At 43.7% G+C, this 126,713-nt stretch overlaps 1 protein-coding gene across 2 annotated transcripts; it reads left to right on the forward strand.

Moving 5' to 3' along the window:
• The first annotated feature begins 2,782 nt into the window (after positions 1 to 2,782).
• On the forward strand, positions 2,783 to 112,654 carry FAM124A (family with sequence similarity 124 member A). 2 transcript variants are annotated; one of them, XM_073613235.1, is made up of 4 exons: positions 2,788 to 3,047; positions 46,780 to 46,811; positions 102,310 to 103,046; positions 111,532 to 112,654. In XM_073613235.1, exons 1-4 carry the CDS (start codon positions 2,992 to 2,994, stop codon positions 112,288 to 112,290), a joined length of 1,584 nt encoding a protein of 527 aa, XP_073469336.1. In that variant the 5' UTR covers positions 2,788 to 2,991; the 3' UTR covers positions 112,291 to 112,654. The 2 variants fall into 2 exon arrangements, with proteins under 2 accessions (XP_073469337.1, XP_073469336.1); XM_073613236.1 differs by lacking the exon at positions 46,780 to 46,811 and having other exon boundaries at positions 2,783 to 3,047.
• The last annotated feature ends 14,059 nt before the right edge of the window (positions 112,655 to 126,713 follow it).

The following is a 126,713-nucleotide window of genomic DNA, read 5'->3' on the forward strand; positions in this document are numbered from 1 at the left end:
GGAGGGTGCTCTCATGCTGTCAGTGGTAAGTGATGAAGGAGGGTGCTGTCATGCTGTCAGAGGTAATTAATGTAGGAGGGTGTTCCCATGCTGTCAGAGGTAAGTGATGAAGGAGGGTGCTGTCATGCTGTCAGAGGTAAGTGATGGAGGAGGGTGTTGGCATGCTGTCAGAGGAAAGTGATGGAGGAGGGTGTCCTCATGCTGTCGGAAATAAGTGATGGAGGAGGGTGTTCTCATGCTGTCAGAAATAAGTGAAGGAGGAGGGTGTTCTCATGCTGTCAGAAATAAGTGATGTAGGAGGGTGCTGTCATGCTGTCAGTGGTAAGTGATGGAGGAGGGTGTTCTTGTACTGTGTGTGATGGAGGAGGGTGCTCTCATGCTGTCATAGGTAAGTGATGTAGGAGGTGCTGTCATACGTAAGTGATGTAGGAGGGTGCTGTCATAGGTAAGTGATGTAGGTGGGTGCTGTCAGAGGTAAGTGATGTAGGTGGGTGCTGTCAGAGGTAAGTGATGTAGGAGGGTGCTGTCAGAGGTAAGTGATGTAGGAGGGTGCTGTCATAGGTAAGTGATGTGGGAGGGTGCTGTCATAGGTAAGTGATATAGGAGGGTGCTGTCAGAGGTAAGTGATGTAATAGGGTGCTGTCATAGGTAAGTGATGTGGGAGGGTGCTGTCATAGGTAAGTGATGTAGGAGGGTGCTGTCAGAGATAAGTGATGTAGGTGGGTGCTGTCATAGGTAAGTGATGTGGGAGGGTGCTGTCATAGGTAAGTGATGTGGGAGGGTGCTGTCATAGGTAAGTGATGTAGGAGGGTGCTGTCAGAGATAAGTGATGTAGGTGGGTGCTGTCATAGGTAAGTGATGTGGGAGGGTGCTGTCATAGGTAAGTGATGTAGGAGGGTGCTGTCAGAGATAAGTGATGTAGGAGGGTGCTGTCATAGGTAAGTGATGTGGGAGGGTGCTGTCATAGGTAAGTGATGTGGGAGGGTGCTGTCATAGGTAAGTGATGTGGGAGGGTGCTGTCATAGGTAAGTGATGTAGGAGGGTGCTGTCAGAGATAAGTGATGTAGGTGGGTGCTGTCATAGGTAAGTGATGTGGGAGGGTGCTGTCAGAGATAAGTGATGTAGGAGGGTGCTGTCATAGGTAAGTGATGTGGGAGGGTGCTGTCATAGGTAAGTGATGTAGGAGGGTGCTGTCATAGGTAAGTGATGTGGGAGGGTGCTGTCAGAGGTAAGTGATGTAGGAGGGTGCTGTCAGAGGTAAGTGATGTAGGAGGGTGCTGTCATAGGTAAGTGATGTAGGAGGGTGCTGTCAGAGGTAAGTGATGTAGGAGGGTGCTCTTGTACTGTGTGATATAGGAGGGTGCTGTCATAGGTAAGTGATGTAGGAGGGTGCTGTCAAAGGTAAGTGATGTAGGAGGGTGCTGTCAGAGGTAAGTGATGTAGGAGGGTGCTCTTGTACTGTGTGATGTAGGAGGGTGCTGTCAGAGGTAAGTGATGTAGGAGGGTGCTCTTGTACTGTGTGATATAGGAGGGTGCTGTCAGAGGTAAGTGATGTAGGAGGGTGCTGTCATGCTGTCAGAGGTAAGTGATGTAGGAGGGTGCTGTCAGAGGTAAGTGATGTAGGAGGGTGCTGTCAGAGGTAAGTGATGTAGGAGGGTGCTGTCAGAGGTAAGTGATGTAGGAGGGTGCTGTCAGAGGTAAGTGATGTAGGAGGGTGCTCTTGTACTTTGTGATGTAGGAGGGTGCTGTCAGAGGTAAGTGATGTAGGAGGGTGTTCTCATGCTGTCAGAGGTAAGTGATGTAGGAGTGTGTTCCCATGCTGTCAGAGGTAAGTGATGTAGGAGGGTGCTGTCATGCTGTCAGAGGTAAGTGATGTAGGAGGGTGTTCCCAGGCTGTCAGAGGTAAGTGATGTAGGAGGGTGCTGTCATGCTGTCAGAGGTAAGTGATGTAGGAGGGTGTTCCCATGCTGTCAGAGGTAAGTGATGTAGGAGGGTGCTGTCAAAGGTAAGTGATGTAGGAGGGTGCTGTCAGAGGTAAGTGATGTAGGAGGGTGCTCTTGTACTGTGTGATGTAGGAGGGTGCTGTCAGAGGTAAGTGATGTAGGAGGGTGCTCTTGTACTGTGTGATATAGGAGGGTGCTGTCAGAGGTAAGTGATGTAGGAGGGTGCTGTCATGCTGTCAGAGGTAAGTGATGTAGGAGGGTGCTGTCAGAGGTAAGTGATGTAGGAGGGTGCTGTCAGAGGTAAGTGATGTAGGAGGGTGCTGTCAGAGGTAAGTTATGTAGGAGGGTGCTGTCAGAGGTAAGTGATGTAGGAGGGTGCTCTTGTACTTTGTGATGTAGGAGGGTGCTGTCAGAGGTAAGTGATGTAGGAGGGTGTTCTCATGCTGTCAGAGGTAAGTGATGTAGGAGGGTGTTCCCATGCTGTCAGAGGTAAGTGATGTAGGAGGGTGCTGTCATGCTGTCAGAGGTAAGTGATGTAGGAGGGTGTTCCCAGGCTGTCAGAGGTAAGTGATGTAGGAGGGTGTTCCCATGCTGTCAGAGGTAAGTGATGTAGGAGGGTGCTGTCAGAGGTAAGTGATGTAGGAGGGTGCTGTCATGCTGTCAGAGGTAAGTGATGTAGGAGGGTGTTCCCATGCTGTCAGAGGTAAGTGATGTAGGAGGGTGTTCCCAGGCTGTCAGAGGTAAGTGATGTAGGAGGGTGCTCTTGTACTGGGTGTGATGTAGGAGGGTGCCCCCTGTAGGTGTGTCGGATCCTCCCGGCTCTCATAGAAGGAGAAGGCTGCGATCCTCCAGCCCGGTGGTGGGGTGGGGTTGGGGGGATTAGGTGTCCTCATTCTCCGGCCATACAAAGGATCGGGGGGCGGGCCGCTCGTGCAGGGGGTGTCACATCCAGGAGAAGGTCAGAAGGCGGAGAGAGCCGGGACAGCCCGGCCACATCTACAGCACAGCCGGCCGGCCGGCCATGGGGGCTCCGTGATCCCGGGCGGCCATGGAGAAGAAGAGTGCGGACGATGACTGCGAGGACTCGGGAGCGGAGACCGGGGGGTGAGTGTTCTCTCCATCTCCTCTGTAGTCAGGACGGAGATCACCCTCTACATGGACTCCTGTGTAGGGATCAGATGGGGGCTCATTTCAGGGACACACCTCTCCTCTCCTCTCCTCACTTCATGTCCCTGGAATTGTCCTCTTCTATCAGATGAAATCCACATTTTATTTATACTTCTTTATTTACAATATGCTGGAGGTTATAATTCAGTGATTACAAAAACGATGTAATAATTATAATAAATGACTAGTATGATGTGCAGAAAAAGTCCAATGCGCCATCCATCCCTTCTGCAACTTTTTTATTTGTATTTTTTTCTTCAATCACTTATTATTCATTTTATTTATTTTTTATTTTTTATCTTTATTATTATTTTTCTTTATTTTTATTCAATTTATAGTTATGTGTTTTACAATATGCTGGGTGTTATAGTTCAGTAATTACAAAGATGATAATAATAATAAATATAGTAATAATTTTTTACTTCTGTGTGATGGAAACATAGGGTAATGTCAGCAGAAAATGTCCAATGCTTCATTCCCTTTGCACCTCTTTTTTTTTCTTTCTTTGTTTTTTTTCATTAATTTGTTATTATTTCTTTCTTTCTTTTATTTTTATTTATTTACCATGTATTTATTCTTATTTTATTTATAGTTATTTATTTACAATATGCTGGATGATATCGTCTGGTGATTGCAAAGAGGATGTAAAAATAATAGTAATAAAAAAATATCTCTAGTTAGAAGAAACTAGAAGAGTGGCAGAAAAAGACCAGTGCTCCATCCTCTCTGCGCTTTTCTTCTTCCTTTTTATTAAACTTTTTTTGTCTAAGTATAGATCTGTGATTGTCTTATATTTTCGGTTTACACCTGAGCGTCTTCTTCTTTTTTTTCTGCAGCTGTTTTATTTTTTTCATGTGCTTTTTCACAGATTTTCAGGCATAAGCCTAGCCTTTTTTTATTTTTTGGCCAATGGAAAGCAGGTTACTAGGAGGGGGAAACGTATTGTTGGTCTTGAAAAACACGTTACCGTTACCTGTATTTTTCAGTTACTCCCATTGGAGTCTATGGGGCCAAAAACATGTGATCTTGCCCTAAAGAAGCGCCCGTGCATCTTTGGTACAACAAATGGCCCTATAGAATGGACCCTATTGAATAAAATGTAAATCCTATTGTTAAGCATTGTTGTGCTTCTGGAGACACATGACAAATATTTCAGGTGTGATTGAGGGGTTACTGCTGACCAACTCATCACCTCCCCTTGAACGAGGCATCTGACACTGAACATGTACTTACCGTTAGGGTTTCACCGATACCATTTTTTTTTTACGAGTACCGATACTTTTTTTAGTACTCGCCGATACCAATTACAGAAAACCTACCGCAACTGTTTTGTTTTCACTTCAGCTGTCAGCAATGATACCAAGCATTGAAAAGTTATTTACAAATGAAATAAATAGATTTTTTAAAAAAATTTGCGCTTTTTCAATGTGAAATGTGTAAATATATGTTAATATATGTATATTCACTAACAAAGCAAACAAAAAAAAAGGTTTAATTGTCTATTGTTTATAAAATAGACGTGAAAAAAAAAAAAAAAAAAAAGCAAGAAAATAATTAAATGGAGGAGAATAGGGAGTTAATTAAGGGCTGATTAGAGTAAATGAAGGGTTTATAAGAGGTTAAACAGAGGAACATCTGTTCATCCCTTTGATCTGCAGATGAAGAAACAGAAAGATTAAAAAAAGAAACAATGTTTCTTTCTATTTGGCGGAGCAATGTTGTTAATAAACATTGCCGGCTGTTTTTTTTTTTTTTTTTTGACAGCTCCAATTTCCGGACTTCTTTAACACTTCAGCTGTCAACAAGGAAGACCCACTGACAGCTCAAAGAACCGAGCCTGAAAGTATCGGTTTCAGGTATCAGTGCATTTGCACCAGTACCGATACTTGTACAAATACTTGATATCGACACCCATACTGATATTGGTATCGGTGCAACCCTACTTACTGTAGTAACTACATTGTATACTGCACTGTATGAGCCAGACAATCAACACCTGATGACATCTCGATTGAAACATTGTAACTAATATGAATAGGTCTGCTACTGTCAATCCTTCGGCCAATATTCTACTATTGTCACACAGGCCTGGCAATCTCAGACCCAATTTATATCTGGCACTCCAAATGCGACCTGCAAATGTGCATTTTTTGCACATGGCAAAACACGCAACAAACACGCTAAAATATTAAGTTAAAAAAACACACCAAAGCTCTATGCCTAAAAAAAGATGCAGGAGCTCCTTTGTTGCGCGTGGGACAGTCTATTCTAATGAATGGGTTGCCCCCATGTGTGTAGCACAAAAAACATGACAAAAAAAAGTGCACCTGGCAAACACTAGATATGATTGCAGCCTACACAAATAAAGTGTTTTTCAGTTGTTTAGGCTAGGTTCACATCTAACCACAGAAGTGCAGTGCGCTAAAGCACACACTTTTTTTTTTTTCCACACATTAACAAGGGCTGCGTTAGGCAGCCCATTCAAAATGAATCGGCCAGCACGAACCTCAGCAGCCCAGAAATCGGACTTTAACCGTGAGCGGGATCATTAATAAGTTACATAAAGGTTTTTTTAAAAAAAAAAAAAAAAAGTAAAGTGCCATAAGTACCGTATTTGACACCCCAGGACATATAATTTTTTAACACCCTCTTGTTTTATACATCAAAATAATTTTCTGTAAAAATTCAGAAGTGAAATGAATGATATGAAATTAAATGAATGATAATAACAGAAATAAAACACAGACAATAAAAATTGCATCTACTTAGATAGGTGGTCAGTGTAGAAGTGATCCTATACATTGGTGGTTAGTGTAGAAATGACCCCTTACATTGGTGGTTAGCGTAGAAGTGCTCCCTTATAATGGTGGTCAGTTTGGAAGTCCCCCCTTATTTTGGGGATCAGTGTAGAAGTGCCCTCTTTCATCACTAATCAGTGTAGACGTGCCCCCCCCCTATAATGGTGGCCAGTGCGAACGTGCCCCCCATTACATTGGTGGTCAGTGTGGAAATGGCCCCTTATATTGGTGGTAAGTGTGGAAATGACCCCTTATATTGGTGGTCAGTGTAGGTGTGCCCCCTTATATTGGTGGTCAGTGTAGGTGTGCCCCCTTATATTGGTGGTCAGTTTGGAAGTGGCCCTTTATATTGGTGGTCAGTGTAGGTGTGCCTCCATATATTGGTGGTCAGTGTAGAAGTGCCCCATTACATTTATGGTCATGGTAAAAGTGCCCCCTTATATTGGTAGTCAGCAGTGAAATGCCCCCTTATATTGGTGGTCATGGTAGAAGTGCCCCCTTATATTGGTAGTCAGCAGAGAAATGCCCCCTTTTATTGATGATCAGTGTAGAAATGCCCCCTTACATTTTGTGGTCAGGGTAGAAGTGCCCCCCCCCCATAATGGTGGTCAGTGCGAAAGTGCCCTCATTACATTGGTGGTCAGTGTGGAAATGGACCCTTATATTGGTGGTCAGTGTTGAAATTACCCCTTATATCGGTGGTCAGTGTAGGTGTGCCCCTTTATATTGGTGGTCAGTTTGGAAGTGGCCCTTTATATTGGTGGTCAGTTTAGGTGTGCCTCCATATATTGGTGGTCAGTGTAGAACTGCCCCACATTTATGGTCAGGGTAGAAGTCCCCTCTTATATTGGTGGTCGAGGGTCGAGGTAGAAGTGCCCCCTTATATTGGTAGTCAGCAGAGAAGTGCCCCCTTATATTGATGATCCATGTAGAAATGCCCCCTTACATTGGTGGTCAGGGTAGAAGTGCCCCCTTATATTGGTGGTCAGTGTAGAAATGCCCCCTTACATTGGTGGTCAGTGTAGAAGTGCCCCCTTATATTGGTGGTCAGGGTAGAAGGGCCCCCTTATATTGATGGTCAGGGTAGATGGGCCCCCTTATATTGGTGGTCAGTTTAGAAATGCCCCCTTACATTGGTGATCAGTGTAGAAATGCCCCCTTACATTGGTGATCAGTGTAGAAATGCCCCCTTACATTGGTGGTCAGTGTAGAAGTGCCCCCTTATATTGGTGGTCAGGGTAGAAGGGCCCCTTATATTGATGGTCAGGGTAGATGGGCCCCCTTATATTGGTGGTCAGTTTAGAAATGCCCCCTTACATTGGTGATCAGTGTAGAAATGCCCCCTTACATTGGTGATCAGTGTAGAAATGCCCCCTTACATTGGTGATCAGTGTAGAAATGCCCCCTTACATTGGTGGTCAGTGTAGAAGTGCCACCTTATATTGGTGGTCAGGGTAGAAGGGCCCCCTTATATTGATGGTCAGGGAAGACGGGCTCCCTTACATTGGTGGTCAGTGTAGAAGTGCCTCCTTATATTGGTGGTCAGGGTAGAAGTGCCATTTTATATTGGTGGTCAGGGTAGAAGTGCCCCCTTACATCGCCATTCAGTGTAGAAGTGCCCCGCCCCCTATAATGGTGGTCAGTGTGGAAGTGGACCTTTATATTGGTGGTCAGTGTAGGTGTGCCTCCATATATTGGTGGTCAGTGTAGATGCGCCCCCTTATATTGGTGGTCAGGGTAGAAGTGCCCCTTTATATTGGTGGTCAGCGGAGAAGTGCCCCCTTATATTGATGATCAGTGTAGAAATGCCCCCTTACATTGGTGGTCAGTGTAGAAGTGCCCCCTTATATTGGTGGTCAGTGTAGAAGTGCCCCCTTATATTGATGGTCAGGGTAGAAGTGCCTCCTTATACAGGTGATCAGTGTAGAAGTGCCCCCTTATACTGGTGGTCAGTGTAGAAGTGCCCCCTTATACTGGTGGTCAGTGTAGAAGTGCCCCCTTATATTGGTAGTCAGTGTAGAAGTGCCCCCTTATATTGGTGGTCAGTGTAGAAGTGCCCCCTTATATTGGTGGTCAGTGTAGAAGTGCCCCCTTATATTGGTGGTCAGTGTAGAAGTGCCCCCTTATATTGGTGGTCAGTGTAGAAGTGCCCCCTTATATTGGTGGTCAGTGTAGAAGTGCTCCCTTATATTGGTGGTCAGTGTAGAAGTTCCCCACTTATATTGGTGGTCAGTGTAGAAGTGCCTCCTTATATTGGTGGTCAGTGTAGAAGTGCCCCCTTATATTGATGGTCAGTGTAGAAGTGCCCCCCTTATATTGGTGGTCAGTGTTGAAGTGTCCCCTTATATTGGTGGTCAGTGTAGAAGTGCCCCCCTTATATTGGTGGCTAGTTTGTCCCCCACTGTGATCTCTGTGCATGTGAGTGTTGTGTTTCCTGGAATTTACTGCAATAAAGGTGGTTTTATTACTGGAGTGCAGCCATCCGCCGCTCTGGGAGCTGGGCTGGCACCTTGATTGAAGGAGAGTGTGGGAGGCTGAGCAGCAGTGGACCGACCTGGAGCAGCATCGCTCTGTCTATGTATACCTCCTCACATTGGTAGTCAGTTTAAGTGATCCCTTACATTGGTGGTCAGTGTGGAAGTGCCCCCTTGTAATGGTGGTCAGTGTGGAAGTGCCACCTTATATTGGTGGTCAGTGTGTAATTCAGAATTTATTTTTTTCCTGTAATTTTGACTACAGTTTTTTTTTATTAGTCTCAAAGAAAGTAAAAAGGATTCTGTCAGTGTGGAAGATTCATGCCCTTTACAGAGTACCCGGGAAGAGATTGAAGGCTTTCCCTGTTCCTGGCTTTGGAACCGGACTTGAAAAAAATAGAATAAATATATATATATACATTACAAAAAATGCAAAAGCGATTGTTTATTATCATCGTCATGCTACTGTGACTTTACATGGTGATTATCCCTTTCGGTTGTATTATTGTATGATTGCGGCTTGGAATAGAAAGCAGACAGTATACTGAAAGCTAGGCAGCTCGGGGAATTGTTAAAGGGGTTGTAAAGGTAAAAATTTTTTCACCTTAATGCATTCTATGCATTAAGGTGAAAAAACTTTTGACAGTACCGCCGCCCCAGCCCCCCCCCGTTTTACTTACCTGACGCCTCGAATCTTCGCTCCTCGTCCTCGTCAGCTTCATTGCAGCTCAGCCTGGTCGCTGATTGGCTGCAGTGGATGGATTGAAAGCAGCGCAGCCATTGGCTCGCGCTGCTGTCAATCACATCCGATGACGCGGCGCGCCGGGGGGCGGGGCCGAGTGATACAGCGAGCGGCTATAGCCGCCGGCTGTATCACGGGAGCGCGCCCGCAAGCACTCACCACCGTGCGAGGGAGCTCGCATGAAGGTGGTAAATGCTTGCGGGGAGGAGCTGAAACAGCCGCCGAGGGACCCCAGAAGACCAGGTTCGGGGCCACTCTGTGCAGAACGAGCTGCACAGTGAAGGTAAGTATAACATGTTTGTTATTTTAAAAAAAAAAAAAAAACATCTTTACAACCCCTTTAAAGTTGGTGAAAGCAGAGCTAGAATCTTCCCGAAAAAAAATGAAAAGTCAGCAGCTACAAATACTGTAGCTGCTGACTTTTAATATAGGACACTTACCTGTCCAGGGATCCAGCGCTGTCCTCACCCAAGCCACAATACAATTCTACAATAGGCTTCGGGTGCAAGCATCAGCATCTTGATTAAGGAAAACCGCCAGTAAAGCCTTGCAGCTTCACAGCTGGCTTGAAACATCCATGAGCTTCTGCGCTGCACTTTGTGATTGGTCCTACAGGCTTCTGGGATCTGTAATGTGGCCCAGAACGCTGCGGGGAAAGGGGGGGGGCGAACTTCTGCTCAGATTGCTGTGGTGATCTGACTAGAAGTGGGGGAGCGTACCTGTCAAAATCAGGTACCCGCTACCCACCCCCAACAAAAAAATTACGTGCCAAATGTAAAGGAAGAATGGGGGGGGGGGGGGGGGGAGCGGAACTTACCCTCTTGGGTGAAGTTCCACTTTAAGGATATCAGTTTGAAAGCAAAGATAATTTTTTTTTGTCTTCTGGGTAGAAGGCTTGTTCATGTATCAGTGATACCTATACACAGTTCTTTCCCATTGAAAGCAGACTTTCACCCTCCTCACCCACTTTTCATAAACGTACTCCTTCCCTCCTCCTTTCACACAATTGCTGAATCTTTTTTTTACAAAGGTGCCCCAACTTCTGGGACATCTCACTTAGGCGAGAGTGAATTACCCCAGCTAGCAGAAGCCTCCTGGCATACTTGCATCGTGCGTCCCAGAAGGCTTCAAGGCTATCTAGAACATATTACGCATGCGCCATTGCATGTCGCCAGGAGGCCAGCTGCAGGAACCTGTAAGAGACCATCGACTTCGCATGACATAAGCAGGGTAGATGGTGGCATGGGACCCGACGTGCAGTAGATTACAGCTTGTTTGAGAGTAACGCAGGAAACAAGGCAGGACGGGATTAAAAAAATAACACAGGAGGGTGAAGTTCCTCTTTAAGTACAATTCTGTAGAATTAGCACCTCTGTGTAAATAATCAGTAACACTTGGGGAAGGTGCTTGTTCGGGTTTCGAAATCTCTACTGTTTGCCTTTACTTGGCTCATTGTCTATTTTCTACATATGTTCTATTAGCCCGGTTGTGTTACTTGACACAATGGCTCCTGTGCAATTTCATATAAGTGTGAGATTGGTCACAAGAATTGAAGAAATTGTGTTCTTAATGATGATGCAAGCTTCTTTAATGGGCAACAGAGGATACCTGTTAAAAAACAACAGTGACTTTGATGGCTAAGGCCTCATGTACACTGCTGCTTGTAAACGGACGTTTAGGAGCAGTTGCGCATTTTTTTCAACTGCTCCCTGAACTCTCCTCTGTTATATTATCAGTACATGTACACAGGGTGGTTTATAGTCATTTCTAGGCAGTTGCGTCTAGAGGCTTTTTTTGGAACCCAACAAAATGCGTTCAGAAGCTGTGTTTAGAGGCATTTCAAACGCCAAACGTGGCTAAACACGGTTACCCGCGTTTAGGCGCGTTTTCGTCTAGTAGCGTTTTTAAAGGGAAACATTTTATTCATTACTTTTGAGCCTGGAAAATGTTAAAAACACACCAAAAACTCAATTATCACTGTATGCAAGCTTGATATTCCATGTGATATTCCCCTCATCAGCCAATTATGCTGTACAATACACGACTTGCATTACTTGATGGATATATATACAGGCATACCCCACTTTTAAGTACACAATGGGATCTTTTTACTAAACCTGGAAAGTGCAAAATCAGGCTCATTTCTGCATAGAAACCAATGAGCTTCTAACCCCAGCTTGAGAGAGAGAGAAAAGGATTATAGAGAGAGGAGAGAGATGTAGGGAGAGAGATTGATAAATCTATACACATACCTGAGAGTCACCAACAGACGTTCCTCTGGTGGCACGCTTTTCCTCATGTTGGTGTCCATGCAAACTAGACGGGGTCTAACCTTTTACAAGAGAACATCAAAGGTGGCAGTTGACATGCGTGTAAAATTAAAACATTTCTCTGGGTAATTACAAAGCTGAACATACATATTAGAAAAGTATCCTGTGGACATGCGTTGAGCCATCAATGGATGTGTCCAGTAGCGAAGAACTCTGGTCCTCTCACACAATTTTCTACGTCTTTGGAGCCTCAGCAAAAGCAATATCAGGAGCATTTCCTCACACATTTCCTCACACATTTCCTCACACATTTCCTCACACATTTCCTCTCACATTTCCTCACACATTTCCTCACACATGCTCATCATGGGATCCATATTAACAAACCAACCAAAAAATAACAGCTAGCTACAAGCACACTGCTTTCTCAGCTGCTCCTCACACTGTTCTCTCGAAGAATGGCTGAAATAGTTAATAAATACTTGTTTTTAGTGCTTTATAATCCTTTGGGAGGGTCTTCTGAGGTTATCTTTAGTAAACGCTCCTGAACACAAACGCCGCTAAACACGGCTTGTGAACGCTGCTAAGCACGCGTTTTTAAATGTGGATTACTAGCTGTGATGTTCCAGCGTTCAGGAGAGGTTGAGAAACGTCCATGTATATGAAGCCTAAGGCCTCATGCACACAAGACGCCAGTGCAAACTCTGTTGAACACATGTTTTTAAAGGCTGAAACCGGCGTTTAGAAACGCCCGTTTTGCCGCGTTTGCATGCCGCGTTTACCCGCGTTTGTGTCCCATATCTCGGGGCCACTTGGTGCTAGAAACCCCAAATTTGGTGTGCTAACACAGTAGACCTAGCACTATAACAAATTTGGGGTTCCGAGATACGGGGCCCCAAAGTCGGGTCGCAAAATGTCAAGCACTTTTCTGAAGCAGAGAATGACATTTTGTGACCCGAATTTGGGGCCCCATATCTCGGGGCCACTTGGTGCTAGGAACCCCAAATTTGGATATGTTATAGTGCTAGTCCATCTGTGTTAGCACACCAAATGGGGTTCCTAGCTCTAAGTGGCCCCGAGATATGTGGCCCCAAAGTCGGGTTGTAAAAAACACTTATAAACGCAAACGTGGCTAAACGCGGTACCGGCGTTTAGCCACGTTTGGCGTCTGAAACGTGGAAAACGTTTGCGTCTGAACCCATTTTTTTGCTTCTCGAAAAACGAGATTAAACGCAACTGCCTAAAAACGCCAAAAAACGAGACTGTGTACATGGACACATAGGATAACATTGAATGGGTTCAGGGGCAGTTGAAAAAAGTGTCCAGCTGCCTCTGAACACGAGTTTAACAGCGTCTCGTGTGCATGAGGCCTTACTCACTAGCCAGTAGTGAGGTGGAAAAGGCTGATTGGGTTGGGCAAGATGAACATAGGAGCATCACTAGCTGAGTTACAAAGAGGCGTAGGTTTTGGGGGTTACCTAGGGTTTCTACAGGGGAGCAAAGCTGTTTTGTAGGTGAATGCCAGTGCCAGTTTTGGGGGCAAACCAGAGTTTTACTTTAGCTGTCTTTTACCTGTTTAGTAACTTCATATTGTAGGAAATGTGAGAAAATTAGAGGTGGCATTTTTTTTTCTTCTCCTTCTTCTTGTTATCAGTACCCATTATGTCCCCTTATATATGTTTTTATAGCGCATAATTGGAAATATTCAGACTCAAACCTCCTCTTCTGGAGTCCTACGCGATCTTGGCTCCTCCCCTTCTTCTGTGTCTGCCCCAAAAGCAAGCGCTTGCTATGGAGGCAGATGTACAGGCTCGGTCTTGAGCTGGGCTGTGCATGCCTATTGACACACACAGCCCAGCTCAGCCCTTGCTCTCAGCTCACAGGATTTACTGACACTGACTCCTGCTGCTCTCAGCCAAATTTTGTTAGAGTGAGGAGAGAAGACCAGAAGATGGGCACAGCGCTGGATTGATACAGGACTCTGGTAAGTATTTGAGGTGGGAAGGGCACAGCAAATGGCAAAACATTTTTCTTTTTCAATAATTTTTATTGAAAATTTACATATTAAATTCCAAGACAAACGATTGTTTACATAGGATAGGTATTTCAGTAGACCAAAGGATACATCAAGGTACTAGAAGTATGGGCATAATGATACATTCCAATAAATATACTTGTTATATATAGGGGTCAATCATCTGCATTGTGTAAAAAGGCTGTTTGATCCTCCCCTTTTTCCATTGTACCCAATATATTTCCTGATAGTACAGAGCTAGGAGACAAGCTACACATGCTCAGTTTGATGTGTATTGCTAGAGAGTATTTTTTTTTCTTGGGAGTGCATGTGATCAGCACAGGGCCAATCAGCACTGTCCAGACAGAGGGTCATGGGCCCTGCATCCTCATAGGATAGTCAGTACAGAATGAAAACTCCTCCTTAAAGCTTTGAAGAAGTTGTAAACCGCAGGAAGAAAAAAAAAAAACCTACAAAATAAGACATAATGTGCTAGTATGCATCACATACTAGCACATTATAATACACTTACCTTAGAACAAAGCCCTCTCAGCGGCGCCTGGTCATCGCTGAGAGGGTTGACATCTTCTCCCATCCTTTCTTCCTGGGATCGCGGGCTCCGGCACTGTCCCGGGCATGCGCGTGGGAGCCCTCAGTCCTGGCAAGAAGCTCTGAAGGTCTGGCGTATCGTGCTGCTGATGTCAGCGGCTGCATGAAGGGGGAATATCTCTTAAACGGTGCACGCTTAGGAGATATTAATTTTTATATTTTAATATATATTTAAATAACAAAGTGGGGTTGACAACCGCTTTAACCATACACTGATAGAAGTCACAAGACTGCTCTAACTACTGATGAGAAAAGGTATTTAGCAGTTTATATTTACTAAAATAACTGCCTTTCCATGTTCTGTGTACTGTGGGAGACTACAGAGTAGTGAATGCAGGGTCCTGGGTTTAGTAACACTTTAAAGGGGTTGTAAACCCTTGAGGAAAAACCTCCTGTGATGCAGTAGCCCCCCAGAGCCCCCCTTTTACTTACCTGATACCGAGACGGGGACGAGTACACCAACTCCAGACGGTATCTCGGGTCCTGATTGGATATATTGATAGCAGCGCAGCCATTGGCTCCCGCTGCTGTGAATCAAATCTAATGATGCGGGAGCTGTGGGGCGGGGCGAGTGCTGCTGTCTGTGTCAATGGACGCAGCAGCAGGACACGGTAGTGTGCCCGCATGAGTGCCCCCCCGAGGGAGAGCGACTCTCCAACGGGGCACTCGAGAAGAGGAGAAGACAGGAGTACTGCGGAGGGACCCCAGAAGAGGAGGATTGGGGTCACTCTGTGCAAAACCAACTGCAAAGAGGAGGTAAGTATGACATGTTTTTTTTTTTTTTTAAACGAACATTTACATATCCTTTAATGCAAGAAATGCTTTAAAGTAAAAAAAAAAAAAAAAAAAAACATTTTACCTTTAGAACCACTTTAAAGGATAAGTTCACCTTTCTGAATATGTCATGTGTTGTATTTAGGGTATAACATGTAACATGTTCAGCGTCAGACCCCTCTCCCCCCGATCCCCCCCCCCTCCTCCTTGTAGCAGCGGGACCAGGGATCTTCCCCCCATACTTGCTGCCACAATTCAAAGAGAGCGTGGCCGTGCCCTGCCCACATGACCACGAGATTGATTCACAAATCCCTGTGAATCAGTGAACTACAAGTACCGACAACCTTTGCAGCTGTCGGGTTGTAGTTTTTAATGAACTACCACGGCGATGTTGAGCGAAGGAAAATGTGCATGTACTGTACTGAATAGATGTGCTACATATTATTTTACTGTGAAATAAGCTCTAAGGGAGCACAGAAAATACTTGATTTTTGCCAGAAATGCAGCGTCCTTGTCACTTCCTGTGAGCTTAAAAGAAAGCAAAAACATCATCGTCTTTATTGTGTAAACTACCAGTCCTATCTATCTACTTTGTAATGGAGATGGAGAAAGAAAGGCATGTGTGACGTCCAGCCTGGGTGACAACCATGGCTGCCCTAATTAAATACAAAGGAGAAAAAAACATAGACACACAAGGATAGGAAGTGTGGTATTTGTAGGATTTCCACCTGAAAATGAATAGGAAAAAAGCCTAATGCAGCCACCACGTGTAAGAACTGGTAAGCTGCAATATATTACATTTTGTTTTCGGGTCTACAGTTGCAATAAAAAGTATGTGAACCCTTTTGGAATGATATGGATTTCTGCACAAATTGGTCATAAAATATGATCTGATCTTCATCTAAGTCACAACAATAGACAATCACAGTCTGCTTAAACTAATAACACACAAATAATAATTTATTTATTAATTTATTTTTTATTGAACACACCATGTAAACATTCACATTTCTTGTGAAAAAAAAAAAACATTCACAGTGCAGGTGGAAAAAGTATGTGAACCCTTGGATTTAATAACTGGTTGAACCTCCTTTGGCAGCAATAACCAAACGTTTCCTGTAGTTGCAGATCAGACTTGCACAACGGTCAGGAGTAATTCTTGACCATTCCTCTTTACAAAACTGTTTCAGTTCGGCAATATTCTTGGGATGTCTGGTGTGAATCACTTTCTTGAGGTCATGCCACAGCATCTCAATCGGGTTGAGGTCAGGACTCTGACTGGGCCACTCCAGAAGGCGTATTTTCTTCTGTTTAAGCCATTCTGTTGTTGATTTACTTCTATGCTTTGGGTCTTTGTCCTGTTGCAACACCCATCTTCTGTTTCTGTTCTGAGCTTCAGCTGGTGGACAGATGGCCTTAAGTTCTCCTGCAAAATGTCTTGATAAACTTGGGAATTCATTTTTCCTTTGATGATAGCAATCTGTCCAGGCCCTGACGCAGCAAAGCAGCCCCAAACCATGTTGCCCCCACCACCATACTTCACAGTTGGGATGAGGTTTTGATGTTGGTGTGCTGTGCCTCTTTTTTCTCCACACATAGTGTTGTGTGTTTCTTCCAAACAACTCAACTTTGGTTTCATCTGTCCACAGAATATTTTGCCGGTACTGCTGTGGAACATCCAGGTGCTCTTGTGCAAACTGTAAATGTGCAGCAATGGTTTTCTTGGACAGCAGTGGCTTCCTCTGTGGTATCCTCCCATGGAAATCCACAGGGATGTTAGCATATGCCAGAGACTTTTGTAAGTCTTTAGCTGACACTCTAGGATTCTTCTTCACCTCATTAAGCAGTCTGCGCTGTGCTCTTGCAGTCATCTTTACAGGACGCCCACTCCCAGGGAGAGTAGCAGCAGTGCTGAACTTTCTCCATTTATAGACAATTTGTCTTACCGTGGACTGATGAACAGCAAGGCTTTTGGAGATACGTTTATAACCCTTTCCAGGTTTATGCAAGTCAACAATTCTTAATCGTAGGTCTTCTGAGAGCTCTTTTGTGCGAGGGAACATTCACATCAGGCAATGCTTCTTGTGAAAAGCAAACCCAGTACTGGTGTGTGTTTTTTATAGGGCAGGGCAGCTGTAACCAACCCCTCCAATCTCATCTCATTGATTGGACTCCAGTTGGCTGACACCTCACTCCAATTAGCCCTTGGAGATCTCATTAGTCTAGGGGTTCACATACTTTTTCCACCTGCACTGTGAATGATTACATGGTGTGTTCAATAAAAACATGGTAACATTTAAGTCTTTGTGTGTTATTAGTTTAAGCAGACTGTTATTGTCTAATGTTGTGACTTAGATGAAGATCAGATTTTTTATGACCAATTTGTGCAGAAATCATATCATTCCAAAAGGGTTCACATACTTTTTATTGCAACTGTAGATACAATTTAACATTTCTAGAGGTTTTTCCTTCAAAGATAGCAATTCTTTTAGAGCTCAGGTCCACTTTAAAAACTAAACAAATTTTGTTTGTATCATTCTAAATAAAAGTAGCTGTTGAAGAACTACAAGTCCCATCATGCCTCTGCCTTTGGGAATCATGCTTGTACCTGTCAGCCTTGCATTGCCTCATGGGACTTGTAGTTCTGCAACAGTTGGGGGGCCACAGGTTGAACACCTATGTTTTAAATGATGCCTCTCCACTGATCCCCAAGGCCTACATACATTCTATACATTTTTTTTAAAGTTTTTCTATGTGGTCATGTGACTGCAAAGCCTCATGGCTGGTGGGAGGGAACTGCAGACAGATATGGACACTGGCAGGTGACATCACTGCTATGTGTAATTTTGCCCCATTGTCTGCCTTCCACATTATACAGAGGAGCAAGAGCTTTGCAGTTACATGACCACATAGAAAAACATTTAAAAATATATTTATTTTGAAATGTATACTAAAATACATGTGGGACAATAGCGAGCAATGGGGAGACAGAATCAAAAAGGTGGGGTATTGTATCACCTTAAAGTGTTACTAAACCCAGGACCCTGCATTCACTATATCTGCTCTCCCACAGTATACAGAACATGGAATTGCAGTTATCTTAGTAAATATAAACTGCTAAATACCTTCTCTCATTAGCAGTATATACCCTGTTTACCCGAAAATAAGACCTAGCGTGATTGTCGGTGATGGCTGCAATATAAGCCCTACCCCCCAAATAAGCCCTAGTTAAAGTCCTTGTATTTTCGGGGAAACAGGGTAGGGCTTATTTGGGGGGTAGGGCTTATATTGCAGCCATCACTGACAATCACGCTAGGTCTTATTTTCGGGGAAACAGGGTAGCAGCCTTGTGACTTCTATCAGTGTCCGGACAAGCACTGGTTAAAGCTTGTAGGAGGAGTTTTTATTCTACTCTGACTGTCCTATGAGGCTGCAGGACCCCTGACCCTCTGTCTGGACAGTGCTGATTGGCCCTGTGCTGATCACATGCACCCTCCCAAGAGAAAAAAAAACTCTCTAGCAATACACACCAAACTGAGCATGTGCAGCGTGACTAGAAAGGCACTGTCTTATGAGGAGATAATTGGGGACAGTGGAAGAAGGGGAAGATCAGAGACAACGGGATCAAATATCCTTTTTTACACAAAGCGGTTCTTCAGCCTTCTTGATAAAAAATGTAAAGTTAGCAACTACAAATACTGTAGACTTTTATTAAAAGGACATTCACCTGTCCAGGGCTCCAGCGCTGTGCTTATCCAAACCACTTCTTCACCAGTCTTTAGGACCCCGGCGCCAGTACGTTTACTATGGGCAGCCGGCTGTGATTCCTTGCGGCTTCTTAGCCGGCTGCCCACTGGGTATGCGGGAGCTGTGCTGCGCTTTGTGAATGGTCCCGCAGCTTTCTGGGGACCTGTTGGGGGCGGGGAAGAACTTCCGTTTGATTGCCCCAGGGTGTGGCAGGGGGTACCTGCCCCCCCAAAAAAAGTGGCAATAATAGAAGGGAAGTAAGGAGGCCTAAAGTGGACCTTCCCCTTTAGGGTGAAGTTCCGTTTTAACTGTGAATTGTATTCAAATTAATAATAAGGATTTCTAGTAGTGTTTAACACTTCCTAAACATGAACATATTGGGGGGGGGTAACAAAGCATGGTACAAGCACAGTGCTTGTACCACTCTTCTAAACATAAAAAATGGAGCAGATAACAATTATCTGTTCTTGGGCTGTGACAGATAGAGCACACAGCACTGAGGATGGAAAGCTGGAGCTGCATGCTCCAATCTCTCTGTCCTTGTCTGAGTTCCGCTCAACTCAGAGTGGAGGGCGGAGGAGCATATTAAAGCAGTAGTAAACTCTGTAAAAAATAAAAAAAATAAAAAAGCTTCCACCTGCAAGGCAATATTATAATGTGCTAGTATGCACAGCATTTAAACAGACCTTTAAACAAAGTCCTCCAGTGGCGCGCTGTCACCACTGCAGAGGCTTCCATCTTCACCTGGTCTTCCATTCGGGTTCAGTCACTCCGGGCGTTTGACTGGCCAAGCCGCGATGACGTCACTCCCGGGCATGCACACGGGAGTCTCGGCCATGGCACACAGCTCTGAAGAAATGGCATGGTATGCCGCTCCTTCAGAGCACATGCGACGGTGATGTCACTGGCTGCTGTTCGCAATAATATCTCCTAAACGGTGCATGTTTAGGAGATATTCATTATACCTACAGGTAAGCTTTATTATAAGCTTACCTGTAGGTAAAAATAAAATTCCAGGGGTTACTACCACTTTAACCCGGCAAGCTCTGCTTGTGTAGTGTGATGAGTGCACGGGCAGAGAGGGATGTGACCTGCCTGCTGACATCCCACATCCTGTACGACAAGGTCGGAATCTGCAGCAGTTTTATAGATGGGAAAACTGCTGCATTCCCTATGTGAATTAGGTGCACTCTGAAATAGAAACTGGTGCAGATGGTGCAGAGAGACCTTTTTCAGGACTGTCTGCTCCACATGTGTCAGTTTCTATTCCAGTTTTTTATTTTCATTTTCTATTTTCACTTAGTTTGGGTGGATGTAAACCCAAATTTTTTTTTTTTTTTTTAATGTCATAATGTAGAGTATAAGATTTCCTATCATTTGAGCCCAGTTCTTGCCACACAGAGTTAATCCATCTCTGAGCAATCCTCTTTTATTGTTCAGTGAGATAAAACTTGACAAACTGAGAAAAACTTTGTCAAATCCTCCCCCTTGCTGTGAGTGACAGGTGATTTACATCTCGTGCACTAGCCTAAGAGACATGCAGTATTTTTTAATTCCCTCCCACTCCTTTCTTCAGCAGCTCTGCAAGGATTGGATGTTCCACACCTCACCATGATTTGGCATGCTGAAGTCATGTGGTTACTTTCCTGTCTTTTCACTGGATGTTAGAGATCATAGCAGAAGTTCAGTGTAAGAAATACACAGGAGAAAATGCATATTGATAAGGGGAGTGTAGAGGTGGGCGGGGAGTCTACTGACATCACGACTCCACCCACCGAGCTCCAGACAACAGACCCACCCACAGAATCTGCAGTTTTTGGGTTCTCATGATAGACAGAGTGGAGACATTTGACAGGTAAAGATACATACAGGAGGCATGTATATCCTTATAGATGACCCCTATGGCAGTAGTTTAGAAAGGATGACATTGGGTTTACATCCACTTTAATGTGGCGCATGCCACTTCTGACAGTATCCTGCATGCCTTTATAACGGCACATAGAATTTAGTTCATTCCCTGTATTGTGTTTAATAAATGTATATTGTTTAAATAAATGTACTTAGCTCAAGTTAGTCATGTGTCTAATGTAGCATTGCTTTTTTCAGAACATTGTTTAGTTACTGATTTCCTTCCTTCTAGATAGAATGGTTGATTATGTAGTATCTGGTTTTTTTTAATTATTATTATTATATTTAGCTTTTAGTTATTTCATTTTTTTTTATTATTATTATATTGCTTGCTCTAAATGAGGTATGTTGCTTTTATTTGACTGTTAGGGCAAGTCGGGTATTGTTAATCTCTTGCCAACTGTCAGTTGTCACATTGCTGTGGTAACCGTGGGGCTTTCATAATCTTTCCAGAGCTTTGAATTCCCTTCGGAAAAACTCCCTATGTAACTGAAAGCATGAAAAGCATGTAAAGATTCTGCAAACAAAATAAGACACAGTTAGAGTGGAGCTATGGCCAAATTAAAAAGAAAGACATATATTATGTGGCCCATGACTAGCAATAACAAAGCAATTTTTTTTTTTTTACGCAATTTCACTGAAGAACAAACAGCGTTGTCACCCTATTAGAGGAAGCGAAAAAATACCAGATCTAGGGAAAGCTATAAAAGGTAATAAAATTGTGCACATATGGCCCACAATTAGCACATGGATGTGCAGATATCAGCGTACAGCTGCTGCACATTTCAACCTGTCATTGCCTTCAACAGGCTGCTGGCAGCGGGCTGTGCGCTGCACCTATGACTCCCCACTGTACGCTGTGCGACACATTTGGGACCACATGGATGTCCTCAGTAACTGTAGCTTTTAATAATATCCAATGATCCTGTTATGAAGGGTCTTGTTCATTAGTTTCCTCTAATAGGCTGATCATACTATTCCTGTCTCCCACTTGTGCTGCTGTGTTGTCACCTTGTCACATGAGCGGGCTACTGCTGGAGATGACAAGTGACTTTCACTGCATATTATGCAGGCATTCTGTAGTCGCCGAAAACCAACCTGAGAAATCCCAAAGAGCCATCACTGGAGCAAATACATATAAGAAAGAAGTGGCTTCATACAGGATGCAGGAGATCAGCAAGGATGAAAAAAAAAGAGAAAAACAAGTATTTTATTAAAAAACCAAACCAAAAGGCCACCTTTAGTTTCATAATACCCATAACATTACCTCTCCCTTGTGTAAGCTTAACCTTGTGTATGCATAATCATCTTTCCTGTAATGGGATTCACCAAGCTGAAGACTGACCTTTCCTGCACCAAATGATCGTAGTCCCTGAAAATCTCCTGCAGTTTCCAACATATGTAAACGCGGTAAAACGGACGTTTTAAACGTGGGTTACTATCTGTCAAGTTAAATCGTTCAGGAGAGGTTGTAAAAACATCCCGTGTACATAAGCCTAAGGCCCAGCATACCAAAAAAGTGGACTGCCACAGGTCTACAGCAAACAGCCAATAAGATTCCAGCTGCAGTTTTCTAATAGTAAGATGTGAAACATCTTGTAGTAGAATATATGAAATATATGAATCCTGCATTGCTCCTGTATCAGCTTAACTGAACTACAATGAATGTTGAGATTTGGAGTAATGTATCCCGGACTCTGGGGAATCCTTGCTGCTGTTTTCCGCTGCTGGTTAGAAAATGACATCTGGGTAAAATGACCCAAGTTCATAATTTTTTTCCTAATTTTATATAGCATTCATCCTGGGGGCTGGTCCCATCTGTACACTCTTTCATTAAAGTGAGCGTGTGGATAGAGTAAAATGACTCTAAAAATTTAGCACTAGGAAACTGACAGCCTAGGTTTTCATCATATACTTCTCACATCAGAATAACTCACTCCAACATTACCTGAAACCCTCTGAAAGCCCACTCAAACTCCTTATATAAGCATAGATACGTTCTAACTCCTATGTGGAACCATGCATTACTGTAGGTTGCTCGGGCACTGGGCTTCATAGTAAGGGATGGCGGCGTGACATTCTTAGACTCCATTGTTAGGAAATAGTCATACTTGATGTAAGCCTAGGAGGCACTGGAGTGAGACATTCTGCAATGTGATATGTTTGCCAGCACACCTTCCTCTTTGAAAGGATTGTTTATTGTACCATGGAGAAATCACAAACACTGCAGTATGACGTTTGGGAACTAAGCGGGGTTCCTTGACCAAGACATATGTGACTTTTGCCTTGATAAAGAAATCCATGCACTACACTGTTTGCTATTAAATGTATGTAAACTGCAAATGTATTTATTTTTTTATTATGTTTTGCATAATACCTCACCGTATACAGTTTTATTTTCAAGTAGGACTGTGGCTTCCCAATATGTGCTGCAGCAATTAATTATCAGTGCATCTGCACTTATTTTTTATTCTTCGTCTCCCTGCACAAATACTTGTTGATCTTGCCAGTGAAGCCCACCTCCTGTGATGTGGCAACAATGCTGCATTGCGCCTGCATTCAGAGTAGAGTTGCCACTCTGGTATAGTCTGTGCCTGCTTGCACTACAAGGGGAGGTGAAGATATTGCAGGGCTTGTGGCTATTAGGATTGTCACTGCTCATTCACAAGCCTGTAGCTTTTCATTGTCAGCACCAGAGCTGCTGATAGAAATCACTGGGCTCCCTACAGCCTACCTGACAGGGCCCCTCTCCTCTGAAAATATCAAATGACATTTTCGCTAAAATGCAATGGTCGTGATGCTATGAATTGCAGCCATGAAAGAAATTATACCCCGAACAAGTCGAACAAGACCCATTCAAGTGACTAGTAGCACAGAGGCAATATCTGATCGGTAATAATCGCTCCCTGTGTTCATTGAGGATGGTGTGTTGGTTCAGGATGGTGAGCCGCCCCCCCCCCCCGCTCACCATCCTGAAATGACCTCCCTGTGTGAAACTGGCAGCACTGTGAGGAAAGAGGCACCCAGGGGTCACAGACACCTGGGAGCGCAGATACTAGATATCCCTGCAGTGCGGCTGGAGGGAGAAAAAAAAAGTAGAAGCCGGCAGCACTGCACAAGACTCACAAATGTCAGCAATAAGGCAGTACGGTGTTCTGCCGAGAAAGTTCCCCTTGGTGGATAATGACCCCCCTGTACTGCGCAGGCGCAGCGCTTGCGCAGTACGAACAACAAGGGAGCCGCCGAAAATATCCGAAGCTGAACAGCTGTGAGTGAGCTGTACACGGCGCCTGCGCAATGAGCAGGACATTGTGGCCGACGCTGCCGCGTGCTCCCGATGCTCGTGCTACTCTGCAAGGGGCGGGTGTATTACTGTGATAATGTGTTTATTATCCGCCCCTTGCAGAGTAGCGGGAGCATCGGGAGCCTGCGGAATTGTCTGGTAGCATCGGGAGCGTGTGGTAGAATGTGGTCTTAAATGTGCGCAGGCACGGTATACAGCTGACGCTCAGCTGTGTATGTTCGGCTATTTTCGGCTCGGTAGTGCTTCGTACTGCGCAAGCGCTGCGCCTCCGCAGTACATGAGGGTCATTATCCGCCGGGGGAACTTTTTCGGCAAGACACCGTACTGCACAAGCGCTGTACAGACGATCTGTTTCTCCTCCCCTCAGAGAACTGGGATCTGTGTGTTTACATACACAGATCCCGGTTCTCGCTGTGTCACGAGCGATCGCGGGAGCCCGGCGGTCATCGCTCCACCCAGGCACTCGCATCGGCTCCGGGGGCAAGCAGCCGTGCCATTCTGCCGCAGTAAAACTGCGGCAGCTGGTTGGCAAGTGGTTAAAGGAGTTGTAAAGGTAAAAGTTTTTTTATCTTAATGCATTCTATGCATTAAGATAAAAAAGCCTTCTGTGTGTAGCAGCCCTCCCAGCACCCCCCAATTACCTACCTGAACTCCTTCTCTCTCCAGCGATGTACATAATCCCCTCAGCCATCCAGTACACACCTCCTGATTGGCTGAGACAGAGCAACAGCGCCATTGGCTCCCGCGGCTCTTAATCAAAGTCAGTCAGTCAATCAGGGGAGAGAGGGGGCGGGGCCAGGTAGAGACTCCGTGTCTGATTAGATACACAGAGCTCTGACTCAGCTTGGGTGCCCTCTGTAGCAAGCTGCTGGCCGAAGGGCACTCAAAGGAGGGAGGGGCTAGGAGGAGCAAAGAGGGACCCTAGAAGAGGAGGATCGGGGCTGCTCTGTGCAAAGCAACTGCACAGAGGAGGTAAGTATAACATGTTTGTTATTTTTTTTCTTAAACAAGCTTTTACAATTGCTTTAAGTCTAGGGTCTTCGAAGAAAGGAAGGAGAGCACCAGAGCCAGCTGGAGCAGGGGTAAGGTAAGTAATACATCCGCTGTCACCCTCCTCCCTGGGCAGATTGATAGCAGTGGGAGCCATTGGCTTCTGCCGCTGTCAATCAAATGCTGGGCCGAGCGATGGGGGAGCTGGGTCGAGCTGCTCGCTTTGTGTCAATAGGCACCGACAGGGCGGTTCGGGAGCGAGCAAGCACGGTTATCCCCATGGAAAGCGACTTTCCATGGGGGAACTTGCCGAAGAGGAGGAGCTAGGAGCACCAGCGTGGGACCCCAGAAGAAGAGAATCGGGGCTGCTCTGTACAAAACTATTGCACAGAGCAAGTAAGTATAACATTTTTTTTTTTTTTTTTTTAATAGAAAAAAAAAAAAAATAGAAAAAAAAAGTTTCACTTTAACAAACATTTATCGATTGCAGTGCAAGGGGGGTCACCAGAAGGATACATTTGGCTAATTCCCAGGGATCAGCTTTAAACACATTTTTTTCTGAAACGTTGAGGCTGGTAGTGTTTATCTCCTTCTGGAAATCCTAGTTGCCTGGCTATTATGCCAAACGTTACGCTTCAATACTTTCTGAGTTGACCTGGAACAAGTAATCAAATTAGGAAGTAAAGTCATGCCGCGTGCACACGAGCGGACTTTTAGACCGGACTGGTCCGACGGACCGAATCCGGCGGACAATCCGACCATGTGTGGGCTCCATCGGACCTGCAGCTGACTTTTTCGGTCAAAAATCTGACGGACTTTAGATTTGGAACATGTTTCAAATTTGTCCGACGGACTCGAGTCCGGTCAAAAAATCCGCTCGTCTGTATGCTAGTCCGACGGACGAAAACCGACGCTAGGGCAGCTATTGGCTACTGGCTATCAACTTCCTTATTTTAGTCCGGTGTACGTCATCACGTACAAATCCATCAGACTTTGGTGTGATCGTGTGTAGACAAGTCCGCTCAAAAGTCTGTCGGAAAGACTGTCGGACCTTTGTTGCCGAAAAGTCCTCCCGTGTGTACAGGGCATTAGAAGTTTATATCTGAATACTTGTTCTGGATTATCGATTATTGTTTCTCTAAGAAGAGGTTGCCGTCCTTCACAGTGGTTTGTCAAATGACATTTGGTCCACCATACCATAACCTGACTGGTAATACTTCTCTCTACCTTTATTATAAATAAGTAAAACGCACGCGCCCTTCCTAAATTGTAGCTGAAATGAGTTCTAGAGGCAAAACAGTTCCAATAAAGAATAAAGGCCAGGATATAAATATTTGATTGTGTTTCTCTACAGCTAGGAGGTATGCGGGTTGTTTTATTGTCCAGATGTTACAATAACATTCCTCACCGTTATCAGGCTGTGAACAAGTTGAGCGGCCCATAAACACTACTTAGTGAGTCATTTGTTTATTTACTGAAGGGATATCTTCTGCAGTTGCTTGTAACTACTCACTAATGATTGGAAAGGGGCATCGGTGCACCAGTGATTGATGGACTGCTGAGCCCACTTCCAATAGGAGAGCAGCGCGTGAAATAAAACACCTGCGTCCAGCGGTACCCAGACAGTGGGAAGTGGGAAGAATAAACACCGCTAGATTCTTTTTATCACAGTCATTAGCGTGCTCTGTAACATGGACAGAGGACCACCATGGTTGCTGATGACATTGTTTGGGGATTCCCATGATGGGAAGAACATACTGCTATATCATATTATCCAGGAGAACAGATGCTGAATGAGTTTTGCAACAGGCAGGAAAAAAAAAAAAAAAAAAGACTGCTCATAAACAAATGTATTTGTCCTTGGGAGGAAAATAGAACAGGCAGTGAACATCTTAGAAAATGGGCCAAAAATGATACAGAAGGGTCGACTTTTTAATTAGATGATCTATGAAATTCAGCGTTTTTGCCGATGGTCACAATGCCGTTTTAATCTTAAGCTCAAAGGGTGGCCCATATACTGAAGATCTTGGTATCAATAATGTAGAACGTACTGAACAATTTTATTATTTTAATAATGCATAAGCCAAGAGACGGTTTATTAGTTATATTTACATATAATAGCATATTGTTATATTTGTTTTTCTCTTTCATTTATTCTCTCTCTCTCCCCTTTTCTTGTTCTTACCTTCCTATCTCTCTCTCTTCTTCCCTTTTACCTTCAACTACAGTATGTTGGTCCAGTATGTTTTGAAATATTGTATAGGATAGTCACAGAGCACCTACAACAGGTTTTCTCAACCTTCTTACCCAGAAGGAATCCCTAAAATTATGTCGTGCCACATACCGCTCACCTTCATTCACCCTAAAGCCTGGTAGACACTACTACCTTTTTTTTTTTTTTGAACGAAAAAAAACTGACAGCTCGGGAGGAGTCTCTGTACTAACTACAATGCTAGTACAGTGATCTCTACAGCTATTGTGTAGAGCCCCTCCACCAGAATGCACCGGTCAGTTCTGAGAGTGCTGATTGGATGCCGATCGGCAGACCATCTTCTGTTGGACCGGCTCACGTACACACAGGCCGAATGTCGGCCGGTTTCTATTGAACTGGCCGATGCCTCCCGACATTCGGCCCATGTGTACTAGGCTTAAGACTAAAGCTGGCCTTACACGTGTAGGATTTTGCTCAAAAGATATCCCTTTTCAAATGTTCATTTGATCATCTAACAGTTAAAGTATTACTAAACCCACAGAAGTAAAATCAGTCTGTATATACAGTAAAGCATGCTTGTTATGCTCACTGTGGAACCTAAGGGGTTCATCCTGCGCATTGTGCAAAAAGGCAGTTCGATCCTGCCTTCTCTGATCCTCCCCTTCTTCCACAGTCCCCAATCCATCTGCTAATAGTACATAGTCTTGGGGGCACTCTGCACATGCTCAGTTTGGTGTGTATTGCTAGAGAGTTTTTTTTTCTTGGGAGGGTGCATGTGATCAGCACAGGGCCAATCAATGCTGTCCAGACAGAGGGTCAGGAGTCATGAAGTCTCATAGTAACAGTAAGAGGAGAATGAAAACATCTCCTATGAGCTTTAACCAGTGCTCAGCCGGACACTGATAGAAGTCACAAGACTGCTATATACTGCTGATGAGAAAAGGTATTTAGTAGTTTATATTTACTAAAATAATTGCATTTTCATGTTCTGTGTACTGACCAGATATAGTGAATGCAGGGTCCTGGCTTTAGTAGCACTTTAAGTTTCAACCAGAGTAAAAAAAAAATTGAGAACAAGGATGGAAAATTTTTGTTGAATCTAATAGGAATGAACAAATTTCTAATTCGCTAAATGTATTCCCGGCTAAGAAAGATCGTAAAAAGTCTTATGCACATGCACTTGAGGAAGTTAACACAAAAGTAGACTGTTGGTTCTTCAAAAATTGAGACATTGATATAAAATTAGTTGAGTCTATGAAGGCACCATACAACGGTCAGTCGAGTGATTTTTATACTTTCATGTCTGTACAATTGAACATAATTGTACAGGTGTAAGACCAGTTTCAGCTCCAGCAGAGGGATGAAACCTGAGAGGGGAAGAGCGGGAAGGAGTATCTCTGCCACATATCTCAATAAAGCTGTGAGACTGAAGAAGGTGAGTGGCGTGTGATCTGAGATCATTGTATTGGCTGTCATTGGGAGGTGATGTGGCCCCAAGCAGGATTAGGGGGCTGTGAGAGAATTGGAAAGCTGAAGATTTTGGAGCACTCATAGGGGACCACTGCTAAATATGATTATAACTACTTGTAAGCATGTTGCCTACAGGTTTTTTAGATAGTTAGTGGCTGGCCCAAGCTGGGAGGAAGAGTTAAACGTGTGTGATTCAGTTCCTGAGTTTTTTGGATCCAGGCTACTCACCAGTGATATAAATGTGGGAGAATGCCGGGTTCAGATGGGCCACATCAGAAGGGACATGCTGTAAGGAGTGCTATGCCTTGCAGTCTGTCGGAGGCACCAGGGTTCCATAGAACAACCAAGACATGGAGAATGCCAAGATGGACTACTACCTTTTAAAGGTACGTCTGGGCAGCCAGTTAGAGGTAGTTATGGAGACTATGGTATTACTGTTCATGTTGGACTGTACTAGGAAGCTCTTCAGTAAAGTTGCTGTTCTGAGCCTGATCTGAAGTTATTTAAAGGGGTGCATGTTGTTTCTGTCATATCAAAAGAACCAGGGTCTGTAAGGCACATGTGAGGTATCAAGCTCAGAAGGTCTACTCGGCAAGTCAGGCAAGGGAAGCAGTGTAGTTGCTATTAGTAACCAAGCACTAGGTCAAGGCACAAAGCAATTAGTCATTAGGCGTGGTACCTGGTAAAGGTGACAGATCCTCTGATAGCGATGGGGTCAATGTTCTGGCTTCCTCCCTAGTGATTGTTTCCAGTAACAACTGGAACCAAACCCACATTATAGCAATCCATGACCTGGTCACATGGGTATGAGAGTGAAGGAATTAGCAAGTACACACATGAGGTCCACACTAGGTGCACGGCGGGACTCCATTCTGTTACTGGGAGTGAAGTAACGCTGGACTGGTGGAGTGGGCACAGGCTTAGCAGCGTGCCTCCTAAGGCAACATACATTAGGTTACCGTGTGTAGTGACATGGGACAGCACTTACATGGGAAGTCTGTATTTTATTACTGTACACAGTGTTATGGCTCATCTCTAAGTGGGGGAACTGCCTTAATGTTAGATTTTCACATGACTGTGGTTTCCGCCAAGTCCCAGGCATTGGTGAGCACGTTCTTCGCAAAAGGTACCGCCATGCACAGGGCTAAGGGGCCCCGCCCACATGCAGCTCACAGTACGTTACCAAGATCAAAAAGTTATTAAATAAAGTTTTAAAGAAGAATTCCAGGTATGGCATTTTTTGAAGCTTGGACCAATGTAACTATGTATATATCATACCTGTGGGACTATACCTGTTGTATCTGTTTAATAAGTGTAAGAAAATACCTTTTGGTTCTCACAGAAATCCAATTAACTTGTAAGTTCCCGTGCCTTCTACCACTGCTCCTCCTTATTATAGAGATGAGGGTAGGAGGTGTTTTGTAGTCAGAGCAATAGAGCAGCTTAGGGTGATAATGCTTGCTTCTCCATAGTTACATTATAGTAAATGAGCATTGTCATAAAAGCAAAAAAAGGTCTGAAAATAAAACTAGCGCAGCCACCACATCTAAGGACTGGTAAACTGCAATATATTGAAGTTTTGTTGGTAGGTTCAGATACACGTTAGTTAATCTAAAATAAATTATTTAATTAGTAGTTCCTATGTGTTATTGCACTTTAAACATTATATTATTTCTTTGCACTGCCTCATTGAGTAAGCCATCACATATATCCTAAATCATGTTAGTTTACTGCTAGCTGACATGTACAAACTGTTTTCCATATTTTTACCTCTAACAGAAAGTAGTGCCCTATTCTACATATAAAGTACGTCTTTCCACTTTCACATCTCTAACTAAAACTAACGTATTTTGTAGTGCTGGTTGGTCTGCTAATATCAGCATCTTAGTTAAGTGCTCAGTCTCTCATGCATGCTATCCAGAAGAAGAAAGCTATTCACCTGCCCCATTGCTCCCTTACCTCAACTATGAAAGATTTGCTGCAATCTATAATCACTGAAACGATGTGATTATAAACTGATCTTCTAGCAACCTTTTCAACACAATGGAATGCTTGAAAGAGCTTTCCGGTCTCAGGGAACCCCTACTAATAATTACTATATTTACAACTCATGATACATTAGTGTGATGGTCAGTGGGAAGAATTTCTCCTTACACTTGAGATCATTGGGAAGAATTGCCCCCTTATAGGTAGCTAAAAAAGATCAATGGTGTCAGTGATAACTTATCTGAAAGGCAGGAATAATTGGTAATTTCTCAAGGAACCCCTAGCAACCTCTGGAGGAACCCTGGTTGAGAATCCATGTTCTAGCAGATTCCTTCATGTACCAGTAATTCAGAGCGTTCCTCCACAAACTAATAATCTAGACCAGGGGTCTGCAAACTTTCTAAACAGTTTATTGTTCTTCAGACTTTAGGGGGGCCGGACTGTGGCCAGCGGGAGTGTAAATTATTCTTGGCATCAGTGAGAGTAAACATCACCGCCTTTAGTATTAGGGAGAAAAATAGTGCCTCATCATTGGAATCATTGGGAGGAATAGTGCCCCATCGATGGTATCATTGGGAGGAATAGTTCCCCTATTGTTGGTGTCAGTGGGAGAAATTGTGCCCCATTGTTGCTGTCAGTTGGCAGAATATTGTCTTGTATCAGTGGGAGGAATAGTGAGTGATCCAAGGCCTGGATAAAGGCAAGCAAAGGGCCTCAGTTTAAATATCACTGATCTAGAGCCTCAGTGTGCCTCCACAAACAGATGTCAGTGGTTGCCCCAAAGCACAAATATTTGTCCTGCAGAGGCATGATGCAATTATAAAGAACACTGTATACCTTCTTTATGAATTCCATAGATTATTTTGAGCCAAAAGGTACCTTTCTTTTGACTTGCATAAAAGCGGCTGCTCCCAAAACAACCTATGGGACCTTAAGCTTGGCAAAGGTTACACCATGTTTGGCTTCCAGGAACATGGTTAATGTTTCATTATAATAAAGCGTGCTTTTTCAAACTTTTTACCCCAGAGGAACTTTGAAATAATCTTTAGGTCTCGTGGAACCCCTGCTAATAATTTAGTCCATCAGGGGGCATTGGCAAAATTAATCTTACTTTGGTGGTTAGTGGGAAGAATAGGAATTCACAGCTCAAGGAACCCCTGGCAGTGGCAACCTCTGGAGGAACCTTGGGGTCCTACAGAATTCTGGTTGAGTAATAGTTTATTACAGTATGGATAGAGACAGACAATCCTGGTCTGGTAGATTTCCAGTGAGATAGGAGGATCAGCAAAATACAGCAATTGTGCAGAATTACTAATTAGGATGCAGAGCCTGGATGCCCCTGTCTGAGTGAGAAGAGACTTTTCTTATATGGGAGCAGAGACTTTGCCCCCATTTTAGTGAGCAGAGACTTTTCTTTGTTCCAAACCTATGTTATTTTAAAGTATTGTTGGAGCATTGACCTTTCAACCATCTGCTACTAATTAAAGGAAAAATGGGCAAAGTAACACACTGTCACTTATGAGACCTTATAGATGGTCTGTGACATTTGGCTACTGCAATATATTAGAACCAGCTAAACACCAGGGATCAAACATTAACGTGCATAAATGAATTCCAGCTGATTTCAAGTTCTTGGATAAGACCTTTATCTTTCTAATGGACAACGTAACTGTAAAATTAATTAAAATAAGGAAAGAAAATAAGCAAAATAAGAAAAGTATTATTTCAAAATATAAAAGCAGGATCATATGCTAAAAAGATTTAACTAGTTTGATTCAATAGTAGTGAATGTATGTTGCAGTTTCCATTTCAACGGACACTACATCATTCATCTCTTTCGAGCAGGGATTTAAACCCGCCATTATTAGGTGACAATGATTCATTTAAATGCACAGCCTCTTACTCCGCATTCATTATAACATACTCTCAAGCTGCCACATGCCCTCGGCCGGTGAAACCCACAGGCAGATTACTAGACCAAAATAGTGCCCGAATAATGAGCGGAGGCTCAAATGCTGGCGACAAAGAAGTACAAATAAGCCAATTAGTTTACATCGTACAGCTTTGCACGTACAGCTTCTAGGAAAACACATGGTACATTTATTGTCACTTAAATTTGTACAGAAATAGAGAGCTACTTATTGGCTTATACCTTAATTTTTTAACCTTATCAGAAAGATAAACACGTGTGTGTGTGTGTGTGTGTATATGTATGTATATATATATATATATATATATATATATATATATATATATATATATATATATATATATATATATATATATATATATATATATATATACATACACGTATTGAACACGTCACCATTTTTCTAGGTAAATATATTTCTAAAGGTGCTTTTGACATGAAATGTTCACCACATGTCAGTAACAATCAATGCAATCCATACATACAAAGAAACCAAAACAAATAAGTTCAGAAATTAAGTTACGCTAACTGTAATTTATTTAACCAGATGCCGACCGCCCCACGTGCATTTACTGCAGCAGGGTGGCCACTCTGGGCAGAATCACGTACCTGTGTGTGATTCTGCAGCTTCCCAGGTCTGGGGCACGCACGGGTCATGCCGATCGTTCGGGAGACAGGCACAACGGCGATCTGCCTATGTAAACAAGGCAGATTGCCTTTCTGTGAGAAGGGAAGGCTGTGATCCTGTGTTCCTACTAAGCAGGAACACGGATCTCTGCCTTCTCACAGTACAAGCACCTCCCTCACAGTTAGCAAGCACTCTCTAGGAACACATTTAATCCTTTGATCGCCCCTTCCCTGCCAGTGTCATTAGTACAGTGGCAGTGCATATTTTTTTAGCACTGATCACTGTATTAGTGTCATTGGTCCCCAAAAAGTGTCAGGTGTCTGATTTGTCCGCCGCATAAGTAGCTGATCGCCACCATTACTAGTAAATAAATAAATAAAAATTCCAAAAATATATCCCATAGTTTGTAGACGCTATAACTTTTGCACAAAACAATCAATGTATGCTTATTGGGATTTTTTTGACAAAAATATGTAGCAGAATACATATTGGCCTAAATTGATGAAGAAATTAGATTTTTAAAAAAATTTAATTGGGCATGTTTTACAGCAGATAGTAAAAAAGATATATTTTTTCTTTTTTTAAATTGTTAGTCTTTTTTTGTTTATAGCGCAAAAAAGAAATACCGCACAGGTGATCAAATACCACCAAAATAAAGCTCTATTTGTGGGAAAAAAAAGGACATACATTTTATTTGGGTACAGCGTCACATGACTGTGCAATTGTCAGTTAAAGTAATACAGTGTCATATCGCAAAAATGGCCTGGTCATGAAGAGGGGTAAACCTTCCAGAGCTGAAGTGGTTAATACTTCATACAAAATCCTTTATTGGTAATGACAGCTTCAAGACACCTCCTGTATGGAGAAACTAGTCGCATGCATTGCTCAGGTGTGATTTTGGCTCATTTTCCACACAGTCTTCAAATCTTGCAGGTTCCGTATCCGTGGGCCTCTTCTATGAACTCTGATCTGTAGTTCTTTCCATAGATTTTCTATTCAATTCAAGTCAGGTGAATTGCTGGACCATTCTAGCAGCTTTATTTTCTTTCTTTGAAACCAAATGAGTTTCCTTGGCTTTGTGTTTGGGATCATTGTCTTGCTGAAATGTCCACCCTTGTTTCATTTTCATCATCCTGGTAAATGGCGGCAGATTTTAATCAAGAATGTCTTGGTACATTTCTCCATTCATCCTTCCTTCAATGACATGAAGTTTGCCAGTACCGTATGATGAAAAACAGCCCCACACCATCATGTTCCCACCTCCACACTTCACTGTTGGTATGGGGGTGTTTTTGGGGTGATGTGCAGTGCCATACGACCTCCAAACGTGGTGTATATTATGGCATCCAAAGAGTTACATTTTGGTCTCATCTGACCAGACTATATTCCCCTAGTTTTCACAGGCCTGTCTAAATGTTGTGCAGAAAACTTTAAACAAGCTTCAACATGCTCTCTTTCTTCAGCAATGGAGTCTTGCGTGGTGAGCGTGCATACGGGCCATGGCAGTTGAGTTTTCTTTGAAACAATTGTACCTGCTGATTTCAGGTTTTTCTGAAGCTCTCTACAAGTGGTCCTTGGCTTTTGGATAACTCTTCTGATAATTCTTTTTACTCCTCTGTCAGAAACCTTCAGAGGAGCACCTGGTCGTGGTCGGTTTATGGTGAAATGATGTTCTTTCCACTTCTGGATTAGGGCCCCAACAGTGCTCACTGGAACATTCAGAAGTTTAGAAATCCTTCGGTAACCAATGCCATCAGTATGTTTTGCAACAATAAGGTTGTGAAGGTCTTGAGAGAAAGCTCTTTGCTTTTACTGTTCATGAGATGCTTCTTGTGTGACACCCTGGTAATGAGACACCTTTTTATAGGCCATCAGTTGAAACTGAACCAGCTGATATTAAAGAGGAACTGCAGTCTGCTCACATAATTTGTAATAAAAACATCCTTGGCATTCTGAAAATTCCCTCCAACCACTTTGCATATTATTTTATATATACTGTGATTCTGTACTTGCCAAATATACTGCAGAAATCTCCCTCCACTGAGTCTGGCTGCAACCATTTTAACCGTGGGCAGCTGAAGCTGCTGCCTGTTCATTTCCTGGATTTACACGGACACACAGGGGCACACCTCCAGCTCTGCAGCTCTCATTGGCCCTCTTATGACTCATCCCCCCTCCCTTCCCGGCAAACTCTCACAAGAGTGAGAGAGAGCTGTGCATGATGTCATAAGCCTAGGCTTTTTACCAGACAAGAAACAGGAAGTGGGCTGTATAAGGTATTTACTGGCAGAAAAAAATGTTTTACTATCCAAAGTTAAAACAACAAGAGCAGAAGATTTAATAGATGGAAAGTTGAAATAAATTACTGAAGTTCCTCTTTAATTTGCATTGACAAGGGGCAGGATTGCTTTCTAATTACTGATAGATTTCCGCTGGTGTCTTGGCTTTCCATGTATTTTTGCACCTCCCTTTCTTCATGTGTTCAATACTTTTTCCCTGTGTCATTCCATTTTATTACACATAACTTAATTTCTGAACGTATTTGTTTTGGTTTCTTTGTATGTATGGGTTGCATGGGTTGTTACCGACATGTGGTGAAAATTTCATGTTAATAGAACCTTTAGGCCCCTTTCACACGAGGCGGGCTCCGTTTCTACGGAGCCCGCCTCGGTCCGCCGGCTCAGCGGGAGATCAGTCCGTTGATCTCCGCTGAGCCGGCGGATGACAGGTCTCTCTCTGCTCACTGAGCGGGGAGGGGCTTGTCAGGCGCCGCTGCCGCCTATGGAGGGATCGGACGAAAACGGACAGCGTGTCCGTTTTCGTCAGATCTCACCCGATCCGATCCGCCAGCGACGGATCTGGACGTAGAGCCATACGTCTGCTTTTAGCGGATCGGACGGGGTCGGATGTCAGCGGACATGTCTCCGCTGACATCCGACGCTCCATAGGCTAACATGGATCGCCCGTTCAGGTCCGCCGTCAAAACTGACAGGCGGACCTGAACGGTCCGATCGTGTGAAAGGGGCCTTAGAAATATATTTACCTAGAAAAATGGTGTTCAATACTTATTTTACTCACTGGATACATCTATATGTGTGTGTATTTTAGTTGTGTTGCATAGTAACAGATAGAGAAAAAAACACAAAATAAATAAGATACATATAAAAATGTATTTATTTAGCCACCTCAGCTCTGGAAGATTTTACCCCCTTCATGACCAGGCCATTTTTTGCTATTCGTCACTGTGCTGTTTTAATTGGTAATTTGCGCGGTTATGCAATGCTGTGCGCAAACAAAATTTATATAATTTTTTGCCCATAAATAGAGCTTTCTTTTTGTGGTGTTTGATCACCACTGGGTTTTTCTATTTTTTGCGCTATAAAGGAAAAATGTGCATGAATTTTGAAAAAAAAAACAATATTTTTTACTTTCTGTTATAAAACATATCCAAAAAAAAAAAAAAAATTAAAAATCTAATTTCTTCATATATTTAGGCCAAAATGTATTCTGCTACATATCATTGGTAAAAAAAATAATCCCAAAAAGTGCATATTGATTGGTTTGCGTGAAATTTATAGCATCTATAAACTATGAGATATATACTGGAAATATTATTTTTTTTTTATACTAGTAATGGCAGTGATCAGCGACTTATAGCGGAACGGCGGGCAAACTGACAATAGCTGAAACTTTGTGGGAACTGACTAATTGCCCCTGACATCTCCAGTGACACTAGTACTGTGATCAGTGCTAATAATATGTACCAATGACACTGGCTGGGAAGGGGTTAAAATCCGGTGCAATCAAAGAGTTGAATGTGTGGAAACCAAAATCGTCTCATTACACAAAGCTCTCTCCTATTGTTCCGATGATCGGTGGTTCCCAGACATAAATTATTGGCTGGGAACCTCTGATCGGCATGTACTGAAGCCAGTGACAGCATAGCTGGGCGCAGTCGGCAAGTGGTTAACCACTTGCCGTCCAGCCGCCGTCATACGGCGACAGGTCGGCACGATCACGCCAGCTGTCGTAGCTGTACGCTGGCTCCTGTAAGCGGGACAGCAGGCACACGCGCCCCCACAGGCACACGCACGTGCCCGCTGCACTGTGGGGGCACCGATGCTCGTGAACCGGCAGTCGCGATAACTGCCAGCCACGAGCGATCGTGGGCACAAGAGGCAGAACAGGAACGTGTGTGTGTAAATACACAAATCCCAGTTCTGTTCTGAGAGGAGATGCAGATCATAAATTCCTAATAGCAAGGAACCACGATATGTCATCTCCTATAGTCAGTCCCCTCCCCCCTACAGTTAGAACACACAGTCAGGGAACACAGTTAACCCCTTGATCGCCCCCTAGTGTTAACCCCTTCCCTGCCAGTGACATTTAACTGTAATCAGTGCATTTTTATAGCACTGATCACTATATAATTGTCAGTCGACCCAAAAATGTGTCATAAGTGTCCGCCATAATGTCCCTGTCATGATAAAAATCGCTGATCACCGCCATTACTAGTAAAAAAAAAATAATAATAATAAAAATGCCATAAAGATTTTCTACATATTTTTGATAATAAAAATCGCAATAAGCGTGTATTGGTTTGCGCAAAAGTTATAGCGTCTACAAAATAGGGGATAGATTTATAGCATTTTTATTATTTTTTTTTTTTACTAGTAATGGCGGACACATCGGACACTTTTGACGCATTTTTGGGGCCATTGGAATTTATACAGCGATCAGTGCTATAAAAATGCACTGATTACTGTAAAAATGTCACTGGCAGTGAAGGGATTAATACTAGGGGGCGATCAATGGGTTAAATGTGTGTTCCCCCACTGTGTTCTAACTGAAGGGGGGGGTGGGACTTTCTAGGGGAGATGACAGATCGCTGTTCATACTTTTCTTAGCGCAAGCATGCATGCAGGAGAGAGTGCTTAGCTGAGAAAACCTCTCCTTCCCTCCTGTAGACTCCTCGGATGTATGACATCATTTGCCTAGGCAAGAAACCAGGAAGTAACTGAACAAATGTAAAAAGAAAAGTTTAAAGCAAGTAAATATGATATATGTTTTATTTTATAGTGCTAGCAGCCTGAGGATTATAAATAATCAATGTTAAAGTTCTACTTTTAAAAAATAACAAACATGTTATACTTGCCTCCTCTGTGTAATGGTTTTGCACAGAGCAGCCCAGATCCTCCTCTTCTCTGGTCCCTCTTTGGTACTCCTGGCCCTTCCCTCCTGTTGAGTACCCCCACAGCATGCAGCTTGTTATGGGGGCACCCAAGCCGAGCCACAGCTCCCTGTGTCGGCCTGGCCCCGCCCCCTCTCTTTTCTCATTGCTCACTGACTTTGATCGACAGCAGCGGGAGCCAATGGCACTTCGCTGCTGTCTCAGCCAATGAGGAGGGAAAGTCCCGGACAGCTGAGTCTCCCGTGCAACATTGCTGGATCAAGATGGGCTCAGATAAGTATTAGGGGAGCTGCTGCACACAGAGGGCTTTTTATCTTGAAGCGGAGCTCGAGCACCCCCTCCAAATACTGGCTGCTGACTTTTAATATTAGTACAGGGATGCCACGATTTTAGCACCCCAGCTGATTTTCCGTTCAGCTCTCGGGTGCTGCCGGCACCATACGTGGTAAGGGAAACTGGCAGTGAAGCCTTGCGGCTTCACAGCTGGTTTCCTACTGCGCATGCACGAAGCACGCTGTGCTTTTTAACTGGCCCGACGGTGGAGGAAGGAGGAGGGGGGGCCAAACCTCCGGGGGGCCTTTGCTGCAGCCAGGTCTCCCAGGAAGTGTGGCAGGATACCTGTCAAAATCAGGTACCTGTCCCCCCCCCGAGGGGGGGGGGAGCAAACAAGTGGAGCTTCCACTTTTGAATGATAAAAAAAAACTTCGGTCTTTACAACCACTTTTAGGTCGTTCCTATCCTGCTTGCTGCTTGCCAGGTCTTTCCTCAAATCTCCCCAATTGCTGGGGCTTGGGACTGCATGCAGAATGTGATACCATATGTGCATAGCCTATCCATAGACACAAACTAGGGCCAGTTAGGACAGGATCCAATTAACCTACCAGCATGTCTTTGGAGTGTGGGAGGAAACCAGGGAACCTGGAGGAAACCTATATGTACACAGGAAGAACATGCAAGCTCCATGCAGTACCTAACCATATTCCTTCCTTATGATATTGTTCTTTTGGCACCTTTCTAGATGTGCATTCAGGTGAGAAGATATTTGTTGAAACTAACTCTGAAAAATCATTTTGTCTTTGAATTTGGAACAAAAGCCTTATATAATTCCATGGTGTGAAAATTTACAATAGAAAGGTTAAATCAGGTGAAACAAGCAGGTATAGCTTTTTAATTTAGAATTTTAGGATTGCGAACAGCCTTGATTATAAAAAAAATATCATAATGCCCTTTGTGTAGATATTTTTCATTCTAAACTATTGAGGGATAGAGTTATTTCACTATTTTGACTTTGATCATAGTGGGGATCCTTGATCTCTACAGCAGAATTCACTAAGCTCTTTGCTGAGTTCCACAGATGAAGGTTATAACACAATGTTCAAATAATATTCAAATGCTTAAGCAAAAGATTGAAATGATGAGATTGGGAGAATATATGTAACTTTCTATTGTTCAGTGAAATACCGGCTTTCCGAAATGAGAACATGACATAGAGAGAATAATAAAGCCAAGCCACCGAGGCTTTGAAATGTCTTTTCGGTCAAGCCATTGTTTAGAGTGAAACTCTAAAACTGATGTGCCAACAGACATCTATTCAAAGTGAAGTACATTCACAGAAGTTACATTCCTCTGAGGTGAAGTACAGTGACTAGCGAGCAATACAAAACCAGGATTACTGCTCTCTCAGTCGGCTTTCAATGAATTTAAGCTTAATGATACCATCAGAACGGGGAACTGAAGAGCCTGTATTAAACAAAGCAAACATGCATGTATTTTAAAACAGCACTTTCCTTCTTACAGCTGAATGTATTCAAATGCTTTAAAACAAACTTCGATAATTGAAATTTTGCACTGTGCAGAGGCTACCATTTTGTAAAAGCCTAAGCCACATATGAAAACAATCGGTCAATCCTGGAATATATAGGCAGCTGAATTTATATGCTAATCTTGACCATTACTGTAGAATTTGGGCCCCAAATCTTTCTGTTGGTCAGTGGCTGTCTATGGCATGAAAGGACCAATAGGAGGCATTGGAGGAGTTGGGGGTCACAGAAAAAGTTAAGATTTGCATATAAATTCAGCTGTCCATATCTTTTGGAATCCAACAATCCTGCAGTTCTTGTAGAAGGAAAATGCTATATAAAGACTTAGTTCATCTTTTGACCCATCATTTTTTTACTCAGATACTCTTTATTAAAGGAATTTTATACATACAACTTTTCTAATTTGAACATTGTGGCCTAGCACTTCTTAGCCACAGTACAAAAAGGCTCAAAAAGACAAACGGAAGAAATGGAATAATAAACCATGCAGCTCAAAAAACGTCAACTAAAAATGTCTCCAGGCAATCTACCCATGGAGCGAATAAATAATTGTGCATAGATATCCAATTAGGCACCCTCTTGGGTGTTTCGGTCAGTATACAGCTTCCACCAGTCTGGAACAAGGTATTATAGCAGACTATTGCACCAAAGATCTAGACGACACTAGCTTAGGTGCAAACTAGAACTGCCTTTATTGTAATCAACCACTAGTCACTTAAACAAGCCTAGGTGCTCAGACTATTTGGCACCATCCTGTAAGGACGTTATTCCACTGCATAGCTTGGTGTCATCTGCAAAGACTGAAATGGTACTTTTAATCCCAGACCCTATATTATTTATTAAAAAGCAAGGGTCCCAACACTGAACTTTGGGGTACACCAATGATAATCTTAGACCATTCAGAGCATGAATCATTAACCACTACTCCCTGAATTTGGTCTTTTAGCCAGTATTCTATCCATTTAAAACGGATTTTTCCAAGCCTGTAGGCTTTACCTTACACATTACCCGTGTGTGGGAACCGTGTCAAATGCTTTTGCAAAATCCAAGTATACTACAGCCACAGCCACTCCTCTGTCCAAGGTTTTACTTACCTCCTCATAAAAAGAAATCAGATTTGTCTTACAGCTTCTGTCTTTCATGAATCCATGCTGTCTGTTGCATAACATATCAAAATCAACCACTAGTCACTTAAACAAGCCTAGGTGCCCAGACCATTTGGCACCAGTTCCCCAGTAAGTAAGACCTAGGGCTATCCAAATCTCTAAAAGGTATAGCAGACAGACAGAAACAATAGGCAACTTAATTAACACCTAGGAGGTACACAATGGGGCAAAGACACTTTAGTAAAAAAATTATATCAGGAGACCCTAGCATCAGGTTGTTTTGAGCTGATTATATTAACATCTGCTCTGAGTCTCACAGTCTAGTTGGGAGTGAAGCAGTCATTACTGATTTGGGTAAAAAGGCTCCAAATCTGTATCCAGGTCCTAGGTTCTCAGAGTCTGTGTGTTTTGGGGAGACATGGACCTGAATTTGAAGCAAGACCACTCCAAGGGTCCTCCAGGCACACTCCAAGAATAGAGCCCTCTCAAAAGCCAGGGCCCATAGTCAGTAGGCAATAGGCTACCTTGCAGTCCTCTCCAAAAAGCCCCTGTTCCTGTTGGGTCTGTCACAATCTGTAACATATATAAAATTGTAGCACTCATCCCAAAGAAAGGGAAGTCAGAAAGGTCTTAATACCAGGATACCTGGGAATGTGTAGCACTGGATTATAAGGTTGAATGCTCAAGAGTAAATGGGTATGGGCCCCAATTGCAAGATACAGAAACTGCATATGTAGTGTGATGTCTTTTGACCAAGACCTTCTGATTTTAGTATCCTTCACTTACCCCTTTTCGTGACGATAGTGAATCCTTTTCTTGTCTTCTTTCATTTTCAAATAAAGTTTCACGGCCTTTCTGCATCCCATGATTCTGATGTGGGCGACAATAGTGGGCAGGAGCGGAGGATACTAGCAGTGGGCAAACCTGCGACTTACATCAGAGAGGACCAGAGGCAGAGATTTTGCAGACTCTGCCAACTTTCAGTTTGTGCATTGACCACATACCACTGGATATTTTAAATGCATGGCAAATGAGAGCTAGGATGGGCCTGGTCCTGCACTGGATAATTTTACTGGTACATAGCTAAGCTTGACATTAGGCCATTAGGTTCACAAATATTTGACTGATGAAGGTAGTAGTATTCAATACTTTTGTAATTGCTTTGAAGCGTGTTACTGTAAATAACAACATTCTTTTCACCTTTCAGTTGATACACACCTTCGCCATTCTCCCCTGCTACTCCATCCCATTTTCAGAGTCCTTAAAAAAAAAACAGTACTTCTGGATATAGGGGGCGTTTGTCACCTTCTGCTGCCCATGATGTACTTAGTCAGACACAAGCTGTCAATCACCATCCCTAAACACTGTCGTGTGGAAAAGAGGAGAAGACCATCAAAGCTGAACTTTGTGTGCCTCCTAGGCCTCACCTATTGTTTCTGTCTGTCTGCTAATCCTTTTAGAGGTTTGGACAGCCCTAGGTCTTACTTACTGGGTCCTACTTGGAAGCTGGTGCTAAGTGACTAGTGGTTGATTAGCATACTGTTTATGTTTATGTTAATGTGATCAAGCTCTTACCTGATCTTGCATGGTATATATTCTGTTTGAATTTACAATAAAGTCAGTTCCAGTTTGCACTTAAGCTAGTGTTGTCTAGATCTTGTGTGCAATAATCCGCTATAATACCTGGTTCCAGACTAGAGGAAGCTGTATAACGACGGAAACAGCCAAGAGGAGTACCAAGCAGTCCGTCACAAAGATGTTGCTGTGTATTTCTCCATGCACTTAATGCCTAATTTTTTGAACATCTGCTATGTAATAAAAAAAAAAAAAATTGTAATGATAGTTGTCCTGCATGTGTATGGTGCTGCCTTAGTTAAAACAATTTTCATTCAACTTGTGCACTATTTAAAGCACCAAACTTCGGGTTCTGAAACAACTTGTGTACAACCAGCCTGCCCATACAGTCAGTCTCTACTGAACCGGCCAAATTTGATCCACGCATGACTGCCCTAAATGGTGAAAGTGAGTGGAGCCACTAATAAGACAGCTCTATATATCTTAATATGTTGTCCAGATCTGTTTGTTAGGTAGTACAATACAGGAACGATACCAGTATATCTTGTTTTACCATTTCTGCTGTATTCTAAGTGGTGTACAGGTCATGTATATATCCTGTGTGTAGTGTCTATTGCTCCTTTATATCTTTATAAAATGTATTGCAATGGAAGAAATGTATTTAGTTGGTTTACTTTTTCTATTTTACCCAAAATTATACTTAAAGGGGTTGTAAAGGTTCATGTTTTTTCACCTTAATGCATCCTATGCATTAAGGTGAAAAAACACCTGTCAGTGACCGGCTCCCAGTCCCCCCGTTTTACTTATCTGGACCCTCGAACTTGTCCCACGGGCACGCGCCTTCTCTCTGCTAGGGGGTTCTTGGCTGTTGATTGGATAGATTGATAGCAGCGCAGCCATTGGCTCCCGCTGCTGTCAATCAAATCCAATGATGCGGGGGGCGGGGCCGAGTCCTGCATTCGGCGTCTATGGACGCTGAATACTGGACTCGGGAGCACGCCCGCAAGGTAACCCCCCGGGAGAGAGCTTCTCCTAGGGGGTTATCTGATGCGGGGAGGGGCCGCCAAGGGACCCCAGAAGACGAGGATCGGGGCCACTCTGTGCAAAACGAACTGCACAGTGGAGGTATGTATGACATGTTTGTTATTTAAAAAAAAAATACCTTTAGTATCACTTTAACTAAATATGAGGGTTGCTAAATACAATATTGGTTTAATACTTTTTATATTCATGACTATATTTATGGAAAATAAGCTCATAGTGGAAAATGTTTGGTAGGGGGCACAGTGGCCTTGTTTTTTCATTATAGAAAATCAAAGCTTTTTTCTTTACAATGTAAATGAACACAGGGAGAGTTGAGCATGTAATCAAATTCAGAATACATTTCCTTTACCGTAAATGAAATTGTGCAACCACAAAGATCCAAGGTGACAGGTAGAAGAACACAATTTTACTTAATGCTTGTTTCCATTTACACGCAATTTGTGATTCATACTTTACATGAAAGTGTCTGAAAGAAGTACTAACTTACCCATAGCAGCCAGAGTCTCTATTTTTATTTACTTTCTTTAAAGGCTAAGTTCACCTTTTCCAGGAAATAGCCTATGCAGTCAGGGAGCCCCAGTAGGTATTAAAAAACTGAGCAGCTTTGTGAAATATTCAATAAATACCTGTAGGCCAATGGGACCCTTCCAAAATCTCCCAGTTAGCAACCCCCACAACTGCCTTATTGCTATGGCATAAAAAAAAAAAAAAAAAAATTTCTCTCACTCCCAGCATTACAGTACCAAGAACCAATGGTTTTCACATGCTAGCAATAAGGCAGGACACGGAGGTTGCTCACTGGGAGTTTTTCAGACAGACTTCAGGGGGGGGGGCAAATGGCCTAGATATATGATGGAATTACCCCTTCTTAGCCAGCCTATTGAAAAAAGGGAGCCCTGTTGTTTTGGCTGGATGTCTTTTGACTCACGTGACGCGCTCCAGTGCGATCTGTCATTACAGCAGGTCACATACAGTTGTACACAATGAAAGGCTTTGATTCATGCCTTTCATTGTGTACTATTGCGATGAGTTCTGTGATTGGTCACAGTGATCACATTGTACAGACAATCAGAGTCCATCTGTACCATGTGATTAGCTGGGGCCAATTACAGCTAATCACAATAGTAAACACTGAATGAATAGTTTTCATTTAGAAAAAATGGTTACTTATAACTGTAAAATTCAAAATGATAAGAAATCATAGTGTGTAAAAAAAATATATATATCCTGATCACCTCCCCAGAGTAGTACAGTGTTTCTATGGTAACACTGTATTGCTCTGGTCACTCTATATAAAGAAGAAAAAAAATCTAAAAAAAAAAGAAAATACATTTTATTAAAAGAAAATAAAAAAAATGAAAACTATTTTTATTATTTTATTTGTTTACATGCTGTCACCAGTCAGTGTCCCTGATCACTGTCACACAAGTTATATGATCATGCTGTACTGCACTGGTGACAGTATGTTAAAAATTTTTTAAAAATTGAGAAAACAAACTTTTTTTTTAATTTCTTTTTTTTCCAAAAACTTGTGACAAAAATGTACAACTTCAAAAAACCATGCCTCTTACTAAATACCTTGGACTGTCTACTTTCCAAAAAGGGGTAATTTGGGGGATAGGTTGTCAGTACATTAGATTGATTTATATATATATATATACGTATATATATATATACCATAGTTTGTGGACTCTAACTTTCTTACAGACTAAATAATATACACTGATTTGGGTTATTTTCACCAAAGAAATGTAGCAGTATACATTTTGGACCAAACTTACGAAGGAAGATTATTTATTTGCAAAATAAAGAGGAAAAAACTTAAAAAAAAAAAATATTTTCCTTTATTTAGCAAAAAACAAAAAACCCAGTGGTTATTAAATACCACAGAAAGAAAGCTCTACAAAATAATGGTAAAAGTGTAACATGGGTACAGTGTTGCATGACCGCGCAGTTGTCATTCAAAGCGTGACAGCAGTGAGAGCTGAAAATTAGCCTGTGTAGGAAGGGGGTAAAAGTGTCCGGTATTGAAGTGGTTAATGACCATTTTACATAGCTACACATTTTTTTTTAATTTCTACTGAGGCTCCTTGACTGCATAGGATATATTTTAGAAAAGGTGAACCTAGCCTTTAAGCCGACCATACAATTTTGGCTAACTCCTGCTGAATTGGCTGAAATTGGAGGCCGAGGTATCGCTGCAAGCACCACCCTGGCTTGATATATGTTGTTTAAAAAAATTATTGAACAAACAGTGACTTCATGCTATCAATGGGAGACAGTGTTCAGGTGTTACAGAGGAGCTCCAGCCCCCTGCCAACAAATTAAAAGCCAGCAGCTACAAATACTGCAGCTTCTGACTTTTGCTATTAGGGCACTTACCTGTCCAGGAATTACGCGGTGTCCTCACCCAAACCGATTCTTGAATCGGCTCTCTGGTGCTGGCGCCGCCATCTTGGGTAAGGTAAACCGACAGTGAAGCCTTATGGCTTCACAGCCGGTTTCCTACTGCGCATGTGCGAATCGCGCTGCGCTTTCTCACTCGGCCAGCTGCAGCGAGGGGACGAACTTAAAGCCAGGTACCTGCCCCATACCCCCCCACCCCACACATAAGGTGCCAAATGTGGCACCAGAGGGGGGGAGAAGGCAGACAAGCAGAGCTTCCCCTTTTGGGTGGAGCTCCTCTTTAAGGCAGCTGTGGGTGCTGAGTCTGCCTCAATACAATAGACAAGATTTCTCAATCCATGCTGTTAGGCGTAGATGTGAAAATTGATACATTTCTCCTGGGGAAAGATGAACAAAATAAATCTATTACAGTGTAATTTACATTCAGTATCTCTAATGTGCTTGATAATAAAGCATCAATAGACTACTGTTTCTTTTTTTCATATTAGATAGGAGCTCAGAATGATTGCGCCTGTATTTTCATTGTGTGCATAAAACTTTTTAACACACAAGATGAATATTTTAACACTGGAAGAAAAATATCATTTCAAAGTGTGAGTGTGATTTTAGCAGTCTCTGAATAATTCAGTGAAAGCCATCCATTCTGATAGATTTCATTGCTTGCCTTGCAGGTCAGACTACAGCCGCATGTCGTCTACAAGCAGTGAGTATATTGTGTGTGAATATGGATAAAATAGAAGCAATCAGAAACACTTTTTTATCACATTTGTTTTATACATCATTTGTTCTATTCATTTGTATCCACATGCATTAGGCATTTCCTGCCTAAAAACTCAGTAAAGTAGATACATGAGAACATCTAAAACCAAAACTCTTTTATTCAGATGTTTATTCCATTTTATATCTAGATTTTTTGAGGAGTTAGAAGCTCTGTTAGGTTTTTATTGTTGTCTGTATCCCTATTAGGGAAATATATGTTCTCTATAGAAAATCAACCTAGAGCAGTGATGGTGAACCTTGGCACCCCAGATGTTTTGGAACTACATTTCCCATGATGCTCAACTACACTGCAGAGTGCATGAGGATCATGGGAAATGTAGTTCCAAAACATCTGGGGTGCCAAGGTTCGCCATCACTGACCTAGAGAATATAATAAACAACAGTAAAGTGATGCAAATAATATCAACATCAATAAATAAAACCACCAATATAGTGGAAAAATAACACAATGTTCAGTATAAATCAAGCAAACAGTGATATTATTGAAATGAAAGTCTACTCCCAAAAGAATGTTTCAGGGCTCCAATAGGGGGCTGATGTAGAATCTTGTGTAAAAATGAAATGCCACAATTTCATGTGTTTTAGTCCCAAACCACCACAGACATAGATACACTATATTGTCAAAAGTATTGGGACGCCTGCCTTTACGCGCACATGAACTTTAATGGCATCCCAGTCTTAGTCCGTAGGGTTCAATATTGAGTTTAACAACCCTTTGCAGCTATAACAGCTTCAACTCTTCTGGGAAGGCTGTCCACAAGGTTTAGGAGTGTGTCTATGGGAATTTTTGACCATTCTTCCAGAAGCGCATTTGTGAGGTCAGGAACTGATGTTGGACAAGAAGGCCTGGCTCGCAGTCTCTGCTTTAATCCATCCCAAAGGTGTTCTATCAGGTTGAGGTAAGACCAGATAAGTTCCTCAACCTCAAACTCGCTCATCCATGTCTTTATGGACCTTGCTTTGTGCACTGGTCCAAATCATTTGGTGGAGGGGGTTATGGTGTGGAGTTGTTTTTCAGGGGTTGGGCTTGGCCCTTTAGTTCCAGTGAAGACTTTTTGGACAATTTTATGCTCCCAACTTTGTGGGAACAGTTTGGAATGGCCTCTTCCTGTTTCAACATGACTGAGCATTAGTGCACAAAGCACGGTCCATAAAGACATGGATGAACGAGTTTGGGGTGGAGAAACTTGACTGGCCTGTGCAGAGTCCTGACCTCAACCCGATAGAACACCTTTGGGATGTATTAGAGCAGAGACTGTGAGCCAGACCTTCTCGTCCACATCAGTGCCTGACCTCACAAATGCGCTTCTGGAAGAATGGTCAAACATTCCCATAGACACACTCCTAACCATGTGGACAGCTTTCCCAGAAGAGTTGAAGCTTATATAGCTGTAAAGGGTGGACCAACTCAATATTGAACCCTACGGACTAAGACGCCATTAAAGTTCATATGCCTGTAAAGGCAGGTGTCCCAATACTTTTGACAATATAGTATATATGAATAACCTTACCGGATAACCAGGATCTCCAGGTATATGAGATCACTAGCGCAGGATACACTAAACGCGAATCACACCAGAGTATGGTATCAAACTTCACACCCACTAAGTCCTCTGCTAGCTGTCCAGAAAGCACAATTCTCTGCAGTAAGATTGAGCGGAAAATACAAAGGACCATAGTGTAATATTGCTAAAAACACCATTTTATTTCATGCAAATATACTCACAATCATCCCAGGGTTACAAAAGCTCAAAAACACCACACTGCGGTACACCAGCAGGTGTCATGATCTCATACACCACTAGCCCATCCCTTCGCATTTTGTCTAAACAGTAAAACCTTGGTTTGAGAGTAACTTGTTTTGAGAGCGTTTTGCAAGACACACAAAATTTTTTAATACATTTTGACTTGATATACAAGCGATGTTTTTGATATAAGAGTAGTGTCATGTCACAACGGAGTATAAAAGAGAAGAGAGGAGCCTCCAAGTATAGTAATATGGTTACATTTAATGAAGTTACAACATTTAGCAACTCACATGGTTGATGATTAAAAGAGGCACATCTAAGTATGCCGGCATCCGGGGTACAGCTGTCCACATAGAACATCCTCCTCACCGCCATTAACATCATCCCTTCCACTCTGCACTCCACGAGCGGTTCAAGCCAGGTTTTCAGATAGGGGTAGTTTTCCTGGTCACGATTGCAGACTTATGCCATGTATACACGGTCGGACATTGATCGGACATTCCGACAACAAAATCCTGGATTTATTTCCGACGGATGTTGGCTCAAACTTGTCTTGCATACACACGGTCACACAAATGTTGTCGGAAATTCCGAACGTCAAGAACGCGGTGGCGTACAACACGAGCCGACGAGCCGAGAAAAATGAAGTTCAATAGCCAGTGCGGCTCTTCTGCTTGATTCCGAGCATGCGTGGAATTTTGTGCGTTGGAATTGTGTACACACGATCGGAAATTTCCGACAACGGATCGTCGGAAAATTTGAGAACCAGCTCTCAAATTTTTGTTGTTATCGGAAATTCCGACAACAAATGTCCGATGGAGCCTACACACGGTCGGAATTTCTGACAACAAGCTCCCATCGAACATTTGTTGTCGGAAAATCCGACCGTGTGTTTGCAGCATGACAGCGGTGAGAGCTGGTGGTGCGGGAGATGATCTATGTGGACAGCTTTACCCCGGATGCCTGTGCCATATGCCTATCTTAATCATCAACCACGTGAGTTGCTAAATGTTGTACCTTCATTAAATGTAACCATATTGCTACACTTAGCAACAAAAAGGAAAAATCTCGCCCTGGGACTTCACATGAAGTGGGCACCGCTAAGCCAATAAAAGTAACAGTAAATACAGTATATATTTATTCATTAAAAGTAATACATGCATTAATATAATTTTCTCTGATGATATTAATGCATGTATTACTTTTACTGAATAAATATATACTGTATTTACTGTTGTTACTTTTATTGGCTTAGCGGTGCCCACCTCATGTAAAGTCCCAGGACGAGCCAATCAGCGGGTCTGACGGTCCGATGTCCGCCGGCCACTCGCGATCGTTCCAGAGAGAGGCAGAACGGTGATCTGCCTATGTATGGCGAGATTTTTCCTTTTTGTTGCATTTTTTAGGGATGGAGGTGTATCACTGGTGACACCAGACCTTTCTCTTTTTTCTATATTGCTACACTTAGAGGCGCCTCTCTTCTCTTTTATACTCTGTAGCTCCTCCTGGATTTTGCTTCTAATCCCCTTGTGGAGGCTTTCATTTGTGGATGGACATTTCATGGTTACACAACCTATCACATGGCTATAATCTTTTTATATAGACTATAAACGGAAGGACTTATGAATAAATGGTTGTGGAACAAATCATCTAAGTTTACATTATTTCTTATGGGGAAATTCGCTTTGATATAAGAGTGCTTTGGATTACAAGCATGTTTCTGGAACGAATTATGCTTGCAATCCAAGGTTTTACTGTACAAGGGACATCCCCAGGGAACATAAAGACATGGTGGTTTTAATTATCGATGTTGATGTTATTTGCATTACTTTACTGTATGTTTTCATTGGTTCCAGTGAAGGGAACTCTTAAGGCGTCAGCATATGAAGATTTTTCTGGACAATTTCATGCTCCCAACTTTGTGCTAAGAAGTCTTGCTAAGAGGTTTTGCGACCTCTTTTTGTATAGTATTTAGTTTTTTCCTATATCTGGAACATAGTGTGCATCACTACCCTTTAGAGAATATGCCTAGGCCTTTGTCTTAGTGACCACTGTCACCAACACTAAATCTGGAGAAAATCGAAAGTTTTGAGTTGCCACCAGAACAGGAATAGGGGCAGATCTTCCAATGGGCACGTTTTGTTTTTAGTGACAACTGTCTAAGAGGACTGTTCCCTAATTTAGGAGGGATTTCCAAATGGCGCAAAAAACAAACAAACAGAGCTTTTAACTATTACCCACTCTATTGAGAATGAAAAAAAAATTAGATATACCAGTACTTTAAGGTCTGGTGAACACATGACATTGACCAACCTTGATCACCCTTGTATACAAGCCCAGATGCTATCCATAGTTTGGGATTTAGCTTTGCTCATACAAACAATAAGATGCTTGTTTTTGTTTTATTCTTTCACCAAGCATACGTTTAGGCCCAGTGATCTGTGAATGGTGTCAATGACTAATTCTCCACCCATGGAAGAAAAGAGTGGGTCTTTCCCAATACATGAGTGTCTATCATATGTTCTCATTAGGTGGACCTCTGTTTTAGATCAAAAGGTTAAAATCATGGCTTGTGTTTTAACACGATAGTCAGTAAGCAGAAGGCTCTTTTGACCTAGCACATGACATTACCCAGAATTCCCTATTGCAGATGAACCATTATAATCCCTGTTTTGTATAAGTAGTAAAGCAGGCCTTGTGTTTTCACTTGCTAATTCCTATTATGGTCTGTGAGTTAATGAGTGAAGATAGACAAATCTGCTTATGGAGAAATTAAAATTTAAAAAATAAATGCCACTTAAATAGATTCTTACTTCTATATCCAGTCGGAAAACCTGACTTATGGCTTAGTGCTTTAAGCAGCGAGCCACATGTGTGATCTCAGACGGATGGGCAGTAGCAGTGGAAGGGATAGACTGTCACGTGTATGAACCGTGCATACGCTTGTGATGTGGCTATTGCTGATTCCAGAAGTAATGTTTTTCTCATTTATGTCTTACAACACTGTTAAAACAGTAAATGATTGAATGTGTCCAGATTTGGCGTAGCTATTAAAGCTGAACTGCAGGAAAAAAGCTAAATTCTCTTTTAAAATACATATACATGAACCGTTTTACCTGCCAAATGATTTGAAACTATGTGTTCAACTAATTGAGTCATTCAGGTACTTCTGCCAGGCAGCTACTGTAGGATGTGACCTCAGTTTTCTCTGCAGCAGTTAAGAAATACACCCAGACCAACCTGTCTGTGATTGGACAATAAAGGAACAGCAGCTCATTAATCAGGCCATCACCTTTGCTCCTCTGTTCTGTAAGCATGTGTGCAGTGTTAAGCCTCATACACATGATCAGACTTTGTTCAAACTTTCCCGTGGATTTTTGTACAAAGGGCGTTGACCGTAAACTAATTAAGCATACGCACGGCAGGACTTTTTCGGCAACAAACTCGAACGTAGTGACGTTTCAACGCACTGATGACACTTCAAAAAGAGGACGTTCAATTCTCCGGCGCCACCCTTTGGTCAACTTCTGTATTGTTGTCTGATCTTTTGCATTGGTTCTGAGCATGCATGTTTGTAGTTTGTACAAAAGTCCGATGGTTTTGTGTACACACAATCGGACTTTGCTCCATCGGACTTTTGTTGCCGGAAAGTTTGTCTGTTCGCACTGCCAACAAAAGTCCAATGAAAACCGGAAAAGTTTGTCCAATAGAGCGTACACACGGTCGGATGTTGCCTTAAAACAGCTAATTTGCATGTTTGTTGTCAAAAAGTCCGATCGTGTGTACGGGCCTTAAGACTAACAACACTGTGCAGAACGATAGAGTTTTACCTGGAGTTAGGGTTTAACCACTTCCCATCCACACTATAGCGGAAAGATGGCTACAGCACGGTCGTTCAGTTCTGGGAGGGCATCTGTAGATGTCCTCCCAGAACCCTGCCCCCTGCTCACCTCCTGCAGCGCACATTGGGCATGCTCTGTGACCGCTGTGTCCTTCGGACAGCTTATCCCAAATGGGGGAAAAGGGCCAATCACAGCAGCCCTTTACCATGTGATCAGCTGTGTCCAATCACAGCTGATCACATGTAAACAGACTTGCCGGTTATCATCAGTCCTTTGCTCCCACACTGTGTCTGGGAGTAAAGGAGAGCTGTTAACTGGCAAGCCTGTCAGCACATCATTTACACTGATCATCCGTGCCCTGATTATTGGTGCAACCTCAACAATGCCCCCTATCAGTGCCCATCAGTGCCGCCTATCAGTACCTCCTAAAAATATGGGAAATGCTAGCGCACAGCATTTTTATATAGCAAACATACACTACATGGGAGATAGGTCGAAAAGAGTCCATGGCAGGAAATAAGGGAAATACAACATCCATGGAAAAGGGATGAAAAGTCTTAATGATGATGAAGCCGGCAAGTGCTGTGTTGTTCCGGGTTGGCTGGGAGGAACTAGCTTGAAGAGCAGCATCCGTAGGCTTGTGACATCACCGGGGTGGAAGGGAGGAACCAAAGCACGTTTTAGAGCATGCGCAATTCACGTTTGGAGCATGCACGCTCCTTTCTCAAGTGATACAGAAGAGGGAAAACTGCCCATCAAGTATACAGTTAGAAGTCTCTGTCCTAGTTGGAGAAAAATTGTTTTACTTCCCGTTACATTGACACAACAGAAAGTGAGGAAAATCTCTCCAACAACGGCATAACAGTAAAAAAAAAAAAAAAACACTGTCAATAATTAAAAAAATGTTTTGGCTTGAATTTCACTTTAACCACTTGCCGACCGCCTAACGTACTTGTACTGCGGCAGGTCGGCTCTATTGCGCAAAATGAAGTACCTGTACGTCATTTCGTGTAAAGGACACTGGGGAGGCGCGATCAGCGCTGATTGGACAGAGGGAGAGCCAATCAGCGGGTCTGACGGTCCGATGTACGCCGGCCACTCGCAATCGTTCCAGAGAGAGGCAGAACGGCGATCTGCCTATGTAAATAAGGCAGATTGCCGTTCTGACAGGAAAGAAGACAGAGATCGGTGTTCCTGCTAAGCAGGAACACCGATCTCTGTCTTCACCTAGTCAGACCACCCCCCACACAGCAAGCACCAGATAGGCACACAGTTAATCCTTTGATCGCCCCTGATGTTTACCCCTTCTCAACCAGTGTCATTAGTACAGTAACAGTGCATATGTTTAGCACTGATCACTGTAATAATGTCACTGGTTCCCAAAAAAGTGTCAGTTAGGTGTCCGATTTGTCCGCTGCAATGTCGCAGTCCCGCTAAAAATTGCCGCCATTACTAGTAAAAAATAAATAAATAAAAATGCCATAAAAACATCCCATAATTTGTAGGTGCGATAATTTTTGCGCAAACCAATCAATATGCGCTTATTGGTATTATTTTTTTTTACAAAAATATGTAGGAGAATACATATTAGCCTAAGTTAATGAAGAAATTTGATTTTTTTTTAATGAATGTGTTTTATAGCAGAAAGTAAAAAATATTGTTTTTTTCTAAATTGTCGCTCTTTTTTCTTTATAGCGAAAAAAATTAAAAACCGCAGAGGTGATCAAATATCACCAAAAGAAAGCTGTATTTGTGGGGAAAAAAGGACACAAATTTTATATGGGTACAGCGTCACACGACCGCACAATTGTCAGTTAAAGCAACGCAGTTCCGTATCGCAAAAAATGGCCTGGTCATTAAGGGGTAAAACCTTTCCGGGGCTGAAGTGGTTAAAGAAAAACTATTTGTAATGCAAATACATGTAAATGTGCAAGGTAAAAATAGTGCAGACATGTACAGTTGCAAAACTACGTGTCCTGTGGCCTTTCCAGAAGGTTCCCAGTTGTTGCGAAATCCTCCAGCCCCTCTACTTAGCCCCATCCATAGAGTAAGATATAACCCCCACCCCTGCAGGTCTTAATTTGCTTCCTTTGACAGCTGTGGCATCCCATGCTGTCTTCAGCCCGAAACCGTAAAAATCAAATGCCGAGCTGCCCGTACCTGTGCGCTAAAGTTCCATACACTTGGGGTGGTTACTGTATTGAGGAAACTAGTGGCATTGGGGACGTTGTCCTGTAAGGATACCAGGTTTATTCAGCCATGTTTGTCTAGTGGGATTTGTTCTAGCTTCTCTGAAGATGTATGATCAATTATCTAGAATGCCTTCAGCTGACAGGAAAAAAGTGGAACAATGAGCTCATGGAGTCTGCCCGGACTTGTAGACCCATTCTGATCAGCCACTTAGTGGGCATCCTGGTAACTTCTCCTTCGGACATTTCTATCCAGTTGCAGGTGGGGGTTGGAGAGAAAGTCACTGCATCTTTCCAAGCGTTTATATTAATTTGTTATTATTATTATTATACAGGATTTATATAGCGCCAACAGTTTGCGCAGCGCTTTACAACGTGAGGGCAGACAGTACACTTATAATACAAATCAATACAGGAGAAGTCAGAGGGCCCTGCTCATTAGAGCTTACAATCTAGAAGGGAGGGTCAAGTGGAAACAAAAGGTAATAACTGTGGGGTGAGCTGATGGAGAAACTGAAAAAACAGTTGTTGTTAGGTGTGGGTAGGGCTAGGCTTCTCTGAAGAGAAGGGTTTTCAGGGATCGTCTAAAACAGTGGTTCTCAACCACTCTAATGCCGTGACCCCTTGATAAAATTTCCCAAGTTGTGGGGACCCCTAACAGTAAAATTATTTTAGTAGCCTGGGTTGCCAGAACCCAAGGCAAGACAAGTAATTTGCGCCCCTAACCCACGGACATTTAGTGGTCCCGAGTCCCTTCTACTCGTATAGTATTAAAACCTCTTATGGTACATTTTAGGATGTACCACTCTTTCTCTTTGTTCTCCTTGCTTTCCCTTTTAGCTCTCTATCCTAATTTCTTGTTTTTTTTTCCCCATCCCTCTCTCTAGCCATCTTTCTTGTTCTTTCTCTTATTCTTTCTCTCCATTTTTCTTTGTTCCTCACCCTCTTTTTCTCTCCCTTCCATGTATTCTCTATTTGTATTCCTTGGTGGGGAGTGGGGGGAATGGGATGAGTGGCATTGCTGGCGTGGAGTTGGGATGAGTGGCAGTTCTGGTGTGGGGTGGGATCAGTGGCAATGCTGGGGGGAGTTCTGATCAAACAACTTGGGTGCTCTTGATCAAGGTCATCTGCTGATCTGAGAACTGGAGTGGGAACTTTTAATGGCAACTCTAATCACAGGTAGTGTTACTCAATATGTCTCCGGCTTCACTGTGTCTCCAGCTCTGTGGTGTCTCGCAGCAGTGACACCTATGCCGAAATCAGGAGATAGGGTCTCCTCCAGCCCCTCCCACTTCAAATTCCTCACCAGTCAGCTGACCTCTAGTCTCTGCCACCCCACCCATGCCGTGAACTAAATGGGTGGCTGTGAAGAGGCTGAGTGGGCGGCCACGGGCTCTAGGAACAGCCCAGCTGGGCAGCCACAGGCTCCAGAGAGAGCCCTGCTGGGCGGCCACGAAAAGGTTGGGAGAGTAGCGTGGGCTTCAGGAACAGCCCAGGATTTGGTGACCCCTGGCTAATCGTCATTTGACCCCCGAGGGGGTCCCGACCCCCAGTTTGAGAACCACTGGTCTAAAAGCTAATAGAGTAGGAGATAAGCGGACAGATTGGGGTAGGGCATTCTATAGGATTGGAGAGGCTTTGGAAAAGTCCTGGAGGCGAGCATGGGAGGAGGTGATGAGGGAGCTAGAGAGCAGAAGGTCTTGAGAGGAACGAAGAGAATGAGTAGGTTGGTGTTTAGAGACTAGGCTAGTGATGTAGCTGGGGGCTTAATTGTTATGGTTATGTAATGTAATGGTTAACACCTCAACTGGCACCTCAGGCAACACATGTTAAATGAACTTCTCATAAAATATAGATAAACATCGTTTTGAATGCTTTCTCCCTGTTCCTGGAGGTGAATGAAATAATAGGTAAAATATGGAACATACGGTTCTATGCCTGTTCCCTCATCCATTTCTTTAATTGAAGTACTATCGGGTTCTGTTTTTCATTGTGCTTGTTGCCTGTGGGAAAGATGTGTTATTTCCACCATCAGTGCAGTTGGAGCGAATTACATATTTAATGACAGGGAGCAGACAGGGACTGAAGTATGTCACAATAGGTACAGAGAAGCAGAATTATGTTGCCAATACCAATTTTTATATGGCACCAAGTACAACAACTTTGTGATCTCTGAGTTGGAATCATGCCCTGCCACAATTATTGTCATATCCAAAAAGATGCATCGACACTTTGTTAAAGTGGCTTTCACCTTCCCCAGATAAAGTGTCCTGTCGGAGTCTCTGGCTTAAAACAGTTTGGTTCCAACTTCTTCCGATTCTGTGCGCTTGTGGGTGAGCTTAAGTGATTGAACCTCAGTTAAGAGATTTTGCATCTAAATCATTTTGGCCTATTAACTACTACTTGATCCTATATGCAGTTTTATCGCTTATCAGCCTATCAATTGTGCACCCCTGGAGTAATTACTCTCGAGATTTTTTTTTTCATATGGCTGTTATGTGTCCTAACTGTACTCAAATTCCCAGTGCCTACATGGACTGTTGTCCAAGTAGACTGTTATCTTTCCCTTGCTAGGGGAGCCTGTTTGTTACTTGAAAACTTTAATAAAAAGATTGAAATATAAATAAGTTTGGCCTTCTGGAGCTTGGAGTTATGCTTTATCAGCCTGCCCCTGATAAAAGACTTATGGGCAACCCAAATGTCAATAAATGTCTTCCATAACCAACGGGTATTAAAGAAGACTCTTATTGAGACGCTAATGCATCTAGATGAGTGGTTCTCAACCGCTCTAATGTCGTGACCCCCTTGATAAAATTTCCCAAGTTGTGGGGACCCCTAACAGTAAAATTATTTTAGTAGCATGGGTTGCCAGCACCCAAGGCAAGACAAGTAATTTGCGCCCCTAACCCACGGACATTTAGTGGTCCCGAGTCCCTTCTACTCGTATAGTATTAAAACCTCTTATGGTACATTTTAGGATGTACCACTCTTTCTCTTTGTTCTCCTTTTTTTTCCCTTTTATCTCTCTATCCTAATTTCTTGTTTTTTTCCCCATCCCTCTCTCTAGCCATCTTTCTTGTTCTTTCTCTTATTCTTTCTCTCCATTTTTCTTTGTTCCTCCCCCTCTTTTTCTCTCCCTTCCATGTATTCTCTATTTTTATTCCTTGGTGGGGAGTGGGGGGAATGGGATAAGTGGCATTGCTGGCGTGGAGTTGGGATGAGTAGAAGTTCTGGTGTGGGGTGGGATCAGTGGCAATGCTGGGGGGAGTTCTGATCAAACAACTTAGGTGCTCTTGATCAAGGTCATCTGCTGATCTGAGAACTGTAGTGGGAACTTTTAATGACAGCTCTAATCACAGGTAGAGTTACTCACTATGTCTCCGGCTTCACTGTGTCTCCAGCTCTGTGGTGTCTCGCAGCAGTGACACCTATGCCGAAATCAGGAGATAGGGTCTCCTCCAGCCCCTCCCACTTCACATTCCTCACCAGTCAGCTGACCTCTAGTCTGTGCCCCCCACCCATGCTGTGAACTGAATGGGTGGCCACAGGCTCCAGAGAGAGCCCTGCTGGGTGGCCGCGTAAAGGTTGGGAGAGTGGCGTGGGCTTCAGGAACAGCCCAGGATTTGGTGACCCCTGGCAAATCGTCATTTGACCCCCAGGTTGAGATCCACTTATCTAGATGGAGTGTGCTAAGGGGAGCAGGAATTCAAGAGAGACTGGGGCATGATCAGAGATTGTGATGTTGCCAATGGATATTGTAGCAAAGACAGGTAAGACTGGCCATACACTTATTCAAATTCATCGGTTTCAGCAGAAACCAGCCAAATTTTCGATCAGTTTGTGGCTGCTCAACAGAAGTCGATGGTAAACATTGGACGATCAGCAGCTGGAGCCGCTGATCAATGTATTCTGAGAGCAGTAGGAGCTGCAATGTCCCGGCAGGGGGATTCCTCCATCTACCATCGAGCTGTCCCCCGCCAGCTGTACACCCAGAACTGAGCCATCAAAGACCACTGATCACTCAGTTCTTGGGTCCGCGCTGGCACAGAGCGGGGACTGTCAACGACTTTGTGCTCTGCCCTTCCAGAGCTTACTGGAACGCCAGGCTAGCAAGGGGGTGGGAGCGACTGGCTCAGGCTCTCAGCGGTGCCGGTCAGGCATCTGGGCTGATCTCAACTTTATTGTCGGGATCCCTGTAGAGCCTGGACCGACTCTGTGACATCATAGGATGGCATAGGAGGGCTTTGGCAATACTTCTCCTTTAAAGTTGTGCTACTTAGCACGATTAGTAGCTGCTGCTTCTGTTAGAGCATAGTAAATACCCCTCCTTATATTTAGTTTTATGCACATCATTGTACTATAATGATAGGGTATTAACCATAGGCGTGCGCACAGGGTGTGCCCAGGCACACCCTAATTGCCTTGTGTGCTGCATATCCCCCCCTGTTTTGACCACTGATATTTCATCCCCCCCAAAAAATGTTACACAAGCCCAAAAATTTGGGGAAAAGAAAATTAACTAAATTACACTGTCCACTGCCCTACTGACACCATCAGTACATATACACATGCATATGTATTTAAGCTTTGGGGTGCACACCCTAATGCAAGAGGCTGCGCACACCTATGGTATTAACATAGAAAACATGCACAACAACATTTATTTTAATTGAATATATAAGACCAGGAAAAAGAAAATACTAGAGAAATGAAAATAAAGCTAAAGGGGTTTTGCTTCTGTTTTTTCAACCAAGGTTGGCCAATGATAATCAGTACTAGCTGAAGGCTTTTGCCAGGTTCTTTCTTTTAAATCAGGAAAATAATACACTGAATTTGATTTGTGGATATGGTCACCCAAATAGCTCCAGTTTTCATGAATGAATGCTGCGTGCAACAGTTTCATTTTACTCTAGTGTTGCTCTTCCTATGTTCAAGGAATGCCTTTTGGATTCTTCCTATTGTGTGGCCTGTAGCTATGTAAGAGTTGCTGACCAGTGTAGTAATGTTCTATCTCTCTGTGGTTTATGTCTGGCCTGAAATGAATGGGGATGGTTGAGGCACATGTAGCTTGAAGTTGGCAGGCTGCGTTCAGTGATGCTACTACTGTGCTGACTGTTATGTTTTTCAACAGTAGGAATTATCTTAGTTCTTCCTCATCAAATCGTTTGTCAGGATTAAAGAGTGTTGCAGTTTTCTACAAAAGCCAGGCTGGCAAAGACAAAAGAGTTTAATTCCGGGAAGCTGCAAGCTGATCTTTGTAAGTGTCTATTCTGCTCACTGACTGAAGCTAAATGCACTGAAACAATGAAAATTCCTCTCATTCGGAGGTATTACAGGCTTAAGCTGCCAAGAGACATAAGATACACAGGCATAATCCAACCACATAATGATTTTATTTTTGGTGCACAAACGTGTATGCAAGCATGCATGCTCATGCCACATGCTCATACTGTGTAGACATCTGCAGCACCCAAATTATCTAAGGAAAACAATGAGATGTCACCAGCTCTCCGCTGCAAACATTTACACTCATTTATTAGTACAATGTCACATTAGTCAAATAAGCAAACGTTTTGGGCAGCGCAAAGGTCCCTTCCTCAAGGTGACAGTGACAATGCAATGAAACATGTATACGGTATCTCACAAAAGTGAGTACACCCCTCACATTTTTGTAAATATTTTATTATATCTTTTCATGTGACAACACTGAAGAAACGACACTTTTCTACAATGTAAAGTAGTGAGTGTACAGCTTGTATAACAGTGTAAATTTTCTGCCCCCTCAAAATAACTCAACACACAGCCAATAATGTCTAAACAAAAGTGAGTACACCCCTAAGTGAAAATGTCCATATTGGGCCCAAAATGTCAATATTTTATGTGGCCACCATTATTTTCCAGCACTGCCTTAACCCTCATGGGCATGGAGTTCACCAGAGCTTCACAGGTTGCCACTGGAGTCCTCTTCCACTCCTCCATGACGACATCACGGAGCTGGTGGATGTTAGAGACCTTGTGCTCCTCTACCTTTTGTTTGAGGATGCCCCACAGATGCTCAATAGGGTTTAGGTCTGGAGACATGCTTGGCCAGTCCATCACCTTTACCCTCAGCTTCTTTAGCAAGACAGTGGTCATCTTGGAGGTGTGTTTTGGGTCCTTATCATGTTGGAATACTGTCATGTGGCCCAGTCTTTGAAGGGAGGGGATCATGCTCTGCTTCAGTATGTCACACTACATGTTGGCATTCATGGTTCCCTCAAAGAACTGTAGATCCCCAGTGCCGGCAGCACTCATTCAGCCCCAGACCATGACACTCCCACCACCATGCACTGTATATACAGTGCCTTGAAAAAGTATTCATACCCCTTGAAATTTTCCACATTTTGTCACGTTACAACCAAAAACGTAAATTTATTGAGATTTTATATGATAGACCAACACAAAATGGTACATAATTATGAAGTGGAAGGAAAATAATAAATTGTTTTCAACATTTTTTAAAATAAACATCTGAAAAGTGTGGCATGCATTTGTATTCAGCCCCCTTTACGCTGATACCCCAAACTAAAATCTAGTGGAATGGATTGCCTTCAGAAGCCACCTAATTTCTAAATAGTCAACCTGTGTGTAATTTAATCTCAGTATAAATACAGCTGTTCTGTGAAGGCCTCAGAGGTTTGTTAGAGAACCTTAGTAAACAAACAGCATCATGAAGGCCAGGGGACACACCAGACAGGTCAGGGATAAAGTTGTGAAGAAGTTTAAAGCAGGGTTAGGTTATAAAAAAAATATCCCAAGCTTTGAACATCTCACAGAGCACTGTTTAATCCATCATGTGAAAATGGAAAGAGTATGGCACAACTGCAAACCTACCAAGACTAGGCCGGGCAAGGAGAGCATTAATCAGAGAAGCAGCCAAGAGACCCATGGTAACTCTGGAGGAGCTGCAGAGATCCTCAGGTGGGAGAATCTGTCTACAGGGCAACTATTAGTTGTGCACTCCACAAAGCTGGCCTTTATGGAAGAGTGGCAAGAAGAAAGCCATTGTTGAAAGAAAGCCACAAGAAGTCCCGTTTGCAGTTTGCGAGAAGCCATGTCTGGTCAGATGAGACCAAAATTTTACTTTTTGGCCTAAAAAGCAAAATGCTATGTGTGGCGGAAAACTGACACTGCACATAACCCTGAACACACCATCCCCACCATGAAACATGATGGTGGCAGCATTATGTTGTGGGGATGCTTTCTTCAGCAGGGACAGGGAAGCTGGTCAGAGTTGATGGGAAGATGGATGGAGCCAAATACAGGGCAATCTTAGAAGAAAACTTGTTAGGGTCTGCAAAAGACTTGAGACTGGGGCGGAGGTTCACCTTCCAGCTGGACAACGGCCCTAAACATACAGCCAGAGCTACAATGGAATGGTTTAGATCAAAGCATATTCATTATTATTATTATTATTGTTATACAGGATTTATATAGCACCAACAGTTTGTGCAGCACTTTACAACATGGGGGCACACAGTACAGTTACAATACAATTCAATACAGGAGGGATCAGAGGGCACTGCTCGTTAGAGCTTACAATCTAGAAATATTCATGTGTTAGAATTGCCCAGTCAAAGTCCAGACCTAAATCCAATTGAGAATCTTTGGCAAGACTTGAAAATTGCTGTTCACAGATGCTCTCCATCCAGTCTGACAGAGCTTGAGTTTCTAGAAGTGCAAAGCTTGTAGAGACGTACTCAAAAAGACTTGCAGCTGTAATTGCAGCAAAAGGTGGTTCTACAAAGTATTTACTCAGGGGGGTTTAATACAAATGCACGCCACACTTTTCACATATTTAGTTATAAAAATGTTGAATACCATTGATCATTTTCCTTCCACTTCACAATTATGTGCCACTTGGTGTTGGTCTATCACATAAAATCCCAATAAAATACATTTACGTTTTTTGGTTGTAACATGACAAAATGTGGAAAATGTCAAGGGGTATGAATATTTTCTCAAGGCACTGTACATTTGAGCATGCAGAACAAAACTCTCACTCCCAGTGATGTCATAATGACATAACCCTGTCTTTAAAAAAAAGCTGAAATGCTATGCAGAAAGAATTACGTATATACAGAGAAATATTCAATACAAACAACCTCAAAACCTGGAAATACCATGTGGGTGGTCAAAAATTTGGCAGTGGCAGTGTTGTTGCCTAGCAACATTCTTTCAGCTTAGTACCTACCCATCAGTTGTAATAGTACAGGAAATCCCACCAAACTGGTGAACATATGTGCAAAAACATTTGTGACATCACAATGTCTTTGTGGTCTGCTAAAAATTGGTAACAATTGCCAATGTCCAAAAACTCCTGTGTTAGTGCCTCTCACATGGAGAACATATGACATGCAATCAGTGGGAAATGAAGGAAGGAAAAAAGACCAAAATGAATACAAAACAAAATGACATAGTTAGGTTAAAAAAATACAGTAGTTCATCTAGTTTAATCAATAGACATAACAAACAAGGTAAATCTCTTTCCTTCAGACATAAAGAGTGCCCCCTTGTCTTCTGTAATGACCTGAAAGTGAATAACTCTATACTAAGTTCTCTATATGGACCACCTACTGTATGTAGAGTAAGAAGTCCTATCCCTACTCAATCTCCTCTTCTCAGAGAGAGAATAAATTCAGTTCAGCTAATCTTTCCTCATAACGCCTCATATCAGTTCGGTTGTCCTTCTCTGCACATTCTCCAATTCCCCAATATCCTTTTTGTGAACTGGTGCCCAAAACTGAACTGCATATTCCAGATGAGGTCTTACTAATGATTTGTATAGGGGCAAATGGTGTCTCTCTTTCTTTGGAGTCTTTACCTCTTCCAATACAAGAAATTATTTTGCTAGATACTGCAGTTTGCAATTGCATACTTTTATTAAGTTGATGATCTACCAGATCGAAATTTGGGCTGCTGATCTGGCTGAATTTCAATCCGTGTGTACCCACCTTAACTTACACATTAAGTCATGTAGCTATAGCAGTTGAGAGGCTCCCACCAACCAACAGGATAAGTACATTAGCAGATCACCTTGGCAGATGAGGCGGGCTCATCTGAGGTGCAGAATCTAAGCACCAACCAGTATTCATCAGAGCTCCTGATGGTGAACATGGGTTTTGCTGCATGTTAGTACCAGGTCATGGTCCTCAGGATCAACCCACCCAGGGTCCAGTAGAAAATATAGAAAGTAGGAGTGAAGAAGAAGCATAGTCAGTAAACAAGCCACAGGTCGGTAACAAGTGATTGCAGGTTGGGATTAAGCAGAAGCATAGTTGAGAAACAAGCCAAGGGTCAGTAACATGTGGTAGCAAAGATATGGATGGCAGCATGAGTGACAAAAGTGAGATATTGGCTGAAGAGAGCACAATAATCTGGCAAACAGGAAGTGCAAAGATAGGGCCAACATAGGAAGTTAATGGGAGGAGCAAAGAGTTCCAAGTTCAAGGGAAACAAGTTTCAAGGCAGGATCATTCAAGGAATTGTCCACTGACCTGTTCAGCATCCCACGTGGCTCAGCAAGAAGAGACATCACCAGACACAGCAGAGGTTGCAGGTGCAGACCTGGGTCCTGACACCGTGTGTGGGGAACTGTGTGTGTGTGTATATACTATATCTACAGTCACTCTTTTGTCTAAGTTTTGCTTACTTCCTCATAAAAAGAAAACAGATTTGTTTGACAACTTCAGCCTTTTATGAGTCCAATATTTTTTTTCTAGCAAAAACACTTCTATATGTTATTTTATTAGGCTCTCAAGTATCTTTTCGACTATAGAAGTTAAAGTGGTTGTAAATCCTTTTAAAAAAAACTCAAAAAAAAAAAAAAAACCTACAAGACAAAGGCATAATGAGCTAGTATGCATAAGCATACTAGCTCATTATGAATTACTTACCTGAGATCAAAGCCCCCGCAGCGGACCTCGTTCACCGCTCGGGCAGCCGACATCTCTCTGGGGGGCTACTTCCGGGTATCGCGGCTCCGCCGCTGTGATTTGCCGAAGCCGCGATGGCATCACTCCCACGCATGCACGCAGGGGCCGCCGGTAACGGCACAGTACAACTGAAGCAATGGCACGTACGTGCCATTACTTCAGTTTGCTTAAGTGCGCATGTGCCGATGACGTCGGCACATGCAAATACAAGGATATCTCCTAAACCGTGCAGGTTTAGGAGATATCCAGTGTAGCTACAGATAAGCCTAATTATAGGCTTGCCTGTAGTATAAAGTGGTTGTAAAGGGTTTACAACCACTTTAAACTAACTGGTCTGTAATTACTTAGTAAAGACTTTGATCCCTTTTTAAATATAAGCAATACATTGGCTTTACGTCAATCCAGTGGTACCACCCCAGTCATTAAAGAGTCTCTAAAAATTAGAAACAACGGCTTTGAAATACCAAACCTCAAATGTCTGAGAACCCTTGGGTGTAAGCCATCTGGTCCAGGTGCTTTTTTTACTTTTATGTTGTCTAAATTTCTTTGGACCATATAAATTTTGAACCTTTGTGGTTCATGTCAGTACTATACCCAGGCCCGGACTGGCCATAGGGCACATCAGACGTTTGTTCCAGGCTGCATGTCATAAGAAGAGCGGCCTGTTGATGAACAGTTCGCACAGCGGTTGATAAGGAGCGACCATGGCCTGGACAGGGCTAACACAGACCGCGGCTGCCGCTCATCTCCTGCTATGCGGCCATGCCTAAATCAAACTAGGATGTGCATAAAAAAGGCGGATTAGAAGCACCTGCAGGCGACAGACACCTCCCGGGCCAGCCGCTGGAGATATACTTGCACGCGAGGGATAACGGCAGCCTCTCTCCTAACACCGGCTGGCACACGGTGACAGCTGCACAGAGAGGAAGGTGAGTGCACTGAACTGATCCAGTGTGTGTTACAGCCAAAGTCCTGCTCTGTAGCGGTGGGGAAAGGAAGTGGATTTGGGCAGTCTCTGTGCTGGACTGAGGCTGTCTCTGTGCTGGTCTGGGGCTGTCACTTTGCTGGTCTGGGGCTGTTACTTTGCTGGTCTGGGGCTGTCTCTTTGCTGGTCTGGGGCTGTCACTTTGCTGGTCTGGGGCTGTCACTTTGCTGGTCTGGGGCTGTTACTTTGCTGGTCTGGGGCTGTCTCTTTGCTGGTCTGGGGCTGTCACTTAGCTGGTTTGGGGCTGTCACTTTGCTTGTTTGGGGCTGTCACTTTCCTGGTCTGGGGCTGTATCTTTCCTGGTCTGGGGCTGTATCTTTCCTGGTCTGGGGCTGTCTCTTTGCTGGTCTGGGAATGTCTCTTTGCTGGAATGGGAATGTCTCTTTGCTGGACTGGGGATGTCTCTTTGCTGGTCTGAGGCTCTCTCTTTGCTGGACTGAGGCTCTCTCTTTGCTGGACTGAGGCTCTTTCTTTACTGGTCTGAGGCTCTCTCTTTACTGGTCTGAGGCTCTCTCGTTGCTGGACTGAGGCTCTCTCGTTGCTGGACTGAGGCTCTCTCGTTGCTGGACTGAGGCTCTCTCTTTGCTGGACTGAGGCTCTCTCTTTGCTGGACTGGGGATGCCTCTTTGCTGGTCTGAGGCTGTCTCTTTGCTGGTCTGAGACTGTCTCTGCTGGTCTGAGGCTGTCTCTTTGCTGGTCTGGGGATGTCTCTTTGCTGGTCTGTGGCTGTCTCTTTGCTGGTCTGAGGCTGTCTCTTTGCTGGACTGGGGATGTCTCTTTGCTGGTCTGAGGCCTCTTTGCTGGTCTGGGGATGTCTCTTTGATGGTCTGAGGTTGTCTCTTTGCTGGACTGGGGGTTTCTCTTTGCTGGTCTGGGGATGTCTCTTTGCTGGTCTGAGGCTGTATCTTTGCTGGACTAGGGATGTCTCTTTGATGGCCTGAGGCTGTCTCTTTGCTGGACTGGTGATGTCACTTTGATGATCTGTGGCTGTCTCTTTGCTGGTCTGAGGCTGTCTCTTTGCTGGACTGGGGCTGTCTTTGCTTGTCTGTCTCTTTGCTGGTCTGAGGCTGTCTCCTTGCTGGACTGGGGATGTCTCTTTGCTGGACTGGGGATATCTCTTTGCTGGTCTGGGCCGGTGTTTTTGCTGGCTTGATGCTGTCTCTTTGCTGGACTGGGGTTGTCTCTTTGCTGGTCTGAGGCTGTCTCTTTGCTGGACTCAGGATGTCTCTTTGCTGGACTGAGGCTGTCTCTTTGCTGGACTGAGGCTGTCTCTTTGCTGGACTGAGGCTGTCTCTTTGCTGGACTGAGGCTGTCTCTTTGCTGGACTGAGGCTGTATCCTTGCTGGACTGGGGCTGTCTCTTTGCTGGATTGGAGATGTCTCTTAGGTGGATTGGGGATGTCTCTTTGCCAGGTTGGGATGCCTCTTTGCTATATGGGAACGACTCTTTGCTGGATTGGGATGTCTCTCAGATCCTGTCACTGCCCACCCGTGCAAACGCCCCCCCCCCCCCAGGGATTGTCTAAAATACCCGGGCCTATTATTTGTCCCAGTCCGGACCTGACTTTACCCATTATTGACTTGAGCTCCCCCATTTTCCTTTGCATACTCAAAGCTGAAGAAGGAATTTCGTAAGTTTGCCTCTTTGTTCCCAGCACCAACTCTAAATTATCTTGAAAAAGGCCAACATGCTCAAAACTGACTTTTATAATATTACTATATTTGAAAAACTTTGGAGGTTTGTCCTACTTTATTTTGCAACCTGACATTCATTTACATATTTTTAGCCTTGATTTCCTTTTTAAATATTCTGTTACATTCTTTGTAATCTCTAGGAGATGATAGTGTTCTTTCATTTTTATATTTTTTAAATGCTCTTTTCCTATTACTTACAGCAATTTTAATTTGAGATGTGAGCCAGGTTTTGTTTTTAGCCTTCTACACTTATTGCCTGTGGAAATATATTTTGCAGTGTGTTTGCATATAGTCAATTTCAAGCATACCCATTTCTGTACTGTATTCTTTAATGAAAATATTCCACCCCAGTCTAAATCTTGGAGAGCATCCCTCAGCCTTGGAAAATTTGCTCTCTTAAAATTAAGTTTTTTTTATCTCTCCAGTCTGTGCTTGTTTTTTTTACAGCTAACATTAAATAAAATCATATTCTGGCCACTGCTACCCAGATGCTTTTTATATGAACATTAGTAATGAGCTCCAAAATGCTTGAGATTACCAGGTCCAGCAGAACATCATTTCGAGTTGGGACAAAATAAAGTATATATATATGTATGGGCATCATAAACAAATAAAATGTCCTGAACTAGACATTCTTTTTTTTTTCTCTAGAGCAGTAGTCTCCAACTGCAGCCCCTTGCCTCTCTCTATCCAGCCCTTGGGACACTACTCCTCTCACAGATACACAGATACAAGACACTATTCTGCCAACTGACACCAGCAATGAAGCACAATATCTCCCACTGACACCAATAATGGGGCACTATTCCTCCAATGATACCAACGATGGAACACTATTCCTCCCAATGATACCAACGATGGAACACTATTCCTCCCAATGATACCAACGATGGAACACTATTCCTGCCACTGATACTAATGATAGGGTATTATTCCTCCCAATAATGGGGCATTATTCCTCCCCTCCCAATGATACCAATAAAAGGGCACTGTTCCTTCCAATGATGTGGCACTATTCCTCCCAATGATACCAATGATGGGGCACTTCTTCTCCCCCTAATAGCAAATGTGGCAATGTTTACTCCCACTGATGTCAAACAAATTTCCACTACCATTGCCCAAAATCCGGCCTCCCTAAAGTCTGAAGGACAATAAACTGGCCCTTTGTTTAGAAAGTTTGGAGACCCCTGCTCTAGAAGAAAAGTCATGTTTCTTCCCTTCACAGTCAAGGAACAACACTGGAGTGGGCAAAAAAGTGAATGATCACTGTGATAGACAATCACAGGCAATCACGGCGATTATGTGATCAGGATCTGGTTCTCCTGGGTCCCGATTGTTAGTACAAGACCTGGGGTTGTCACTGTCTGATCTCAAATGAACATGCTTCCAGCACAAACAGACCATATCCTGGACGCCGCATATACAGTATCTCACAAAAGTGAGTACACCCCTCACATTTTTGTAAATATTTTATTATATCTTTTCATGTGACAACACTGAAGAAATTACACTTTGCTACAATGTAAAGTAGTGAGTGTACAGCTTGTATAACAGTGTAAATTTGCTGTCCCCTCAAAATAACTCAACACACAGCCATTAATGTCTAAACTGCTGGCAGCAAAAGTGAGTACACCCCTAAGTGAAAATGTCCAAATTGGGCCCAATTAGCCATTTGCTATCCCCGGTATCATGTGACTTGTTAGTGTTACAAGATCTCAGGTGTGAATGGAGAACAGGTGTGTTAAATTTGGTGTTATCGCTCTCACTCTCTCATACTGGTCACTAGAAGTTCAACATGGTACCTCATGTTGAACCTCGGGACAGGTTCCACTCAGAACAGGTCTCACCATGGTCGACCAAAGAAGTCGAGTGCATGTGCTCAGTGTCATATCCAGATGTTGTCTTTGGGAAATAGACGTATGAGTCAGTGGCGGCCCGCCCCCTCCAGGCAGACACACACAAAAAAAAAAAAGTAAAAAAAAAAAAAAAATGCAAAAAAGGACCTTAAGTGCACTGTGTTCGGACCCCGGACACAGTGCAACGTCGGACACAGTGCAACGCCGGACACAGTGCACTTATGGGAAGCGCCACGTCCATGCAATCACGAGATTGCAGACGTGTCGCTTCATTTGCGGGCGTGGCGAAGCGCCGAGTAGCTTCCGCCCGGCGCTTGTAGTATCTATTACTACGGCCGGGCGGTTTGATTGACATCCAAGTTTGATGTCACTTCCTGTTTTCTCTCTCCCATTGCGCCCTGGAGAGAGAAAGTATGAGGAGCGGAATCGCCGCTGCCAGTGGAAGGAGACATTGCAGGAGAGGACACCACAGGCTGGACACAGGGACACAGGCTGGCTGCATCTCATGTGACACAGGCTGGACACAGGGACACAGGCTGGCTGCATTTCATGTGACACAAGTTGGCTGCATTTCATGGGACACAGGGACACAGGCTGGCTGCATTTGATGTGACACAGGCTGGCTGTATTTCATGTGACACAGGCTGGACACAGGGACACAGGCTGGCTGCATTTCATGTGACACTGGTTGGCTGCATTTCATGTGAAACAGGCTGGACACAGGCTGGCTGCATTTGATGCGACACAAGCTGCATTTGATGTTACACAGGCTGCATGTAAGGATGGCCTCCGCCGAGGAGGCCATCCTTACAACCACACCCATTTTCACCAAGTGGGAGGGGTCAAAAAGGAAGGGCGGGGTCTGGCGCCTCCCATCCTAAAACTTCACCAGCCGCCACTGGTATGAATGCTGCCAGCATTGCTGTAGAGTTTCAAGGGGTGGGGGGTCAGCCTGTCAGTGCTCAGACCATACGCCTCACACTGCATCAAATTGGTCTGCATGGCTGTTGTCCCAGAAGGAAGTCTCTTCTATAGATGATGCACAAGAAAGCCCTGCAAACAGTTTACTGAAGACAAGCAGACTAAGGACATGGATTACTAGAACCATGTCCTGTGGTCTAATGAGACCAAGATAAACTTATTAGTTCAGATGGTGTCAAGCGTGTGTGGCAGCAACCTGGTGAGGAGTACAAAGACAAGTGTGTCTTGCCTACAGTCAAGCATGGTGGTGGGAGTGTCATGGTCTGAGGCTGCATGAGTGCTGCCGGCACTGGGGGGCTACAGTTCATTGAGGGAACCATGAATGCCAACATGTACTGTGATGTCACTTCCTGTTTTCTCTCTCCCATTGCGCCCTGGAGAGACTGAAGCAGAGCATGATCCCCTCCCTTCAGAGACTGGGCCACAGGGCAGTATTCCAACATAACGACCCCAAACACACACCCAAGATGACCACTGCCTTGCTAAAGAAGCTAAGGGTAAAGGTGATGGATTGGCCAAGCATGTCTCCAAACCTAAACCCTATTGAGCATCTGTGGGGCATCCTCAAATGGAGGGTGGAGGAGCGCAAGGTCTCTAACAGCCACTAGCTACAAGATGTCATAATGGAGGAGTGGAAGAGGACTCCAGTGGCAACCTGTGAAGCTCTGGTGAACTCCATGCCCAAGAGGATTAAGGCAGTGATAGAAAATAATGGTGGCAACACAAAATATTGACACTTTGGGGTGTACTCACTTTTGTTGCCATCAATTTAGACATTAATGGCTGTGTGTTGATTTATTTTGAGGGGACAGCAAATTTACACTGTTATACAAGCTTTTCACTCACTACTTTACATTGTAGCAAAGGGTAATTTCTTCAGTGTTGTCACATGAAAAGATATAATAAAATATTTACAAAAATGTGAGGGGTGTACTCACTTTTGTGAGATACTGTATATGTGTATGGAGTTGTAAAGACGTTAAAGCGGGATTCCGGCCGTAAAAAAAAAATTAAAAGTCAGCAGCTACAAACACTGTAGCTGCTGACTTTAAATAAGTACTTACCTGTCCTGGGTGCCCACGATGTTGGCCGCCCCATCCCTCGGCTCCCGGCACCGCCATCCTAGGTAAGGGAAACAGGCACTGGAGCCCTGCGGCTTCACTGCCAGTTTCCTACTGCGCACGCGCGAGCGCTCTGTGAATGGCCCCGTGGTGTTCTGGGAACACACACAGTTCCCAGAAGACAACGGGGCCGCTCACCGAGGAGCAGAGCATGCAGCGGAAAAGGAAGAGGCAGATTAGGAAGACTGCCTAGCAACAAGGGTTTAGGTAAGTTTAAAAATTTTTTTTTTTTTTCAAATTTTTTTTTTTTTTTTTTTTTTTTAGGATTTTTGGTGAATTTTTTTTTTTCAGGGTGTCCCTCCACTTTAAGGCCCCCGTCTAAAGGGTAGAACAGGTCTGGAAACCACATGGGGATGCCACTTGGTATAACCATTTACTCAGGCATGAGGGGTTTTGGATATACAATTTAGACACCGCCTATCCATGGGGCCTCAACACTGCCTTCTCCCTTTTTGTTTTTTCTCAATGACTGCCAACCAACACTCCCAGATTTATTCTAATAAATGGTTTAAAATTGTTTACTTTAGTCCTGACTATATTAAAAAAAGAAAACAAGTACAAAACCAGTACACGTTCCCTGTAAGGCTGCACACAGACATTGGATACAGACTTCCTCTCCATGGGCAATACCATTAAAGCATAATAATAAAGAATAATCATCAGAACTGCAAATTCAGTTGTTCTAAATGTTATTGCTGATGTGTGATTGTGCAGCATCCATTGTAATGGTAAGCAGTAATCCTCATGATAGATGTTTTTCTGTGCTGGTTTGTTTCATTACACAATAAGTAGCATTTAGAATCTGATACAAAGCAGATGTCAAACTGCATTGTTACGATCAATTAAAAAGGATAATGTCATTGGTTGCTTTGCTTTACTGTGCATCCTTGCTCTTTGCACTGATTCAACACATAGGCATGCATGAACGCTGTAGATGTAACCTATTTATCTATAGGAAAAATGCCACAGCCATTAATCAGGAGAAAAAAGCCTTCCTAAATGCCTGGTAGAAAATCGCAACGGGTGCTCTTGGGAAGTGTTGGAAGGCCTTGTGAGGAGGCTGCCAAATAGATACACAGTGCCCATTGAGCTAACTGTGCAAATAAAATTAATTAGCCATTGTGGTATGGGGGGGGGGTCACATGTTAAGTTAAATTAAGATATTGTGGACTTCTTAGTAGTTAATATATCTTCTTGAGTTCTATCACTCAAAAGAGAAACTCTGAAAGGACTGATTGTTTCAGTTAGCTTAAATGGTAGTTTTACCGTGGCATTTTGTTTGTTTGCTAAATGGGCACGTTCCCTTGGCCAGCGGGTATAGCATGGCATTAATCGTGTGTTTGTCTGTTATACTGTTGTAGCATGCATGGATAACAGACACTTTTCCATAGCCTCCGGAAATTAGTCACTTTCCCACACAGCACAGATAGCTCAAGTTTTCCACTTGCAGAGCTTCAGTCATTTGAAAGCATTTTCTTAGTGATAAGTTTAGTTCCATACACTTGGCATTATCTTACAAACTTTAGGTAGAAAAGTATTTCTAGACTATAAAATCCAATTGTTTGACCTGGTTTAAGCATATTCATCCAGATCTTAGTTACTGGGAACCTTAGATCTAGCTGAGAACCTAGTATAGAAAATCATAAGTACAAGGACAGTGGTCCTGGGGGCCTTGCCAGCCTAAGATCCTCTAACAGAGCCAGGGATCTTGCAGTGTTCACCCTAAGGTACCTGGCACTGTTAGCCTGGACCACTGTCCCTTGTCCCCGTTAAGACTCCTCAGATTCTTCCTTAACACCAACTAGTGGTAACTAACCCTGTTGTGGACCCCGGACATTTATTATCCCAACACTACTGTCCCTGTGAATCACATCCCAGTCTAAAGACAAAAGGCTAGGTGCCCTTTCCAAGGGCTTATTCCCCCTTGCATGCCCTGCCCTGCAACCTGCCATTGCTGCTATGTCCATCTTCCAAACCTTGGGTGTCTGCTCCAAGGACATATCCTGAGATCGATTGGCTACAAGCTGGAATTTTGGGCTCTGCCTCCACCCTGCTTCACATTATCCGGCTTGCCATTATCGCCACAAAGTTTGGCTAGCCTCTGCTGCTTAGACAAGTCACCTCTCTCAAGAGTTTATAGCCATTGTGCCAGAAAGGGAAAGGTTCCAGAGGTTTTATTTAAACCTCTTCCATATTCCAAAGCCAAATAGGGCATCCATCCCATACAGGGTCTCACAGTGCTTAACACCTTTCCTCAGATACAAAAATTTTGCATGGAATCTGCCAGGTTAGACATTGCTTCTCTACATCCAAAAGACCTTCTGGCCTCCGTAGATATTAAGAATGCCTACTTGCGTGTCACAATTTTCCTGGCTCATCAACACTATTGCAGTGGACACACATTACCAGTTTGTTGCCCTTCCCTTTGGTCTATCCACTACATCTACCAAGGTGCTAGCCCATGTTCTGGCTCTGCTTCACTCTCAGGGAATCCCTATAGTGGGATATCTAGACAAGTGAGCACAGGCTTTATCAGCCAATATGCTTCAGACTGTCGAGACCCTACAGAGGTTTGTGTTGATCCTACATCTGCAGAAATATAGACATGTGCACACTGAAATATTTCATTTCGGAATTTCGTTTTCGTCCGAAAAATAAATCTATTTAGTTACTCCCGAAATTCGTTTATATTTATTTCGTTTTTCGTTAAAAATTGCATTCGTCCGAAAATCCAAATTAAGGTCGAATCTGTCATTGAAGGCTTATGGTGTCTGTCGAATGTTCAAAGAAGATTCGACGGAGCAGCTAAACTGTAGGACGCCGTATAGATTACCTGCTCCGTCGAATCTTGTTAGAACTTTCAACAGACACCATAAGCCAAACTACGTGTGTACTTAGTTCTAGCTATTTTACTGCTCCTCCTCTTTTTTTTTTTTTTTTGAAAATCTTTTTATTGAGTATAAGACATACAAACAATTAACAACAATTAAACCTGCCACAGCATTGGGACTAGACCCACGCAGGAGTCAGTGCCAGCCGGCCATTGGGCTGCATCCAGCATTAATATCATACATCTGTAGCATGTCCGAAAGAAAAAAAACAATAACAAACAAACCTAGTGCGGTATTGGCTCCTGCTCAATTAAGTATTTCAGGATCAGATTTATCAGCTGAGATTCATGGGACAATATTAGATGTCAAATAAACCCTTTTCCGAGGTTACATTACCATAAAATCAACCAATGTATCAGTATCACTTTCTCCCGTAGACTGGTATTATGTACCTGTTCAATCAGTCTGCGGTTGCCGTGGAGGCCTCAGCTAGCCATTTGGCCCACACTCTATCATATTTTTTGGGGCATCCCCTATTTTGATAGGTTTCCTTATAGAGTGGTATTACTTTATTGACATGTGTTTTCCATAGCAATATGGATGGCGGGGCATGTTTTTTCCAGCAGAGAGTGATCATTTTCCTTGCATAAAAGAGCAAGAGCCCTATGAGGGTTCTCTCTGCTATCTTGGGGGCTAATTCTTCCACTAAACCTAGAAGGCAGATCTGCGGGGTCGGGGCTATGTCCGTTTTTACCACTTCTTGTATTACAGATATTACTTCTGACCAGTAGTTTTTAATTGCTGGACAGGACCAGAAAATATGTATAAAATCACCTGGATCCCCAGTACATCTCCAACACTCCGAGGACAGGGAGGTTCTCATCTTATGCAATCTATATGGGGTGAGATATGCCCGATGTAGTATTTTGTATTGTATGAGACGGTCTCGAAGTGAGACCAGGATTTTGAAGGGGAATTCCCACATGTCCTCCCAATCCTCGGAGTCCAGTGTCGGGATATCCTGTGTCCATTGCTGCCGGAGCTTTGACAGATCTGGAGAGGAAACTCTTAGGAGATGTGCATAAAGGACTGAGGTCGGTTTCTTGGTACATTCATATCTTGTGACCCTCTCCAGATCGGATTGCACTATTTGCGTGTCGTTGGGTATTATTTGGGCTTTGAACGCATGAGACAGTTGCATATAGCGAAATAGATGCGAGGGAGGCACATTGTATTGGGATACCAGGTGATTGAAGGAGTGTATGGCGGTGCCGGTGGTGAGGTCAGATATCAGTTTAAGACCGCATTTGGCCCATATTTTAGGGTCTGGTAATGAGTAGAGATGGGGTAGGGTAGGGTTGTTCCAAAGGGGGGTGTGCGGGGAGACTGCATTTCGTGGGAACTTCTCGAGTTCCAGTCCTGCCCTCCAGGCCCTTAGAGTCGTGTGCATGGAGGTGGTCAAATCATATGGAGCCTTGGGACCTCGAAGCGGTAAATGTGTAAGGGCTTCCACAGAGCGAACCACCGCAGCCTCCAGAACCGCAGCGGGGTTGGACGCATCCGGTACTAGCCACCAAACTGCCGTGACCAGCTGGGCTGCCAGAAAATATTTCTGGCAGTCTGGGAATGCCAGCCCCCCCTGCGACACCAGACGCATTAGTGTGGAGAGTTTAAATCTAGGGGGATATGGACCCCAGAGGAAGGAGGAGAAAATTTGGTTCAATTTCTTGAAAAATGAGCGAGGTATCCATTGTGGGGAATTACGAAATAGGTATGTAAATTTAGGTATGATTTTCATTTTAATTAAGTTAATGCGGCCCAATAGGGATAGAGGAAGGTTCTCCCAAGCTTTGAGTTTGGCCTTGACTACTTGGACTACCGGGTCTAGGTTAAGGGGGATAAAGCTGGATGCGTCTCTCGAGACGCGTACCCCTAAGTACACCATTTCGTCCACCCACTGCATCTGCAGATCCTGCGGGGCCAGTCTTTTTGCCTCAGTGTCAATAGCCAGCAACTGGGATTTTGTCCAGTTCACCCTTAATCCTGTTACTTTGGAGAATTCAGTCAATACTTGCAGCGCTCCTCTAAGAGAGGAGTCCGCGTCATTCAGAAAGAGGAGGAGGTCGTCCGCATACAGAGCTACCCTCTCCTCCAGCCAGGCTATTTTTAATCCTTTTATATGGGGTGAGACCCGCAGTGCCTCCGCCACTGGTTCCATAGCTATTGCGAATAATGCCGGAGAGAGGGGGCAGCCCTGCCTTGTACCCCTGGACAGCGGGAAGGGGGGAGAAACATTTCCTCCCAATCTGATTGCTGCCTTCGGGGATTTGTATAAAGTTTGCAGCCAGGCAATAAAAACCAACGGAAATCCCATCCTCCGCAGGGTTTCCCAGAGAAATGGCCATTCGATTGAATCAAATGCCTTTTCGATATCGAAGGAGGCAACCGTTCTAGTGCCCACATTGTCATGTATGGCATGTAAATTGGTGAATAATCTGCGGAGGTTAATATCCGTTGACCTGTGTGCCATGAACCCAGTCTGATCTGTGTCTACAATAGAGGGCAGAAGTGGGTTGAGTCTAACAGTAATTAGTTTAGATAAGATTTTGAAATCAGTGTTAAGAAGTGCAATGGGCCTGTATGAGGCGCACCGTTTGGGATCTTTATTGGGCTTAAGGATTAGAATAATGTGTGCATCTGCCATAGATGGTGGGAGCGCTCCCTCCCCCAGACATCGGGTATACAGGTCCGCCAACAGGGGGGCCAGCAGATCCGCATGAGACCGATAAAATTCGACGGGTAAACCATCAGGACCCGGTGCCTTCCCAACCGCCAGTGCATTAATGATAGCATGTACCTCCTCCGCAGTGATAGGCCTAACCAGATGGGACCTCTCCTCATCCGAGAGCCACCCCAGAGCCAGGGGGTCCAGGAGAGGCGCCATCTCGCCAGGGGTCACATCCCGAGGGAGTGTGGTACTGTATAGTGCCTGATAAAAGGCCTGAAACTCCTTTAGGATACCTTCTTGGGACGTAATAGATTCACCCGTGGGAGAGATCAGTTCGGGGATCAGAGTTATGGGGGTGTCATGATGGGACATCATTGCCAGTAGTCTGCCATTTCTATCCCCCTGCTCAAAGAATCTTTGTTTGGTGTGGAATACCTCTAAGCGTGTAACCTCAGTGAGATGGAGGTGGAGATCTCTCTTTGCGGACTGCAGCTGTTCAAAGTTGGAAACCGAGGGGTCAGACCCGTAAGTGGCTGATGCCGCTTCAATCTCCCCCTCCAACTGCCTTGTGTTGGCTTGTTGATTTACTTTCACCGCCTTAATTGCTGACATGTAGTGTCCTCTAGTGAACGCCTTGAAGGCGTCCCAAACTATGGGTGGAGAGGATGACCCCGCGTTATGTTCCCAGAATTCGCGCAGTGTTTGTGGAGTCTGCCCTGAAATCTCCTCATGGGAGATCCAGTGGGCCCCAAGGCGCCACATGGAGCCACTGCGTTTGTTTCTGGTCCGCATAGTGATCTTGAGAGGGGAATGATCAGATAGCCCGCTAGGTAGGTATGTTGCTTCCACTATATCATTTAGCATAAGTTGATTTGCAAACGCATAATCAATTCTAGAGGAGGTTTTATATGAGGTAGAAAAACATGAATATGCTTTAGTCTGGGGGTGTAACCACCTCCATACCTCAGTAACCCCTGCTGAAAGTGTCCACCCCAGAAGGTCCCCAGTAGAGGACTGCGAAGGCGTGGGCCTATCCAGATCAGGGGAGAGGGTATTATTGAAGTCCCCTAGGATTAACAATTTAGCTGGACAGTACGGGGTAATCCTCTCCAAAATAGTGTATAGCACCTCCGGTTTGAAAGGTGGTGGGATATAAACTCCTACTATGATATACCTTTGTTGCCAGGCCGTCAATACCAAAATCACAAATTTGCCATGAGGGTCTGTATGAACCGCCTCAACAGTACACGGGTAGGATTTATTTATCAGTATAGAGACCCCCCTGGCATATGAGGAATACGTGGCATGGAAAGTTTTCTGCACCCAGGGCTTTTTCAAGGCCATCAGTTTGCCACCCGTCAAGTGGGTCTCCTGTAGGATCAGCACCTGTGGGTTGTGCGACTTGACATACTGGAACATCAGTGCCCTTTTAAATTTGGAGTTGAGGCCTCTGACATTCCAGGATATCACCGACATTGTTTCCTGATCACGTGACTCCATGATACCAGGGGAGAATTGCTAACCTCTGGGTGAATGCGTCCCAACTGAAACCCACCCGATGAGTGTATTTAGAGCCAGGGCCAACCGCACATAACATAGAAAACATAGCAACCAATTTAAATCTTCCCAAGCACCAGGTGCTTATCCTACCATTTCCCAACATCCCCCGAAACAACATGGGGGAGGTCAGGAAGCGGCCTATACCCAAAAAAAAAAACAAAAAAAACAAAACACTATGCCTGTGAACCTGGTAGTCAGGTCACAGTGCAGTCTTCATTAGCACTGAGCTGAATTTAAGCTCGACTTGAATAGTAAATGTCTCTTACTGGAGGCTCAAAATTCCTGGGATCGCCCCAGCTAGTGTTCAGCCTCTAACAGTAGGTGAGGGTTAGGGGATATGTATCCCAACACAGCCAGGAGAACCAGGTGATCTGGAGCAGTTGTATAGTACCGCCGGTTGGTGGAGTTCTCCAGATAGGTAGAAAAAAAAAAAAAAAAAAAATCAAACCCGGCCCTCCGCTCTGAGAGATAAGATCAAAACTAACAAAAAACAAAAAACTGGGAGGGGGGGGGGGTTACGTGTAGAGGTACACTTGAGGTAACTCCGATGTTTACAGACAGTTTAGTAGGATAGATCAAAACCAGGATGTGGAAGATCCGTGCATTAGATGACTTATTGAGGAAAAACTTTTAGCGCAAATTGGTCAGCCAGTCGTCAGCATCCGCTGGGTTGTCAAAGAAGCGGGTCGCTCCATCATGTTGGACTCGTAAGCGGCTTGGGTAGAGCATGCCATATTTAATGTTCTTGTCTCTGAGTCGTCTGCGGACATCATTGAAGGTTTTCCTCTTCCTCTGCAGATCGGCCGAGAAGTCAGGGAAAAGAAGAATAGAGGAGTTGCAATGTTTGAGCGTGGGGTGTTTGCGGGCTTCCGAGAGAATCCTATCCCTGTCCCGATAGTTAAGGAAGCGGACCAAAAAAGGCCTGGGAGGACTTCCTGGGATGACACGGCCCGTGGGCACCCGGTGGGCCCTTTCAACAACGTATGTAGGAGGAACGTCCGTGAAGCCCAATAGGTTTTTAAAGAACTCCTCTGCGAATACAGCAGGGTGGTCCCCTTCTTCTCCTTCAGGCAGACCCAGGACTCTAACATTATTGCGCCTCAGCCTGTTTTCGGCGTCGTCCGATTTTGCGACAAGGGACTGTACTGTGCGCTGCAATTCGGCAATAGAGGTGGCATGGGTGGCCGTAAGATCTTCGGTGGCAGATACTCTGGACTCGGTTTCGGTCATTCTCCCCCTTATTTTATCGAGGTCGTTCCGTATAAGGTTACACTCCTCAGCGAGGTGGTCGATGCGTACCAGCAGCGAGGTCCTACTTCGCTCGATCGCATCAAGGATCGTGGCCGTACTGTCTTGAGGCGGTGGAGCTGATCCCTCTGCCATTGGAGCCGGGCCAGGGTCCATTTCCAGGTCGGCCAGCAAGGCCCGAAGCCGCCCCACTAGTATTGGGTCGGTCTGTGGGGAAGATGACAGCGGTAGCCTGGACTGTGCGTCGGTCTTTGTGGTTTTGGAGGACCCCCTCCCTTTTTTGGAGGAGGAGGACATCAGATAGTTCACCCCGAGAGCCCTCTATATGGGATTTTTATCCGTGCCCAGGTGAGCGTGCAGGAGGCAGTTAGAGGGCGATCAATCTGGCAGCAGGCGCTGAGCCCCAGGAGCGAACGCGCTGGGCCGGTCGTCAGTGTTCACCAGCAGCTCCTAACTTCACCGCAGACACAAGGCAGGGACCAGGTGGTGAGGATGTGAAGCTGGGGGCACTAGGGTGGAGAGGGTCCAGGGCAGTGAGAGAGGCAGAAGAAGGCAGATGATATACACTAGGCCCCTGGAGTTTTCAGCCGGTTCAGGTAAGCAGTCTCTGCTGGGCAGCACACCAGGCCTTGGCAGGGGGGTGGATGGATGGCAGGAGTGTGGATGGATGGCAGGGCAGGAGGTGACAGATGGTCCACGCGCCCGAGTTCGCGCAGGCCGGCCGCGGCGCCCCCCCGGCGGGGTAGCGGCTCAGGAAACACCGGTGCTTTGTAGGCTGTACTAGGCCGCGCTAGGCCGCGGCCGCCACGGACGTCCCCAGCAGCCAAACGGGCCTCCGGACCGCACTAGGCAGGTGGATGGGCAGGCAGATGTGGATGGATGGATCCCCGGCGGGATGGCTTCTCAGGAAATGCCGGTGCTTTGTAGGCCGTACTAGGCCGCGCCAGGCCGCGGCCGCCACGGACCTCCTCAGCAGCCAAACGGGCCTCCGGACCGCACCAGGCAGGTGGATGGGCAGGCAGATGTGGATGGATGGATGGAGGACAGTCCCTTACCTCCAGTCCGGTCGGGATCAGATCTCCTCCGAGTGGCTCAGGCCTACAAGATGGCGGCGGCCGCAGGTGCCTGGAGTCTATGGTGAGTAGACGGCCCCAGGGGGGATAGACTCCGCAATTTTGCCCCAGGACAAGGCAGGGGACACCAAGGAATGGGCTGGCAGGGTGTCAGCCTGATTTGACAAGTCGGATGCACGGATGGCGAAGGATTACATCAGGATGCCCGGAGCTCCCCAGATACACGTCTTCCTGTGTTCACATCAGGACACGCCCCCACTGCTCCTCCTCTTTGGTTACAATCAGCCAATAACATTCATCATCATCATTATTTTTATTTATCTTTTCTCCCCTATGTCGAATCTTTTCTCCCCTACGTCGAATCTTTTCTCCCCTACGTCGAATAATCTTGGACTAATAGAGTTAAGGTTAGGCACATTCGACCACAGGTTTGATGGACACAGATTGTTATTGTCATCATCATGTTGAATCTCCTATCTATATCGAACTGTTGTAGCAACGAAAACGAAAATAAGGCATTTGTTTATATCGGATCTTTCGTTTTTCGGATTCTGCACTTTCGTTATCGTTTGTTAAAACGATAACGAAAATACCTGAAATTCGGAAGAAAATGCATTCGGACGAAAACGAATGCACATGTCTAGAAATTAGTGCTGGAACCAACTTATTGCTTGGAGTGTTTAGGCCTGGTCCTAGATATAGCCCTGTCCAAGGTTTTCCTTCAACAGGACAAAGTTCAGACTCTCCACTCTTACTTGTGGTATTCTTGCAAGTGTTTTGATGGATCTAGCAGTGTATTAGATATTTACCAGTTGTTTTTAGGTATCGCTACATAAAGAATAGGGATGTTGCTTTAAAGTATTACTAAACTGAGGACCCTGCATTCACTATATCTGGTCTCCCACAGTACACAGAACATGGAAATGCAATAATTTGAGTAAATATAAACTGCTAAATACCCTTTCTCATCAGCAGTATTATATCTGTCTTGTGACTTATACCAGTGTCCAGCTAAGCACTGGTTAAAGCTTGTAGGAGGAGTTTTCATTCTCCTTTGATTGTCCTATGAGACTGCATTACCCGTGACCCTCTGTCTGGACAGTGCTGATTGATTAAACTCTCTAGCAATACACACCTGAGCATGTGCAGAGTGCCTCCAAGGCTCTGTTCTATCAGGAGACGGATTGGGGGCAGTGCAAGAAGGGGAGGATCAGAGAAGACAGGATCAAACAGCCTTTTTACGGAATGCTGAATATTAGCCCTTTAGGTTCCACAGTGAGTATAACAAGCAAGCTTTACTGCATATACAGACTGATTTTACTGTTGTGGGATTAGTAACACTTTAAGTGATTGGTTACCAATGAAAGTCTGATATAGTAGAAAAAGCCTCCCCCTTTTATCCTGAGGAAGTTCCGATGTAGGAGGAACAAAACGTGTTGATGTTAAAGGGCACACCCCTTCAAGCCCTCTTCACCTCCCACATCAAGCTGGAGTGCGTGCCAACCCACACTAGCCACTATACAACTGCTACACAGGTGATCTGACACAGCAGTCTGAGTCCTGTATGAGAGCAAGGATGGATCTAGACTATGGACAAATTGTCAGGGCTGGGCTCAGCCCTTCCTTCTGAAAGCTGGCTGATCAGCTGCCGCTAATTGCCAGCTCCTTTCTCTCCACAGTGACTCCCCTGTTGATGATATCCTGCTCATCGGTCCTGCCTACTTAAGCCATCCAGCCCAGATGATCTCTGCCTTCACCTTGGTCACATCTCTAGAGACGCTCTCCTGTTTTCCCTTTTAAAGACTTGCTTGGCTGACATTCCATAGCCTGAACTCTGGCTATGTTTTGACTATGTTTACTCTGTTTACCTTTTTATTATTATTATTATTAAACAAGTGTGATTTAACTGTACTTCTGTCTCAGTCTGATTCATGGTTTCTGACACTAGGCGAAGGCCTGAATTCAGAAGATGCAGTCAATCCACTTGTTGGTAATATTTTTTCCAGATTGGATGAGCAGGATCACCGCATGGATCAGTTTTACATGGCGTTACAAACGCTCCTGAGTCGCACTACTCACATGGACTCTCCCACTGTGGCTGCTCTGGTACAACCTGTGTTGCAGGCCGTCCCTGCTGCTGGTCCAGTCTCTGTGCAGGCACCCGCCTCGAGTATTACCTCTATAAGAGTTATGTCTGGTTCCGCTCTGCTTCCCCAGCAATTTGTGGGAGATCAAGTCCAGCGCAGAGGGTTTCTCAACCAGGTTGAGATGTACTTTGAGTTGCTGCCCCAGGAGTTTCCCACAGACAGAAGCAAAGTAGGTTTGTGATACCTTTGCTTTCTGAGAGAGCCTTGGCCTGGGCAAACCCTCTATGGGAGACGCAAAAACCCGTTGTCTTGAGTTACCCAGAGTTTGCGGCTTCTTTTAAAAGGGTATTTGACGTTCCCGCATGCTCCGCTTCTGCTGCCAAGTGCTCCATGTCCATCAAACAGAGTACAAGAACTGTTGCTGATTACGCCATTGAATTCCGTACTCTGTCAGCAGAGGTTGCTTGGAACAGTGAGGCCCTCGTGGCTGCTTTTTCTCATGGGCTCTCGGATACCATCAAGGATGAGATAGCAGCCAGAGATATATCCACTGAGCTGGAGAAGTTGATCACATTTGCCATCCTCGTTGACTCCAGACTCAGAGAAAGACTTCCTTTTAAGAAGCGCTTGCGGAAGCCTCCTGTACATTTGTCTCTGAACTTTGCAGTCCCACACTTGCCTCCCTCACCTCCCATGCCTCCTGGTACCGAGTCGGTCTGTGAAGATGAACCCATGCACTTGGGCTTCACGTGTCTCTCTGTGGATGAGAGAACCCTTAGGAGGAGGGAGAGATTGTACCATTATTGTGGCCAGGCAGGTCACTTTTTGAAGTCACGGACAGACCTTAGGTGGCGTTGTTTCATCCCCAGTTATCCAGAAGGATAAGCCCCTTGTTTTGGTTACCCTTTCTTGGGCCGAGTCGTCCGTCAAGATACAGGCTCTAATTGACTCTGAGGCTGCAGGCCTGTTCATTGATGCTGCCTTTGTATCGAAGCACTCGATTCTGCTGCAGCTGCATGACAATCCACTTGCTATTGAGGCTCTTGACGGGAGACTTCTACAGCCTGCCCATGTGACTCATGAGACTGTTCCATTGTCCATGGCTGTAGGAGCTCTTCACCATGAGATAATCTTTGACCGCCTCATGGGAGCAACGGTTTTCACAAAGCTTGATTTGAGAGGGGCATACAATCTCATGAGGATTAAGGAGTGCGACAAGTGGAAAACTGTGTTTAATACCAGAACAGGCCATTATAAGTACCTCGTAATGCCTTTTGGCCTTTGTAATGCCCCAGCAGTTTTCCAGGAATTTATTAAGGATGTCCTCCGAGATTTGTTGCAGTTATGTGTGGTGGTTTACCTCGAAGATATCCTCGTATTTTTCAAGTCCCTGGAGAGCCACCACACGGATGTCTGTCGTGTGCTTCAGAAACTAAGAGAGAACAATCTCTATTGTAAATTGGAGAAGTGCGAATTCCATCGTGAACAGGTTAAATTCCTGGGCTATGTCATTTCACCTGCTGGTTTTTCAATGGACCCAGAGAAACTTTCAGCAGTCCTACAGTGGCCCAAACCCGTGGGTTTACGTCCTGTGCAGCATTTTCTTGGCTTTGACAACTATTATCGGAAGTTTATTCGTAACTTCTCATCTCTGGTCAAGCCCCTGACTGATATGACCAGAAAGGACGGTAACCCACAGAGTCGGTCCCCGGAGTCCATTAAGGCCTTTGAGAGTCTCAAGGCTGCCTTTGTTTCTGCTCCCGTGTTGGCACATCCTGATTCTATGTTACCTTTTATTCTTGAGGTTGATGCTTCTAAGACTGGAGGTGGCTCCCTTCTATCTCAACATCCTTCCTCTAAGAGCGCTATGCATCCTTGTGGCTACTTTTCCAAGAAATTGTCGCCTGCGGAGTGCAATTACGAGAGCTGTTGGTGATCATTTTAGCCCTGAAAGAATGGAGACATCTCCTCGAAGGTACCACTGTGCCGGTTCTCATCCTTACTGACCATAAGCATCTCACATTCTTGTCTGAGGCTAAATGCCTCTCTCCCAGAAGGGCGCAACGGGATCTTTTCTTGTCTAGTTTCAATTGCATTGTCTTATTCTTACCCGGTACTAAGAATGTAAGGGCTGACGCTTTGTTGCGACAATTTTCCTCCACTTCCAAGATGGAGTCGGTTCCGGTTCCTGTGATTCCTCCTGATCGTATTCTGGCTACGGTTCGAAACCAGTCTCACTTCTAGTTTGGGTGACAAAATTCTTGCCGCTCAGGTCCATGCTCCTCCTGAGAAACCTTGTGACCACTGCTTTGTCCCAGAGAGTCTCTGTACTTCCATGCTCCAGACTTACCATTCTCCCCAGGCTGCTGGCCACCCTTCGTAGCTGCCTGTTCCGTGTTGGCTCAGAGTAAGACTCCATGTTGCCTGACTCGTTTGTTCCACAGAGTATTTCTGTGTAAGAGGAGCATCTCCGTGGTCTTCGTTCCACTTGGTCACAAGTCCAAGAGGCTTTGCGATATCCTAATGATAAGTACAGACTCCATGCTGACTGCAGACGCCTGCCTGCACCTTCCTACCAAGTTGGAGACAGGGTCCGGCTCTCATCTCGCAACCTCCAACTTCATGTTTCCTCTCTGAAGTTCGCACCTCGGTTTATTGGGCCTTTCCGTATTCTTTGCAGGATTAACTCAGTGGATTACGCATTAGACCTTCCTTCTAATATGCATATCTTAAATGTATTTCATGTCTCCTTAATAAAACCTTTGATCTGCAACCGCTTTACCACCTCGGTGCCTCGTCCTCACCCTGTACAGGTTGAGAACCATGAGGAGTATGAAGTACAGTCCATTGTTGACTCCCGTAGGTTCCATGGGCGCACAGTACCTGGTGCATTGGAAAGGGTACGGTCCAAGGGGAATGCTCTTGGGTCTCATCCTCGGATGTACATGCCCCTGTCCTCCTCCGTGATTTCCATAGAAATTTTCCCCTCAAGCCTGGTGGTCCTCCGAGGGGGAGGGGTCATTGAGGAGGGGATACTGTAAGGGCTGGGCTCAGCCCTTCCTTCTCAAAGCTGGCCGCTCTGCTATCTGCTAATTGCCAGCTCCTTTCTCTCCACAGTGACTCACCTGTTGATGATATCCTGCTCGTCAGTCCTGCCTACTTAAGCCGTCCAGCCCAGATGATTTCTGCCTTCGCCTTGGTCACATCTTTAGAAGCGCTCTCCTATGTTCCTGTTAAAGACTTGCTTGGCTGACATTCCTTCTGACTCCAGATCCTGCTTGCTGTTCTACTATGTTCATCTCTGGCTCCCTGACGTTTTGGCTTGTCTGAATATCTGTTCCGGTTCCTGAACTCTGGCTAAGTTTTGACTACGTTTACTCTGTTTACCTTTTTATTATTATTAATAAACAAGTGTGATTTAACTGTACTTCTGTCTCAGTCTGATTCATGGTTTCTGACATACATGAAGTTTTAATGGGTGAAATCCTAGCATTATGAGCCAAGTATTTTGTTGCACAAGGCTTGGTGGACTTTTCAGGAGTTGTCTGGTCCAAGTGTACATTATATTGTCTGTTGGGTGGATCTGTTATAGAGTGCAAGTCTCAGTCATTGTTGGCTATGTCCATTTACACAAGTCTCTGTTTTAACCAGGACTATATATTGCCTTCTTGCAGGCACTAAGTGGATTCACAAGTCAACCATCGATGTATTGCTTTTACATTTGCAGCATTACAGGACATAGGTTAGACCTGTAATTACTTTACCTGCTGTACAGTGCCAGTATTCAATCCCTGGATGATCAGGGTTCTCAGGTAGACACACACGGCACTTTCCTATTTTCCTTGCCCAAGCCATCTCGTACTGATAATTATTTACGTTTTTAAACAGGCTGAAGAACATTCTAAACACTGCAACCCAACATTGTGGCAGCTTGGGACAGGCAGGCTCATTCTCTGGACTGCCACATTCACCTGACCCACAATATCAGGCTTGCCCTGGCCTGGTGGATCACAGTCCTGCAGTATAGTGAGGGAAATCTTTCTTCCTAGTGATCTTTAGGAGTCTCATGACAGATCCCAGCCAAGGAGTCCTCAATGCTTTCTTGGAGCAAGGACTTGGTTGCCGGCGGAAGCTCAACTCCTGCTCTGGAGCTCAGATCGATGTGGATTATCCCTTCAATGCTGGACCCCCAATTGCAAGGTCATTTGACCACAATTCAGACAGACAATGCTACAACAATGACATGCATCAGCCGTCAGGGAGGAACCAGATGTCCTGCAGCCCAAAGAGAAGCAGATCGGAATCTTGCTTGGGGAGAACTTTATGTTCAGCCCTGTCCACTGCAGACATCCCAGGCATGAAAATTTGACAGACTTCCTTTCATTAGGGTCTGGACTCCCGAGAGTAGGCTCTTTACCTCTAGGTGCTTCAAGACATCTATTGAGGTAGAGGACACCAGACATGGACCTTCTGTCATCTAGGTTCAACAACAAACTGAGCAGTTTTGCCTCAAGATCCGAGATCCTCCAGGTTTTTGAAGATGGATGCCCTGCTGAAATCAGTTAAACCTGATATATGCTTTTCTTCCTCCAAAACTCCTTTCTCGCCTGTTCTGCAGGATTCCTGTGATTCTCATCACACCAAACCCAGGTGAATGTGGTACTCGAACCTTTTCAGACTCCTGAAGACTGTCCCAGATCATCGAGATCTTATGTCCCAGGGACCGGTTTACCACCCTGCTTCTCGGTTGCTGGCCCTAATGTCCTGGCAGTTGAAGCCCAGTTCCTAAGGGATAGGGGCCTGTCTGAATAGGTTATCCATATACTCTTAAAGGATAGGTAATTGACTTCTCGCAAGGTCTACCATCGCACCTGAAAAAGCTAATTACTTGTGGTGCAAAGCAAAAAAATTAATTCCCAGAAAGTACTGTGGAAATAATCCCATTTTTCTAAAGTCTAGTCTGGATCAACATTTGGCCTTGAGAACCATAAAGGTTTGAATCTCAAATTCAGCATTTGTTTCTCACTCCTTAGTGAAGGCCTTCCTACAGGGTGTTGTGCATATTAGTCTCCCTGTATAGTCTCCAGTGGCAACGTAGGATCTCAACCTTTTTCTGTCAGCTTTTCATATACCGCCATTTGAACCTATCGGGTATATTCAGCTGTATACTCTTACTCACAAGGTTGACTTCCTTGTTGCCACCACCTCTGAGGGGTGAGTTGGCAGCCTTTACCTGCAAGGAACCATTTCTTGTCCTACACAGAGAAGGTTGTCTTGTATCATGTTACACATTTATTGTTTGTTTGCTTTTACATAATGTTGTCCCTTCCTCACTCACTGTAGCTAGGACATTATTATTATTATTATTATTATAATACAGGATTTATATAGCACCAACAGTTTGTGCAGCGCTTTACAATGTAGAGGGGGGACAGCACAATTACAATACAGTTCGACACAGAAGGGATAGGGCCCTGCTTATGGAACTTACATAGGGAGGTGGTACAAAAGGGGGGTGGTTGTACAAAAGGTAATAGATGTGGGGGATGGTCTGATGAGTGTGGCTCGGGTACAGTTCTTAGGTGGGTGTGGGATAGGCTTCCCTGAATAAATGAGTTTTCAGGGATCACCTAAAGGTGGACAGGGTGGGGGCTGACCGGACGTACGGGGGCAGGGAGTTCCAGAGGATAAGAGAGGCTTTAGAGAAGTCCTGGAGGCGAGCATGGGAGGAGGTAACAAGGGAGCTAGGACATGCTCTATGTAGTTAGTCCCACTCATCTTCTTCTTGCTTTAATCTAAATCCATCACATGTACTGTATTCTGCTGGAACTAGACACATTTTTGACCCATTTGATGGTCAACTGTGAAGACACACACAAGTGTTCAATTAAGGCTTTCGTGTCACTGTCTGTCAAGCTACTAGACTGTAAGTTTAGCTATCTCACCACAACTGGATCAATTATAGGGATCATACTTAGATTGCTGAAGCAGAACATCTTAAACACAAGGCCTCGTTTCTTCCAAAAGTGGGTTCTTCCTTTGTGCTCTCATTTCTTTGTCCTCAACACCCTAAGGACATCCATTGTCTGGATACGGTACACATTGTTTGAGTCTATAGCTCAGCAACAGCTCCCCTTAGACAATTTGCCTCTCTAGGAGTTTGCCATTCCAATATCAAACCATGCCTGATGTTGGGAACTAAGCACAACAAAATATTCCAAGCCAATGAAAAGCATGAGCGATATTTTTACTTTTCTGTTGCCCTCTATGTCTAACATTGTATAACTGTTAACTACACTAATGTAACCACCTATGCCTTTTTTATCCAGTGAAGATTAGAATATACTGTAGCTGTTTAAAGCAAACCTTCAATGCCAAACAAAAGGATCATATTGCAAACACAGTTCATTTTGTGAACAGACCTCCAGTGAAAAAAATACTCAGAATACCCTGATGCTTCTGGGAGGCATAGGTGATAACACCACTTCCTGCAAGTCCTGGAGTTCAAAATCCCATGTGAATGCACTCCAGCCAGGGGGCACAGGGGGTTTGCAAAAAAGTGGAGCATGGTGACAAGAAACATAACATCTAAAGATATTGAACTCTCTTTCTTTTTATTTTCAACCATTTTCTAATATTTTTACTAATAGCAAATAATTTGTTAGGATGATTAATTATTTATTACTGTGAAGCTTTGATACCTAATTCTCTTCCATCTACATCATACAAATCCTCCTGTTCTTCTAAGCAGTTCTCCTGTGAACCACTTGATAGAAAATATGTCTCAATTCTGGTGTCAAATTTACGTTCATCTGCTAAATGTTCAGTTTTAGGAAACATCAACATTATTGGAAATCTATTTAAGACTTGTGACAATGGATGAATGTATCCTCAGGAAGTTGGGGGTGGTTTTAGACTTTGATGTGGAATATGAGCGTTCCATCCTTCTGTCAATCTTTTTTACAGTTCCCTGCTACAGACTTAATCAAGAAGAGGAAATTCTGTTAGTAGCTGCACGTTCCCTTGTTATTTTCTAAAGCACAGCCCTGCAATACTGTCAGATAAACTGAGGGACATAATCTCGGCATTGAAGGCTTTTTTTTTTTCAATTGTATTTTTATTGGAAATTTCCAGAAAAATACAAACATAAGAGAAAACATTGAATTACATGACATATCAGATACAGTACATCACCAGAGTGACTTAGGGAAGAGAGGTTATGATGATGTACATAGACAGAAACTACATGGAAAATATCGTAAACAATATAAGGGTAACAACCCATAGAGCAGGTGTATAGAAAACATGAACCAGTACATAAAGCTAATTGTGGCTCGAGGGGTTAGCCTGTGGAAGGTTACTGAATTCAACAGTAAAAAGAAAGATAAAACTTGCCTAAAAAAAAAAAACAATTTAATTGGGGAGGGAATGGGTTACACCATGGTAGAGAGGGGGTGAAAGACAGAAAATTAACGTACTATAATGTGATATAAAAGGAAGTAGAGGAAAAATAGTTAATCGGCATACTGATTCCAGGTTAAGCTCAGAATTGTCCCATAGATCCCACATTTTTGAAAATTGGGGTAGAGAGTCATGTACCATAGCAGTAAAATGTTCCATTCTATGGATATGGGTTAGAGCTTGTAACATTTGAGAGCGTGTGGGGGGAGAAGTAGATAACTCTTCTAAGGGAATGACTTGTTTTGCAGTTAACAGGTTAAAGGAGACGCCAGGAATAGGCAGGTCTAGGAGGAAATTAATTGGATCCATGGGAAGCGTTAACCCAAGGAGAGTTTGTATGAAAGAATGAACGGATGACCAAAATGATTGGATAATAGGGCATTCCCAAAAGGTGTAAAAATGTGAGCCCACAGCACACCCGAGAAACCTCAGAATTATAATTGTGAAGAACCTCTGGAGTTCTATACCAAAATAACAAAATCTTATAAGCTGTTTCTCTCTGTTCCACACACCTCGAGGCTCTAGACATAGAGTCCCGTATGTTTTGCCAATGTGGAAGAGTAATTGACCGTTGAGTAATTTAGGACCATTTGTTCATATAAGAATGATACATATTATGAAGCGGCTTGGGGTCATGAAGGAATTGGTAAATGGACGATATAAGGTAAGCTAGATTAGGGTCTTGGGCGCATAGTAGTTCAAAGGAAGTGGGTTTATCTAGAGTTTGAGTAAAGGTTTTGGAAGAGAAATAGTGTCTGAACTGAAGATATGTATAAAAGAGATCTGAAATTTGTGTTGAAGCTCTGCAAAGGAATAAAGTCTGAGGGGAAGTGGATGCACCAGATTTCGTAATTTTTTCGTAAATACCAGCTTCTGACCAGGGCAGGGCGGCCCATCCATTAAGGGCGCACGGGCACCGCTCCCTCTCTCCAGCCACCCCCTATATGCATAATGGATAGATTCATGCATTGCTGCTACCCCCTATTTAGGCGTCCGGTCCCTTTTCGGATGCCGGGCATCTGAATTACATCGGCGGGGATGTTTTTTTGAAGCACCTGATTAGAGCCATATGCTCTAATAGGCTTCAAAAAAGATGGACTTGGAGCGCAAAGCATTGTTTGCTTTGCTAAAACGGAACCGCCTCTCTGCCAATCAGGAAGCACGGGTCTGTTATCCATTTCCTGATTGGCTGAAAGGTCTGGCGCTTCCATTGGATGCCTAGGAGGAAGGGCAGAGATACACGGCGGAAGCCACCATGATCTCAGAATGGAATAGGACACGGAGCTGCCGCAGCCTGTACCTCTGCTAGCCCCAGATACCCGCCGCAGCCTGTACCCCTGCCTGCCCGATGTGCGTGCCGGTAGACCGGCAGACAGTGGGGTGGTTGTTTGCTGCCCCCCAAGCAAAAAACCACCAGGGGTACATTCGCTATAGGACAAGCTGTCAGACAGAAATGTCTGGATTAAAGAGCACATTTAATAGAGGTGGAGAAGAGAGAGAGAAGCGGTGTGAGCATTATTTCCATATAGAAAGAGTAAACAACATTGGATTCAAACATAAGCTTCTTAACTGGGTAATAGATGTGTCCAAGGTTTAGGGCTGAAACGATTAATCGATAATAATTGATAATGAAAATCATTGTCAACGATTTTCATTATCGATGAGTTGTTCCGCACCTTCCTCCCTGTCTGTCCGTTAAAATCCTCCTCCTGTGTCCTCCTGTGTACAAGGCGCCGCCGTATGTGACCAGGCACATCCGCGCCGCACGTTCGTGCCTCTCCATCTCGCCTCTCCTCCTCGTTGACGTCAGCTCCCCACTGATCTTCTCAGCCCTGCCTGCTGCTGCCTCAAGGATAATCAAGCATTAAACTGAAAAAATTCAGTTAGGTCTTTAGAGAGCCGATCTCTGATGTCTGGAACACAGAGAAAGGATTCGTTGAGGTGCCAGTGACAAGTCTTGGGAGAGTCTGAGGAGTGGTCCGACTAAGTAATAGTTAAGTTAATTTCCGAAGCAACCATGGAAGTCAGTAAAGGAGATGAGATAAAAAAATGGTGTAACCTAGAGTATAATTTGCAGGGAGGTGAGTAGAACGTGAATTGCCTTTGAGTAGGATGCTTAATTCTCCAAGAAAATGATGGGCGGTTTACCTTAGCTGATGGAGTGGATGTGAACAACACACTTCTATCTTTGTTAGGTGACATAGTCATGTAAAAATCGCCTCCCATGATCATGAAGGGTTGAGAAATATTTTCCAGTCTCTCAAACAGATCCTTGAGAAATTGTATTGAACCAAAGTTAAGAGCGTAAACATTAACCAGCGTGAGAGACTGGTTTAGGTAATCACAGTCCAGGAAAATTAACCTGCCCTGGGGGTTCAAATAGGAAGATTTAATATGCAGGGAGCAAGATCACTTAATTAAAATAGCCACACCTGCCTTCCACAAAGCATCTGACGCCACATAGGCAGTAGGGAAGTGTTTGGCAGCAAATTTGAAGGAACCTCTCGGGCGAAAGTGGGTCTCCTGGACCATGATTATGTGAGCTGTCGAGGATGGTAAACTCTTTCAGTGCTAACCAGCACTTTTGAACCAAGTTTAAACCCTTGACATTATAGGTAAGAAGTCTTAATGCCATAACATCGAAATCAGATCACTCTCCTGAAGATCATGCATGGAGTGTTGTATGTCATCTCGCGAAGCAGATAGGTGAAAAGGAAAGCCCCATCGATATATGATTTTGTGATTCTGGAGACAGGCTGTCACAGGTCGAAGGCTCCTGCTTTTAATCTGGGCCCCTTTGAACTCAATTCTGGCTTTGTTGCGGGTTGCCAAAGTAAGGGCCTCTTTGCTATCCTAGTAATGGAAGCAGACAATGACATCTCTGGGACTGGCTCCTGCAGGGGGTCTGGGAGCCAAAGATCTATGAACTCTATCCAAATGCCAGTCAATGTCAGGCATAAGAAGGGCCACTGTGTTAAACAGATTTAAAAGATAGGGACATAGGTCTTGATCCCCCCGCAGACTCTGGTATCCCCCAAATCCATAGGTTTTGTCTACGCTCCCTATTCTCCAGATCTTCCTGGTGTGTTTGGAGCTGGGTGACAGTGTGCTTTAAAGCAGCATTATCCTCTTCAAGGGCATGAACATATAAGTTAATCGAATTTGGTTTCCAGAATATCAGTATGTTCTTCCAACTGCTCTCACCCCTTAGTTCCTGTGCAATCTTCCTCATCTCACTTGTGATATTATGGTTTAAATTCTGGAGTAAATATTGCAATTTGGTATTCAGGACTTTAGCTGTTAGTGGGGTGGCTAATCCTGTCGACTGAGTGGGAAAGGTATGGAAAGGGTTACCTCCATCAGCTTGCACAGGGTCTGTGATGTCTGGCGGTTCCTCCTGGGCACTTGAAGCCAGGGATACAGGCCTTAGGAGGAAGCGATCCATGGTGAGGATAAGCCGCAGCTCGGCAAACAACAAATATATGTCTTTTTGGAACCCGATTTTCATAATGGGACTCACAGTGAATGTGGGAGTGTGGCAAAGTGACTCCCGTGGTGATCAAAGCTGCTCTATGGGCGGGCCAATGTAAATGGGCTATGCTGTCCGTTTACAGCCGATTGCAATCTGATCCGATCCGCCAAGATGGAGGGGAACAGATCCCCTTCCGTTTGTTTTTAGCAGACCGGATTGATTGGAGATTACACCTGCTGCTCCTTAGAGGAGAATGGATGGTCCAATTGGGTCCACCTAAAAAAGGACAAGCGGATACTGCTTATGTGAAAGGAAGGGGTGGGACAAATTAAGATGGCGGGGGGGCCCGATTTTAGTCTTGCCTAGGGCAGCACGAAACCAAAATACACCACTGCCGCCATCATCGGAAGCTGCGCATGCGCCCCCTGGCATTAAAGGCTTTATGTATCAATGTGTTGTATGTGTTGTCTATATCAACCAGATATATTTTAAACTCCCTCGTTCTACATTAAGAGAATCTGACTGGCTGATATGGGCAACACACACTGCAGTTGTCCCCAGGCACTGATAAATGAGGCCCACTGAATCTCATCTCATATATTAACGTGCCTGAGCTAGCCTTACATGTACGAAAAATATTTTCTCAGCTGTTGTATATTACGACCCTATTAATAATTGTGTGTGTGGGGGGACATTTTCAGTGACTATCTGTGTGGTCATTAAAGAGAACCCCCAGTTATATGACACACAGAATTGCTACCCAAGCTATTTTGTAACTTAATATTATTATTAAATATGTGACCTTAGTCATGGTATTCAGTTTGTAGAAGAGATTGCCCAGAATTCTCATCCCTCTGCTCCTGAAGTTGGGGCTCCACTATTCTTGAAAGTCTTAAGAAAAGTTGAGGCCAAATGTTAGGTCTCTATACAGTTCTTTTTTCACTGGGGAGATGCTTACAAATAGTACTGCAAACCTTAAAGAGGAACCGAATTTAAAAATTGCTAGTGTGTTGAGTTTTCTGGTAGAAGGGTAATTGTATGTCCCTGTTGTCACCAAGTTCCTTAATTCATGTGCCAGTAAATTTTCTTTTAATTGTCCACAGCCTGTGGCGCATGGGCAGTGCTGTGTGCTGAGAATTTAGCCCAAGTTGTGGGATAATGTAACACCAGAGCTCATCTGCAGGATTTACTTTATCAGTGGTCACACAGTGTCCAAAGAAAAAAGATTTCAGTTCTGTAGAAAAATACTCAAAAGAGAAAAATTAGGACCTACAAACCCCCTGGTCCATTAGCAGTAATTTATGCAACCAACTAACAATGACAAAACAAAGACCCAAAATGACCCATAAAAATTGTATGGAAGGTATTCCACTTATCTGTAATAAAAAAAGGGCTTGCAGAGTCTCGTGTCTTCTATTGGTGGCAGTAATCCCAGCAATAAATGAATTACTGCCTGCCGCTTCTGCAGCAGTATGTTAGGCTGGCCAACCAACCAAATTATTTGCTTGGGAAACAGTGTTCCCCTAAAAAAGATTGGGCAGGGGCATAACATGGAGCTCACAGGCAACATTTGAAATAAACTCGATCATCTCTCTTATATCTATGTGTAGCACCCTTCTAGATAGGTTCTCGAAATTAGATAATTAGACTTGATAGTTAGACCCTGTACACACAGCCGGGATGTACAGGCTGACATTCCGCCCATGTGTATGGATAAGTCCAGCCTGGAGGGGTACGCTGCCCTCCTAGGAAAAGCTGCTCTTATGTCTGTTGTTGTGAGGCTTCAGGTGGGCGACCTGAGGGCCTGGATGCTGAGACCCTGGAAATAAAGAAAGCTGACTGAGGGGAGGCTGTCCACAGAAGATATGGTAAGGTATCACTTGGAAGTTAGAAGGAGGCAGTGAGCTACTAATGCTGCTATCTTAACCACTTGCTTACTGGGCACGTAAACCCCCTTCCTGCCCAGGCCAATTTTGAATGATAATTGCACGGTCATGCAACACTGTACCCATGTTTTCCCCACAAATAGAGCTTTCTTTTGGTGGTATTTAATCACTGTTGGGTTTTTTATTTTTTGCTAAAAAAATGAAAAAAGACTGAACATTTTGAAAAACAAAACTGTTTTATAGTGTGTTATAAAATTTTGCAAACAGGTAATTTTTCTCTTTCATTGATGTGCACTAATGAAGCTGCACTGATAGGCTGCACTGATGGGCACTGATAAGGCGGCATTGATAGACACTGATAGGCGGCACTGGTGGGCACTGATGAAGTGGCACTGAAGGTCATTGATAGGTGACACTGATGGGTGGCACTAATGGGCACTGCTAGGTGACACTGATAGGCAGCACTGATAGGTGGCACTGATGATGAAGCACTGATGGACAGCACTGATGGACATAGATTGGTGGCACAGGTGGGCATTGATAAGTGGCACAGGTGGGCACTGGTAGGTGGAAATGGTTAGCGGCCTTGCTGTGCACTGGCAGGTGGCACTTGTGGGCACAGATACTTGGGTGATATCTCACCTTCTTTGGGACCGCTGTCACAAGCCGTTGATCATGGTGATCAGTCAGCGCGAGCAAGCAAAAAAAAAGCTGATCTTTTGTTTACATCACGTGATCAGCTTATCACGTGGTAAGGGGCCGGGATCGGCCCCTTACTCCTATCTGTGATCAGCCGAGTCTCATTGACCCTGTGATCACAGAGCACGCCCTGCGGGGGGTGCTGCGAGCAGGCAGCTCAGGCAATTATGGTCCGTGCTGTAGCTGTCATTCGGCTATAGCATGGGCGCGAGAAGGTTAAAGCTGAAGTGTACTGTTTGCTGCAAACACAGACTTTCATATAGCTTGTCTTGAAGAAGTCCCCAAGTGTACATAGTTCTTTTTTTTTACAGTATCCCACCTAATTCCCTCAACCCTATGCAAGTTCTCCAAAAATGAAAAACAACACCCTTATGCCCCGTACACACGGTCGGATTTTCCGATGGAAAATGTCCGATCGGAGCGTGTTGTCGGAAATTCCGACCGTGTGTGGGCTCCATCGGACATTTTCCATCGGATTTTCCGACACACAAAGTTGGAGAGCAGGAGATAACATTTTCCGACAACAAAATCCGTTGTCGGAAATTCCGATCGTGTGTACACAAATCCGACGGACAAAGTGCCACGCATGCTCAGAATAAATAAAGAGATGAAAGCTATTGGCCACTGCCCGGTTTATAGTCCCGACGTATGTGTTTTACGTCACCGCGTTTAGAACGATCGGATTTTCCGACAACTTTGTGTGACCGTGTGTATGCAAGACAAGTTTTAGCCAACATCCGTCGGAAAAAATCCTAGGATTTTATTGTCGGAATGTCCGAACAAAGTCCGACCGTGTGTACGCCCTATTAGACTCGTTATTGATGAATTATGTGAATGAGCCTGTGTGCCTTGATGTGGGCCGAAGATTATGGGGCCAGTGGACAGTAATGGCCAGTAATCCTGTGGCTCCTACAGGAGTAGCACTACTGATGTGTGTCTGTACACTTGCACTATGAACTGAACCTCTTGCCCATCTTGCCATTATTTGTATAACTGTAATTAGAAGTCAGAAGCAAAGTTTGTGTATCAAGGAAATGCGCAATGAAAAGTTTAACTGTAATCAGGCAGAAACCCTGACGTGAACAGGTTTCAAAGCTTTCTGAACTACCCCAAATTAGTAAACATCCAGAATGCAAAGACATGAATAGTCGGTTCTGCCCCTTCATCTCGACTTGCACACCAAGAGAACAAAGCTTAGAAAAGTCACTTAATTGCAGGTAGGAAAATAAAACACAAGAGAAGTGGCTGTGATGTTGTGAAGTGTACAGTGCTCTACTTAACGAGCTGATTAGCTATGCTGCTCTTTATTCTTGGCTCCAAGCTCTGTTTTGCCAGGGCCCAACAAAAGCAGATTTTCTGTGCTGTCTATGTAACTCTAGCTTCTAATGATGGCTTTGTACAGTCCCACGGTGGTCTTCTGAAGCTATTTGTTTTACCATCTAGCCCGATGACACATTCAGATGTTCCCTCAGAATACTAATGTCGCTGACCGATTTCACAAAGCACTCGTTTTTTATCCTACTTCACACTCTTAAACAGCCCGGGGCAGATCACACCGAGACACCGAGAAAGTGAGATGACAGGGTGAAAATACCATCCAGAGCTCACATTATGAGGCTTGTCTGTGCCAATTACATCTCAATCCTCTCCTGATGTCCCTCAACTGACCGAAGGTTTTACACAGATTGCTGTCCCTTTATTTTTAATCAGGAAAGATAAAAGCTTTATTTGGAACATAGGTGGACTGACAAAAAAGATCAGCACCCCCAATGATGTTCATTTTTTAGAACAAAGATAAATTCCCATGATAACCTCATAGATGAGGAGATACAGCCAATGTGCAACTTCTTTTTTCAATCAGTCCAACACTAAAATCAGATAATGGTTGGGAGGTGGATTATACATTTCCAATATGTGGGCTGCAAATCATCTGCAAATCAGGTCTGAAATGATCTTGTATGTATGATTATTATTATATGTAGGAGTAGGGGTATGTTAAAGCCCAGTTGCAGTTTAGACATGTAGTGGTTGGGTGTGGAAGACATGAATTGGGCTTTAAAGTCATTTAATTGCTTGATTATTAGGTGTGGTATTCATTGCAGTTTAGTTCAGTCACATACCAAACACTATTATTGTTTTTCTGAGGCTTTGCAGGACTGATAGATATTAGAAATGTTTGCTACATGCTCAGAAAAATGCCTCTTTTGCAATAAAGGGATTCTTACCTGCCTATCTGCAATCTTCTTCACAATGCAAACTGAGCTGCACCTGCACAGCTCAGTGTAAAATTTCGGCATCTAATGGGATGAATTCATTTCTGCACATGTGCGAGGATTACATTCTCCCAGAACGGCCAGTCAAGGTTGCCAAAAATCTTGGCTTGAGGTTGTTGCAGCGTTGGAGAGGAGGTGCGTATACTTCCACTTTAACAGAAGAACAGTATTTAACCACTTCAGCCTCAGAAGGTTTTACCCCCTTAATGACCAGGCCATTTTTTTGCGATACAGCACTGCGTTACTTTAACTGAAAATTGTGCAGTCGTGTGACGCTGCATCCAAATTAAATGTATGTCCTTTTTTCCCCACAAATAGAGTTTTCTTTTCTTGGTATTTGATCACCTCTGCGGTTTTTATTTTTTGTCCTATGAATAAAAAAAGAGCGACAATTTTGAAAAGAGAAACTATATTTTTTACTTTCTGCTTTAGGACACACCCAATAAAAAAATTTTAAAAAATCAAATGTCTTCATGCATTTAGGCCAATATGTATTCTGCTACATATTTTTGCTAAAAAAAATCCCAAAAAGGGTATATTGATTGGTTTGCGCACAAGTTATAGCGTCTACAAACTATGGGATATATTTATGGCATTTTTATTTTTTTATTTTTTTTACTAGTAATGATGGAGATCTGTGATTTTTAGCGGGACTGTGACATTGCGGCAGACAAATCGGACACCTAACTGACACTTTTGACACTTTTTTGGGAACCAGTGACATTATTACAGTGATCAGTGCTAAAAATATGCACTGTTACTGTACTAATGACACTGGCAGGTAAGGGGTTAACATCAGGGGTGATCAAAGCGTTAAGTGTGTCCCTAGGAGGTGCTTTCTAACTGTGTGGGGGATGGTCTGGCTAGATGAAGACAGAAATAAATGTTCCTGCTTAGCAGGAACACAAGATCTCTATCTTCTTCCCTGTCAGAATGGCGATCTGCCTTGTTTACATAGGCAGATCGTCACTCTGCCTCTCTGGGGAGCGATCATGGGTGGACGGCGGGTCCATCGGACCCGCTGATTGGCTCCCCCTTTGTCAAATCACTGTCTCCGCTGTCTATTGCACAAAATGACATACAGGTATGTCGTTTCGCGCAATAGAGCTGCCCTGCCACAGTATATCTGCGGTAGGCAGTCTTTAAGTGATTAAAAGAGAAGTATGGCCAAAGCTTTTTTGGTCATACTTCTCTTGTGGGTCACAGAAGTGTACTTACTTGTGCTCTCCTGTGACCCTGAATCAGCCAACAGTGTGTTAAAACCAACTATGGCTGATGTCACAGAGCCGCTCTAGGCTCTGGAAGCATCCCGACCATATTGTCATGATCCAACCAGATACCTGATCTGCAGCTGGCATAGTGCATGACTGACAGCCACTCCTGCCCCCTCCCCAGCCTGGTGCTTCAGTGAGCGCTGGAGGGGAAGAGCAGAGAGCGGTAACTTAGAGTCACTTCTCTCTGCTCAGAGCTGACTGAGAACTGAGCAATCAGTAGTCATATGATCACTCAGTCTTAGAGCCAGAGGCGGATAACTGCAGCATCAGACCAATTCTGCAGCATGGAGGTGAGTATATATGTTTTTTTACACTTCTAATATTTCTCCTTTAACAGAAGGGAGTTTTTTAATCATTTTAAAATGATAGAGACAGAATATCAACCAAAAACCCAGAAAAAACACATGATAGAAATGTTATAAATTGAGTTGCAGTTCAGTGAGAAAAATAAGTATTTGATCCCCAAGCAAAACATAACTTAGACAAGCACAGAGGTAAGATGTTTCTTGTAGTTGGTTACCAGGTTTGCACACATCTAAGCAGGAAATTTGGTCCACTCTTCTTTACAGATCTTCTCTAACTCCTTAAGGTTTCATGGCTGTTGCTTGGTCTATAGGATTAAAGTTCTGGACACTGGCTAGGCCACTCCATGATCTTAATGTGCTTCTTCTTGAGTCACTCCTTTGTTGCCTTGGTGGTATGTTTTGGGTCATTGTCATGCTGGAAGACCCATCCACGACCCATCTTCAGTTTTATGGCTAACGGAGGAAGGTTTTCATCCAAGATTTTACAATACATGGCCCCGTCCATTGGCGTCTCAATGTGGCAAAGTCAGCCTGTACCTTTAGCAGAGAAATAGCCCCAAAGCATAATATTTCCAACTCTGTGGTTGACTGTAGGGATGGTGTTCTTAGGGTCATAGCCAGCATTTTTCTTCCTCCAAACATGGCGAGTCGAGTTAATGTCAAAGAGCTCAATTGTGGTCTCATCTGACCACAGCCCTTTCTCCCAATCCTTCTCTGAATCATTTAGATGTTCATTGTAAAACTTCAGATGGGCCTGTACTGTACATGTGCCTTCTTAAGAAGGAGGACCTTGTTGCCGCTGCAGGATTTCAATCCATGGCGGCATATTGTGTTACCAATGGTTTGTTTGGTGACTGTGGTCCCAACTGCCCTGAGATCATTCACAAGCTCCTCCCGTGTAGTTCTGGGTTTATCCCTCACTTTTCTCATGATCATCCTTACCCCATGAGGTGAAATCTTGCATGGAGCTCCAGACCGAGGACGACTGATGGTTATTTTGTATTTCTTCCATTTGCGAATAATTGCTCCAAAAGTTGTCTCCTTCTCGCCAAGCTTTTTGCTGATGGTCTTGTAGCCCATTCCAGCCTTGTACAGGTCTACAATCTTGTCCCTGACATCCTTTGACAGCTCTTTGATCTTGCCCATGATGGTGAGGTTTGAATGGGAGAAAGAGATTCTGTGGACAGGTGTCTTTTATACACATAACAAGTTGTCGTTAGAAACACCTTCTTAAATTGACAGGACTAATCTGTGTACCACATAAGCACATACTATGTAGCCAGTCTGTGGGAATTATTGTTGGTTGGTAGGGGAATAAATACTTATTTTACTCGCTGAACTGCAAATCAATTTATAAAATTTGTATCATGTGTTTTTTTTCTGGATTTTTGGTTGATATTCTGTATCTATCTTTTAAAATACACATATGATAAAAATTATAGATCCTTCATCTCTTTGTAAGCAGGCAAACTTACAAAATCTGCAGGGGATCAAATAATTATTTTCCCCACTGTATCTACAACCATAAAGTGGATAAACGCTAGTACATTTGTTTTCAAGTGTATGTAAACCCTAACAATGATTTTCCTATATTTTATCTGTTTTATTTGATTACTATACCATTGAAAGCATGTTGTATCTGCGTTAAATGCATAAAATACTTGTTGATCTTGGCAGAAATCCATTGCTGTAGTGTGCACTCTGCGGTCTGATCTCAAATAGTGTTATCAGGAAGTGAGTTGGGGCTACAGAACATCTCCCTTCTATTTTAATGAAAGAAAAGGGAGAGGTATTCTGTATTCCTAACGCACTTGCTGATAGCATTGTTTGAGAGAAAACGGTAGAGTGCTTCATAGATAAAGTACAGTGAGTAGGCATTTTTACCCTAGGACAAGAAGTGTGTTTTTGACAGGCTACAAATAAAGGGAAATAAATGAAAAATAAAGGAAAAAAGGCTGGAAAAAATTAAACTAATGCAGCCACCATTTCTAAAGACTAGTGAGCAGTAATATAAAGTATTTGTTTATTTCAATTTTTATTAGGGGGGCTAGTTATACTTTAAGGGCAAGACTTCAATCTTAAAATATGTTACTCTGGAAGACAAGTTCCTAATATTTTTTATTTATCTTAATAGGTGAGCTGTCAGTAGATGATTTGCAAGACCCTTTCCTTGTCAGTATCCATATTATTACAGACCCCGGGGAATCAAAATGTCTCCAGGATGCCATTGATAAACTCTTGGCGTGGATTCATCCTGATTTGCAGTTGTTTCGTGTTTCAGAAAGAAGGATTTCCAAGAAGAGGAAGCTGAATAAGGGCTTCTCGTGCCAGCCTGCCCTTGCTGTGATATTATTTTTACAAGAGGAATACGGAGAAGAGCAAATCTTACATCTTCATGATTGCTTTAAAAAACCACCTTGGCAGTTCCATCACACAGAGAGAGTCCATGGCAGATTTTTACCTTACATGCCATGCAACCAAGACTTTTTCACTCTGGCATACGGCACACCGCTATGGGCCATCAGACAGGTGCATTATGGGAAAGAGATCATCCGCTTCACTATCTATTGCAGCTATGAGAATTTTGCAGACATGATGAAAATGTATGAGCTGATCCTGAAAAAGTCTGTGTGGAAGAAGAAAGCTGATTTTTGTGTATTTCCAATCTACTCCAATATGGACATTGATATTGAATTTTCCTTAAAAAGACTTCTCAAGGGACAAACGCCGGTGCCTTTAGAGTCTTCGTTGTTGGAGTTTAGAGTAAAAGACTTTGGACAATTGATTCCTCTCTTGCCCAATCAGTGCAGCCCAATCAGCGAAGGCAGATGGCAAACTGAAGATCACGATGGCAATAAAATTCTTTTACAGGTAAATATTAACGTAGACATGTTGAATGGGAACGTGCATCTTATTTCACGAGTACAGATTGGTGAGATACTGGATAGTCATCAGCATTCACTCTGATGTTGGAGCACTAATGTCTGGCAGATAGAAGCACATGAAATTAAAGCAAACTTGAATGCAGAGAAATCTGAATTCTGCCATGTTCATCTTCTTTAAAAAATGCTAATTGACTGGCTATAATTTCTTTGAAACTTTCTAAGCCACTGATTATTTAAATTCTGATTTCATTTGCTACATGCCTATTTCAGACCAGTGGCTCAGAATGTGTTGAAGTTAGAAATTTTGTGCAGGCATCCAGCATTTTTATAAGGAGATCAAGTAATGACAGCACAGGTTTTTCCTTTAATGATCCTTCCAAATAAAATTATACCTAAGGCTGGATTCACACCAATGCATTTTTAGTGCTTTTTGCATTTTGCAGATTTGCACTACAGCCCATGGTTTCCTATGGAACATGTTCTGTAGTGCAAATCTGCAAAATGCAAAAAGCACAAAAAATGCATAGGTGTGAATCCAGGCTAAACAAGGATAGGGACTGCAATGTCAGGACAAGCCCCAGGCATTGCTTTGTGAATGGCCAAGTAGAGAGGGAGTTGGAGACACGACTGCAGTGTTGCATCTATAAGCCCTGTGCTTTTACCCGAGAGGCCTGGAAATACAGTGGAAATTTTCCTCCCCAGTATGTACATGAGCCTATTATCCTAACATAGAAGAAAACCTATATGATGGGGGTTGCTTTTAAGGGAAAGGATAGTATAACTACTAAAACCAGTGGTAAAAAAGTGAGATTTATTTATTGTCTGTCTTCCATTGGGTGGATTTTCTGGTGAGTGATATTCTGTCTGTGTCCTATCAGGTAGATTTTCTTTCCCAACCTGTCCTGGAGACAAGGCAAGGTTCTTATCGCCAAAAACAGTGTCTCAATTTGAAAATGTCCCCTCAAACCCTCCTGTTCCCGGAACAACTCAAAGGTCTTATGATGGATGTTTTACATAGCTACAAAAAAGGTGATGGGTGTTCCATCACGTTTTGTCCCAATGACAAAACTTTAGATACACTTTTAGCTATGAGTCTTTGTCTCCTGTCCCCTATACCACCCTTTATTTAAACTTAGAAATGTTGTCAAATAATACCCTGGAACCTCCATACTCCATAGAGGTAGGAGAGAAAACTTTGCATGGCAGACCTTTTTCTTTCCTTTCTTGGATGTCAAACTAGAGACATTAGTAGAATTATATGGATTAAAATTATATCTGGAGCAGAAGTTAAAGGAACATCAGGGGTGTTTACCCTAATTTGTTCCTGCCTGAATTTGCTGCTGCTAAGCTATAGTATCCTTCACCTGATGTTCTAGTAACAGAGGGAGTTTCCCTATTAAAGTCTTTCCTTTGGCAGCATGGTGGAACATGGTACACATTAGAATATAACCCATCCTTCGTTGTGCTTGTAGCCTTTGGTAGCTGGTACTGATTGGTGCTTTACACAACATTTCCATGCTTACATGGTTGTCAAATCTTCTTTGACATGAAGCAGCAAGACTTTTAAAGCATATCTAAACCCCAAAGTAAAAAGTTTATATATTGCTCTTTACCAGTAGGCTGAAAAAAAAAAAAAAAAAAAAAGATTTCTCCATCCACACAAAGAAGGTGGATGGTGGAATCCCTCTCACTGGGAGATTGTTTTCTGACAGCGGGACCCACCGCTGTCAGAATACACTGATCAGTAGCTGTAGCCCTTTAACTATAATGATCAATCAGTCGACTTCTGTTGAGTAGGGACAGTCACAAACTGATCGGAATTCAGCAGGTTGCTGCTGAACCGGATGAATTTCAATAAGTATGTTGCCAGCTTAAAGCGAAACTTTATCAGAAAATTTAGTCCTGCTAGATGACTTCAGGCTGCCCCCATTGCAGGTATATAAAACATTAAAAATAAGTGTCTATACTGTTTAAAATCTAGTAATACAATAGGGTTTATTTACTAAAGGCAAATCCACTGCAAGTGCACTTGGAAGTGCAGTCACTGTAGATCTGAGGGGAACATGCAAGGAAAATAAAAAACAGCATTTTTGCTTGTACATGATTGGATTATAAAATCAGCAGAGCTTCCCCTCATTTCAGATCTTCCCCTCAGATTTAGGCCGATCTGCTGACAGTCTAAAGATTTCCTGCTGTTCAGGGGCTCTAGACTTCAACAAAATGGCAGCCTCCAGCAAGCAGAAACAGGAGCAATTCTGGAAGCAATTTACAGCACACACTAACTTTGGTAGCATAATTATTAATGTGGAGTGTATGTTCCTTGCTAAAGAAACATTATTTTTTAAGTTGTTATGGGGTAAAGTTCTGCTTTAAGTTAGTCGCCTTTCTTGATGTTGTGTTTTTCTTTTATATAGGAATTACTGCCGGTAGACACATCTTGTGTCCTCATATTTGTAACTGATGTCTACGTTCCAAGTACATATTGTTTGGTTAGCTTTTCATACATTATTAAGCAGCCTTTGTGAACTGCTCAAATATGATTAAGCCACCTGCTGAATATATTATTTAGGAAATTATTCAGTCATTGCAAATCTTCTTATATTTATGTGAGGGCTGCTAGAGAAATTACGCTCCTGGTTCAGAGGACATCTAGAATGTGCTAAATATATTGACAGCACACTGTTTGGAAAACTACTTATTTTTTGTGTGCTTATAAGTCATATCCTCTGTTAATAAGAAAAGTTGGCCATGCATTCTTCTACTTGCACATTTCTTACACAGTTTCCATTAATGTATTAGGGTTAAATTCCTAAAAAATATGTACATAATGTGCAAAGTATGCTAGCTTGTAGCATCAGCCAGAAAAAGTATTTCCGTGTTCTGATATCAGTCATTTAAAGTCTAATTAGTTGCATATCAAGGCTGATTATTCTGTGCATTAGACTCAGTCGAGTTGAACATAAAAAAGTACAAATAGCAGAATTTAAAGAGACCCTGTCAAAAAAAAAAACACTGCTTCTGGCGCATACCTGCAACAGTCTCTAATACCCTGATTCATAGCCGAATGCCAGGCTGTAAAGACCGATAAAGCTCTGACACTTTGGAACTTGTGTCACCTCCGCCCCCTCATATTTCTATTGGCCCATCACTATAATAGGCTATCTCACTGGCTAACCGTAGTGTGCAACCCTGCAATTGTTACTTTGGCTGGATTGCTTGGTCTACTTGTAAATGTGGAAAAAAAAATGTAAAAAGTCACGTGAAATAAAAAAGAAATTAATATACTGATAATATAATTACAGGTAGTAACCACATACAGTTACCAGTATTTTCTGTATGGTGGTGCTTTATTAATGGTACTAAAAGTCACCTACCCCTGGTAGCAGGTGTCAATTGACAGTTTTAGAGTTTAGTCCAAAGATTGGCTTTTCATTTTTCCATGATCTCACCCAGTCTGCAGAGATTGGTTATTAAAGTGCCCTTGGGAGGGATCTTTAAACATCATAAAAAGGAGGAAAATGTTTAGAAGACAGCCACCCACTGAAACAGTTTTGAAATATTCCAGAAATTTGGGGTGTTGGGGGAACATTTCTTTGATCACCGGGAGGGAGATGGCGCTCAGCTCCAGCATGCATTTCAGTAGCACTGATACACGCTAGCATGATAAATCTGCCAGGGTCACCACTGCATGAAACATATGGGTATGTGCAAGGCTGTGACGGGTGGATGTGGCCATTTTTGTGTCACAGGATCTTGTAAGGGGGCCCCAGCTTATTTCTACATGGCAGACATGTGCAGCTGGGCTCCGCCTGTACTGTAGCAGGGCATTATGCTTGTGTTCTGTCCACATCCACATACTGTTCACATGCACTGATTCTGCTCCTAGACCTCTCCTTCTCATCCTCCTGATAACTGTACACATCAACCGCTTCATGTGTGGAGTACTCCCACATAGGCCTATCTCTTACTGGTGGTTCAAATGGAAGCTTCAAAAGTCCAACTGTCCACCCAGGGCACATGGAACACAGGGGCCTATGCCACCTGACACATAGTACACAAGGGGGTTCTCTCTCATCAGGTGGGGGACTTCTATTCCTCTGTCACCTCCCACTTCAGATCCAACTAGGTTTGCATCAGTAAAGTGCTTATCTTTTCACCCCATACATTGGGTGTATTTAACACTTCATTCCCAGGAGAGCCTCACACAGAGACTTCTATTTGCAAAAGTGGTAACAACTTTCCAGATAATGGCAAGGCAAAACATGTCAGTCTGTCAGTCAGATCACCGAGTCTTGCAAAACTGTGGAAGACCAAGCTCAAGTTCATTGCCTAGGTTCCCGTAACTTAAGGCCAACGTTCTCCACAGCCATTCCCCTGAAGAACCCCTCGGCTGTACTCCCTTTCCTGGTGGTGTCAACCAGTCTCTCCAAGTAAGCCCTGCACTCCAGACCATTCCCACCTCATAAAGGAGCACTCCACATCATCATTCCACCCAGGAGAAGGATATAATCTTTAAGGGGATCCTGACCTGCCTACACGCAGTAACTCTTCAGTAAGGCTATGTCTGTGATTTTATCTAGCAACTCTAGATATGTGCGTCAATATTTTACTAATGTGCTGGTTACTGCCCAACTTTTTCCCTCTAAACCTTCTGTGATCTGGCTGGTGTATTCTTCTGCACCTTCACTTCACACCTATTGTAGAAGGGTATGACAAGAAATCACCAATAAAAAGTCATTGAGCTGAAAATGCCCATTTGATGTTTCTCATAATAAATATAGCAGCAGATGATAACATTTAAAAAAAAAGTGAACTTTGATGCCTAGTATAACAACACCCCTGGCCCAAAAGGCAGGTGTCTACTGAATACTGTGCTGTGTGTTTGTGGCAGGAATATACAGTCAGACATACAGACATAATCTTCTGTGAGTACTGACATTAAGCTAACAATTACTGAATGACACTAATCTTACCAAATCCTTTACATTAACTAGCATTCATTATCATCAGTGGTGCGATTTCAAATAAAACAGATATTCATTTCCAATCTGATCTGGCAGTTGAACCCCTTTATTATTAAAGCTGAATTCGAGACAGATATAAAACAATTTACCAGTGTGAATGTTTTTCTTATCGTTTTGTACCTTTTCTGTTGTTTTGAAGCTGCACTTCCGTCCTACCTTGCCGAGGTACGTCATTTTCGCATTTGCATTGGCCCCTTTGCCCCCCCGTTGCCTTCTAGGACCTGTGTGTGTCCCAGAAGAGGACGGGACCATTCAGAAAGCACAGAGCGACTCACGCATATGCAGTAGGAAACCAGCAGTGAAGCCTGAGGGCTTCACTGCTGGTTTCCCTTAATTGCAATGCCAGAACCTGCACCTGAAGCTGATTGATGAATAGGCTTGGGGTGCCGACATCGCGGGAACCCTGGACGGGTACGTTTCCTTTTATTAAAAGTCAGCAGCTACTACAGTATGTGTATTTGTGTGTGTGGTTTTGAATTTTTTTTTCATAGGCTGGAACTATGCTTTAACATGCATTTTGATGTGATAGCAACATGATTTAACAAGTCTTGTTAACCCTGCTAGTTGAACGAAAAAAAAATGAATCGTCTATGGGTGACCTTATTTCAAGGGTTTCTCCATGTTACAAAGGTTAATAAAGGCTGATATAGAATATAAGCTTTGTATTGTAGCATATTCTTTTCTTTGACCTTACTATATAACACCACCTGCTGGAAGTTCTGTGCAGTGCTAGCATACATTATTGGGTTAGTGAAAAATGTGATTGGTCAATGACAACTCTCGGTCTATACTAATAATCAAGAACTGGCAGGACTAGCTCCCAATCATGTGACTACTGTGACCGCCAATCACAGTGAACAGATGACTAGGCAGACTTTCTCGCCCCTCGCGTACAAGCCCAGTTAAAGGGATGCCGGAGTGGACAGGACGGGGTTAAGTTGTAATGAGCTTCTAATCTAGCTTCTTTTTTTTTTTAGAACAGGCTTCCTATTTAAAGCAGTAGTAAAGTCATGTATGCCATTTTTACCTACAGGTAAGCTTATAATAAAGCTTACCTGTAGACAAAATGAATATCTCCTAAACATGCAGCGTTTAGGAGCTATTCCACTGAGCAGCAGTGACATCCCCAGCGCATGCATTCCGAAGGAACAGCATACCGTGCCTTTCCTTCAGAGGTCTGTGCTGTACACAGTGACGCCCATGCGCATGCGCGGGAGTGACATCGTGACTCGGCCAATCAGACGGCCCGGAGCCCACGAACCCAGAAGAAAGACCGGATGAAGATGGAAGCCCTGTCAGCGGCAACAGCACGACGCTGGAGGGCTATGTTTTAAGTTAAATCTCTCATATTGTGCTAGTGTGCAATGCATACTAGCGCATTATGACATTGCCTTGCAGGGAAAAAGTTTTTTTTTAACCCGGGTTTACCACCGATTTAAAGTCTACTTAACCCTAAACAATGAACTTGTGTGTTACTGGCAAAATTACCAGGTGAAAATTAAAAAAAAAAAACAGAGAAAAAAAAAAAAAAAGAGAATGAATGCAGACACATCTAATGACTGTTAAAGGGTTAGTACACCTTTACAGAAAAAGCTTAATGGTGACCTTACACTTACACCTCCCTGCTGTAGTTACCGCCAGTGATTCTCAGCTGTCAGGGACCCTGCAATATATTACAATTTGTTCTTCAGTTTAGATAACTTGCATTTATGTGCAGCCACTAGAGGGAGCAGGTGCCCCATTCTAGGTACATAATAAACACAAGGCATGCATTATCTTGGGCTTACATCTGCTTATTTGCTTCTATCTATAAAGTGCCAAAAGCGAATACATAATGCAACTGCTTTATAATATTAGAGGCGCTACCATTGTTAAATATAATGTCCTTATCAGCAGTGTTTTGGGCATCTGAGTCATTATCCCTTTTACAAGGTCATAAAAAGGGTGTCAGTTTCTTGCAGTCACCATGGCAGTAGGACCAAGTTGAAAATTCAGGTGGGCTTAATATGCCCCTGGTGTTTGCGAGAGAAGTCCATACTTTATTCAGCCTTTCATTAACTATACAAAATTAAAGCAGCAGTAAACTCTGATATAAAATTTGCACATACAGGTAAGCTTATAATAAATCTTACCAGTAGGTACGAGGAATATCGCCGAAACTTGTGCCATTTAAGAGATGTTTATTGTCTTTAGCTGATGACATCACTGTGCATGCACAGTGACACTCTGTATTCAAATGCAGAGCACCAGGCTACAGTGAAGACTCCCGTGCACATATGCAAGAGTGACATTGTCGTGCAAGTGGCTGAAGAGTGCGAACTCTAAAGGAGGACCAGGTGAAGATGGGAGCTCCGGCCTAAGGTTGAAGTGGTTTTACCGGGATCATGGCTGCACGTCCCACTGTGTGACGTCAGAAACCGGAGGCAATGAGGATTTCATCACTTCCGGTTTCAGTTACATGTAAACAAGCTATTACCGACTTGTGAAAGCATCAAATCAAACCGATCTCGGGTTGATCTGATGTTTTTCAGAGGCCAGAGGAAACCTATGGGGTCTAATCGACCCCAGATCTCACCATAAAGAGGACCTGTCATAGCCCATGCTATCCCTTGTGATAGCAATAAAGTTGATAAAAAATAATAATTATAATAACAGTACAGTGTTAAAAAAATTTAACTAAAATAAGTAATAAACTTTGTACAATTTTGCCCCTGTCCCCTTGTGCTCATGCACAAAGGTGAACGCGAACGTCGGTCCAGCACGCATATGTAAATGGAAATTGCACCACACATGTGAGGTACTGTATTGCCACGAGCGGCAAAGGGAAAGCAATGATTCTAGTACCAGACCTCCTGTGTAACTCTAAATTGGTAAACTGTAAAGGCTTTGAAAGCATATCCTATGGAGATTTGTAGGTACTGTAGTTTGGTGCCATTCCAGGGGCCTACACAGTTTTAAAGCATGACATGTTTGGTGTCTATTTACTCTGCGTAACATCATCTTTTATAAAACAATTGGGTATTATATTGTGTTTCTGAGCATTGAAATTCACTAGAGTGTATTTTTTTTTTTAAATACCGCTGTGCAAATATTGTGTGACATAAAAATATACAACACCGCCCATTTTATTCTCTAGGGTCTCTGCTTAAAACAATATATAATGTTTGGGGGTTCTAAGTAGTTTTCTAGCAAAAAAAAAATCAGATTTTTACATGTAGGAGCGAAATTCCAGATTTGGCCAGGACTAGAACTGGTTAAAAAGGTAAGTCTTCCTTAATGCACTTGTATGCAGTCCATGAGGGAGGGGGGCATTTAAAAAAAAAAAGTGGTAGGCTTTACTACCGCTTTAAAATACCCATTTTAAGTGACATTTCTTGATTATGATGACTTCAATTCAATTTGTATTGGGTTATAACCAAATTTACACCATTTTCTGTCTTCTTGTAGCAGGTTCACAGTTTAACCAGGAAATCTGTGTGGAAACATCAAAGCTACTTATCCAGAAATGGTAACGGGACGCCATTCAACGTGATTCCTTCCTATCAAAAACAGAAATATGAGAAAGCCAAGACTCATCTAAGCAACGGGCAGGTTCCAGGCGTCAATGGCTCCAACCAAGACTTCTGTAAAACCTACGTTGGGCCACCTTGTTCTAAGAGTGGCAGCAGCACAGCGCAATGGTTCCAGCGTAGCAAGTCACTGTTGTGTTTACCAACACTGAGCTCATTCCCCTCATGTGAATCCTTTCCCTTTAGCGAGCCCCCTCAGTTTTACAGGAACGAACCCCAAACATTTCAGATGCCAGTGTGGCGAAGCAGCCCGCGGATCAACATTGACGACCTGGAGGGGGCTCAAGAGACTGACGTAGACACAGGAATGAAGCTTTCCAGCTCAGACCTGTCTGTCATGTCGGCCTACTCGCCTCTGGATGGCTTATCCGGTGACTTAGAACCTTCTCTGCCTTCACATGGTGAGGGTGGACCAACAGTAAAACATAAGCTCTGTGAGCTTTCATATGAATCTTTTCACTCTGTTTCTGAAAGGTCTTCCTGTTCTTTGATATCTTCGGTGTTCCCCAGTATCTCCAGCTCTACTTCTCTGACAGAATTCAAGAAAGACAATGAAAGCCATTGCCGGAATGCTGTACAGATCAGTAAGCAGGGGACAGAGACTGGGGGTACAGAGGAGGAAGAGTTTTATATCTGATCCAAGACAAGCCTGGTCATAGTACCATAAACTGTATTACTGTCCTGAATACATTGTAGATAATCCCAGGAATGAACAGCTCATTTCATATATCATAGAAAGAAAGTATTATTTTTTGGTCTTACATGTAAAATATTGATTGTTTTATACAGAGAATGCAAATGAAGATTTCACATGTGTATAGATGGCAGTGTGAAGCATGGATCAGAAACTGTATGGTCTACAGACTGCTCCCTATACAACTTAAAAGTGGACCTTCAGTCATTTTTTCATCTTTCCATCTATTAAATCTTTTGCCCTTGTTGTTTTAACTTTGGATAGTAAAACATTTTTTTTTCTGCCAGTAAATACCTTATACAGCCCACTTCCTGTTTCTTGTCTGGTAAAAAGCCTAGGCTTATGACATCATGCACAGTTCTCTCTCTCACTCTTGTGAGAGTTTGCCAGAAATGGAGGGGGGGATGAGTCATAAGAGGGCCAATGAAAGCTGCAGAGCTGGAGGTGTGCCTCTGTGTGTCCGTGTAAATCCAGGAAGTGAACAGGCAGCAGATTTCAGCTGCCCACAGTTAAAATTGATGCAGCCAGACTCAGTGGAGGGAGATTTTTGCAGCATATTTGGCAAGTACAGAATCACACAGTGTATATAAAATAATATGCAAAGTGGTTGAAGAGAAGCTTCAGAATGGCAAAAAGATGTTTTTAGTACAAATTATGTGAGCAGACTGCAGTTCCTCTTTAAAGGCTTATGCAATAAAGCACACAGGTGACAACAAACCACAGCAACAAACTTTGGGTGGCTTCATTTTGTTCATATAGAAAATCAAGTTTTTAAAGTTACAGGTTTACTTTAAAGCCCAAGTCCAGGAAATTTGAAGATCCTCCATTGCAGTGAGGCTAAACTCTCACTGCAAGGCTAACTGCCCTTTTAGTCTAGGAAAGAGTAAAAGCACTTTAACTTACCTGATACTCTACTTCCCTGGCAGATGGTCCTTATACAGAGAAGATACGAGTTTAAGAAAAAGGGTGGTAGAATTATTTATTGTTTTACCCCCTTTACCACTGAAGCTGGGCCTACAAGAGAAATGTTATATACTCGTCAGCAAGCGATTGAACTCCTTGTTAAAAACTATATACCTATGAAATAAGTGTAAATGGTGACATCTCTTACCAAAACTTTACAGAGGAAGACAGGACTGTCTGAGACTTCTCCTTCTTGAAAGTGGACGACCTGTTCTGCAACAGAATTGGCCATCTATTGTAATACACCACAGCCTTCCCAGATAGCAAACAACTGTGCTGCAAGTTTGAAGATGACTTGCTAAGCTATTGCTAGACTTGCCAGGCTTCACAAGTTTGTTGCACAATTGCAGTAAGTTTGCATTGCATGACTCCAGATTAACTTTCTTTGCAAACATTCAGCAATTTGCATGTTGCAATTTCTGGTTCAGTTATGTTGTGTAATAGTCATCCCACCACAGGGGTCACTGTGGCTGAATTGTCATGTTGTAGACTTGCAGAGCTCTTGCTGTAGACTCACCACTGCAACTTTGCTGTTGCTAGAGACTTGCCACGCAAATTTGCTACAAATTGGAAAAGTGTCAACTAGAACTTCAAGTGCTCTGCAAGTGTACAATTTGCCAGTGAAAATGTGCAGCAAGTTAACAGACTTACAATTCAACACTGCCACAAATTTGTGGCAAGTCATCTTTGCTATCTGGGTTAATCTTAAGTGTGGCAGCCAGTCCAGTCATAGATATAGGTGAGTCATTTAGATTGAGTCAATCCCTGGCTTTTGATGTCTTCAGTACCCCCTGAAGCAAGATCCCATCTTGGAGTTTTGAGGGTTGAAGCTCCTGATGTTGCATTTTCCATATTATATATTTAAAAAAAAGTATCTAAAAGGAAGACTTGCAATCCTGTTTACAGAAATAAACTGTCATGTTGTGTAATTCTCCAGCATACCAAAAACTGAAAGATCAGTTTTAGTAGATCGATCCTTAAAGCGGAGCCTGGGCGGGCATCATATGACGTCCTGGGCTTCCTGGCCGTCTAGGGGGCACTCAGGAGCCGATGCGCATGCCCGGCGGCCGCGATGTCCGCCGGGCACCGGTGATTGCCGGTAACAGAGCAGGGACGTGGATCTGTGTGTGTAAACACAAGGATCTACGTCCTGTCAGGGGAGAGGAGACTGATCGTGTGTTCCCAGTACAGAGGAACACCGATCGGTCTCCTCCCCTTGTGAGTCCCCTCCCCCTACAGTTAGAATCACTCCCTTGGTAACACATTTAACCCCTTGATTGCCCCCCCCTAGTGTTAACCCCCTCCCTGCCTGTGACATTTTTACAGTAATCAGTGCATTTTTTTAGCACTGATCGCTGTATTAATGTGAAAGGTCCCAAAATAGTGTCAAAAGTGTCCAATATGTCTGCTCCAATGTCACAGTCATCGCAGATCGCCATTACTAGTAAAAAAAAAAGGTAAAAATGCCATAACTCTATCCCCTTTTTTGTAGACGCTATAACTTTTGCGCAAACCAATCAATATACGCTTATTTTGATTTTTTGTTTACCAAAAATATGTAGAAGAATACATATCGGCCTAAACTGAGGAAAATTTTTTTTTTTTTTTTTTAATTGGGATTTTTATTATAGCAAAAAGTAAAAAATATTGTGTTTTTTTCAAACTTGTCACTCTTCTTTTGTTTATAGTGCAAGAAATAAAAACCGCAGAGGTGATCAAATACCACCAAAAGAAAGCTCTATTTGTGGGGAAAAAAGGACATCAATTTAATTTGGGTACAGCGTCACACGACCACACAATTGTCAGTTAAACTAACGCAGTGCTGTATCACAAAAAATGGCCTGGTCATTAAGGGGGTAAAACCTTCTGGGGCTGAAGTGGTTAAATCATTTGGGCACAGTGTTGCATGACCGCGCATTTGTCATTCAAAATGCGACAGCGCTGAAAATTGGGCTGGGCAGGAAGAGAGTGAAAATGCCCTGTATTAAAGTGGTTAATGAAGGTACAACATTTATCAACTCACCTGGTTGATGATTAAAAGAGGCACATCTAAGTATGCAGGCATCCGGGGTACAGCTGTCCACATAGACCGTCCTCCCCCCGCCGGCTCTCACCGCTGTCAGTCTGCAAATGTGACCGGGAAGACTACCCTGCAGTAGAGCGATCTGAAAGCGAGGCTTGAACCGCTCGTGGAGCGCAGAGTGGAAGGGATGGAGTTGATGATGGTGCAGAGGACGGTCTATGTGGACAGCTGTACCCCGGGTGTCTGCATACTTAGATGTGCCTCTTTTAATCCTCAACCATGTGAGTTGCTAAATGTTGTACCTTCAATTTAACCATATTGCTACACTTAGAGGCGCCTCTCTTCTCTTTTATACTCAGTTGTGACATGACGCTACTTGTATATCAAGACATCGCTTGTATATCAAGTTAAATTTTGTATTTCAAGTTAAATTAAAAAAATTAGCTTGTCTTGCAAAACACTTCTTAGACCAAGTTACTCTCAATCCAAGGTTTTACTTAATTTAAAAGTCTTAGTTCTGTAATAAATTTAGAGCACTCAATGTTCTCATGTCTTCAGTTTTGCTGTAATACAAACAACTGTGGTAAAAGATGCTTGACACTCTTGCATCATTAAAAATACAGGTCTGTGCTATGCAAAGGGGACAATCATATCTTGACTCAGTAGAGATTGCATAAGGATCTGTGTAAAGTTCCCCACACACGTTATACTCTGAGTCCAATCTCCTTTGAATCTACCAAGAACATATTCAACCAGGGTTCCTCCAGAGGTTTCTAGGGGTTCCTTGAGCTGTGTCTGATTGACCTACCATTTGATGGTCCCTGCATAGTTCTGGATCCAACACCACTTGGCTTAACTGTCTGTAAGGGTGGCATTGTGATCACCACTGTAAGGGGAATTCTTCCCACTGACCTCCAATGCAAAGAGCATTTTCCTAGTTATCCCCAAATCAATATTAGCAGGGGTTTCCCTGAGACCTGAAAAGCATTTCAATGGTTCCTCTAGGATAAAAAGATTGAGAAATGCAGCACAAGGGGTTGCCTGACTGGATGAAAATTGACTGAATAATTTAAGTAAGTCTAATGCCCCGTACACACGATCGGACATTCCGACAACAAAATCCATGGATTCTTCCTGACAGATGTTGGCTCAAACTTGTCTTGCATACACACGGTCACACAAAGTTGTCAGAAAATCCGATCGTTCTGAACGCGGTGACGTAAAACACGTATGTCGCGACTATAAACGGGGCAGTAGCCAATAGCTTTCGTCTCTTAATTTATTCTGAGCATGTGTGGCACTTTGTGCGTCGGATTTGTGTACACACGATGGGAATTTCTGACAACGGATTTTGTTGTCGGAAAATTTTATAGCCTGCTCTCAAACTTTGTGTGTCGGAAATTCCTATGGAAAATGTGTGATGGAGCCTACACACGGTCGGAATTTCTGACAACAAGGTCCTATCACACATTTTCCGTCGGAAAATCCGACCGTGTGTACGGGGCATAAGTCTTCACATCAATCCAGAGCACTGAGCGTTATTTCTGTCTGCTACTTCATTTTTCTGCTATCTGCATGAGTCACTTCTGCCATGTTTTCCTGACACCAAGAGAAAAAAGGTGTTGGGCAGGTAGCTGCAGAACACAGCCTGTGATTGACAGCCTCAGCTTTGGTACTGTGTGCAGGGTGGCTCCCTTACCTCCAGTCACCTCTCAGCTCTGTTCACTAAGCTCTACAGAGTGTAAATTCTTCTTCTGCCCCCTGCTTCCTGAAGCTCAGAGATCCCCTGTAAATTCAGGACTTTGAATGGATGTAGAGGAGAGGGCTGCAGATAAACAGGTACAACTTATGTAGAGGGAATTGTTTAATCTCTGTGTATCACCTGAGGCCAGTCACTTCATTGGGTATATGTAGGAGTTTACAACCACTTTAAATAATAATAATAAAAAAATGATACAAGATACAAGTACATCCACATACAGTACATAGATATCTATACATCTCAAGTATGCCTCACACAAGAGATATGCAGGCTGTTATTTCTGACCTCTTCTGAAAGTGCTTGTTGCCTGGCTGGCACTGACCTGGCACAAGTATAGAGATAAAGAATCCTAACTTTTTATTTTCTGTATGCTGGTTCTGGGTCTCTCACTCAGAATTTATGAAGCCAGACACAGCCAAGCATTTAATAATTTCAGCAGAATGCCAACAATGTCAGCCCACTACTGAACCCCAGTCCCGTTACTAAGCCCTATCAAGATATGGTGCCTTTGTGAGTGAAAGTATTTGAAATGTATGTAAAGTAACTAACACAATGTAAATACTATAATAATATTGTGAGAAAATGACTAAAAATGTTCTTTATTTTGTAGTAACAATGCACAGTGAAGCTGTATAGCTGATTTTGTAATAGAGTGAACTATATAACCACAGATTCTTGGGGGTTCATATTATGCAATGAGAAACTGGAGCGACCAAAATGTTTACTAATAAAATTGTAAACTGTAACCAAATTGTAAATTGTTCTTTCATTAATTTAATTTGGTTTGTTGTAATATTGAAATGATTAAAAGGAAAATCATGCACTAATTAACCCCTTTGCTCCTAAGGTTTAAACAAATCTAAATGCCTAAGCCCAATTTTGCAACTTTGACTTTGTTAGTAAAACTGTACATATCATCACGACTACTTTGTGCATCCAGGTGGATTATACCTTGTTTTTTTTCAGGACAAATTGGAATTTCATTTGGTGGCAAGTAGTTATGGATGGATCCTGATTTTTTCTTATTATCTAAGAAAAACTGGCCCGAAATAGTAAAAAAAAAAAAAAATTTTTTTTTTTTTTCAATTAAACTGTATATTTCTTGCTATTACCATAACCTACCACCAAAGAAAGAACCCAAAATATATTCTCCTGCTCCTGATGATGGCAGCGATACCACATATGTGTTTGTTAGTTTTTGTTTATACCTGTAGTGCAGCCCAGCAGTTCGCTTTTTTCTTTATCCTACCTAAAACACGCCGACACTAACTGACACTGATACCAATTAAAAAAAAAAAAAAATCCTGTCTAAAAAATACTGACCTTGTCCTTTGACCCTGACCCAAACACTAATCCTGGGGCTGACCCAGATCAAACCTTAATCTAGGTATTTTGTAAATTTTTTAGTTTTTTGTAATTTTTTTTGTTTTTTAAACACACTTTTTTTTTCTATTCCTGCAAAGACAAAGAAAGATACAAAGTGTCTGTCTCATCCATTCACAGAGACAGAAGACCCGGGGGGCAGGTTTCACAGTGACTGATCACTGTGGTAGCCAATCAGAGGCTATCACAGGGATCAGTTGACCCGGAATCAGTAGTTCCGGGTCCCGATCGTTAGACTAGGGCTCTCGGTGAGACCCCAGTCTCTGTGCTATGCGGAATGCTCCATGCACAAAGGGAGATATGCAAATATGAGGTCCCACGGAAAAAAAGCCCAGTGCAGTGAGGCCACATATTTGCATACGGTTAAAGTAAGTTTAAACCAGGGGTCTTTCAACCTTCTTCTCTTGCAAACTCCCAATGAATTGCCCAGAACTTTGGCTGTACTCGTTTTGCTGTACTTATCCTGTGGATCTCAGGAGTGCAGTTTGCTGTCGCCTGACATCACAGAGCCATTCCCATTACAGGCTCGGGCAAGATTGTGACAGTAAAGTTGGGATCCACCCACATGCTTCTCAGTGAGCTGCTAAGAGGCTAAGCTGGCCGCTCCCGCCCCCTCCACAGCCCAGCGCTCCATTGACAAAGCAGACAGCGGTGACTGACAGCCACTAGGGAGCCCTGAGAACTGAGCGATCGGCGGTGTTTGATCGCTCGGTTCTCAGTCTTAGAACCAACTGGGGACAGATGTAGCACCTATGTAAGTATGATTCTGAAAAAAAAAAAAAAAAAATATATATATATATATATATATATATATATATATATATATATATACACTTCTCTTTTAACCACTTGCCGCCCGCCATATAGCAAAATGACAGCGGCAAAGTGGTTGCGATATCCTGACCGGACGTCATCTGACGTTGACAGGATATAAAGCCGCTGCGCACCCCCGGGGGCGCGTATCGCAGAGATCGTTGTTGCGGCGTGTCAGTCTGACACACCGCAACTCCGATCTAGGTAAAGAGTCTCTGACAGAGACTCTTTACCACGTTATCAGCCGTGTCCAATCACGGCTGATCACGATGTAAACAGGAAGAGCCGTTGATTGGCTTTTCCTCACTCGCATCTGACAGACGCGAGTAGAGGAGAGCCGATCGGCTGCTCTCCTGACGGGGAGGGGTCTGTGCTGATTGTTTATCAGCGCAGCCCCCCTCGGATGCCCGCCCAGGACCACCAGGGATGGCCACCACACTGGACAACCAGGTATGCCACCCTAGACCACCAGGAAATGCCAATCAGTGCCCAGGCAGCTGCCAATCAGTGCCAAAGAAAAATGCCTGCCAGTGCCACCAGTGATGCCTATCAGTGAAATCTATCAGTGCCAGCCATCAATGCCCATCAGTGTCGCCTTTCAGTGCCCATCAGTGCCGCCCATAAGTACCCATCAGTGCAGCCTTTCAGTGCCCACCAGTGTCGCCTATCAGTGCCCATCAGTGCCACCTATGAGTGCCCATCAGTGCCACCTATCAGTGCCGCCTATCAGTGCCACCTCATCGGTGCCGCCTTATGAGTGGCCATCAGTGAAGGAGAAAACTTACTTATTTACAAAATTTTATAACAAAAACAAAGAAAAACTTTTTTTTTTCAAAATTTTCGGTCTTTTTTTATTAGTTTAGCAAAAAATAAAAATCACAGAGGTGATCAAATACCACCAAAAGAAAGCTCTATTTGTGGGCACAAAATGATAAAAATTTAGTTTGGGTACAGTGTTGTATGGCCACGCAATTGTCATTTAAAAAGTGACAGCGCTGAAAGCTGAAAATAGGAAGGTGTGAAAGTGCCCTGTATTCAAGTGGTTAAGGTCCCCTTGTGAAAGTGTTACAATTATCATTATCACTAATTCAATTATTAGGTACCAGTATGACTGCAAAAATTGTCAAAAGCTTAATTTCACTTTACATATGGAAAGCTCGGAAAAGAACAGCAGTTTGTTATGAGAATTTTATCATATATATTTATATAAAAACACTAAATACACAAACTAGCTACAATTAGTGAGGTTTTGCTATTGTTTTATTTTATGTGATCAATATATGCAATTGGGGTACTGTTCCTGACAAGTTATTCACATGTTATTTCCCTACTTTGATTTGAGGTTTAATAATCCAGAGAGTACTGGTTAGGAATATCCCTAATGGGTTCAAAATGTAGTGTTTGAAGAGCCAGACTTAGATCCTGCAGCGGCACAAGAGGTTGTACTGTAGCCACATAAGAGACATCAAGTCTTAGCCAAAGAATGGGATGCTGAGGCTAACAGGCTTTGAAATAAGATCACTAAGGCCGAGATTTGTCCCTTGATGGTACTCAAGGTCAAATGTTACAAGGCCTGAGCGGCACACACACATTTCCTAGGTCACAGTCGCTTCTACTCTCGGGCAATCGGGTCTTAAGACAGGAAGTCAATAGCGAATATTAATTTGCTATTGTCACACAACTGGGTGGGCTCAGGGCACAGAGCAAGCCCACCCTTTTTTTGAAGCCAATTAGAGTCTCAGGCTCTAATCACGTGCTTCAAAAAAAACAAAAAAAAAATTTGAAATCCATGCATCCAGCGTTCTGCATATAGATTAGGGACTAGGCACATTTATCGGGGGGGGGGGCGCCCCTAAGGGAGAGGCCGCCACTGAACAGCACACAGCCTCAGCAATCATATTAGCAACTCAGCTCAGAAAATTCTGCATGGCTATAGAGAACTGCTCCCAGATAAGGAGGGGGCCAAACCTGACAGAGCTAGGAAAGACTCTGAGGAGTGATTTAAGTCAAGAAAAGAACAGTGATCCAAGCTGTTGTGCTTTAGGAGGAATACTGCAAGTCGTTCTGGGCCTGTTGGTGGATCATGAGCTTAAGCAACCCAAAGCGGACGTGACGTCACAGGAAGAAGATGATTGGCGTTCAAACGTATTAGATTTTCACCCTTGATACACTGTCACCAGATTGAATGGACCCCTTCGCAATACTGAATGTGCATCAATCAGGCTTAGATTGGTGAGAAGAGTGATGAGCCGCCACTTCAAAAAACTTTGAAGTGGTGTCTCATCACCCTGCTATAAAGTGAGGCTCTAATAGGCTTCAAAAAAAGGTGGTGCTAGGGGTGCACAGCACTGCGCTCCGAGCGCACCCAGTTGTGTGACAATAACCAATGAATATTCGCTATTGCCACACTGAACCTCCTCCCAGCCCTTCAGGTTTTGAGACCCGTCACCCGATTGGCCGAAAGGAGAAGAGTTCCGATTGGCTGCTGAGGAGGAGAGAGGAGACGTCACGCAGGGGGAAGCCAGACCCATGACCCACCAGGCACCATGGAGGAGCGCTCTATAGGCTGTCATCTCCCTCTAGCTGGAACTCAAAACTGAGTTGGTAATTCCTATGTGCTGTGCCCGTTGTACTTATCCCCTGCCAGGGTAGGCTTTACGACGGAGAGGGGAGACAGGGAGGCTGGGACATGAAGGGGGAAGCCACCACTGGCGGGCCAGCACAAGGTAAGAGAGCCGGCGACTGGGGAGGCGGTGTATGGTCTCCCCTCCGACCGATGGAGCACTAGCCACCACCGGTAGCAACCACCAGCTGGAGATTGGATCATAAAGCCACAATGAAGATATTTGCCATTACACCACAGATCTTCAGGTTGAGTCCAAGCATTTTTTATTGAAGCATGATAAGATCACAAAAAAAGAAAAGGTTTTGGAGTCACGCAGGACGCCTTCGTCAGGCATTTTGACACAATATTATTTTAGTATTTACATTGTGTTAGCTACTTTACATACAATTCAAATACAGTACTTTTACTATTTCACTCACAAAGGCACCATATCTTGATAGGGCTTAGTAACGGGACTGGGGTTCAGTAGTGGGCTGACATTGTTAGTATTCTGCTGAAAATATTAAATGCTTGGCTGTGTCTGGCTTCACAAATTCTGAGTCACGGACCCAGAACCAGCATACAGCAAATAAAAAGGTAGGATTCCTTATCTCTGTGCTTGTGCCAGGTCAGTGCCAGGTCAGTGCCAGCCAGGCAACAAGCACTTTCAGAAGAGGTCAGAAATAACAGCCTGCATATCTCTTGTGTGAGGCATACTTGAGATGCATAGATATCTATACAGTATCTCACAAAAGTGAGTACACCCCTCAACACACAGCCATTAATGTCTAAACCGCTGGCAACAAAAGCGAGTACACCCCTAAGTGAAAATGTCCAAATTGGGCCCAATTAGCCATTTTCCCTCCCCGGTGTCATGTGACTCGTTAGTGTTACAAGGTCTCAGGTGTGAATAGGGAGCAGGTGTGTTAAATTTGGTGTTATCGCTCTCTCTCTCATACTGGTCACTGAGAGTTCAGCATGGCACCTCATGGCAAAGAACTCTCTGAGGTTCAGAAAAAAAGAATTGTTGCTCTACATAAAGATGGCCTAGGCTATAAGAAGATGGCCAAGACCCTAAAACTGAGCTGCAGCATGGTGGCCAAGACCATACAGCGTTTAACAGGACAGGTTCCACTCAGAACAGACTTAACCATGGACCACCAAAGAAGTTGAGTGCGCATGCTCAGCATCATATCAAGGGGTTGTCTTTGGGAAATAGATGTATGAGTGCTGCCAGCATTTCTGCAGAGGTTGGAGGGGTGGGGGGGTCAGCATGTCAGTGTTCAGACCATACGCCGCACACTGCATCAAATTGGTCTGCATGGCTGTCATCCCAGAAGGAAGCCTCTTCTAAAGATGATGCACAAGAAAGCCCGCAAACAGTTTGCTGAAGACAAGCAGACTAAGGACATGGATTACTGGAACCATCACCTGTGGTCTGATGAGACCAAGATAAACTATAAAATATTTGGTTCAGATGCTGCGTGTGTGGCGGCAACCAGGTGAGGAGTACAAAAACAAGTGTGTTTTGCTTACAGTCAAGCATGGTGGTGGAGGGTCTGGGCCTGCATGAGTGCTGCCAGCACTGGGGAGCTACAGTTCATTGAGGGAACCATGAATGCCAACATGTAATGTGACATACTGAAGCAGAGCATGATCCCCTCCCTTGAGAGATTGGGCCACAGGGCAGTATTTCAACATGATAATGATGCCAAACACACCTCCAAGACGACCACTGCCTTGCTAAAGAAGCTGAGGGTAAAGGTGATGGACTGGCCAAGCATGTCTCCAGACCTAAACCCTATTGAGTATTTTTGGGGCATCCTCAAACTGAAGGTGGAGGAGTGCAAGGTCTCTAACATCCACCAGCTCCGTGATGTCGTCGTGGAGGAGTGCAAGAGGACTCCAGTGGCAACCTGTGAAGCTCTGGTGAACTCCATGCCCAAAAGGCTTAAGGCAGTGCTGGAAAATAATGGTGGCCACACAAAATATTGACACTTTGGGCCCAATTTGGACATTTTGACTTAGGGGTGTACTCACTTTTGTTACCAGTGGTTTAGACATTAATGGCTGTGTGTTGAGTTATTTTGAGGGGACAGCAAATTTACACTGTTATACAAGCTGTACACTCACTACTTTACATTGTAGCAAAGTGTCATTTCTTCAGTGTTGTCACATGAAAAGATATAATAAAATATTTACAAAAATGTGAGGGGTGTACTCACTTTTGTGAGATACTGTATATGTGAATGTACGTGTATCAGTTTTTTTTGTATTTAAAATGGTTGTAAACCCTTACATATACCCAGTGAATTGACTAACCCTCCTACTTACGCTGTACCTGCAGTCATGTGCAGTCTTCTCTTCTCTACAACTGTTCAAAGTCTAGAATTTATAAAGATTGTTTGAGCTGTCAGAAAAAAAGTGACAGAGAGCTGAAATTGCACTCTGCAGAGCTCAGTGAGGAGAGCTCTGAGAGCTGATTAGAGGGAAGGGACTCACCCCTCTTCACACAGCACACAGGAATGGAGCTAAGGCTGTCAATCACAGGCTACGTGCTGGAGCTCCTCCCGTCACCTTTTTTCTCCTGGTGTCAGGAAAACTTGTGAGAAGTGACTCATGCAGATAGAAGAGGAACAAAGCAACAGACAGAAGTGACACTTAGTGCTCTACACACTATAGAGCAGGGGTCTCAAACTCAAATTACCTGAGGGCCACAAGACAAGTTTTCATATGCCATGAGGGCCGAATGCAAACTTTCAAACTTCAAAAACAGCACTGGTGTCAGGGGGACGTATTATTAACCCCCAGCACTGGTGTCAGCATTAACCCCCAGCACTGGTGTCAGCATTAACCCCCAGCACTGGTGTCAGCAGACGCACTATTAACCCCCAGCACTGCCCCCTACACTCCGCAAAACCCCCCCCCCAACACTTCACAAATACCCCCTGTTCACAAATTTCAACCCCAGTCACCCCACTAAGGACTATTATTAACCCCCACCATTGGTGTCAGCAGATGCACTATTAACCCCAAGCACTGGTGTCAGCGGACGCACTATTAACCCCCAGCACTGGTGTCAGCGGACGCACTATTAACCCCCAGCACTGGTGTCAGCGGACGCACTATTAACCCCCAGCACTGGTGTCAGCGGACGCACTATTAACTCCCAGCATTGGTGTCAGCGGACGCACTATTAACCCCAAGCACTGGTGTCAGCGGATGCACTATTAACCCCCAGCACTGGTGTCAGTGGACGCACTATTAACCCCAAGCACTGGTGTCAGCGGATGCACTATTAACCCCCAGCACTGGTGTCAGCGGATGCACTATTAACCCCCAGCACTGGTGTCAGCTGATGAACTATTAACCCCCAGCACTGGTGTCAGCGGATGCACTATTAACCCCAAGCATTGGTGTCAGCGGATGCACTATTAACCCCCAGCACTGGTGTCAGCTGATGAACTATTAACCCCCAGCACTGGTGTCAGCGGATGCACTATTAACCCCCAGCACTGTTGTCAGCGGACACACTATTAACCCCCAGCACTGGTGTCAGCTGATGAACTATTAACCCCCCAGCACTGGTGTCAGCTGATGAACTATTAACCCCCAGCACTGGTGTCAGCTGATGAACTATTAACCCCCAGCACTGGTGTCAGCGGATGCACTATTAACCCCCAGCACTGTTGTCAGCGGACGCACTATTAACCCCCAGCACTGTTGTCAGCGGATGCACTATTAACCCCCAGCACTGTTGTCAGCGGACGCACTATTAACCCCCAGCACTGGTGTCAGCTGATGAACTATTAACCCCAGCACTGGTGTCAGCTGATGAACTATTAACCCCCAGCACTGCCCCCTACACTCCGCAAATATCCCCCCAACACTTCACAAATACCCCCTGTTCACAAATTTCAACCCCAGTCACCCCACTAAGGAGACTTTGCTCAGCCTCAATGTGATGGTTCACTTACCTCTCCTCCTGGCAGTCAGCTGGTGGCCTGATCTTCTGCCTCCTGAGTCCTCTCCTCCTGTCAGGTCCTGGCTCAACACAGGCCTAGTGGCAGGGCACCCCGAGAACACCACAATCTCCTACCCTGAGGTGGCAGCAGGACCCTGGATCCGGGCACAGCCTCCGAGGGAGCACAGCTGTGAATGATCGTCAGAGCCTATGTGGGTGGGGCGATGGGCGGATCCTCCCTCCGCTCTGTTCTCTCTGCTCTCCTGTGCTGTGTCTGTTTCCTTTGCTGTGCACTCTGGGCTGCAGCAGCATGCAGAGGAGAGGACAAAGGAGACGGAGAGAGAGAAAGCTCCCAGGCGCTGCACGGTGCACCCCACGCACCCGCCCAGGATCGGCCCTGCCTGCGAGCCATTTGTAACCGGTCCGCGGACCGTAAATGGCCCGCGGGCCGGTACTTTGAGACCCCTGCTATTGAGGAATATGCCTTGTTCATTTCTAAGGTTTACAACCACTTTAATGAACATCAAATAAATCACCTTACACAGACAGTCTGCAGCTGCTGTGATTTTCTGAAACTATATGAAATTAAATGTCACTTGGGTATTTTTTATATACTACATGTAAATACTGTATAATACAGCCTCGGAGTAATTAATTGTCTATATACTCTTAGTCCAGGCTTCCTTTGCACTCAACCATTGTGATTGATCTCTGGTGTTTGTAAAGGAGACAGTTGGCATATATAATTTTTAGGCTGCTGGCTAAGGACTCTGTTGTCTGTGAAGAATAACAACATACACTATGAATTCACTTTTATGGATGATTTATCTCCAGCTGCCAACAGCTTTGCTTG

This window comes from Aquarana catesbeiana, linkage group LG02 (genome assembly GCF_042186555.1).
Source record: "Aquarana catesbeiana isolate 2022-GZ linkage group LG02, ASM4218655v1, whole genome shotgun sequence".
NCBI classification, from domain to species: domain Eukaryota; kingdom Metazoa; phylum Chordata; class Amphibia; order Anura; family Ranidae; genus Aquarana; species Aquarana catesbeiana.

Bases quoted from the DNA above. Each gene is read 5' to 3' on its own strand.
- FAM124A (XM_073613235.1), top strand. From the start codon at position 2,992: ATGGAGAAGAAGAGTGCGGACGATGACTGCGAGGACTCGGGAGCGGAG. The intron at 3,048-46,779 runs GTGAGTGTTCTC...CTTGCCTTGCAG, and splicing joins TCGGGAGCGGAGACCGGGGG to GTCAGACTACAGCCGCATGT. The intron at 103,047-111,531 runs GTAAATATTAAC...GTCTTCTTGTAG, and splicing joins GCAATAAAATTCTTTTACAG to CAGGTTCACAGTTTAACCAG.